We start from the raw sequence: 141,134 nt of genomic DNA, 5'->3' as shown, positions 1-141,134 counted from the left end.
GGGGGGGGCAGTGTCTGAAAAGTGTTTAATAAAGGTTGGAGGGGAAGAGGCTCGGCGTGCGTTTGAATGCTAGCCCAAAGGAAGCAAAGGGCAAGGGCAAGGCCGAGGGCGAGGCAAAAGGAGAGGTTGTGGCAAAGGGGGCGATGGGGAGAGCCAAAGAGTGTATGGTGTGGTCGGGACGCTGGGCCTCTTCCCCGCAGTAGGCGCGAGGGAGGTTGCACATAACGGGTCGGGGGCGGGCGTGGTGTGCCAGGAGAAGGCGCGAGGTTTTCGTGGTCTGTTTCCAGCGCGTTTGTTTGTTGGTGGGGCAAAGGGAGGCGAGGCGAGCTACCGGTAAGGGCGCGAGGGTCCCGGTGCTGTGTGTTGGTGTGTGTTGTGGCGCGCGTTTGTGGGTTTTGTGTCGAGAGGCTGTTGTTAGGTATGGAGGGAGTGGAGGAGGAGGGTGTTGTTGGTGCCAGTGTGTGAATGCACTGTGGGGTGGGTGGCGGTGTTGGTGTTGGTGTTTGAGGGTGTGTGAGGAGCAAGTGGGCACGGTGTGTGAATAAGAGTGGAAAGAAGAGGAGGAAGAGGAGTTTGAGCGCAGGCCGGTGTTTTTGTCAAGTGTGAGGAAAGAGCGAGGAGCGTAGGGTGAAAAAAATGTGTAGCCCAGGCTGGCCTCGAACTCGTGATCCTCCTGCCTCTGCCTCCTTCAGCAAATCCTACCGGCGTGCGCCACCACAACCGGCGAGAGCTCGCCGACACAACGACCTACTCGAACCTCACCCACCGTGACGAAACACCACCCGACACGCCTCCACAGTCACACCCGCCCACTGCCCAGCCACCAGCGCCCCAACCTCACCCCACACCGCCCTCACTCGCAACGCACGCCGACACACACACACACACACACACACACACACGACACACCACAACGACAACCATAACTACGTCTCCTTACCCACGACCACAACAATGCTCCCTCCCTACGCCCGCCGAACCCTCTTCCCTCTCTCACTCACTCATTCCCTGCCTTGCACCACCGGCCTGACACTGGAACCAGAAGGCGCACCGGCCATGCCCTGTAATAAGTTGGCTTGCTCTCAGAGCATGGCCTTCTCTAGCTGGCTACTGTCCCTCCACAGCAAGACCAATACCTCATTCTCCTTGGCTTTCGTCTACATAGGCACTATTCCTTCCGGGAGCTCAAGCCTTCCCTGACGGTTCTCCTCCCCTCCTCAAGTCCTCTGGGAGGCTCAGCTTCAGCGCGAGCCTTGGTCCTCCAACCAAGTGCATCCCTGTATCTGTTGTTTCAGGATTACCTCTCCTCACCTAGTGGATGCGGCCTGGGTTGCCTGGCTGCACCGCTGAGGGTTTCAGGGTACCGGGAAGTTTTTGCGAGTCAGGGAGGCAGAGGGGGTGTCCAGGACCAGAACCACCCAGCTAGGTACGACCAGACCAGACCAGACCAGCAAGCACCCGGTGACACCCTGTGGAAGACATTACTCACTCTTCCCCTACTCCCCTAACCTACATTTCCAAAACCACGACACTCTCCTCACAGATATCCCCAAGTTATGCATGAGGTGAGAAGCCCATAGACAACGCAGGGGCTTCTTCCCAACCCGGCCCTGCTTCATGACAGAAGCACACGGGAAACACCTTCTTCTTCTGACTGACACATCCCTGGCACCATGCTTTTCTCTGCTGAACACCTCCATTTCAGCTGACCCTCCACCAAAGACTTTTAGACTGAGAAGTCCTGGACAGAATTGTGATATCACCATTTTCGGCAAGAATAGAAATCAGAAGTTCAAGGATAGTCAGGAACTAGGAGAAAGAGAAAGCAGAAAGACATCGAGAGACACCACCAGACACCCACATGGACACACAGACAGGCACACAGACAGACAGATTGACAGACGGACAGACTAGAGACAGAGAAAGACACAGCAAAGACATACAGGGCTAGAGAGTAGTAAAGAAAAGCAACAGAATGAGAAATGAGAGATAGAGACAGGCAAGGACAGGCAGATAGAGACAGAGACCGAGAGAGACACAGAGACAGTGATTTGGCAAAGAGTGAAGGGTTTGGGGGTGACCAGTGCAGGCAGAAGGCAGAGGCTGGGGACATCATCTAAAAGTCTATTCTAACTGGGTCTATCGTGCCTCTGTAAGATACAGTCTGGCGAAAACTGTGCAGACTGAGGCCTTAAATCAAAACCAAAGCAAAGCAAACAGAACCTGGTGAAATATAAATATGAGAGTTGCAGAAAGGTGAAGAGTCACAGGAAGAGCTGGAAGAAAGGAGGTGCGAGAATCTGGTGGCTTGTGATGAGGAGATGGCTGAGGAGGAAGAAAGAGGAGCAGGGTTGAAAGGAAGAGGAGAGGAAGAGAGAGCACTAGGCAGAAAGGCTGGTCTGCTGCCTTTGCCTCTTCCCTCTTCTGCTCCTTCTCAGAGAAGGATGGCCTGGAAACTGGGAAGACACACAACTCTGATCTTCTTTCTTCCCTTTCTGGAAGGCCTGGACTTTGGGGCACAAGACCACCCTGCACACAGTCAGTCTCCAGGGCCAGGAGCCATCACCTACACTTTGACCCATAGAGACCCCACAGTGGAGCCCAACACCCAGGTGGAATGGGACTGGCCATGCCAGCCTTGCAGAAGAGCTGCAGTGGGCAAGCGAGCCTTCTGGAATCGACCCCCCGGACCCCCAGACCCTGGCCACCAGGCCCACAGGCCCACCAGTCTCCAGCACTCCCCACCCCACCCCCCCAAACTCCCAACCTCCACCCCCTCTACCCCAGCTCACATTGTGCTGGCCTTTAGCGAGTGTATGCCTGCATACTGCCCAGCATCCAGGCAGTGAGTTTGAAAAGTGTGAAGAAATGCAGAGGACTGTAGGAGGAAAACATGTATCCCAGCAGGCTGGTCTAGAATGTTGTGCTATCCTGCCCCTCTACAACTTACTAGTTTCTCAGGAGTTTCCTGCTCTTAGCCGACTTTTTTCCAGTTTTCGAGGCCAGAGTTGGAGTACCTAGGATATGTGTGGTCATTTTTTTTCTGTCTTTGCCTTCATGTTCATCTTCCTGACTGGTCCCTCTCTGCAGCTAGTTTGTCAGTATCAAAGCTGATCCCTCTAGTGTCTGGTTGAACTCTGGCCTTTAGAGTGTTTTCCTGAGTGGTCACAGTTGTATCTGTCTCCAGGGAAGAGAGAGGTCCCCAAGTCTTCAATGGAGCAGTATCTGATGATACCCAGAGAAGAAAAATCAGGAAGACACATCAGGATGCAGTAGTTTTAGGCTTAGAAATCATGAATGAATACCTGCCCTGGCCTTGCTGCAGGGAAAGCTGCCATGTGCCTGACAGCCCAGTGTATTTTCCTGTGCTGTGGAAGAGGTGGAACTAGAGATGGGATGGTGGTGAGAAACAGGCCCACATGAGGAAAGTGAGCAGCCACCTGAGGATCATGGTGCTGTCTGGGCCCTGGCCACTGCCAATGGCCGTGTTGGGTCCTTGGCTCCACATCATCTGGATCTGTGTTGATATCTGTGACCCAGGTTGCCACAGAAGGCCATTCAGATACCTGTGATCGGGGTTGTCATCTGAAGTCATGGTGATGTCCAGTCTCAGTTGCCCGCTGGAGGCCATGTTTGGGTCTGTGGTTTTACTGGAACAAGCGTCTGCATTGATATCCCAGGCTCATGTCACCACCAAATGCCTTATGGATTTCTGTGATCTGAGTTGCTGTCTGAAGCCATGTTGAAGTCAGAGCACAAAGTTGAGCTGGCTGGGACCCCTCCATGCCCATTGCATATGGAGACCAGGTATAGTCTTTTCTGGAGTGTCCTGGGAGTGGTGGCCCCATGCCTCAATGGCTTTTGGAGAGTTGACCTTGCCCCTCACAGGGGTTGTATAAGTAGGGGAGTCTCATGGGAGACCTGGGTTGATCAATTCAGCTGCCATCCAGGCCCAGGTCAAGAACCTTGAATTGCCCTGTCTATGAGTGAGTGAAGGTTGGGTTCTGCAAAACAATAGTGGCAGGATCTCCATGACAACTGGACAACAGGATAACCAAGAGGAGTCTCAGTAAGGGTCCATTATTGATGGTATAGCAGATGCAGAGGCCTTGAACCAGAACAATGATTCGCTGCACTGGGCATTTGCAAGGTAGGCTGTTTGTGCTGAACGGTGTACTGAGTTACACACCAAAGCTCCCAATGCCACTGTTACTAACACACATGTGACATTAGAGAGTCGACAAACACAGAGTAGTACAGGACCAGAGTGGTACAGGACCAGAGTGGTACAGGACCAGAATGGTACAGGACCAGTACAGACCTGGAGATGTGACAGCTATGACTTGTTGTGGTAATTGTTTTTAAAATGGGGTCTTTTATCCCGCACTAGTGCTGGCACCATAGGGCCACATGGCATCTGCAGGATGCCTTTATGTCAGCGGTGGCCGGTTCCAGTGTGGCACTACACCACGTTACTATCCTCTAGCCCCAGGGAAGTCTCCTGGCCCCCATTGCTAGCTGCTCTTTCCTAACTGTCTCTCTGCCAGCAAGGAACTCTCTGGTCCCAGCTACCTGGTAAAATCAGGACACTAGAGGTCCAGCAGCAGCTGACCTATCTCAGCTCCCTGTCTTGAACTCTGCCTGCATGCCCAGCAACTGCCCACTGGTGGTTAAAGTATAAACTCCCAACAACCTGTTAAAATCAAGACTGGATAAGCTATAATTTAGGAATCAGATTTATATATTAAATTCTCAATCCACGATACGTCCACACAATAAACTCACAACCAATTGATAAAGATATAAACTACCCACCTTGATAAGATAAATTGACCTACAGAAATCCATTCCTTAAGAAATATAACGACCTATGGCCATTTAAGGCCACCCAGATCTGGGTAGTCCTTCTCTGTCTCCATCTTGATTCTTCTTTCTTCTTCTCTCCCGCCTTACAAAAACTTTGTCCCTGCCTTACTTTTTACTCCAATCATGGGCCTTGACCTAACTTGTGCCAGCCCTCACCTGCATACAAACATCAACCTGCAATGACTGGTATGAGAGAAGGCTGCAATTAATAAACAAGCAGGTCGTTGCCCAAAGGGGCCAGCAAGATAGCTTGTCTGTTCGTTGTTTATTTTAATTTTTAATTTTCTTTTGGGGGGAGGTAACAAGGGTGAAGAGGTGGATATGGAAGGACTGGAAATAAGTGGGACAGGGGTGTATGACATGAACGCCCCAAAGAATCAATAAAAAAGTGTTCAAAAAATGGTTAAAAGCAAAAATAAAAACTGGACAAAATGTTAGAAACAGAGGAAAGCAGAAGTGACAAATGCAAAATAATTTTAACAGTGAAGATGGAAATTTAAGAAATTGAACAAAACAAAAAGTCAAGAGAATAGAAAGGAGATAAGTTCATTATATTTTATCCTTCTAGTGGGTCTCTATGCACAGCAGTATCTGTTTTAGCTTATACATTGTATTTGTCTAGATATCACAGTGATCTTTTTGCCACTTCCTTCATGGGACTGGGATTAAAAACATGTCCACAAAATCCTTGTTTCCTTCTTTAATTTTATGTGTATACTAACTTACTTGAATTCTTTTTTTTCTTGAATTCCATTTTAAATTAAGTAGTGTGTGTGTGCGTGTGTGTGTGTGTGTGTGTGTGTGTGTGTGTGTGTGTGTCTGTGTGTGTGTGTGTGGTTTCTATGTCTGTCTTTCAGCTTATATTAATGTATAGTTAAAGGACTGGGAGGAATTTTTTTTCCTCCACCATTGGTATCTTGGTGTTAGCACTCTGGTTGTTATGCTACACTACTTGTCCATTAATTGCTGAGCCATGTGCTAGCCTCTGACTTTAGAATAGAACTTCTCTAAACAGTAGGACTACTATTCCAGAAGAGTGCTAAGAATATCATATTAATAATTTTAGGAAAATGTCAAAATTTTGTGCTTTATATATCTTTGGTTTTCATTGCTTATTTTTTATTGTTTGTTAAACATGGATGGCTTCTGAAGGAAACGGCAAGAAAATTCGTACTTTTTCTCCTCTGGTAGAGTTCCTATTTCAGCTGAGTGAGAAGCTTTGACCTCAAGTTCATTTTTGTCCCCTGTACTGTTGAGTTGACAAAAGCCAGTATCTTCCCAAGCTGCCATGCTAACTCCGTTTCTCTCATTCTCAAGTAAATGCGTTTCTCAGTCGTCACATGCTCAGCTTCCTCTTGATTTAAAATTTACTTTCTTATTTCACCACTTTTAATACTCTCAGGATTCCTGCAATTGTAGCGGTGCGGGGGCGCCGCGGCGTGCTATTTTGCATATAAATTACCCAGGATGCTTTGAGCCAGAAGGTAAACGGAAGCCCTGTAAGTTCATTGAATTGGAAATATATTTTTCTTATAAATTAAATAATTTTCCGTGTTTTTATTCTTACGTGTGAGGCTCATATTTGGAATACGTGCACATATTTTTTAAGTTTGTTTCCGTAATCCACCATGACTTATAAAGGATCAATATTGTAAAGCTTATATATCTACAACCACAGAAACAACTTTCGGTTGGTCCGCGAGTAGTGGTGTTTACAACTAATTGATCACAACCAGTTACAGATTTCTTTGTTCCTTCTCCACTCCCACTGCTTCACTTGACCAGCCTTTTGTTGGATGAACTGTTAATACCGGTTCTTTCCTGTCCGTGGACAACCATTTTTTTAATCACTTTAAGAAATAGTTATATTGAAAAGGAAATATTTATGTCAGATCCTCCTGTTTACTGAAAGCCTTAGGTTTATGTGTCAGAATGACCCATATTCATGCACCTCCCTGTCCCCAGTGTCAAAGAGAGGGCAAAACAGAGCAAACTGTAGAGCAAAATTTGCAGGTTGCAAAGTCATGTGCATATTGGTTTGCTTTCACTCCACATAGGAAATCAGTGTGTCTTCTGCATAAGTCTATTTTGAAGCCAAGTTAAAAAGATGAGGGAGGAAATGTGCAAGGCTGTTAACCTAGAAATAATTCTCCTTTCTAAATAGCAGGGAAACTGTGGTTTCCTTCTTTATTTCTTGGACTCTGATTCATGACCTTGGCGTCTTCCAAGCTTTTCTTTTAAAATGTTAACATCGTGAGACTGAAACAAAATTCCACTTCTGTTCTGAAATGATTGGCTTTTGCAAATCAGAATTCTTGTTTCAAGCTATTTTGTGTGCAACAATAGCAGGATATCTACTGTGCAACATTTGGGACATAATTATACTAAACATACTATTATTAACTGAAATGCAGACTCAGCTGGTGCGTAGTCTGAATGTGACCCTTTTTACCTTTGTGCATTGGAATCTTAGTCGCCAGTGGGAGAGTGTTGTGTATTGGGAGGAGTCCTGGGTATTTAGACTTTGAGACTTCTATTTCCTTGGATTGCTAGTGACTCTATTAAAAGAGCTCCAAGCAAAAGGTTCTCTCTCTTTTACCGTGCGAGCACACAGACTCCATCTACCTTTTGTCTTTCCAGCAGCTGCTCTGTGAGAACCCAGAAAACACATGTCAGATGTCCCGCTTTCATTTAGTACTAGAAAGTTATATTCACATAAATTATCCAATCTAGATATTCTGCTAAAGTGACATAAGACACACACACACACACACACACACACACACACACACACACACAAAAGGTATGCATCTTGTATTTTATCTGTTGCCCCTGTCTTAGTCTGGGTATGGATGGTGTCACATACCTTTGATCCAGCCTTTGGGGTGCAGAAGCAGACTGATCTCTGAATTTCAGGTCTGATCTGCATAGCAATTTCCTTCTTAGCAAGGGCAACCAATTAAATCAACACAAAGTTCTTTACTTTTCAGAGTTAGCATATTATATTATATTTTGGGGTGACTGGATAATGTTATTGCAATGGCCACTCAATGTTTTATGGACATCATTATCTGATTTGTTATCAAGTCTAAAGGGATTATGCACTCCCAAATGTTACAAATTAGCTACTCAGTGACAGCAGCTAAAGTCACAATCTGCTACCTGCCAAGTGTCTGGAGTTTCCACTGTCCTAGAAGTTGCATATTTTCCCTATGCAGGCAGGTCTCTCCCACCCTAAGTGTCTCTGTTTGTCTTTGTCTTTCTCTGTCTACCCCCACCCCTCCGTGTCCGCATAAGGAGATGGCCTTTCGCTCTCCTTCTCTCTCCAATTATCCTGTTGCGTTAGATTTGTTGTATAGCGTGACCTCTTAGTGACACACCTTGGACCTGGATGGCTAAAGGTACCTTTTCACCACTTTATCTTAACACCAACACCTGAAAATTTCATTGCTCTTAATATTTTAGTGTCCCCTCTAACACACACACACACACACACACACACACACACACACACACACCGGCAGTAAAAAGAGCTATTGAAGAAGAGGTTGTTACAGATCGTGAGTTACCAGTGTAGTCTCTCAGAATCATAGTTTCTCATTTGTCCTACTAACCTCACTAGATTGCAAATAATATTAGATTATGGAAGTAACACGAAGGTATTCTATACCTGATAAAGAAAAATACAGTTATAAAGATTTTTCTGACTTTAGCTGGCACAATTATTTTCTCACAATCATCGTCCTTTGTTAATTGTTAATTGATCATACAGCCATTAGCCAGCTTTCCTTTTGATACAGTCTAGGGGGTTTTGTTCTCTGCCAGCTAGAGAATTATAAGGCAGGAAATGTCCTTAGCCCCACAGTGGCATCACAGAAATCTCAAATACCTCAGACAGCAGCAAACAAAATAAACAGTTGACAAAAGGAGTTTGTTAAAGTTAAGAAGCCACAGACACACAGCAGACACACACAGCAGACACACACAGCAGAAAAAGGGCTGTTGCTGTTGTTGGTTTGGTTTGCGGGGAAGGTACTGTTTTGTTTTGTTTTATTAGTCTCTGAAGACTTAATTTGGGTTAATCAGTTTAAAGAAAGATGTCCTCAGGAATGCTACTGGTGGAATTCAAGTGCTTAAAAGGCCTTTGCTTTAAGTTGCCAGGCTTTTGTCTTAGTCAGGAGGAGGAGGGAAAAGCTGGCCATCTTGGAAATTCACCACCTTTATTAGCTAGCCATGGCTCCTTACCCTATCTGTCTGTCTGCCCCCTAGGAAGTCCGTGGAACTTACTTTGTCAAGGTGTATGTATCCTTTCAAGCATATGAAAACGGAAGAAACATGTGGAAAATTCAACAGACTCTCTTATGTTTCACATTTTTTTTTCTTTTTCTCCGGAGCTGAGGACCGAACCAGGGCCTTACGCTTGCTAGGCAAGCGCTCTACCACTGAGCTAAATACCCAACCCCCAGATTTTTTTCTTTTATTTAGCATGCATGTGTGTATACAACTTACAGTTCTCCTTATGAATGTGGAGGGGGATGGAAGTCAGGTTGCCAGGCGTCGTGTGTGTGTGTGTGTGTGTGTGTGTGTGTGTGTGTGTGTGTGTGTGTGTGTTTAAACCAGCTCTCCTTTCTCCTTCTCTAATCCAGTCTTCAAATGCTTTGATTCTAAAAAGCCATGGTGCTCTCTGAGGTACTTTAGTTAAATACACCCCTGTGGTAGTCCCACTGTCAGCAATATACAAACATACAGTTCCGTGGTGTCATTTTCAGCAGCCTGAGGATAGAGTGAGAGTTAGACAGACTCCAAGTAGGCAGGCAGATAGGGAGAGGGACTGTGGCTAGGTATAAAGGGAGCAAATTTCCAAGATAACCAGTTCCTTGCTCAACCGCCTGACTTGAAGAAAAGTCTGGCTGTTTTTGTTTCTGACAGGCAGGCCCCCTGATGATGAACTGGCTCAACAAGTTCAAGACCGGCCAGATCAGGACGAATCAAACACAAAGTTGCAGACCAATCAATCAACCATCCTATCCTCAAACTGACCGACCCTCTAGAAGGGGAGGAAGAACCTTCAGAGGCTTTAAAACCTTCAGGCCTCGGTTGCTGGCTCTCTGAGTCCTGCCGTTTTGCACTGATTGTTGGCAGCATATGCCCGTTTCTTCACCCTAGTAAACGCCTTCCTTCATCTGCCTGAGATGCTTCAGATTTCTCAGGGGCTACCTGTTTCGTTTCAGATTTTCCTGCCTTTTTTTTTTTTTTTTTTTTTAATTTTCCTGCTTTTTAATCCTTTAACTGGCAGAGAAAATGGACCTGATCAAGACCCCTAGACTGTATCATTTCTAGAGTATATTAAAGAGTTCCCTTAGTCTTTTAGAGACTGCAACTCAAGTCAAACTAAGTCAATGAAGAAACAAGTTTCAGGATAAGTCAGTATAAATCACAACTGGAGGTTTTATTATGGATCTTTTAATACAGACGTATTAAAAGATGCTCAGTAAAAAAACAAAACAAAAACAAAAAAGACATACTCAAGTGTAGGTAAGGGCTTCTAAAGGGAGGGTCAAATCTTATTAGCGTTAGCTACATACAGACCATTTTGGTTTCTCTTGAGTTATGCTTGAAAAGTTTGCTAAGAAACCTTTTTGCTTTCTTATTTATTATGTTTAGAGTGTTCTGTCTGCGTGTATGCCTGAAGGCCAGAAGAGGGCACCAGGTCTTGTTATATATGGTTATGAGCCATCATGTAGTTACTGAGAACCGAACTCAGTGCTCTTAACCTCTGAGCCACCTCTCCAGCCTTTTCTCTTTCTTTTGATAAGATTATTAGGAGGCTCTAGCAATAAAATTATATTCTGTTAAAGACCAAAGCCATTTAGCATTTAGTACATATCTGTAAAGGGGGTTTCTGATAAGATTCCCTAGAAAATTGCAGGTTTACAGTTGGGAGGGAGAAGGCCTGGAGCAGTTATTAATTGTGAAATCTTCCTTGTCTGCTAGCAAGAGGCTTCAATAGCAATCGAGGGTGAGGGGCTCCTCTCCTTTCTAACTTCTCCATACTTTTCTGTCTGTACCTCAGTAAAGATAATTCCACAATCATATTACATGGGACCTTGCTTCCAGCTTTCTCAAGGCTGTCAAAAACCTCTGGGTGCAATTCAGGTCTTCAAGTGTCCCTTACAGATGTCTCTGAAGCTTCTTTTGGTATCCCCACAAGGAACTTGGCCTTCTTCCATATTGTTCTATACTTTCAGACTCTTTGACTTGATTTTCTTCCTCCAAAAAGCTTCCTTTCTGAGACATGTATTTTTATAGTTCTGCCTTAAAATATGACACGATTATCAACTTTAAATATCCCTTAATCTTGTTTAAGTCTTATTAAATATCAGTCTTTGACCCTACTGATACTACTTTAAAATTCTTAAATGTCTGCAAAGCTTTTCATTTTGCTCTTTACTTTTCCTAAATGATTCAACTATTGTAGAAACTAAATGAAGCAACTCTTACCTTAAAAAGTGAGCAGGAAGGTGACTACTCATAGTCACCCAGTCTCCTACCTTTGCTATCTTGGGACATGTAATGTCTTTGTCAATTGTTGCTATTGTATGTCTGTTTACTAATCTTGGTCTGTGGTTGGTTTCAACAAATTCCTTTTGTTATCTGTCTTATAGCTGAACAATCATGGAGTATTTTCATGTATGCCTCAACGATATCATAAATATAATGCCATGACTAGTGCAATGTTAAGATTAGAAAAATTGTCCCCAGCTCCAGAAAAAGAAAGAGAAAAAGAAAAAGAAAAAAAATATTAGAAGACACGTTTCAAAAGAAGACTAGTCAAGTGCAGTAGTGAGAAGGGGGGAAAGTGTAGAACAGGAGTTCAATCTGTAACTGACTGTGAACAATCAATTGAGATAACTCACTACCTTCGGACCAGCCAGGATCACTCTGCTCATTCTGAGCTAATTAAAGCCCAATTTATTCATTACCTTTTAGTTATGGTAATTTTTCTGTTGGGAGGGAATTGTATATGTAATTTACATTCAAAATATAAATGTTATGTTCATATGTAAAACTCTGGAAGTATTTGATCATTAATATACTTGGTGACTATTAGCCATAAAGACTTGAAACTGATGATTTTGCTGAGCATCTTGGGAAAGACATGCAAATTTAGCATTCCGTCACTAGGGCGTTTCTCCTGGCCTGTGAAAGGTTCAGCGTCGTGCATTCCCAGATGACGTAGGGCAGATGGCCTCCTTTGTTGGTGTGGGTCTGCCAGGATCGGTCTTCCACTGGGGAGGAAGCTTCACTGGGCAGACCCTCGAGCTTTTTGCTCTAACTCCTTCAGCAGAACTGTGTGCCCTAAAACTAACCACTTTCCCGCGTGGGTAGTCTGCTTCCAGAATTACCACTACCTGCCCCTCCCCAAGCCCCATGTGACCAAACCCAAATAAAACAGGCCCCACCAAACCAGAGCAAGGCTAAATACCCGGGCACCTTGGATGCTTCTGAGGATTTAAAAGTTGATAAGGTCAGAAGGCAGAAACAAGACAGAAGCCAAGGCAAATGGAATCAATTGGGGGCGTGGGGGCGACACAGAGAGGGACAGGGACAGAGAGATACAGAGAGAGAAAGAGCTCTAAAAGATCGGAGGTTCATCTGGATGCAAAAATTAGCCAACTGGACAGTAGGGGAATTTTGGAGCGAGGACAGAGTTGTAATGAAACAGGCTGAAAATTGTCAGATTGCATCGGTCATTCCAAATGGCAACACCATAAACGAAGAAGGTTAGTGACTCCTGTCTTATAACGTAGACTCTGTTGTTACAAATGTCCTTTTCCCAGAAATGTCCTTGGGACTCTTCAAACACCTACCTCAGCCAGAAACGGAAAACAGTGTTTCTTAGTCCAGTTAGGTGATGTCAGCAAACTTGTCCCATTTCCTGGAGACACAACATCCTTCATCTATCTTTACTTCCCTCCCAGGCTCTGCTCTCCGCTGACCCTCCTGAAACTTTCTAAGACCCTTCATGGTGCTCTGCAGTCAACGCTACAGTTTGCTTAATAAACCTCACTGCTCCGAAGCAGTCACAAATAAACCGTTCGCCTGAAGGGTGGTCTCTGCCTCTCTTGAACCCCCACCCTATCTAAAAACTCAACAAAATCGACAGGGAAAACATGAATGAATTTATAAAAATGATTTATTCAGGTGGGGCATGGTGACAGTCTCCATTGGTCCAGCATCTGAGGGAGAGAGAGAGAGAGAGAGAGAGGGAAAGAGGCAAGCAGATCTCTGTGAGTTTGAGGCCAGTGTAGGGATTTTCAGGCCATCCAGGACTTTTTAATGAGAGCTTGTTTCAAAATAATAATACTAATGCATTATTTATTTATTTATTTATTTATTTATTTATTTATTTATTTAATTTAAGATCCATGTAGTAACAGGCAACCTGTTCTTTGCTGGGCTGCTGGGCTTTCCCTGGTAGTGGTAATGAAGCCCGCCATACCCATCTTCTTCCCTTATGTCTAATCTGTAACGCCCTATCCTCACCAGCATCTAAATTCTAGGGAGGCACGGTCACTGAATCTTCTTCCTTTGCCCAACACAATTTTTCGCTTGCAAAATCAGTGTGTTAACAGAGACTTGGGAGAGTAGGGGCTGAGGGAGCCAAAAAAAAAAAAAAAAAAAAAAAAAATGAGCAAGTTTCTCTACTAGAACTCCTTCAAAGCTTCTCCAGCCTTGGGAATCAGCTTCTCTGAGGGCAGGATCTTTCGCCTGTTGCCCCATGAAATCCCCAAGAGAATGTCTCATTGCAAAAATAGGTAATGCTTTTAAATGGAGCAGTCTCACTTGGACAGTGGTTGTGTGTGCATTTAATCCCAGCACTTGGGGACAGAGACAGGCAGTCCTCTGAGTTTGAGGCCAGCCTTGTCACCACAGGGAGACTCTGGGACTGCGGGGCAGTTTCTACCCCATTTCCCTATGTCCAAGCTTGATAAACCATCTCCCCACCAGTATCAGCATTTTAATAGAAGGAGCAGGGAGCAGAACCTGAGGGGCTGGGGCCATTAGAATGTCAGATCCAATTTGCTTCTGATGAAAAAATCTTCTTCATTGTGCAAACAGCTCTCTGAGGACCTTGGGAAAGCAGAATTGCAGATTATATGGTACAGGCAGGTGCTCAATAAACATGTTGAAGGAATGAATGCATAAGTGAGGTTGAGGGATGTATTCATTATTTTTTCTTTTGTTGCTATGATAAACTACCATGGCTAACACAGATTACAAAAGAATGGTTTATTTTGGCTTATGTTATAGGGGGCTAAGAGTAGTCCCTCATGGCTGGTTCATTCACACTGCTTTGTGGGTGGAGCTTGAAAACATTATGCTATGAAAACCTGATACAAAGGACATGTGTTGAATGAAATTGTGTGCATTTCTGTGAAATATCCAGCATAAGCAAAGCAGAATGGAGATTGGTGGCAGAAATGGCAATTGTATAGCACTGAAAATTTACTGAATAAATGTCCCTGAGTTGTATGCCTAAAAACTCTTCATTTGGGACTGGCAAGATGGCTTAGCAGGTAAAAGTGAAAGCCCAATGACTTGAGCTCAATAATCCAACAAAAGAAGAGAGACTCCTGACATATTTCCTGGGGTACTGGCTGGTTTTATGTGTCAACCTGACACAAGCTGATGTTGTCACAGAGAAAGGAACCTCAGTTGAGGAAATGCCTCCATGAGATCCAGCTTTAAGGCATTTTCTCAATTAGTGATCAAGGGTTTGAGGGCCCAATGTGAGAGGTGCCATCCCTAGGCTGATAGTCTTGGGTTCTATAATAGAGCAAGCCAGTAAGTAACATCTTTCCATGGCCTCTGCATCAACTCTTGCTTCCTGCCCTGTGTGAGTTCTGGTCCTGACTTCCTTTGCTGATGAACAGCAATGTGGAAGTGTAGGCTGAATAAACCCTTTCCTCCCCAACTTACTTCTTGGTCATGATGTTTGTGCAGGAATAAAACCCTGACTAAGACAAATTGGTACCAGCATAATGGGATATTCCTGTGACATCTTGACCATACTTTGCGGAGGACTGTGGAAGGATTTTGGAACTTTGAGCTAGAAAGGCTATTGGAATGTTAAGAGCTCTGTGTGTGTGTGGGGGGGTGTTGAGGATTTTTTTTTTTTAAAGATTTATTTCTTATATATAAGTACACTGTAGCTGTTTTCAGACACACCAGAAGAGAGCATCAGATCTCATTACAGATGGCTGTGAGCCACCATGTGGTTGCTGGGATTTGAACTCAGAACCTCTGGAAGAGCAGTCAGTGCTCTTAACCACTAAGCCATTTAGCTCAGTGGTAGAGCGCTTGCCTAGCAAGCTCAAGGCCCTGGGTTCGGTCCCCAGCTCTGAAAAAAAAGAGAAAAAAAAATATCCAAAAAAAAAAAAAAAAAAAAAGCTCTGAGGGATGTTCTGTAGGAGCTTGGACGATAATGTTGAGAACAGTGCAGAAGATGTAGGCCTGGCTCATGAAATTTCAGAGGAAAGATTAAAGACTCTTATCAGGGTTGTTGCTATCTTGATTGTGACGGTTCTGTGGTTTTGGTTAGCTGGGGCTGAAGAATCAGCTGTGATTAACAAGATACCAGAACTACTAAAGTGAACTATTGATGCTGGTCAGCTGGAGCTAAAAAATTAGTTGTGATTAAGAAGAGACCAGCATCATGGAGGTGAAATCTTCTGGAAAGTGTTTTCTGAGAGCACAAAGAGTCTGTGTTCCAGAGATAGCTGTGGCTGGACTTGGTAATGTGTCAGGGTCACCAGGTGGTACTGGTTTTGAAGGCATAAAGGGATCATGAAGAGTTGCTGAGGCCTGGCACTGTGAGAGGCCATGGAAGGCCATTGGTGAAGGTACAGCCTCAGTTGCAATTGATGGCCCAGGACTCAAGGGGTCATGCAAAGGAGTTGAGGCTTGGCACCATAAAGAGAGCCTATGAGAAGCTATTGGTGAAGCCTAGTTACAGCAGAAGACAGCGGTGTTTTGGAGATGCCAGTACCATGAGATGACCAAGAACAGCAGCAGCAGTGGAGAACAGACATCTGGAGAAGACAAGGTGTGTGCTACAAAGGGCAGAGCTGGAGAAGTGACCCAAGCCCTTCTGGAGCCCAGAAGATCACGCATGAGTGGATCCCAGACATTGGATGGTAAAGAGTTTGATTTCTTTTTAAATATGACTGTGCCCTGATATTTTTCCCTCTTGAAGGAATAAAGTATTTTAGTGAAGCCCACAGTTAAGAGACTTTGAATTGTAAAAAGACTGAATTTTAAAAGAGATTGGATATTTTAAAGGGATTGAATTTTTAATATGTAAGAATTTATAAAGACTATGGGACTTTTAAAGTTATTTTGATCTTGGGGATGAATCAGAAAATAAGGGTTGAGGTTTAAGAGTGATGTGTTTGTGTGTCAACTTGACAAGGGGTCAATTATACTGGCTGGTTTTATGTGTCAACTTGACACAAGCTGAAGTTGTCACAGAGAAAGGAGCCTCAGTTGAGGAAATGAGACCATGAGACCCAGCTGTAAAGCATTTTCTCAACTAATGATCAAGGTGGGAGGACCCAGCCCATTGTGGGTGGTGCCACCCCTGGACTGGTAGTTTTAGGTTCTATAAGAGAGCAAGCTGAGCAAGCCAGGGGGAAGCAAGCTAGTAAGTAACATCCCTCCATGGCCTCTGCATCAGCTCCTGCTTCCTGCCCTGTGTGAGTTCCAGTCCTGACTTCCTTTGTTGCTGAGCAACAATGTGATCGTGTAAGCTGAATAAACCCTTTCCTCCCCAACTTGCTTCTTGGTCATGATGTCTGTATTCAGGAATAGAAACCCTGACTCAGACACCTGTGGTATCCACAGAGTGCTGTAGCATGTTTTCACTCACACACATACCATATACCTCTACAACAACAGTAATTAAATCGTTTTTAATTTTTTACCTTTTTTTTGAAGATTTAATTATTTTATTTAATTATTTTATATAATTATTTAATTATTTTTAATGTATATGAGTACACTGCTGCTGTCTCCAGACCAGATGAGGACATCGGATCTCATTACAGATGGTTGTGAGCCACCATATGGTTCCTGGGAGTTGAACTCAGGACCTCTGGAAGAGCAACCAGTACTCTTAACCACCGAGCCATCTCTCCAGCCCTTTTATCTATTTTTTAGTTGTTGGGTTTTTTTGAGACAGGGTCTCCCTGTGTGATAGCCCTGGTTGTCCTGGGCTCACTTTATAGACCAGGCTGGACTTGATTTCACAGAGATCTGCCTACCTTTGCCTCCTGAAAGCAAGGACTAAAGAAAGGTACGTGCCACCACACCTGACCCTTAATGTCAATTTTTAATCACTGGTCAATTTCATCTCAATTTTTCTTTGAAAAATTCTATCACCTGCCTGGGAGGTTTCCTCAGTTAGAAAGTGGTGGCATATTGGGTAGGTCTCTAACAAATACTCGATTTCGGTTGAGTATGGTCTCTAGTGCCCACCCTACATCCTATCGGTTATCTTATCTATCCACCTTTAACATCTGTTCTTTGGAGTTCTGGAGGTCCTGCCCTGATGGACGCTACATTGTTGCAGGAAGCCAATCTCTCTGGCTCCTAGTCGGGGGTTTTCCTACCAGGAAGGTACAACAGTACAAACCAGACCTGCACTCAAATTCTAGCTCTCCTCTGACCAGACAAGCCCTGAGCTACATTAGTCTCACTCCTCTCTGGCTTCAGCCTGGAAGATGAACGAATACCACAGAGCCTCTCTACCAGCTCACTTAGCCCTTCTCCAACACCAGGTCTGGCTTTTGCTAAGTGTCCTAAGTTGTTTCTCTCTCTCCTGCTGATTGTATTTCTTCCCTGCCAAAAATCATTAGTAGTTCTCCACTTGAGGTCAAACTTCAGACTTGTAGTAGAAGTATGAAGATGACTTAGAAATTAGGATTTGTACTTTAAAATTGTCTTTCTTGGACCAATGAGCTAGTTCAGTGGTTAAGAGAATTTGCCGCTCTTCCAGAAGACCCAAGTTAAGATCCTAGAACCCACACCAGGTGGCTATAATACTAGCTCCAGTGTGTTCAACACCCTTTTCTGGCCTCAGTGAGCACCCACACTAATGTGTACATAAACACATGTACACACCTAAGTAAAAATAAAGTCTTTTAAAAATGTGCGTGCGTGTGTGTGTGTGTGTGTGTGTGTGTGTGTGTGTGTGTGTGTGTGTGTGAACTGTGACATACGTGCCTGTGCCTGGTACCTGCTGAAGTCATTGGACCCCTGAAACTGGGGCATGGATGGTTGTGAGCCACCATGTGGGTGCTGGGAACAGAACCTGAATCCTATGGAAAAGCAACAAGCACTTTAAACAGCTGAGCCATTTCTCCAGCCCCCAAAGCAAAATCTTTAAAACAAAGTTGTCTTCCTCAACTCTAGCTCTCAATAGGAAATAGCATGCTAGTAGTGAAAATGTCCTCCCCCACATTGATTGGCCTTTGGCTCCAGGAGTGTTGATATCAGTCTGTGCCCTGCTCTAAGTAACTCTACTGTATAAAGCAGCAGTTTTTTAAAAGATTTATTTATGTATATGAGTGTTCTATCTGCATGTACACCTGAATGCTAGAAAAGGGCATCAGGTCCTATTACAGATGGTTGTGAACCACCATGTGGTTGCTGGGAATTGAAATCAGGAACTCTGGAAGAGCAGCTGGTGCTATTAACCACTTAGCATTTCTCCAGGACCCTGTGGTAGGCATTTTTATCAGTTACTGTATGAATATGCCGGGTGTGGTGCACATGAGCCATGGCATGCCTGCAGAAGTCAGAGGACAACTTGCGAGAGTCAGTTCTCTCCTTCCACTGTGAGGATCCTGGGATCAAACTCAGATTGATACCAGGTTTGTCAGCAAGTAATTTTACCTGATAGGCCATCTCCTTGTGACTTCATTTTGAAGACACTATCTGCCTAGCACTACCCACATGGCACAAACTAACAAATGACTTACTTCTGGGAGTAGAAAGAGTGCCATCTTATAAGTTTAGTGGGGGTGAATTTGGACTAGAGGAGAACATTAAGTGTACATATCATATCAGGGAAACCAGGCCCAAGAACTTACTGGACACACCAGACTAAGGGAAGAGCTTAACTCTTCTACCTGGAACTCATAGAGATGGAAGTACCTAGCACTGTGATGCCAACAGTCTCCACAAACCTGTGTGTTTGTGGTGTGTGCCAAGAAATTACAACCTGGGCCTGGAGAGATGTATCACAGTTAAGTGATAACAGAGTTAACTGCTCTTCTAGAGGACTTAGGTTTGGTTCCAAGCATCCAAGTGACAGCTTAAAATTGTCCTGTACCCTCTTCTAGCCTCTGTTGGTGCCAGACATACACATGGCACACAGATAAACATGCAGGCAAAGCACCCACACACACAAAATAAAAACTCAATCTGCCAGTGTTGATTTTGACATGGCCTACTGAAACTGGTGTCTCTCCAGTCTCTAGCTCAGCTGCTTGGGCCATGCTGTCCATACACCGACCTGTTCCTTTACCTAAAGTAGGACTGGGTGGGTCCCGCCCTTTCCCTTCTGCAGCTTGCTCACAAACCTGCCAGACATTGCAGTCACTGCAGCCGCTCCAGGGTATTTGACCACACTGTGAACCCTGAGACTGCGGTATTTACTGGGGGAAAAGGCTTTCTAGCTACATGGCTTAGCCCTTAGCACACACCTTTTATCCCTCTGACTGGAATACAAATACACCCTTAGTACACACCTTTAATCTCAAACAATGAAGGTAAAGTTAGTTTGTAGAAGGATGCACCCATGTTTGAAAGTGATGTGTAATTGAGTGGCAAAGTGACAGGTTAGAGAAAGATTTCACAGAATAAGCTATGGCCAACTCTCACAAGGAGAGGAAAAAGAAGCTAGTTAAGGGACATAAACAGAGACAGGTTGCAGAGAACAAGCTAGACACAGATGAAGACAGAACAAGCCAGAGAATGAGGAGACAGAATAGAACGAATACCTAAGAGTTTGAGGTCAAGCAGAGCAATTCAGGAGAAGCTGAGAGAGAGGGAGAGGGGGAGGGAGAGAGGGAAAGGGAGAGGGAGAAAGAGAGAGGGAGAGTGTGTTAGTTTGTTTGGAGGTGTTTGAGCTAGAACAGCTGAGTTGAATCAGCCAGCCAGAGTTCAGACAGAACAAGAAAGGGTGAACTTATTTAGCAGCAAGTCTCAGAGGCTGAAAACATATTAGGCCTAGATTAGATTAGTACTAGGCCTAGGTTAGCAGAGAGACAGTAAGCCTTGAAGACAACCATTACTTCAGGTGAATAAGACACTTTTACAGATTCTTCAGATCACACATACATTGCATTCTTCTCATTTCCCAGCTTTGGTTTGGAGGCCTCTTCAAAGCTGCTTTCTCTGTTACTCTTTGTAGCCGTTCTTCAACCCACATATATACATGTATACAGCTATCTATAAATTTAATGTGATGTGTAATGTATAGTCTGAAAGTTCTTATTAGCAATGAAGATTGGAAATAAAGAATCTGCATTCACCATGGCCAGGGCTACCAAAGAATGCAGGACTATCTAGCTAACTGCTGTCCTTGAACCTATGTACCTTGAAAATGTGTTATACATTATGACACTGTGGAAAGAAACAAGCATATCCATGTTCATGCTTCTGTCATAGCACACTCACAAGGGAAAAGGATGCTTAACTAGTTTGTTTGTGTGTGTGTGTGTGTGTGTGTGTGTGTGTGTGTGTGTATACATATACTCACCAGAACAAGGGGCTCTGAATCAACTAAGCAAGGTCCATAGGAGCTCAGAGACTGAAGCAGCAAGCACATGATCTACACGGGTCTGCACCAAGTCCTCTGTGTATATATTATACATTAGCTTAGTCTTTTTATGGACTCCTGACTGTGAGAACAAGTGGGTCTCTGACTCTTGTGCCTGCTCCAGGGATTCTTTTCCTCCTGGTGGGCTGCTATGTCCAACCTCAGTATGACAGTTTTTGCTTCATCCTTTATTTTGTTACTGTAGAATTTTAGCAGACCCATTGTATCTGCCATGAATTCCAGAGTGATGGCACCTAGGCTTTGAAGTAACCTTTTGTAAATAGTGATTGTTGTCTTAGGTTTTATGGAGTTGCTTTTCCTGAAAGATTTTCCTGAAACACACCCTTTGTGTAACTTAGTCTGGAGACATTTCTGGTGAACCAGGAAATCTTGTATGGCTGAGAATTCCTTAGGTAATGTTTCCTTCAGACAATTCCTAGATCAGGTAAGAGATTTTGGTATGTGGAAACTGACTTGCCTTTTGTTTAACAATAAAGAGCCTCTGTAGACTAGAGTGATGATGGCTCAGTGGTTAAGAACATTGACTGCTTTTCCAGAGAGGTCCTGAGTTCAATTCCTAGCGTGGCACACAACCACCTATAATGGGATCTGATACTCTCTTCTAGTCTGTCTGAAGATTATGTATTCATAATAAATAAATCTTAAAAAAAAAAAAAAAGGCCTGCAAGGCAGTTAGTTCATCAGAGGCTGATCTGCCCTGCTGCTGAGAAGAAGTGTCTCTCCCTGATCATGCTGTGTACCTCAGAATCTCTTAGAAGCTGGCTTTTTGTTTTTTTGAGACAGGATTTCTCTATGTAGCCCTGGCTATCCTAGAACTCACTTTGTAGACTGGTCTGGCCTTGAACTCAGTTCCGCCTGCCTCTGTGCTGGGATTAAAGGTGTGAGCCACCACACCCAGCTTTCTATCAGTTATTGGGGTTATCTTATCTGCCCCTCCCCCCCAACACTATTAGCAGCCTACTACAACTTTTCTACCACCCCAAAGTTTCTAAGTTGTGTCAGATGATTTTATTTTAGCAGCGGAACTGGTTGGAGGAACCAGCAGTGGCCATACTCATTACTACCCAACATCCTGGTGTGTCAGAAGCTGGAATGGCTATGTCCGTCCAGCATGAGATACTGTTCAGTCTGGACACAAACATGGCTCTAACATCAGGCTGAAATACCATGCTAGCCAGTTGTCAGGGGGGAGTGAGCCTGACTTGGTGTCATCAGCAGGGAGAAATCAGAAACAAACATACTGAGAGTCACCTACTTTTAAGCTAAAAGTTGTCTGAACAAGAAAATAAAAGGCAAACGACATGGTTTGGCAAAGACTTTTAAACTTTAAATTAAAAAAAAAAAAAAAGAAAGATTCTTAAACAGAAGATCCAAAACTTACTTGTTTGAAGAAATATTAAAGCAAATAGTTAAAAAAAAAGACCCAAAAATGATAAAAATAGATGTATCCTCCATAAAAATCTGATCTAAACTATCAAGTCATTCATGGCTATTCAGTATCAGAGCATGAGGTGGCATTAATAAAATATAACAAAAAAGGGGCAAGATCCTGCCATTTCAGTGATGGCTTGCTTGCTTGGTGGCCAAAGCTGTCCACTACAGTGTCTGATCCCTCCACCTTCTGCACACAGCCAGGCCTTTAAAGCTCTTCCTTGGTCCTGCTCCTCTTTGTGGCATGTTCATCGATAAACTTGCTCAAATGCTCCAGATCTCTGTTGCCACCCTCAAACTTAATTGGGTTCTTTTTGTCCCCACTGGGGGCAAAATAGATGGTGGGGAAGCCCTCCACCTTGTATCGGTCGTTGGTGATGTCATTGGCAGTAGCATCCATCTTGGCGATGACCAAGTCCTTCTGGCCCTTGTACTTCTTGCCTAGGCTGGTGTAGACAGGCTCCAGCTGCTTGCAGTGCCCACACCACGGTGCATAGAATTCAATGAGGACGTCCTTTTTGGGGTCCATCACAATGGCATCAAAGGTCTTCCCCACTACCACCCTGACTGGTCCCTTGTTGTTCTTGGGAACTGGCTGTGATTTGATGACTGGCTTTAGTTTTCCTGCCAAACACAAAGAGAGGAGGAGACGTCAGTACACACCACACCATGGATCCTGCTACTCTGTAAGAACAAGGCACAGAGGCGATTTGAATTACTGGCTACCAGAAGTTATTAGTCCCACTCACGGTGGGGAATTAGTCCCTGTAAAACTGGAGAGATGGCTCAGCGATTAAGAGCACCCGACTACTCTTCCAGAGGTCCTGAGTTCAATTGCCAGCAACCACATGGTGGCTCACAACCATCTGTAAAGAGATCTGATGCCCTCTTCTGGTGTGTCTGAAGACAGCTACAGTGTACTTATATATAATAAATAAACAAATCTTAAAAAAAAAAAACCTTCCCCAACAATGGGCAATATTCTATAATAAAACTATCTTCTATTCTCCCAGTCCCTACAAAGTCCAGTCTAACAGAGACACTGACCGATGCAGGAGAGCTACTGAGAGCTCTAGGACTGAGTCCAAAAACCCTGTGGGGAAAACATCAACTTTGTGATGCCAAAATTGAATACCCAAAATAGATAAGGGCTGTGGTATACTACCAAATGGCCAGCAATGAGAATTAGGTGCTATGCTCAGCCAGGACAATAAAGACCTGGAATCCCATAGCAAGTGTTCCTTGTGTTCAAAAGCTTGTTACAAAGAGCTCTGAAAAGTTTCCAAGTCATACTTGCCCTTTTTCCTAAAAATAAAAGCAAAACCTATCAACTAAACTAAAAACAATGAAAGGAATCATGAGGCACAGTGACACATAACTACAATGACAGCACTTTAGAGCCCGAGGCAGAAGAATCACAAGTTTGAGGCCAACATAAGATACAGTGAGGCCCTGTCTCAAAAAGCAAGAACGATCAAAGAACAGAGAATCTGTCTTCATTCTCCCAAGCCTGAGGGAAAGGAGAGGGAAAACCTAGAGTGAGACTCCTGAGTACAAGTGGTGGGCAACAGAGAGGCTCTAGGTCAAGTTCTGAAGTCAGAGGCTTTAGCTGTACCCGACTCTGCACTGTCGGGGATGGATCTGAAGGTGCCTCCTGGAATCCTCGTCTCACCATAGGCTGATGCTACTGAACGAGCCCTCATCTGGCTTTTGCTTTCAAAGCAAATACTAGAAGACTTGCCAAAACAAGGAAAAACTAAACCTCCCAAATGTTCAAAATAACATTTAAATTGTCTCAGTTCCTCAGAGTTTGGGGGGCATATTGGTCCTTCTTCAGGTAAGTCAGAGAATGAGTTAGAGAGGACTTAGGAGTGGGAGGGGAGTAACAGGGACCTACTGCGCCTTTTCTGTAGGCTATGGAGAGATTAGGTGTCTCGGTGTCTTCCTCTATTGTGTGCAACCTTCTTTTTTAATCATTCATTCTTGACAGAGTTCTTTGCTGGTTTGGAAGTTCCAGGAAGTCACCTGTCTTTGTGATACAGACATGTGTGGCCCCAACTTACCTTTTTTGAAAGCCATGACAAATTCCCGGAGAGCGTCTGAATCAAACTCCTCAGGCTCCATGGCAAACTTCTTCCCACTCTCATCTAGGATGGCTGCATTGACGTCCTCTCCACTCTCACTCAGTCCCAGGTCCTTCACCTCTGTGGCATAGTCTTCTTCATCAGCAATGGCGAATGTGTACTCAGGGAAGTCCTTGGCCACCTCTAGGACTTTGTTACGCCAAAACTGAGTAGCTGAAACAGACACAGGCTGAGGGCTAAGCGGCTGGGCAGAGTAACTTTCGTGCCCTGGGCTGTGAGACTCAAGATTCTGACACTAATGTTCTCTGACAAGACCCAGAGGGACCTCAACTGGACAGAAAAGGACTTCTGGTATTGTGATACTGTGTGAGCAGGTGGCTTAAGGAAAGAAATCCAACTAAGTCCCAGCAGAGCTGGGTGCTGGCAACCCAGCTCTGTCTGAAGAGAGAAGCTAGTTCAGCATCAGATCTGCTATATTGTCTCTAAGACGGTGCTAGACTCTTTTTTAACCATCTATTTTCTTCGTTGTTTATTTTGCTTTCATTTTTATTATACTATAAGTAATATAAATATGCTATTTATATTATACACTATAAGAGTACATGTGTGGAGATCAGGGAACAACTTGTAGGAGCTGGTTCTCTGTCTACCATGTAGGTCCTGGGGATTGACCTCTGGCCCTGAGGATTGGCATTGAATGTTTTCACCTGTTGAGCAACTCTCTAACCCTAGTTTTGACTCTTAACTCCCCTTTTGCTAAATCAGGAAGGAAAAAGGGTACTATACAGTTCAGAACTCAAAATCTTATGCTATAGGCAAAAATATGCCCACTGACTTTAAGAGCCCTAGAGCAAGATTTCTAAAAGTGATAGCCCCCACCCTAGAAAGGCATTGAGGGTCTCTCACCAGTTCTGTAATCAAAGCTGAAGTCCACACTGTAGTATACAACCACCAGGGGGCGCTTGCTGTACCGCTTAGCATCGTTAGAAGTCTTCCTGTGGCCCACCAGGGGCAAGGCATGTTTCACCACGTAGTCCTTAATGGCTGATGCCTCTGTGGAGCCCTGTTTCAAAGAGGGCATAGATGAGAGCAAGCACAATGAAAAGGCGATTTAGCTAACATGCCTTCAGCGTCACTGTCAGGCATAGGTGTTTGTTTTGAAATGTTCAGGAGGGCCAGGTGAGCTCACTTTCCCCCCAGCCAACACACCTTCTTCTGACTGGAACTCCAAAGCCCAATGAGAAAAAACCGCAGGGTCTTAGACAGTAACCACACATGGACTGACGGCAGGTCTTTCCACATTCAGATAAGGAGCTCCACAGGAGCCCTGAAATCTACTTTACAGAGGTCAAGGTGAGATAAAACTCCAGCCAAAAAGTGGCCAGGCAAACCTCTGCAGCTGGCCACAAGAAGCCACACCTTTAATCCTCAGATTGTACTAGAGAGCAGCGAAGCCTCACATTACAATTTAGAGCCAGACAAAGCTACACGGTTGGCAAGCTGCTCAACCACCGAGACCACCTCTTTTCCCTGGGGCTTAGCACACTGGTGTTTCAGACACAAACAGCTATACTTAACTAGGCTCTACACTGAACTCCTTTAATGATGGCTCATACGGTTCTTCCGGTGAGATGTTTTATCAGTGTCAAAGGAACCCAAGCTTACATGGCACCTAAAATATGTGTCAGAGTGACAGTTTCTAAGGGGACACAACTCAGGTTTTGGAGACTGGAGGTCCGTAGGGCTCACACTTAAGACTGAAATCAACCCCTTTCCAGATACTGTCTCACAACCACCAATGTAGGTACAGCCACTGTATAGATGAAGAAACTTGCACAAGCTTATTAACCTGCTTTCTCAGAGTTCTACACTTGTCATACAGCAGAGACAACACAATGAGCCCAGGGTCCCTGTATAGATGGGGAAGTCAGGGAGCCGATGGCAAAGCAACCAGGAAGCTGCAACAAGGCATAAGTTTTAGATCCAGGTGGCGAAGGACCAAATGACGTCTTTTGTCTTTTTTTTTCCCCCCCCAGAGCTGAGGATTGAACCCAGGGCCTTGATGCTTGCTAAGCAAGCGCTCTACCACTGAGCTAAATTCCCAACCCCCCAAATGAAGTCTTTAATCACATCCCCATCACCTGAGACAGGGTTCACTCAGGAAGCAAAACCAAGAGCAGGGAAGCAGCAATGGGCTGCAAACTACACGGAACTTAACCTTGTAACCTTTCTGGGCTAAGCATCCCTTTAAGAATGTGCTGAACTGCTAGGAGCAGTGTGGTCTCCAGGCCCTGCATTTCAGAGGCAGAGGAATCTCTGTGAATTTGAGGCCAGCCTGTTCTATATAGTGAGTTCCAGAAAAGCCAGATACACATATTGAGACTCTATTTTGAGAAAAATTTAAAAAGATAACATACCAAGGTGACTCCTGGCAAGCCTCTGGGGATAAACTACTATCCTATCCTTAGGTCTCCCTCAATACCTGCCCTTAGATCTATATTAAAATCTTTCCTTTTAAAATAAAATTTCAACTTCACCTCAAAAATCCCAAAAACCAACCAATCAACCAACCAACCATCGACCTGGGCCCTATCCTGGGAGCACAAACATATGAGAGTAGTGTGTGACCATGAGGGTCTACAGTCTTGCACAGGAAAGAAACCAATGGGTCTGCAGACCATGCCAGGAATGAGAGGGATAAGGACCAAATACACTGTGATCTTTCTGAGGTTGTGTGGTGCTTTGAGGAAGAAGTGCTCCCATGGGCTCATGTATTTGAACGCTTGGCCACCAGGGAGTGACACTACTTGAGAGGGATTAGTCCTGGCCTTGTGGGAGGAGGAAGTTTATCACTGCGGCTTTGGGGTTTCAAAAGCTCAAGCCAGGCCTAGTGTCTGTTTTTGTCTGTGGTCTTTGGATACAGATGTAGAACTCTAAGCTTCTTCTCCAGCACACCTGCATGTTGCCATGCTTCCTGCAAAGATGAAAATGGACTAAACCTCTGAAACTATAAGCCAGCCCCAATTTTAGAGCTGCCTTGGTTGTGGTGTCTCTTCAAGCAACAGAACACTGACTAAGACAGAAGTTCATAGCTGCCCACGTGGTGTTGACTGCTTCCCTTCCCCCAATTCTTTCTTTCCTGTCAGTCTTTTGCCACTGGGAGTGTTACTGCTGCTCAGGGGAGGAAGACTGCAGTTCATGATGCAGCCTCCAGGTGTCATTCTCAGAACGAGAAGAGATAACTTCTGAGGCGCTCTGGTCCTCCAGCTGGGGGGGGCAGGAGGCAAAGGTTCCTTGGGTTCCAATCTGGCTGGACCAGCCAAAGTGTTATAGCTCTCAGGTAGCAGGGGCCTTCTCCCACTACCAAAGCAGCACTAATGCTAGTGGCAGCAGTGGCAGCCCACAGCAAGCAGCAGCAAGAAACAGAACCACCACTAGAGCTGCCTGCAGGAAGCAAGCAGACAGCCGGAGTGGCAGCTGCAAGCAGGGTATGTGGGGGTAGAAAGGCACTAGCCCAGCCTGCTAGGCCAGTCCAAGACCTAGAGATGAATGCTTCGCCAGGAGACAAAACTCTAACCCAGAGTGTTACAGTTCAATAAAACAGCCACTCTCAGACAATTCTTGGTGAAGTAACTCATGTACTTTATTCCATGTGGATAGGGACCTTATAAATATTTTGGGAGAAGGGTGTGATCCAGGGGTAAATGCTTACCATTGGCTCAGCGTGAGATGTTAGGGATGCTCTATTGTATGGGGAAGGACTCCAGGTGTTGTCATGGCTTCTCAATGGTTATGTGTTCTAGGACAAGTAGAGCTTGACAGGGAGCTAGCCCCATGCCTACCGTTCTCAATTCTGACATTTCCCAGGATTTTGGGCTTGCTCAACCTTACTAGTTCTTCTGTCTGGTGGCATGGTCCAGTTGCCCCAGAGGGTCTCATAAAAATCCAGAGCTCAAACACCAGGAGTCTCAGCACAATGGGACCAGCATCATCAGAGAAAACTACAACACACCTACTCACTGACTGGTTTCCTATCCTCTACCCTGAAGCTTACAAGTGGGGTGAGAAGAAAAGGCTGGGAAAGGTGGGGTGAATGGAAAGGAGTGGAACTCTTCTAGAATTAGAATAAGAACTTTGGCCTTTTTGGATGAGGTGCATCACTAGGATGGGTTTTAAGACTTTGAAAGCCAGGCCCAGTTTCTCTGCCTCTGGATGAAGATTTACCTCTCATCACCTGCTCTGATGTTTGCTGCCTCTCACCATGCTTCCTGCCAGGATGATAATGGACTAAACCTCTGAACCACAAGCAGGCCTCCAGTTAAGTACTTTCCTTTTTCAGAGTTTGGTGTCTCTTCACAGCAATACGAACAGTGACTAAGACAGGTAAGCCACACCCAGTAGGCAGAGAAAATTCTCCACAGTTCAAAGTCCAGATGCTGTGCAGGTCGAATGTCAGGACCTGGCATGGTACAAGTGCTTCCCACCTCTGACGAGCCCTCACTCACCTGAACATCCATCACATGCATCCTGGGCTCATACTTGGACTGGAACTTCTCAGGCTGCATCAGCACCAGTTTCCCCAGGGAGACTTTCAGGAACTTAGCTATTTCAGTGCTGAAAGTGTGGTGAAATTTGTAATCTTCTCTCAGGGTGTTAGCTGACAAATTAACAAAATATATTAAATCGATTAAATAACAGTTTTATGATCCTCACTGGTCAAGCAAGTGCCTGAAGTGTAAATTCTGAACGGACAGTATGCAGCTCCTAAGCACACAAAGGAACCAGTTATAAAGTTCAGCACGAAGGCAGTGTCTAAGTGTCCATCTTAGAGCACCTCTCAGAGAACATGCAGGTAGCACATACTCCTAGGACCTTACCCAGAGGTTCTGAGCTCTCCTCCTGAGATTAAGAATTCTGCATTTAGCTAAAGCCCTGGTGTACTGGCTGGTTTTGTTATTCAACTTGACACAAGCTGGAGTTATCACAGAGAAAGGAGCCACCCTTGAGGAAATGCCTTTATGAGATCCAGCTGTAAGGTATTTTCTCAATTAGTGATCAAGTGGGGAGGGCCCAGCCCATTGTGGGTGGTGCCATCTCTGGGCTGGTAGGCCTGGGTTCTAAAAGAGAGCAAGCTAAGCAAGCCAGGGGAAGCAAGCCAGTCAGTTAATATCCCTCCATGGCCTTTGCATCAGCTCCTGCTTCCTGACCTGTGTGAGTTCCAGCCCTGATTTCCTTTGGTGATGAACAGCAATGTGGAAGTGTAAGCTGAATAAACCCTTTCCCCCCCAACTTGTTTCTTGGTCCTGATGATTAAGACACCTGGCTAGGCTAGACTTTCCCTGGGCAAATATTTCTTGATTAATCAAGAACAGATGGTAGTTAACTAACCAGTGAAGACCAAAAAAACATGAATTAAACTGAGCTCTAAAGTTTTGACAAAACACCAGACTGAGCTAGGTGTAGCTCTTATCTCTAATCCTAGCATCTGGGAAGCAGAGGTAGGCAGATCTCTGTGAGCTTGAGGCTAGTCTGGTCTACACTGTACAACCAGGGCTACACAGAGAGGTCCTGTCTCAAAGCAAACAAGTCAGCAGCTTGAATAGAAAGTATGCACAACCATTGCTATGCCACAGAGAGATCAGCACAAGGTGACAAGCGACAAGCTGAAAGGGCACTTAGTGATGAAGTAGACTACACTAGTGCTGTGTGAAGGGGGCAATGAGGAAAAGGTGGTTAAGGAAGATCCTAAGACTCACAAACACTGGCCTGATGGAGTCAGTCTGTGACCAGACTGAGAAACTAGCAAGAGCCAGGACCTTTTTCAGGCCCAAGTCAGAGGTGTTGTTCCAAGGTCTGAGCTGTTCCTTCCAGGAGAGGAGGAAGGCAAACAACTTGAATTAATGTGATTGTGAGATGGGGGAGTCGGCACAGTTGGTCTCACATTTAACATGTGATTATATACTCCACCAACTAAGCCGGCCACAGGGACCTGCCCAACCGCCCAACCAGGGCTGGAGAGCTTATGCCCTCACGTACTCACTCCCTTGGTTTTTCCATCAAGCATTTGCTACACCAATGCACTCTTTTTTTTTTTTTTCTTTTCTTTTTTTTTCTTTTTTTTTTTTTTTTTTTTTTTTTTTTTTTCCTGTGCTGGGGACCGAAGCCAGGGCCTTGCGGTTGCTAGGCAAGCGCTCTACCACTGAGCTAAATCCCCAACCCCACCAATGCACTCTTAAGAGCTCTTGCTGTTTTTGTGTGCTACACTTTGAGTCCAGGACTTCAAGTACACTAAACAAAAACTCAACTATTATGCTAATTTTATGCAAAAACAGCCGCCTTCCCCAAAGCCTCAGGAGTCTGGCAGGGCCATACTCACCAGCATCCTGATACTGCAAGTAGCCTGGGTCACCGACTCCCTGAAAGACTCCAAGGATGACTACATCATCTCCATCCTTCAGAAACTCCTGGACCTGCTTCAGGGTTAGAATCTCCTTGGAAGGAGGTCCAGACTGCTCAACCATGTAGTCAACAATTCCTAGGAGCAGAGCACATGTCTGAGGAAGGTCCTTGAAGCTGACCACATCCTCCAGCTCCCAGCTGTACAAAGGACATTCCCTTTCCACACACTGTGAGAAAGGCAGCAGCCATACCATATTTCTCTCGTGGACCATTGTAGTCAAAAGGCCTTCCTTTGCGGAATATTTTCAAAGTGGGGTAGCCAGAGACATCAAACCTCTTAGCCAGGTCTGTCTGTTCGGTGGCATCAACTTTGGCTAAGGGAATTGGGGGAGAGCGCTTGCTGAGCTCCTTGGCAGCCTTCTCATACTCAGGGGCAAGTTTCTTGCAGTGTCCGCACCTGCCAAAAGGAAGTCAATTCCATCAGGCATATGTCCCACATGGATTCATTTATTAGCTAAACGAGGTACAGAAACCAATCCCACAGTCCCAAGGAACTCAGTTACATCCACCAAATCTTGGAATGTCTCCTCGGTGAGAATGATGAGACAGGCCCCACAGACATGCTAAATTGTTAGAGCATGAGATTCCTGTCATTGGCATTCACATCCTAGAGGCCTGTGTGTGTAGACAGGAGCACAACACACTGTGGTAGAAAGACAAGGACAAAAGCAAGAGAGCCAATATCCTAAAAAGGGAGAAGATTTAGGACCTGGGGGCTGTCAAAAATATAAATCAGGAATGGCTTCATTGAGGAGGTGACAGCTAATGCTATTTTGGCCTTTATCTCACATTAAGTATAGACACGGTAACAGGTTAGCTGAGAGGTAACAATGTGAATGACACAGAGACTTAGAGTGTAACAAATTCTTAGTCTACAAACCAACCAGAGCAGGAGATGAACAAGAGCAAGAGGTACTTGCAATTAAGATCATGATTGACACAGACTGTCAAGGGGCCAGAGTAGCAGAAGAGCACATGCCTATCTGACTGGCACCCAGGTTTATTTAACCTTTGGCAGCACACACACCACCATGCAAAATATTAACTAGTTAATTAATTCAACAATCTATACCATGAGACCCTGATAACTTGTATCTGCTCTTAGGTTCTCAGGTCCCCCTAGGTAACATAAAAACTGTCTTCTCCACATCCTTGGGAAACTCAATTAATTAAAGGGTACAACATGTAAACTATCTGCAAGTAAAGGATAACTCTCTTCTTAGGTACCACGAGCATAGGAGGTGCTTAATGAGCCTGCTAGGTGCACAGTTTGCTACACAGAGCTCCTGAGTGGTCATTGTGGAGACTGGAATGAAATGTCCCGTTTCCCATTTGAATGCTTGGTCCCTTTTTGGTGATGCTGCTTGGAGAAGCTTAGAGGCTCTAACCTTGTAGGAGGAAGTATGTCACTAGAAGTGGGCTTTCAGAGTTAAAAAGATTCCCACCATTTTCTACTTTGTCCTCTCTGCTTCGTTCTTGTGGGCCTCAGCTTCCTACCTCTGTTGCCAGGCTGTCCGCTGCCTTCATATGGACTCTTATCTCTCTGGAACCATAAGGCCACACAATCTCCTTCTTTTATGCACTGCCTCTGTTATGGTCTTTCCTCACAGCAAATAATAGGAACAGTCATAAACCAGAATGGTGACCCACTAGTACAATGTCATGTCCCACCTACAATGTCAGGCCCCCTCTATAGCAATGTAAGGACTGGGGTTGGGGATTTAGCTCAGTGGTAGAGCGCTTGCCTAGCAAGCACAAGGCCCTGGTTCGGTCCTCAGCTCCGGAAAAAAAAAAAAAAAAAAAAAAAAAAAAAAAGACAAAATAGCAATGTAAGGACTGGCATCTCTTCAGCACTGAAGCTGGGTTACAAAGGTGCCACTGGCTTGTCTGCTCCCCCAGGGCACTACATTATTTCCTTCCTTCTCCTCCATTTTTTTTTTTTTTTGGCCACCCCTTTGTGTTGTCATTGCATCTGTATACCCAATAAGGAATAGATATAGAGGTTTTTGCTGCAGAATCCAGAAAGCCACAAGTTTGGGTTCATACTGGCCCTGCCCAGAGCCAGGGCAGACTAGCCCCTTGCTATGCATCAGCCTCTGCCTGCTGATTCTAAGACAGCAAACTTCTTTCCCTTGCTGACACTCTGGGGCCTCATCCATGCAGACACCTGCGGGCACTCTTATTTTATTTATGCATTTATTTTTGATTTTTTGAGACAAGGGTTCGCTGTGTAATCCTGTCTTTCCTGGAACTCTCTGGAACCATAAGGCCACACAAATTCTATAGTGCAGGCTGGCCTCAAACTCCCAGAGAGCCATCTGCTTCTACCTCCCAAGTCCTTGGATTAAAGGCTTGCTCCACCACCCTTTAGCCCAGTGTTCATAGCCACAATTCATAATATAGACTTTATTCTAGTCTAAGTGACCCATGCAAACAAATGCTAAGTCTGCTCAAAAAATCAAAGCCCCTGGCTAAGGAATGAAGAATTTACCAAGATGGTGCCACAGATTATTTCCTGGGAAGTCCAGAGGCTCTCAGAGTTATAGTCATCTCCCTACAAGTATTTTTCCATTCAGGTAACACATGCCTGAAATTCCAGGACCCAGGAGGTCGAAGCAGGAGAACTGCTCCAAGTTTTTAGGCCTATCTAGGCTATATAGCAAGGCCATCTTAAGAAACCAAAAAACACATTCAGCCGGTGGTTCGGGGAGACGAACCTTCCACCTTAGACCATGGCCAACTTCATCCGTAACCTCGCGGACAAGGCACCGTCGATGGTGGCCGCTGCCGTGACTTACTCGAAGCCTCGATTGGCCACATTTTGGCACTATGCCAGGGTTGAGCTGGTTCCCCCAACCCTTGGTGAAATCCCTACAGCTATTCAGAGCATGAAAAATATAATTCACATTGCCCAAACTGGTAACTTCAAACACCTCACAGTTAAGGAAGCTGTGCTGAATGGTTTGGTGGCCACTGAGGTGTGGATGTGGTTTTATATCGGAGAGATCATAGGCAAACGTGGCATTGTTGGCTATAATGTTTGAAGACCAATCTTTAACTTCTGATTTGAGTTCTTATCTTGGACCATGTGTAATGAGACTGCTATCTGAATAAAATGCTAGCTGTGCAGTGAAAAAAAAAAAAAAAGAAACCAAAAAACAAGCTTACAAGATGGTTCAGCAGGTAAAAGTACTTGTCGTGCAAGGCTGACAACTTGAGTTCAATTATCCAGAATAAAAGTGGGAAGAGAGCAAGTATTCCGCAAAGCTGTTCTCCTACTGCCACACACACTAATGAAGTTTAAAGTAAGGACTTGCTTCCTTCCATATGCATTCCTCCTGTGATTTCCCTTATAGTCCCAGACTGCTGCCTCAACCTTACTTTGCATTAACCTTGCTGGCTGTGCACTGCAACCTTTCACCAGTGCTTAGCAGAGTTCTGGACACTCAGTATCATAATTTCATGAAGCTGACTGTCAACATACCATGGGGCATAGAACTCCACCAAAATGATGTCTGCATTATTTACAACATCGTCAAAGTTCTCTTTGGTCAATGTAAGAGTGACTTCAGGTGGAGGTGTCCAATCAGGCTGGGAAACTTCTCTGACTTTGGCAACAATTTCTAAAAAAAATAAAACAACAGAAAACCATGAGACTGAATGGATGACCAGGATGTCCTCTGAGCACCTGCTCCAGTGCTTGCTGCCTCTCACTGTGCTCCCAACCATGCTGATGGAACTAAACCTCTGAAACCCTGAGCAAAGTCAAGTACCAATTAAATGTCTTTTCTAAGAGTCCCCATGGTCACTGTGTCTCCTCACAGGATCAGAACAGTAACTACACAGATACATATTAGTCAACCCCGCAGCATGTATAAACTATTTACAAGCTCAATCACATACATCTTAGCACCAGATCACAGGCATCGTGAAATGTGGGCAAAAATCTAGAAAATTTCAAATAGCAGAAGCTCCTACTGCTCGGCCTGCAGCAGAATCACCTGGGAACTGCACTTAGGGACTGGGAAGATGGCTCAGTGGGAAGTGTATCTAGGGCCTGGTAGGATGGCTCAGTGGCTTGAGGCTCTTGTCACCAAGCCTGAACACCTGAGATCAATCCTCAGGACCCATATGGCAGGAAAACCAACCCCTGCAAGTTGTCCTTGGTCTTCATAGATACACTGTAGCATGCCCATAATCACCACACATGCAGATTAAAAAATGTAATAGTTTTTCATTCAGAAATGGAGTCAATAACTGGAGCAGAAAATAATACATTTTTAAAAATAGAGACTAGCCAGGCTAATGGCACACATCTTTAATCCCAGCACTCAGGAAGCAGAGGCATGGGGATCTCTATGAGATCGAGGCCAGCCTGGTCTAGAAAGCGAATCCCAGGACAGCCAGGGTTACACAGTGTGACCTTGTCTCAAAAATAAAAAATAAGGGCTGGAGAGATGGCTCAGCGGTTAAGAGCACCCGACTGCTCTTCCAGAGGTCCTGAGTTCAATTCCCAGCAACCACATGGTGGCTCACAACCATCTGTAAAGAGATCCAATGCCCTCTTCTGGTGTATCTGAAGACAGCTACAGTGTACTTATATATAATAAATGAATAAATAAATCTTAAAAAAATAAAATAAAATAAACAAACAAAAATAGTTAATATAAATAAATAAATAGACAGATATACCTGGGCCAAAGCTCCGGAGTTAGCGTAAGTGGTAGCATGTTTACGTATCATGTGAGTTACTCTGGTTTGATCCCCAGCAGAAGAAATAAATAAAAATAAAAAATAAGTGGTTCTTAGGACAACGGCTGTAAACTGTCCTTTTTACTACAGATATCACCAAGAACCAAGGAGACTGCACCCACGCACAGAGGCCCTGAGCCAGTTTACCAGGAAACAACCATTATGAAAATCACTGGGGAAGGAATGAATGGGATGGCCAAGGGGATGAGGGGCCCACTCTAGCACATGCAGCTCTAAAGGTTTCAAAGCAGGCTAGAAAGCCTGGTATCAAAGCTGGCTGCCTATTATTTTTTTCCTTCCTTTATATTTTTTCAAGTATGGATACGTATTCAAAAGAGGGTCAGCTCACATCCTAGAGCAGTGGTGTTCCTTAGGTACCATTCCCCAGCAGCTCACATCCTGGAGCTCACCTTCCTGGGTCCTGGAGCCGTCATAGTCAACAGCCTGTCCCTTCTTCAGGATCTTGATGGTGGGGTAGCCACTCACATCGAATTTGCTGGCCAACATGGATGCTGAGGTCGCGTCAATCTTTGCAACAGCAATGGGAGGATCATTATCCTTCAAAGTACTGGCAATTTTCTCATATTCTGGAGCAAATTGCTTGCAGTGTCCACACCTGAGAAATTTAAGAAGAAAAAGAATTACCTACATTCAAAGAGACTGAAATCCAAGCAAGTCATTCAAAAAACAGAGGCTTTATTGGAACGACTTGTAGTTTAGATACCATACACACAACAAATTGCTTTTGCAATAAAAAAAGACGTAAAATAGCTGATATATAAAATACAAATAAAACTTCAAAACTGCTAAAAGGATCACTTACCTTCTAGAAAGTAATGGTTTTAAATCACATACTAAATAAATAACGTGAGATCACCTCAGAAGTGAAACAGAGAGTGCACAGAAGGAAGAGAACAGAAGGGAGGGCCTATGAAATGCAAAACAGCACAAGAGAAGCGGGAGGAATTTAACAGTTCCCACGCACGAAAGCATGAGGGGCAAAACAGGAAAAGAGCTCTGTAGAAAAGAACAAAAACGAGATGACAACATAACCCCTTGGCCAGCAGCCTGCACCTGGAGCTGCCTCTGCCAGCCTGTTCAGAAACTCACTACTATTCTATGATGAGTGCTGACGGGAGGCTACCCAATGCTAGTCTCCAGTTCCCAACACCTCGACATCAAGGTGAAGTTCTAGATCTGGTGAGATGGCATGGCAGGTAAGTCACTTGCCACCAAGACTGAAGATCCCAGTTCTAGACCCTGGACCCACAATGGTTGGAAACATGACTTCTGCACGTTGTCCTTACTTCTACAAGCATGCTATAGCACACGCACAAAATAAAATAAAAAATCAAACAAAAAAGTAATAATAAAATATAATAATAATAATAATAATAAAATAAAGCAGTAGGAAAAAACAGGAAGAGCTGGAGTTCTTGTGGCCAGAGCCATCATTTCAACGGGGGCCGGGATGGCCTGAGGAGGTCAGCCACAGAACTGTCGAGCTGCAAGAGCTCGTGCTTACCACGGTGCATAGAACTCCAGGAGCACTGTATCTTTGTCAGCCACAAAGTTATCGAAGTTTTCATCGTTTAGGACCCAAACACCATTTTCTTCCTTAACTTCCAAGTCATCTTCATCTTCTTCATCTTCCTCCTCCTCGTCGTCATCCTCAATGGGATTTTCTGAATCTGAAGCATCTGACCAGAAAATACCCACGCTGGTTAGGAAACTCAGGACTTTCTCCTTTACAACTATGCCAAAGGCCCAAATCTTAATTAAAATAGTCGTGGTGGCTGTGTATCCTTTCTCTAGAGACCCTGCTCCACCTCTGTACACTAACCATATGGCTACTTTACATTCTGAGTAGGGACATAGATGTAGGATCGGCATGCCATGAAATCAAAGTCCACTCTCCTGCCATTTTCCACAATCTCAATAAACCTTTCCCAGGACACTTTACTTGCCTGTCCCCTCTAAATGTGCAGATACCCAAGATTTACTCTCTGGTACATACATAAATTCTACTTCTGAAATAGCTGTTATTTCATATTCTTTAAAAAGAGCCCACAGAGCTGTTCCTTCAGGAGATGGCTGGAAGAGAAGCATGTTTTCCTTAGAAAGCCAGCCTTGAGTAATACACTGAGAGGAAAAGACTTTGAAACAATGGCAACTTTACAGACTCAGGGAACCATCGTGTATCAAATACCCACGAAAAACTATACTGGGTTGGAAGCAACACACTGCCCCTCCCCACCCCGCACCCCCAGCCCCAGGATGCAGGAGTGTATTCCTGTGTTAATTTTTAATTCGTTCTTTCTAAACTGCAGATACAACAAAGCATGAGACTCTGGGGCTTCCCTGACTAGTTTCTCCGCCGCCTATCATGGCGGTCAACGGATCATGTGCAGCAAGCACACTATTCCTTTCTCCCTGAAGCCAGAGTGTGTCAAAGGGCCAATTCTTTTTTCAGGAGCTCAGTCAAGAACACTGCCAGTTACTGTCTGGAACTGAGTGCACTCAAGGCCTGAAACCTGTTCCCAGGATCCTGGAACCCCTGAGACTTGTGGAATGTATTAAGTAACCCAATGCTGGCTCTATAATTGTGGGTACATGGAGACTCTTCCTAGCCCTCCGTGTTTCATCCACACATCCCCCACATTGATCTTCCACAACTCTGAAGCTCTGGGGTTGTTGGGTTAGCTTTGATCATGATTAACAGACTTGACCAACCTGCAAAATCAATATAAAAATCCTAGCTCCCTCTCACCTCTACTACTCATCTTACTCATTTTCCCCCACTCCATGACATTTCCTACATTGTATACCCTTTCCTCAACTGAGGCCTACATTCTTCCTTTGTTAGACGTAAGAGAAATAGCTCTAATATGCCCACTTTCAGAGTAAAAACCAAGCTGGCTTGTGCTTTTCTTGCCCGTTGCTTCCTCCTTCTGGGCACCATCAAAACAGGTGTTGAAGACAGAGAGGAATTAAGGGGACAGGCTCTCAGGTATTCAGGAGGAGCAGAGTAGAGAGGATGTGGGTCCCTGACTGAGTTTGACATTTGACAGTGCAAGGGCTCCATGATATGTGTTTTTTGGACAACTCCATAGGAAACAGAGAACAGCGTCCTCAACAATGTTCTGTTCACATCTTTCCAGAATGATCAGGAACCGGGGAGACGGGGAGGGTAAACATGTCGCACCAAATATAACAATCCTCTGCTCTGTGGTGCTCAGAAAACAGTGCCTGGTCTACTGACATACTTTGAAAGAACCAGAATTAAGTCATAATACACAGCTTGTGGATATTAGTGAAAGCCAATTGGCTGCTGTCCCAGGAGGCTGGTGTCCAAGCTTATTCTCTTACTCTCAAATCAGGCTGAATTCACTCTCGATCGAGACTGATAATCTACATCATATGTACTGACATTCACACCAACAAATCCTTGGGGACCCTCAATATTTGACACTAAGTTCACCGAGCTCAATGCTGCTAGTACTTCAAGAGCTTTGCCTACTACAACCTAACAGGAAGCACCTACTGGCCAATGCCAGGACTTCATGGACCGTTACACAAGTAGCCCACTAATCATAGTGGCTTTCTAAAAGACAAACTGAATCGGTCCCACTCCCTAAGTGATCTGCTGGATGGAAGGATGCATTGCAACTTCTGCCTGGTGGCCACCACATCAGTGCATTTAGGAGGCTGGAGAAGGTAGGTAGGATTTATGGTCATCCACATTCATCCTGGCTGCAGGCTATTTGTTCTAGTCAGGGACTAGAGAGAAAGCATGAAATTTTGTGTCCCCTTCAAGCTAGGGAACATGGCTAGGAGAGGAAGGGAATCTGGATAGTCCACCCAGTTACAGGAAAACTTATGTGTACCATGAAAGTAACCTAGCCTGGCGGTGGGAGGCATACCTCTCTCTAATCCTGGCACTCAGAAGGCACAGGCTGGAGGATCTCTTGAGCTCAAGGCCAAGAGATCTTGGAACAGAGTGAGTTCCAAGATAGTCAGGGCTATACAGAGAACTCCTATCTCCAAAACAAAACAAAACACCAAAAAAACCCCCAAAAACAAACAAACAAATATAAAGAAAAGAATCAGAATAAAAAAATCAAAAAACCTGAAACCATGCATGCTTGGTTATCTCAAATTAAACTTTTAAAATTTTAATGTGAGATTTTGTTTCTGAGTGTTTACCTCTAGGTTTTATTTCTAAGATCTCGGGTAAGTATGTGCAAATGCGTGCAGGTTCCCAGAGGCTCCGTCCTGGAGCTACAGCTACAGGTGGTTGTGAGCTGCCTCATGTTTGTTGTTGGGAATCAAACTCAGGTCCCCTGGAGGAGCAGAACACACTCTTAACCACTGAACCATTTCTCCAGCTCTTGGGGTTGTTTTTTGTTGTGATAGAGATCAAACTTAGGGTCTTGCACATTTGAGGTAACTGCTACACCACTGATTTTCATCTCCAACCACTAGTTTTTTAACCCTATCTACCTCCCCTTGATTGAACTTCACTTCCCCCCCGCCCCCCCGGAGCTGGAGACCGAACCCAGGGCCTTGCGCTCTACCACTGAGCTAAATCCCCAACCCCTGAACTTCACTTTTAAAGTCAAACATTCTAGCTTAGAAAGCAGATCCAAACCTTTCGAGTACCTAAAGGGATGTGATCTTTTTCAGCATAAACCAAATGAAACGTCTCATATCCATCTTCATACCCTGTCTACAACAACCCCGATGACCACACTGCATCCCTGACCAGGCCACGCACTGGTAGTTACTTTCTGTAAGGATAGCCCCACTTCTTCATCTTCCTTGCCAAGGAGAAGCTAGTACTGGCTGGACAGAAGACAATCATCAGGCCAGCATCAAATAGTAAACAGAGAACAACAACAAAAAGAGAAAGTTAACTAATGCTCAATCACTATAGATGACCCACCCTTTGCAGTGCTGGGGATGGAATCTGATACCTTGCACATATTGGGTAACTGATTTATCACTAAACCACATTGCCTGAGGACAGCCTGAGAGGGCTGTCTTTGGCCTAGACACCCCAGAGATTCCTGGGTTCACCAAGAACAAACTTTCCCCAGGAAAAGCACCAGTGACCCAAGGCCTTTGACATCCACTCACACAGGCCTCTGAAGAATTCACACCACCTGGCATTTGAACCCTTGCACGGAGGCAGGCAGAGCTTTTGGGTTCAAGGAAGCCTGGTCTATATGATGAGCTCCAAGCTACATAATGGACCCCTAAAATAGACTATGGTCTCACAACCAAGTGTTTTTTTTAACACGTTCTTAAAGTATACACCCAACTACACTAGTTTCATGTGCTACCCACAAAGTCTATTCTGCCATGAAAAGTAAAAAATTTGCTTAAAATGCAGAGTCTGCCTTCTTTCTGTTTCAATATATTTTGGGTCTCGATAGGAAATGAGCACTCAGTCAGCAGTCTCTTCAATTTCTACTCTTTCCTACCTGGGCAAAGACTCATAAATCAATGATCCACGTGAATCTTACTCAACCTAAGAGTATAAAGTTCACATTCCCCCTACACGCTAAACTTTAAAAATGGGGTTTATTTATATTAGACTAAACCTAGTAGGCAACAAGTTAGTGGTTAGAAGGGTAAAGGAAAGGTGTCGATCTGACCTGTTCTGTAGGAACAGTGGTTTAAATAGTACTTCCTAATTTCAAAGTTCTTATGTTTTCGGTTAGAGGATTTGGAAAAAAAAGGGTGCAGAAATAATGTCTAGGAATTACATATACTGTTCCTACTAGAGTACATGCATCGCCAGGCTCAACCCTCAAAACCCTGTGCAGCAACTGTCAAAGAGGCGCTGAATAAAGTGTTTGTAAAAGGAATGGTAGCACCAGTTTACACAAAAGACAAAAGCAAAGCCTGGGTTATTCCTACTTCTTGATATAGATGCCCAATATCTGCGACTGCCTCTACCAGGTCCTATTAGCGGCCATCCCGCCTACGTCTCGTTTCTAAAACCGGTTTTGGAAAGTATTTCCAGGAGAGTATTCTCCAGGAAATTTTACTCGCCAAAGCGGCAAATCTCGAGGGTGAAGAGACCAGTTGCGGATCAGGCATTTGGCACATCCCTCCACGTCCTAGTCTCGAGTAGGAACTCATGAGGCCCACACCCCTTGCTTGGGCACTACACTGAAACTCCAGCAAGTTCGTTGCTCCCGGGTCACTAATTCCGCAGAGGTGTGAGCGAAGCACCTTGTCAGGCCCCAGCAAGGTTTGCAACCCACCAGAGCTGCTCCCACCCAGCTCCGGCCCGCCCACTCACTCACCTTCGTGCGCATCTTCGGCGCTCGCAGCAGCCAGCAGCTGTGTCAGCGCCAAGAGCAGGACCAACAGCCAAGCTTTCCGGAGCTTCATGGTAAGGTGCGGAGGGAGGCCTGCGGACACCCACCACAGCGAAGCACTCGCCGACCTCCCAAGCGACGCTGGAGCGCACCAAAACCTCCAGGAAGTTCAGCCCGGTGATTGGTTAGAGGCAAGGAAGCCGCAGGCCGTCCAATCCCCGCACGAATCAGGGCGAGAGCCGTGGCGCCCCGCCCACACCGGCACCACCCCGCAGCCTGAGCCTTCAGCGCGGGCGCGCCCCTCGGCTCTGCGTTTAAAACTCCGTGCCTTAACGTGAGGTGCCCCCTTCTGATTGGCTGCGCCGCGACCACCAATCACCGGCTGCCACTCGGTTTGCTTGGAGCGCCCAAGTCGGGAAACGGTGCGGGGGAGAACAAAGGCAGCGAGCCCTGCACAGGGAGGCGGGGTTTGAGCACTCCTAGAGGAAGGATTGGTTTGGAGGCCTGCTCCCTTTGGCTAAACTTGGCAGGAAGAACACGTGTAAGAAACTCCGAAATGGTGGGCTGCAGGTGTAGGTGCTTTCTTCTGAGTCAGTCCTTGAGTGGGAAACTAAAATGGACAGAACTACTCTTTTGGAAAAAAGAGAGATCAGAGATCCTGCCTTTCCCTGTTTTTTTGGCTTCTTGGTTTTTCTGTTGGGCATATAAGAATTTGAGCTTCTTACCTGGATATTAGGTTGGAAGAGGAATATGAAATATATTAATTGATTCAGAGTTGGGTGTGCTGACTCCAAGTCTGTGGAGGCAGAGACCCATGATTTTTAGTGATATCCTGTTGTAAAAAGAGAAGAAAGAAAGAAAAGGAAGAAAAGAAAGAAAGAAAAATTAGAACTAGGACTCCACGACTAAGTCTATGACTAAGTCAGATTCTTCTCTGAACGTTGCCTTATGATTTTCTGGGGGGGAAAAAAAGAGGACCAATCTAGTGGTTTAGATCTAGAAACCGTTGAGTGTTTTTGGAGAAGAAACTAGGTTTGCATATCAGGAAAAAAGGCTGTGCTGGTATTAGGGTTAACACCTGTGGATTAACATCTGATAAGACATAGAAGACAAATGAGGCTAAATAAGTAAAACTCAGAGTCCTGCAGTATTTTCTTAGATATACAAGAGGAGAAAATGAGCTATATTTATGACTATTCTCCTGGGTTGTCGTTTTAGCACTATTAGGCTAGGTTCCTAGGCCAATTTGAATGTGTGTTTTCCTTTACACCAGCAGGTTTCTCTCTAGAGAAGTAGTCTATTGGGACAAAATTCTCACCATTTATATTGTCTATCTACTGGTGTATCTGTGACAATTCCAGCATGCATGTCCACAACCAGTTCAGATGATATGTTTTGAAAACTAACTTAAGACCAAACAGGCACACAAACTATATGCTCTAGACTCATGAGGCATATGATCGATCCTATCTAGTTAGACAGCAAGAGATGACTACAGTTTCTTGTATTTTCTGTAGAACTCAGTGATGGTTCTACTTTTATTACTATTATTATTCTTGATATAATTCTATTCTGTAGTCTCAGCTACTTTGGAGGCTAAAACAGATCAATTTAGCCCAGAAATTCAAAGCCAACCTGGGCAAGAGAATAATGCCTTGTCTCAAAACAAAACAAAACCAGATACACATAAATATACAACTTCTCCACACAAAACAAAAATATCTCCATTTTTTAATATTTCATTTAAGATTTATTATGTGTAAGAGTGTTTTGCCTGAATGCATGCATGTGTACCATGTGGATACACGCACACCTGGTGTATTCAGAGGCCAGAAGACGGCATCAGATTTTTTGGAGCTAAAATGTGGATTCTTATGAACCAAACTTGATCCATCTCTCTAGCCCCTCATGTATATATGTTTGTTTGCTTTGTGGGTTTGTGTTTACTTTTTAGTTTTGTTGTTGGTTTAGTTTGGTTTGGGTTTTACATTTCATGACAGGATGTCTCTATGTAGCCATGGCTGTCCTGAAACTCACTTTGTATACCAGATTGGCCATGAACTCAGAGATCTACCTGCTTCTGCCTCCGAGTGCTGGGATTAAAAGTGTGTGTCACCAGGCCCAGCTTTAGGACATTTTTATTTTATTTTATGAGCATAGAAGTTTTGCTTCACGCATGTCTATGCATTGTTTACATGCCTAGTGCCTGAGGATGCCAGAAGAAAGTATAGAACCTCCCATAACTGGAATTACAGAGGGTTATGTCCCATTATATGGGTGCTGCAAATCGAACTGAGGTCTTCTGGAGGAATAGCTAACCCACCTCTCTTAACTTTTCACTTTTATTTTTAAATTATATGTTATGTGGCATGTGAGTGCAGGTACCTGCAAAGGTCAGGAGACGACACTGGTTCCCCTTTGGCTGGAGTTATGTCTTGTGAACCATCTAACATGGGTGTCATAAACTGAATTCAGGTCCTTTGCAAGAGCAGTAAATGGTCGAGAGCCATCTCCCCAGCCCCAAGTTTTGTTTATTTGTTTCTTGGATTTTTGCTTGTTTGTTTTTAGACAAGGTCTTAAAACATAACTCTGATTAGCCTTAAACTTGCTACATGGACCAGGCTGGCCCGGAACTCCTAGAAATCAGAAAGCCTCTGCCCTCACAGAATTGGGATTAAAGGTCACCAGGCCTGCCCCCACTTCTTTAAAAAAAAAAAAAAAAAAAAAGATTTGTTTATTCTTATTTATTTAAGTACACTGTAGCTGTCTTCAGACACACCAGAAGAGGGCATCAGATTTCATTACAGACGGTTGTGAGCCACCATGTAGTTGCTGGCAATTGAACTCAGGACCTCTGGAGAGCAGTCAGTCAGTGGTCTTAACCACTGAGCCATCTCTCCACCACCACCCCTCCCTTTTTGGACATACCTTCAAAGCTAGCTGCTTAGAAGCTGTCTGAGCCTATCTACGGTGTTCTTTTTCTTCATACTCACATTCTGTGTTCGTGTTTTAGAATATAATAGTTCAGCAGATGCCACTGTAATTGCATTTCCCTATAGCTAAATACTAACTGCCTTTAATGTTATAGGTCAAGATTACCCAACTACTTACTGTAACACAGGGCTGGCAAACCTGATTGTTTTTGCAGAGGATCACACACCCCCTCTCCCCCGAGCTGGGGACCAAACCCAGGGCCTTGCACTTGCTAGGCAAGGGCTAGTGCTCTACCACTGAGCTAAATCCCCAACCCCAGAGGATCACTCTTGATTAGCTACTTCTAAGTTCACAGAAATGAATTGTTGGCTCAGTAATTTTCTTTTTGTGCCAGAGGTACTGATCACTAATGTTTTTAATCTCACAAGCTGAATTAATCCTTAAGTTTCATTTTGTTTTCAACAGTGCTGAGGACGGATCCGGGTCTTACTGTCATGTGTACTACTACCACAGAGCCAAATCCAACCTCTTAAGATCATACTCCTTAAGTTTCATTGTTATTAAATGGCAGAGTATTCTAAGTATTCGGTATTTTACTAAAAAGACAAGCGCTATTGGAATTGGTAGAAATGAAGCATTGAAATATAAATAAAACCTAGTAATATTGTGAAATTTTACCACTTCATTTGCTCATGTGGTATCTATTAAAAAACCTGTATGCCAAGTAGTTTTCAGGGTATAATATTATATATGTTTAATAATATTTTATGCTATTTGAGGAAGCATTTTAAAAGTCAGGTTCTGTACACTTAGATATTATGTATTTATGTCAATAATAGCCCAATAAATTTGTTTAAAATAAATATTTAAAAAATGTAAGATTCCTGGATTGGGGAAATGGCTCAGCAGATTAAGACGTTCAACCTGATGACCTCAGTTTGGATCCTCAAAACTCAAATAAAAACTGCATGCAAAGGTGGAGAGATGACTCAATGGTTAAGGGTATGTAATGCAAGCTGGGGATTTAGCTCAGAGGTAGAGCTCTTATCTTGTGAGGGAGCTGAATTCCACTACCAGCACTCACAGCGGGTGGCTCACTCCCTGGAACTCTGCATGTAGAGGACTCTGGCCTCCTAGTGCACACGCTCTCAGTTGAGTAGAGCCACACACATACATATAATTAAATAAATAATTTAAAAATAAAAAGCTGGACACCGTGGTGCATATCTGCAATCCTAGCATTTCCTCTGTGAGGTATGAGGCAGAGGCAGGTTAATCCCCCTAAAGTTCACAGGCCTACTCATCTGGAGGGCACAGAACAGAGACAACAAAGGTAGAAAGAGAAGGCCAACACCAGTTGTCCTCTAACCTCTATACAAGCACCATGGCACAGGCACTGTCCCCCCATACACAAACACTACAGATGAAGAAGTAAATATGAAACCAACAAAGAAGGCTGGAGAGATGGCTCACAGGTTAAGAATACTTGCTGCTCTTGAGAAGACCTAGGTTTGAGTCCTAGGACCCACATGACAACTTGAAACAGTCCATAACTCCAGATCCAGAGCATAGGACACACTCTCCTCTGGCCTCTGTGGGCACATAATTGCTAAAGTCAGTGTCATGCAGTCTGACTCGAAAGCAGATTTAAATTTTCATAATTTTCTTGTTTTTAATATAAAAATATGTTGGAGTTTATATTTCAATGTTTCATTTCTACAAATTCTAATAGTGTTTGATTTTTAGTAACAATACCAAATCCTTAGAATACTCTGGCATTTAATAACAAAGAAACTTAAAAGGTTGAGACTTGGCTCTGTCAAGTGGGGTTAGGTTTGGTTTGAGGTTTTTCCTGCACACAGACCATGACATGGTTTCTAGATTTCCAATTAAGTGCAGTACAAGAATCCCTGTCCAGGAGGGAGGCCTACAGAAAGTCTCAGGGAGTTGTGTTTCCTTACTTGGGGGACAGCCTTTAGTCACAGCACTTGGGGGACAGAGGCAGTGGGTATCTGAGTGGAGGCCAGCTTGGTCTACATACTGAACTTCAAGCCAAGCAAGACTATATAGTGAGAACTGGTTGGTAGGTGAGAGGGAGGGACTTCAACATGGGGGAACCTTGACACAGTAACCCACTGGGTCTGAGGCTGAGGGGACACTTTATGTAACAATAGAGTTTAAAATACAAATTTTAAAAAATCCTTTCTGATCTCTATAGTTCTACAAGATGTGAGAATATAAGTAATTTGCATATTGTGATTCCTCTGTTTTATGCTTTGCCTATCCTCTAGTCAGTTGCTTAAATATTCATTCCTTGAGAGTCTTTCTTCTGCTTCAAATAGCATCTCCACACCAGAACTCCGAAATCTAGCCACTGACTCAGCCCCTGATCTGCATCCAGACCTCTCAACTTTGGTTTTTTTGTTTCCACAACTCAGATTATCATCATTTTTTTTTTCCTTTTTTTTTTTTTTTTTTTGAGCTGGGGACTGAACCCAGGGCCTTGCGCTTGCTAGGCAAGCACTCTACCACTGACCTAAATCTCCAACCCCCGTGATTATCATCATTTTAAAAGCATGCTACACATTAATCATCAAGAACCCCAAGGAGAAATTTCAACAGTCACATAAAATTCAGAGAATTCATCTTACCAGTTTCAAAATAAATGAATCAATAGCAAACTCAAAAGCATATCACAAGAGAAATAAAATTCAGTGTATTTCACTCTGGAAAGAATGAAAGTGTAGAGCTGATATTAAATAGACCCCCCCCCCTTTGTAACTTTGACAGTGGTACTGGAGGAACTTCTTTCTGGCTTAAGATGGGACTTCTTGAACTAACTGCATTTGGGTGAAATGCACCTAAAGTAATAAGAAGAACAAATATCACTTTTTACCAAGGAGGAGGAAATATAATTGGTGGTATTAAAAAAAAAGGGGGGGGGCATCCTGAAGGCCCTACCCATCCAAAATATAAATTTAAAAGCCCCTGTTCCTAAAACCTGCTTCCCACTAGGCTTAGCTACCATTCTTCAGGCTGCCCTGGCAATTAAACTTTGGTCGTAGAGCTGATGACCCTGCCTACCTCAACTCCAGTCAGCCTCTATCATTGCAAACAGTTGGCTAAGCCTTTTCTTAACTTCAGGCTCACTTGGAACCTGACAGGATTTTGTGTGTACTCGGATGTGCTCAGCCAGTTTGGATTTATAAATGAAGCCCTTCCCACAGTCACTGCAGGCAAAGGGCCTCTCAGGCCTGTGGATACGCTGGTGCCTGAGCATGTGACCCCTTTCCCGGAAGTTTTTATTACATTCAGGGCAGTGGAAAGGTCTCTCGCCTGTGTGCAGGCCCTGGTGGCTGAGCAGCTGAGCCTTCAATCGGAAGCTCTTGTTACACTTGGGACACTGAAAAGGCTTCTCTCCTGTATGTGTCCTCATGTGTTCCACGAGTTTAGACTGTTTGGCAAAGCCCTTCCCACACTGGCAGGAGAACGGCATCTGTCCGCTGTGCAGCAGCTGGTGCATCTTCATGTCGGCCTTCACACGATAGCTCTTGCCACACTCTGGACACTGGAAGGGTCTTTCTCCTGTGTGTAGGCGCTGATGGCTAAGCAGCTGCCCCTTTAGGCGAAAGCTCCTGTCACACTCAGGACACTGGAAGGGCCTCTCTCCACTGTGGACACGGAAGTGCTCTGTGAGCTTAGATTGTCTTGTAAAGCCCTTGCCACATTCCCCGCAAGAGAATGGCCTCTCCTTGCTGTGGGTGCGTTGGTGGGCCTTCAGAATGCCCTTCAGGCGGAAACTCTTGTGGCACTCAGGACACTGAAAGGGCCTTTCTCCACTGTGCACGCTCAGATGCTCCCGGAGCTTACACTGATAGGCGAAGGCTCGGCCACACTCGCTGCAGGAGAAGGGCCTTGCTCCACTATGTTGTAGTTGGTGGGCCCTCAACCTGCTCTTCAAATGAAAGCGCAGCTCACACAGTGTGCATTGAAAGGGTTTTTCCTCTGTGTGAAGCCGCTGGTGCCTCAGCAGCTGTGCCTTTTGGCTAAAGTTCTTTCCACATTGGGCACACCAGAAAGATTTCTCCCCGCTGAGGATTCGGGTGTGTTCTGTGAGTCTGCAATGTCTGGTGAATCCCTGACTACATTTTCTACAGCAGAATGGTCTTTCTCTACTCTGCACATGTTGGTGGACATTCTGTAAGCCTCTCAGGCAGAGGCACTTGTTGCTTTCTGGACACTGCAAGGATTTTTCTCCTGGGTGTTCCCTGCAGAGACCTGCCTGCTTAGACTGTGAGAGGAAGCAACTGCCACTCTCTGGGCACGAGCAGGATCTGTCCTCACCTAGGATGCAGTCACACTGCAGGTACTTCAGCTTGCTACCAGTGTGGCAGCAGTCCTCAGAGTCTAGACTGGGGCCTGGCTTCTGTCTTGAAGGCACACTGGTGTCTTCTTTCCAGAAGGCTGGCCTTTCTTGAACCTGCTCGCACGGGTGAACATTGCTATCTATTGGGAAGCTCGTGTCACATTTGGGGTGCTGAGAAGAGACTTGCTTGGGGTGGTGGCTACAAAGGAGCTGCTCATGATGGAAGCACATTTTGCACTTAGGGCACTGGGGTGGTCTCTTCCTTAGATGGATATCTAGATGTCTCACCAAGGACTGCTTCAGGCAGAAGCTCTTCCCACATTCAGGACATGAGACGTCCCGCTGCTGTTTAGCATCAGCCTGTCTGCTGAACTTCTTCCAGACCCTACATGACAGGCTCTTGGAGTGGCCCTTTTGTTGCTTCACTAAGTGATTCTTCTCCCAAGAGTTTTCCCCACAGACCGAACAAGAGTGCTGGGTACTCTGCCAAGAGGAAACTTTCTGCAAGCCAGGGAGAACCAGAGTTTTGTGACTTGAGAGCACTTTTCTTTGGGCAGCCTCAGTGGAGCTCTGCACTGAAACCAAAGCCTCACCATGCTGGGTTTGTGCGTTTACAAGACTGATGCCTTGATCAGGTCTGAGGGAAACATCTTCCCTTTCTCCTAAAGCAAGTTCTAAGGAATGGTGACTCTCCAGAGGATGTATGGGAAATGGGAAATGGCATGTGATTTCTCTTGACTTCACAGCTTGCTGGCTACCTGAAAATAAAAACAAAAATTCAGTAAATCTTTTATGTAGGGCATGACTGAAAATCATCATCAGTAAAGTGATTCATAAACCAGTCAGCCTGTGGTGGTCAGAGCATTCCGTTCCCAATCACTACAAAACCACAATATGTGCTCCAGCTTTCTGACCAAAGTGAATTTGGTAACCATTTGCATAACTAAACTGAGCAGGTATATGTTATAATAAAAGTAAAAAAGATGAAAACGGGGCTGGAGGAATGGCTCAGCGGTTAAGAGCACCCGACTACTCTTCCAGAGGTCCTGAGTTCAATTCCCAGCAACCACATGGTGGCTCACAACCATCTGTAAAGAGATCTGATGCTGGAAAAAAAAAAAAAAAAAAAAAAAAAGAGATCTGGTGTATCTGAAGACAGCTACAGTGTACTTATATATAATTAAAAAAAAAAAAAAAAGAAAACGTCAGTCTCGAAGATGGGGTCTAATGGCTAGAAACGGACTTGTATGAGTCCCACTTGGCCACAGTGGAAAACTTGCCACGCTAATTGCTTCTGGTTTAGGGCAGGAAATCGGGCAGAAGAGATGGGTGGTTTAAGAGTACTGACTGCATGGGGTTGGATTTAGCTCAGTGGTAGAGCGCTTGCCTAGCAAGCGCAAGGCCCTGGGTTCGGTCCCCAGCTCTGAAAAAAAAAAAAAAAAAAAAAAAAAAAAAAAAAAAAGAGTACTGACTGCTCTTGTAGAGGACCCAGGTTCTGTTTTTTGGCACCCACGTGATGGCTCTAATTCCAGGGGATTCAACTCCATCTCCTGGTCTTTTCAGGCACTGAATGTACAAAGAGCACATAAAGTCACTCAGGCATACACACCACATACACAACTACTAAAATAAACTGTTAGTGGTTTGTTTTTTTCTTTTGAGACAGGGTTTCTCTATGTAACCCAGGCTAGCCTGGAACTCGATAAGTAGCCCGGGTAGATTCAAATTCGAGAGATCTGCCTGTCTCTGCTTCCCAAGGGCTGGAATTAAAACCATACACTACCATGCTTGGCCTAATAAAATAAATTTTAAAAATAAAAACAGGAAAACAAAAATGCATAAAGAGGGTTGTGAATAAATTAATGTGGTACCAGCCGTATTGTATTCTCCATAACTGCTGAACAGCATTACGACTGCAGGAATATAAATGTTCCATTTTATAAAACAGTCTCCTTAGAGTCACAATGTGAGGGTAGCAAAAATATCCTAACAGAGCCCTAACAAATACCATAATCTACCAATATAACACATTTTATGACTTGACCAAGGAAGAGTCACCCTGAATGTGGATGGCATGATTTTATGGGAGGGGTCCCAGACTGTATAAATGAAAGTGGGGAGTATGGGGAGAAAACACCGAGCACAAGCATTCACCTGTCTCTGCATCCTGACTGTAAATACAATGCGGTCAGCCATCCAACATTCTTGCCACCATGGTCTTCCCAACACGATGGACTGCATCTTGCAAATAGTGAGTCAAAATAAACCCTCCATCTCTTAAGTTGCTTCTTGTCATGGATTTTGTCACAACGAGAAAAGTAACTAATACAGAAAACTGGAACCAAGGACTGCTATCACTGCTGGAGTAACCTGAGCACATGGCTCTCAGGCCACTGAAACTGGTTTATGGAAGGAATTGCATTTCAGACAAGTGAAGCCACAGAATGACATTACCAGAGCTTAGCAGGCCATTCTGCTGAGAGTCTGGAAGACCAAAATGCCAACAAAAATACAGTCAGCACACAGAGGCTGTCGTAAATGTGATCTAGAGGAGACTAGCTACATCTCAAAGTTGGCAACAGAGCTTGGCAGTGTTATTCATGTGGTAATGGTTTCTACCAGCATGAATGATACAAGAGGGGTCATGGAGGCTTGCGGCACAGTTCTAGATAGCTTCTGAGATTAGGCAATGTGTGGCAGGGCCAGATTCCTGCAAGGAATCTCTGAGAGATCATGGTGTGAATCTGGGAAGATAAATTCTAGGTTGTAGTGCAAACCCAAGTAAGTGTAAGAGATGGAAAATTGCAGGAAGAAGCCAGAGCTGGTCCAAGAAAGAGTCAATATGAACTATAGGGGCAGAGCTAGAGAAATGATGATGCTCAAGGCCAATGGAGCCCAGGTGACTCTTTCATACCCCTAGATGATAGATTTACCATTTGCCCTGCTAGATATGGTCTTGCTTTGCTCCTCTATTTTTTTTGCTATACCCCCATTCCTCATTTTTGGAATAGGAATGACTATACTGTGCCATGCATATTGGTAGGATATGACTTCTCTTTCGACATAGGGGCTCATAGCTGAAAGACTGCTTTGGTCACAAACCCAGCTTTGTTCTTTCTCATTCATTACAAACAACAGCTTCTATCAGTGTCCATTTCAGCACCATATACATTATTCCTTCCTAATGCTATGTTGTAGGTTCTTGTGTTTGCTGCATTGTATACACCAAGAGTTTAAATATTCTGCTCAAAGTCACTGTGATGCTTTAAATGAGAATGGCCCCATCGACTCATATGTTTAAATACTTGGTCCCCAGTTGGTAGAACTGTTTGGCAAGGATTAGGAGGTATGGCTTTATTGGAGGAGGTGTGTCCTGGTGGTGACCGTTGAGATTTCAAAAGTCCATACCATTCCCAGTTGGCTCTCTCTACCTCTGCTTGTGGACTGAGATGTAACATCTCCATTACTACTCTAGTGCCAGGCTTGCCTGCCCTGCTACCATATTCCTTGCCATGATGGTCATGGACTCTAACCCTCTGCAACCATAAGTTTCCCCACTCCCCAAACAACAGTAGAAAGGGAACTATGACTGTCCCCTAGAAAAGGAGAGATCAGACTCAGGCTTCAGAGTTCATGTGCCTAATCACTATGCTTCACAGCCCTTCTCTAAAATGTATGTAACATGAAGCCTCAGGAAGAAATAGGAAAAAAAGATCAGAGAAGGGGGAAAAATCCGAATGTGATGTGTTTAGGTTAAGACCATAGTTTCTTTTTGCTCCTTTTTTCTCTCTTCTCCCTGCCCCTTCTTCCTCTATGTCTCTCTCTGTCTCTGTGTCTCTCTCTGCCTCTGTCTCTATGTCTCTGTCTTTCTCTCTCTCTCTGAGACAGAATCTCATATAGTTCGGGCTGGACTGGAACTCACTGTGCCAGTGAGGATAACTCTGAGCGTCTCCCCTCCCCTTGCACCGTCTCCCCAGTGCAGAGACTGCAGGTGTGCATCGCACCATCCATTAGGATGACGAGCTCTTAGTACTCACTCTCGGGTAACTGTTCCTCAGTGACTCGATGAACACACACATCATCTACAACTTTCTGTCTTTCTCCCCAGCTGCCGAAGTTCTCTCTCCCAAGTTCCATCCAGGATATTAGTTCTGGTTTGGGCAGTCCATTATCTGTATAGAAAAGTCAGATAGGATAGTTTGGCTTGAGTGTTACAAAGCACATAATTTTTTAATTTCTCAAAATCTACTTATGGAGCAATATATGAGATGTCAACAAATAGACTCTAGGTTTTCATGAAGAGAAATACAACTAGCACCCCATCTGTCAGCACTTCCTGGCCTGTCTAGAAATTACACCAATTGTGACCATATTTTGTAATCTCCATGTACAAAATGATTTTATATTTAATTCAGAAACAAAAGGGTAAATGCTTAAGTATTATTATTACTACTACTATGTAGATCAGGCTGGCCTCAAACTCACAAAGCTCTGCTCTTCCATGTTCTTCTAGAGGACCTGGGTTTAGTCCCCAGCACCCACACGACAGCTCACAACTGTCTATAACTCCAGAGATGAAAATACTCAAGAACAAATAAAATTTTTTTAAAAAAAGGATGATACAGAGAAACCCTGCCACAAAAGAGAGAGAGAGAGAGAGAGAGAGAGAGAGAGAGAGAGAGAGGTGCTAACTGTGTGTGTCATTAAGTTTATCAAGTCCACAAATTGTTTTTCAAAGTGGCAATTTACTACCTCACTTGCTTCATATGTTGGCCATGTGGATGCTGTCAAATATTTTCCTATCTCTAACACAGTTTGATATCTGATCATCTTCCATCCTTTAAAAACAAAACAAAACAAACAAACAACAACAGTAACAAAACCTGCCTCACTTGCTTTTGGTCCTTTGTTCTGTGCTTCTAATAACCAGTTTAGAGACCTTGAGAAGTCATTCTGAGATTTCGAGTGGAACTGTTGAATATACAGATTGTTTTGAAACAAACTTACAGAGGCTTAAAGGGTCTACATAATTGACTCTATGACAGAGAGGAGGGACAATCTGAGGGGATCAATAAAAGCCCAAGTAAAGGAGAAAACAATTACAAATCAAAATCATAGTAGGTCATGGCCTAACCATAAAGCAAATCAAAATGAAACATGATTTTTAATAACTGAGGAGTATGATAAAAAATAATTCATTGAACTTGATGCTCTGGAGGCATATTTGGGGACAGCAAGGCTGACGATGTAGACTATATTTCTTTCTATATCGACGACTTTTACTGGTTCTGTGTAAAATAAAATTAATGTCATAGGTTACATGTTTTAGGAAAAATTCATAGACAGAGCCTGGAAAAGTTAACAATGATGAATGAATATAAGTTTCAGAAACTTTATAATATGAAGGCAGATACACTGTTATGAGTAAACAGGAGATATGGAGGGAGTGTAGGAGAAGGAATTACCTTATCTTTAAATACTGAAGGAGTTAGGAGATAAAGAGTTAATGGAATATGCATGTTTTACTGTTATCCCTAAGAAGCTTGTTCTTTTCCTAATGAGAGACAGAAAGGGAAATGGACTCAGATGGAAGGGGAGGTAGGAAGGGGCTGGGAGGAGTAGAGGGAAGAGAAACTGTGATCAGGATATATGTGAAAAAAGAATCTGTCTTCAATAAAAGGGGAAAAATAAAAAGGAAAAAATTAACAATACATTAAATTTAATTTCTTCAAATCCTTTTAAAATTAATCTAGGGGCTGAACAGATGACTCAGAGGTTAAGGTCGCTTGCTATTCCTTTAGAGGACCAGGTCCTTTTAGTTTCAAGTCCCAGCACTCACATGACAACTCACACCACCTGTAATTTGAGTCCAGAGGGATCTAACGCCCTCTTCTTCCCTCTGTGTGCCGTATACATGTGGTACACAGACATACATGCAGGCAAAACACTTATACACATAAAATATTAATAGTAAAATTTAAATTATTCTGGCACAAAAATAAAGTTAATAACACATGATCTAGACATTTAAATATATTATTTTAAATTATAAACCTATTTAATAGGCACACATAAAAAACTAGGAAGGTGAAAAATAAAAGAGGGATGGTATAAGTAAGACAATATTTCATATTAAGCGATCAGTACTACTAAACTTAACAAATAAAGAAATGTGTTGCCGTTTTTTAGCACAGACGAAAACTACTTTGACAATGAAAACAGAAATGATTAAAAGCGTCTGCCTTGGAGCTGGAGCAGTGTCTCAGTGGTTAAGAGCACTGGTTGGTCTTCCAGAGGATGACAGTTTAATTCCCAGTGTCCACACATGGCTCACAACCACCTGGAACTACAGTTCTGGGATGTAACACTCTCTTCTTGCCTCTTCGGGTTCTGGGCGTGCGTGTGATGCACACACATACATTTAAAAAATAAAAAAGCAAACCCAGAATCAAACGGGAGGCTTTCATCTTTTACTTTATGCTTCTCCCAATAGGCTCACTTCATGCATGCTTTTTCATGTGTGCACGCTGTGAGGGGCTACATGGCATGTACACAGAAGGCAAGGAACAGCCTGGGGTATTGGTTCTCAGGACACTGTCCACCTTTTAAATTTTGTGACGGGATCTGTCATTGATCTGAGACTTTGCCATGGAGGTCAGGTTCTGCCAGGGAGCCACCTGTCTTGACCTTTAACCCTGCCCATCATGGTCTTACATAACAGATGAGAGCTGCTGCACTCATCTTTTTAGGTGTACTCTGGGTGTGCAAATTCAGGTCTTCATGCTGACAAGGTAAGAGCTTTACCTCTTACTTACCGAGTCATCTCTCTAGCTCCAGATTCATTTTAAAAATGCATTTGATAAGAAAAACGAGCCAGGCGTAAGGAAGAACATCCTTTTTGAGGCAGGGTCTCTTTGTAGCCTTGCGTGTCCTAGAATTCTCTATGTAGACCAGGCTGGCCTGAAACTCACAAGATTCACTTGTCTCTGGCTCCCAAGTATTAGGATTAAAAAGTGTGCACCACTAGGACCCACAAATGTGTAGATGTGTAGCACAGGCTAGTCTCAAACTCGTAATCCTTCTGCCTCTGCCTCATCAGTACATACCAGGGTGCACCACCACCACCACCACCACCACCGGCTGGTAAATACCTTTAACCCCAGCACTCAAGACAAGCAGATCTTTATGAGATCAAGGCCAGGTTGGTCTCTATAGTGAGTTCTGGAACAGCTTCAGCTACACAGTGAGACCTTGTCTCACAAAAACTATGAAACAGCAACAGAAATCCAATAAACAAGAACTTTAAAGGGGCTGTAAGTATATGTCAGTGGTACAGCCCTTGGGTGGTACACGCAAAGACCTTGGTGTCATCTCTAGAATCACACACAAGAAGAAGAGGGAGGAAGGAGGAAGGAGGAGGAGGAGGAGAAAAAGGAAAAAGAAGGAGAAGAACTAAAGGAGTACCAGAGTCAGGTACTCTTAAACACCTCAGTGTACACTCTTCCAGAATCACACTACAGGGAAGACCATTTGCTTCTTGCAATCTTAACTCCACTAGAAAACTGCAAGGAAGCCAATCTCTAGGTTAAGGCACACGGATACTTTATGGGCACAAGACAGGTGTGCTTCTCAGTGGAAAATCGGGCAATCCCAGAGTAAATTGTGATGTTTCAACATACATCTTAGCTACCTCTGACTATGATATTGCATGTTACCTTAAATACTTTCCTGCAAGGTCTACCTCTAAGTAAAAGCAGGTAATGTGTACATTAGTATTAACAACAGCAAAGAGATTTAAAAAAGCCTTTCTGGGTTTGTATGGAAGCAATCTTGTTACTTAACAGGAGTATCAAAGTGACAGAGGGGCTCTCAGCAGATCCCGTTGCAAGACTCACCACAGAAGTTGAAAGCTCCTTACCTAGAGAGATGAGAGTCTCGTAATTGGTTCTCATGACTTGCTTGTAAAGTTCCTTCTGCCATGTCTCTAGGTGCTGCCACTCTTGCTCAGAGAAATAAATGGCTACATCTTCAAAAGTTAGCGGTAACTGAAGTGAAAGACATCATACAGATACAGTCGTGATTGCTACAGAAGACCGCAGTTCCTTCTCATCAATAATTTGAGACCCAGGGAGTGGACAACTGTTTTGTTTTGTTTTGTTTTTCCTTTTCTTTTTTTTCGGAGCTGGGGACCGAACCCAGGGCCTTGCGCTTGCTAGGCAAGCGCTCTAAAACTGAGCTAAATCCCCAACCCCAGGACAATTGTTTTTAATTCAGCAGACTCTTGCAGAAGTGATTTGTGGGTTGGAGAGATGACTCAGCATACCCAGCTCCCACATGGTAGCTCACAACCATTAGCGACTCTCCTCCTAGGGAACCTAATCCCTTTTTCTGCTCTCCAGAGACATTGCATGCGCATGACATACAGACACACATGCAGACAAAATGCCTATATGAATAAAATAAAAATGAAGAAAATGTTTAATTAAATAAGTAAATGAAGCAATTAGTTTCCCCCAAATCTAAGCTGAGGCCCTGCTATCACCTTTATACTCATCTTTTACATGTCTCAAACTGAATATCTGTATGTATGGGTGGAATATTCACTACAAAAATGAAACCAAACCACTGCAAAACTCCATTCACTTAATACGTCATGGTCATTTATTCAGACCAATACAAGGGAATAAACTTACACTGTGGTAAATTGCATTATTACACTATATTCCACAAGGGGACAGAACCCCACAGTGGGCCATACACATACACTGTTTGTTTTCTCTCTGTAAATTTTATTTATTTATTTATTTATTTATTTATTTATTTATTTATTTATTATTCATTCATTCTAAGGCAGGCTCTCACCTGCTTAGGACTGGCCTCCCTGTCTTTCCAGTGCTGGGATTAAATACATGTGCTGCCATGTTTGGCTCCCTTCATTACAAACAATGCTCATTACAGACAATGTTCTGAGGTGTTTCTTTGTATATCAGCCCTTTTACTGTTGTAGAGTCTGAACTCCAGTGTTACTAAATCAAAGGATATAAATAACCTGAGTTTTATTTGTGTGTGTGTGTGTGTGTGTGTGTGTGTGTGTGTGTGTGTGTGTGTGTATGGGGAGGGTTCTCTATGTGAGACTGAACCGAGGACCTTGCACCTTGCACATGCTAGGCAAGTTCTCAACCCTTGAGTGACGTCCCTAGCTCAAAACTGTTTAGTATTTGTGTTTATCATGGCTGACTAGAGAAACAGATACTTCCTGATTCTCATAACACAGCTATGCAAATTATATAGCTGTTAGTTGAAAGACTCTCTTTATAGGACTGTAACCCCACATTATGCTGACCTTTTAACAAGCTTAGCTTTGCTATTGGTATGCCTGCTTTCTGTGGCTATTAAAGTATGCATTGTTTCAATTTCTAAGTTTATATTCATCTTTTTGTTAAAGTCAAGATGGTCTTTAGAGTTGAATTTAAAAAGTCTATTGATTTGCTGACATTTATATAAGAAAGCCAATATTTTAAGTTAATGCAAGTTATTTGTATTATAGCATTTACTTTAAACCAAGGATTTTGTCCTGGGTGTAGTTACATAGGCCTTTCTTTATTCTGAGCATTCAGGAGGCAGCAGCAGATCAATTTCTGGATTCTAGGCCAGCCTGGTCCACAAAATGAGTTCCAGGACAGCCAGGACTATGTAGAGAGATCCTGTCTCAAACAACAAAGAACAAAACCCACTAATTTCGGATATATTAAGGAAAACAAAACAGAATTTTATATCTGCTTACATGCAGTGTTTTTCTATGAGAAATACTAGGTTAATGGTTCTCATTCAGGGCAATTAACACTCCTTAGGATCAGGAGGAGTGCTACTGGCACCTAGTGGTTATCAGCTAAGAAAGCACAACCTAAGCCCCACACAGAGAAGTAGCCACTCTTCTATACCAGAGTGTGTGTTCACACACCCCAACTTTTCCCCACTAAAGTGCTAACGTATGTATTCTGGTGGATCAGATAGAAATATCAAAGAAAAACTGTAAAGCTGTAATTGGTTTTGGTTTTTGAAACAAGGTCTCAATTTCCAGGGTTGACTGGCCTAAAACTTGCAGCAATCCTGCTGCTTCCCAGTACTAGGTCCAGCTTCCAAGTGTTTCCTTTAGGAGTAGAGTGAAAGTTTCCCCCTTTCCTACCTTAAAAACAAAACAAAACAAAAAACAAAACCCTACGCTGAAGTCATTAAAATTTGTAGAAAGAATGAACCTTCAACATTTGAAATTGTGATGACGACGACGACAACAACAACAACAGATTCGTGCGCGTTTTGCTGTCATAATTTAAACTGCAAGGGTCCCACAACAATAGTGTACTGGCGCATGCCTAAGATACTAAAGTATTACATTAGAGCATACATCCACATAGCAGGAGGGTTGGACAACATATCCTCTTGATTAGGAAGAAGTATTGCAACCGAGCCTTATTATCTATCTTTTAAAAATTCACAAATATCTGTCATTTCGTGAAACGGAAAGTGATTTTATGTATTAATTGGAAGAATATTTTATTACGCTTATTTTTCCATCTATAGGTATGGCCACCTTCCATTTACTCAAAATTCTGTTTATAAATGTGCTACCTATCTTTTACATACTTAATCCTGAAAACCTGTACATTTGTTGAGAATGTACAAGGTGTTTTATCTCAGCCTTACTTAATAACCAAGAATGCTTAATAGAGCAATAGTAACATCATAATAAAAACCCGCCATACCCTTTAAATCCTGATTTCAACAAAACACGAAATAATCAAACAGTACGTGCTCCGAGCAGATTTTACTATCCATTTCTACCCTCCTAGTGTGAGATCCTCTCTCACACACTCAACGCGAACGCAATGGGCGGCAGTCTGCGTGCAGTCAAATTATGACACTGTAAACCCGCAGGACACCACTGTAAACGTGCGGAAACCCATCGCCCGAAGGCGTTTACTCTGCTGGTGAGAAAAGGCTACGAAGCCGCTGCGACAGTGGCGCAGACAAACGCCGCGCAGAGGAGGCTTTGTTGGGGGTGGATCCCCGCCGCCCCGGCCCTAGCCCTGCCTAAGCTCTGTCCGCGCGGAGCCCTTACCGAAGCGGGTCCGGCCATGGCCAGCGCGGACGCGCCTAGCCTGAGCCTTGTCCCCGGCGACGCCCACGTTCTCCGGCGACAAAGCGGGTACCCGCTTCGCCGGGACCCCAGGTCGTCACTCCCACTCGCCCCAAACCCACCACCCGAGAACGCGGCCGTCGCCCCGTCCTACAGCGCCCCCTGCGGGCAGGAGGAGCAGCACAGCTCAGCATCGGAGCCTCCAGTGGCCACAGCCCACTTTTCTTTACAGTAACAAAGAGAACACAGAGTAGAGAGAAGGCTGAGACCTCCAGAACGGCTTAGAGACAAGCACTGGGCGCACAGGGTCCATCTTTGCAATGGGCTCTGGAGTCAAGACGGGGAGATGGGCACTAAGACTGACAAGAAAATGACCAGAAAAGGGGCCTCTCCTCGGAACAGGTTACCACTAAGGGATACACCTGGCCAGGGCCAGAGGTACTTTTTCACAAATCCTGTCCATCCATATTGAGAGCACTCCACTGACCTGAGCATGTGTGTAGTTCCCTCCCGTGACTGGAGAAGCCCTAGGAAATAAGGGCAACCACGTCAGGCTTCTGCTGCAGGGCGCAGGTGTGAGTGAGGACAGAGCACCCATAGCATCTAAGCCTTGGATTCTAAGGGAAATACACAAAGGGATAGAGAAAGATACAGAAGGGACGTGGGAGAAATGGAAGCCCAGGAAGAGAGTAAGACACAGAAAAGTAAGAAAGAGAGAAGCAAAAATAGAGGACAGCTAATATCTCCAGATAATTAACTTCTAATTGTTTCCTGATGTGTTATGGGTCTGGCTCAAGTATCATAAAGAAAAGGCATTGGCAGAGAGTAAATAGAGAAATTAAATAGTCCCTGAGTAGTTATGTCGGAGTATAAACGTACCTATTTGGTATAGAATAATGACATGAACATATAATACATACTAATTGAATGGTTTCTTTTAGAAAATATCGTACGGGGGACTGACATTTCAATTTGATTCCAGGGATCAGTGTAGAAATTTAAGAAGAAAAACAATTCTATAATGTGTTCTCTGATTCCCACAAGTCATCACCCTCCAGGACATCCCCACCCAAAGCACACCATTACAGTGAGTTTTTTTTTGTTTTTTTTTTTTTTTTTTTTTTTCGGAGCTGGGGACCGAACCTAGGGCCTTGCGCTTGCTAGGCAAGCGCTCTACTGCTGAGCTAAATCCCCAACCCCCATTACAGTGAATTTAAATGTATAGTAAAACTGACTTTTTTTTCCTTCTTGAGGCATGATGTCACCATGTAGCTCTGGCTGTTCTTAACGATGTATTCCAGGCTGGCCTTAAATTTAAACATCCACCTGCCTCTGCCTCCCTGCTGCTATTAAAGGCATGCGCTACCACTTGTTTGTTTTTATTTTTAAAGATTTTATGGATAGGGTTTATGCCTGTAAGTATGTCTGCATACTGTTGGGATTCAGGAAATTGCCACATAAATCATACACACACCAATTTCGGTTAAGCAAGAATAGTTTATTGAATGCACACCATGATACTGGATGGTGGCCAGGACCACAAGAAGGAAAAACCTAATTGTGGTACCAGTCTGCTCCCAGGGTAGACTTTTTATAGGAAAAAAACAGGTTCAAAAGCTTAAAGGGCAAGGAAGGGAGCAGTTGGCTTACCAGGAAAAGTGTTATCAGCTAATCTTTAAGCTGATTGATCCTGAGTAAGGTTAGAGGGTGGTGGGATGGGGGTGAATAGAGTAATTTCAGAATATTGAGATAACACACATTATAATGTTATATTATACTATGTTATATTATAATTATAACCTTTTGGTTTATTAGTAGCATCCTTCATTGTTAGCCACAAAACCCACAGTGAGCTCATATGTAGGTAACAGGAAGGGCTACCTGGTGGTCGGCTCTGACTCAAGCTATTTTAGACATAACAGTTCATATTGACCTTTGATTTGATGGGTCCTACATAAAGCTTTGTGGAATTTCTTAAGATTAACAAACTTCATACAGATCATTTAAAGAGAACAAAACAGTCGGTTGGGGATTTAGCTCAGTGGTAGAGCGCTTACCTAGCAAGCCCAAGGCCCTGGGTTCGGTCCCCAGCTCCGAAAAAAAAAAAAAAAAAAGAGAGAGAGAGAGAACAAAACAGGGTATATGGTCAGGATGTCCTTGCTGTAAGCCTTCTCTGTGTCAGTGACTAGCAGGCAGGTTACAGCAACAATATGAAATAGCTGGTAGGCATGAACAAAATGGCTACAACTATTCTGGGGGATGGGGAAAGGTCAGAGCATATCATGTAGCTCATGTAGGCAGTGCCGTTGGAGGCCAGAGAGGTCAATGAATCCCTGGACTGCAGTTAAGCCAGTTGTGAGCTTCCAGGTAGGTTCTGGGAATCAAAATCATTGAGACATTTCTCCAGAGCCCCAAATGTCTGAAGTTTTTTCGAGGCAGTGTCTCATTTAGGGGAGGCTTACTTCAAAGTCACTTTGTGTTAGATGATGTCCTTAAACTTCTAATCATCCTTCTCTGCCTCTCAAGTGCTGGGGTTACAGCTCTGTACCATGCATCTGACTTGTTTCCCGTTTCCTCAATACAATGGGTTTGTTCCCATCTTTGAACATCAGTTCAAGGGGGCTGAAGAAGTGGTTCAGTGGTCCTGAGTTCAATACCCAAGGTCCACATAGTGGCTCACAATTCCCAGCACTCACATGGTGACTCACAGTCATATGTGATTGTAGCCTCTCCCCATGGGATCCAATATCCTCTTCCAGTGGGCACACATGCAAACAAAACACCAGCTGAGACATCTTACTGGCTTATTTATTTATTTACTTATTGAGATAGGATCTATGTAGCCCTGGTAGGCCTGGAACGCACTGTGTAGACCAGACTGGCCTCAACTCACAGAGATCCTGCCTCTGCCTCATGAGTGCTGGGATTAAAGGCAGGCACCACCATATCCACCCCCTTTTTTTGAGACAGGGTCTCTCTACATCATCCTAGCTGTCCTGGAATGCACTATGACAGACATCGTGCTATAGTAAGTAAATGTCTTAAAACACACAGAAGCTAAAATGGACCAGAGTTTCTTATTTATTTATTTTTCTGTGTAACACTAGGACATTAATTGGTAGTATGTAGGGGATAAATGTGTAACCAGATAAATGTTTGGAAATTATGGAGTAGACCCTCCCACCCCCAGGTCATTTGAGACAGATCTCTCTACATGGCCCTGGCTGTCCTGAAACTTACTATGTAAATGAGGCTGGCTAGGAACTAAGAGATCCATCTGCCCCTGCCTCCAGAATACTGGAATTAAAGATGAACCACAACCATGCCCAGTGCCCCTCCCATTTAAAGAAAGATTTGCTTATTGTATGTCTGTGAGTGTTTGACCTGCATGTGTGTATGTGCATCATGTGCCCTCCAGAGGACAGAAAATGGCATAAATAATATGGAACTGGGGTTACAGCTGGTTGTGAGCTGCCATGTGGATGCTGAGAACTCAACCCAGGACTTCTACAGGAGCTCCAACAAACTGTTTCTCCCATTTCTGCAAACCCTCACCCCCCACCCGCCTTTGATGCCAGCACTCAGGAGGCAGAAGCAAGCTGATCTTAAGTTCGAGACCAGCCTGGTCTACCTAATGAGTTCCAGGCTAGTGAAGGCAAGACCCTATCTCAATACACAAGTAAGTAAATAAATCTGTATATATGTGCGGAGGCACGGAAACCTTGCCTATCACCCTTAGGAAGGCAATACAGAACACACCACACCTTGCAATTTTACATGGATTCTGGCTTGTCACCATGTCTGGTATTTTTATGGAGGTTTGGGGATCAAACCCAGGTCCTTTTTTTTTTTTTTAAGGCATTTAAAAATATTTAATTTTTTGTCAGATATGTTAACAGATCTTATTAAGCATAGTAGTTTGGCAGCAGAGACAAAATATCTCTGTGAGCTGGAGGGCAGCTTACTATGAAGAGAGTTCTATGCTAGGACTAGACAGGGAGGCTTGGTGTCCAGAAAACGAAACAAACTAGTCAAACAAAAACATTTCATATTAATTCTAACCAACTGTCTAGGGAGAAAAATCCATGAAACAAAGTTGGAAAAACTCATCTTACTAAACAGGATGAATCACCTGTATTTTTCTTTTTTCTTTTTTTTTTTTTTCTGGAGCTGAGGACTGAACCCAGGGCCCAGGGCCTTGTGCTTTCTAGGCAAGCGCTCTACCACTGAGCTAAATTCCCAACTCCTTTCACCTGTATTTTTCAAATCTGATAGCTCACCATCAGTAGGGCTAATTGCCATTTTTGTTTTGTCGAGATATCCCTAGTCTCTGCCTAATAATATCATACTTGATTGCTCCATCTAAGTAGAAAGCTTTAGCTTCAAGAAGTGCAGCCTGCAATAAGCTTACCAGATATAACCATTCTCATTTTAAATTATTACGTGTGTGTGTGTGTGTGTGTGTGTGTGTGTGTGTGTGTGTGTGTGTGTGTGTGTTGGAGGAGAAAGAAGAGGTCAGAGGTCAGAGGTCAGAGGGATATCAAATCATCTGGAGTTACAGGCAACTTTCCTGATATAGGTGCTGGGAATGGAACTCTGTTTCAAGAGGAGTTTGTGCTCTTAACCACTGAGCCACATCTCCAGTCCCTCAGAACTGTTTTCACAATTGACCTTATTGTTTCTTCTCTCTGATTTCTTTTCTCTCTGATTTCAAGTCATCGACTATTATTCATATTTCTGAGAAAATGAAATATAAGTCCCCAAACAGGAATAAAACCTTCAGGCTAGACTGAGATTACGCACTAAATTTTTACCATTAAAAGTGGCCTTAATAGTACAAGAATGAAGTAGTGAGTTTGAGAAGCAGTGAGATATAATTTCCCCAAATTTCTCTTTAATCTACTCCTCAAGTGAAAATTAGTCTTATTCTGGCAACATGGGCAGGCATCAAAGTATTAGTTAAAGAAATCAAAAGAATACACTTACTGGGACAACTACATAATGTTGCAATCTCTCCTGCCCCCCACCCTAAGACAAGACCAGGCGGGCCTTAAACTCATAGAGATTCACCTGTCTCTGCCTTTCAGGTGCTGGACTTAAAGATATGGCCTACCGTACCTGGCTTAACTCTGAATTGTTAATCACTCACTTTGTCCCATTTCGTATTTCCCACCATTAGAATTGCTAGGTAAAAGCTGGGTGTGGTGGTCCACACCTTTGGTTCCAGCACTTGGGAGGCAGGGATGTAACTCTGAGTTTGAAGCCAGCATCATCTACGTAGTGAATTCCAGGCCAGCCAATGCTATACAGTGAGATCCTGTTTCAAAAAATAAAAAACAAATTAAAAAAAAATCAGAGTATTGGGGGATGGGGAGATGGCTCAGTGGCTAAGAGCATTTGTGGCTTGTGGTGGTTTGAAGGAGAATGGCCCCCTTAGATACACTTGTTTGAAAGTTTGGACCTAGTTAATGGAACTGTTTGGGAAGGATTAGGAGGTGTAGCCTTGTTGAAGGAAGCCTACCACTGAAAGCAGGCTTTGAGGTTTCAAAAGATGCTGGTCATTCTTTTTGTAGACCTGGATATAAGCTCTCAGGCACTGTAACAGTGCCACGCTTGCCACCTGTCTGTCTGCCTGCCTGCCTGCCTGCTGCCATGTTCTCTGACATGATGGTCATAGACCCTAACCCTCTGAAATCATAAGCCTCAAATAAACACTTTCTGCTATAAGTTGCCTTGGTCACTGTGTCTTATTATAGCAATAGACATTGCTTTTGCAGAGGATCTGGGCTTGGTTCCCAGCACCAATATGGCATCTAACAACTGTTTGTAACTTCTGTTCTAAGGCCCTCTTCTGGCCTCCAAAGGTACCAGGCATGCCAATGATGTACATACATCCATGCAGCCAAAACATTTATATACATAAAATTAGGACAAATAAGTAAAAGGCATGAAGAAAACATACTTATGCTTATATTTGTATATAATAGCGATGGCTGCCTTTGAACAGTTCCACACAATGAACACATAGTAAAAGAATCATACATATAAAGCAAGGAGAGTAATCGACTAGCCAGTCTTGGAGCATACATTCCATCTAAAAGGAGATACCTTAGTTAGGGAAATAATCTTTGCTATGCAAGACTGGTCTCAGTATTCACCTCATGTGCTAATTTAAAAAACACCTTTTCTTTTGGAATATTTACAGATTTACAGGAAGTTACATAGATTGTACAGAAAATGTCTTTTGAACCAAGTTTCCTCCAGAGGTCACACTGTATGTTATGTAGCAATATCAGACTCAGGGAACCAATACTTTATTTTATTCAATATTTTATTTCCTTTATTTTGGTAAGCAATTTTACAGTTTTCCCAGCATTTCTCTTTTTTCAAACTTGTATGAACCAAAGTCTTCTCAGACCTTTATTTCAGGAAACAAAGAGAAAAGCTGATATTAAATTTACCAGTTTAAGCAACCGTTCTCCTCCATGGGACATTCTGGCTGTTTCAAGTTTCTAACTGGCACAAAAACCAATACAAACAGTCACTGGAGGTCTTTGGTAAGTGTATGCTTTCACTTTTCTGAGATGACAACCCTACACTACAATAATGTGTTGTAACATGAAGGTATAGTTAAGATTCTTTTTTAAATATTTACTTATTTTTACTTTATGTGTCTTGGTTTTGCTTGCTTTTATGTCTGGAAATAAGTGCATGAAGTGTCCCTGGAGGCCCAGAAAAAGGCATCAGATCCTCTGGAACTGGAGTTACAGGTGGTTGTTACTATCTTGTAGGTGCTGGGAACAGAACCCAAGTCCTCTGCCAAAGCAACAAGTGCTATTAACCACTGAGCCATCTCTCCAGTCCTATTTGCTTGTTTTCAGATTTACTTTTTATTTTCGTGTGTGAGGTTTTGTAAGTTTCTGTGCATCGTGTGAGTGCAGGAGGTGGAGGCCAGAAGAGGCCATCGAATCCTTTAGAACTAAAGTTACAGATGGTTGACAGCTACTATATATATATGCCATATGCCTGTGCTTAGGTACCATACATCTCTCATCACATCCATTTGGACAAATCTCATGCCCAGAATCCTTTCTGCCTCCCAGATGTTCTACCTCCTATTAAGGCCTTGGCTTTTTAATTGGACAGGTGATGTATCCATACAATACACAAGATATTCTCTCTACACCACTGCTTTAGAGAAAGAAACATTTAACTGCTCGGTGATGGTACCATTATTTTGAAAAGACAGAGCTAGTCCTGATGCTTGATGGAGCTCAGTTGAAAGTATCTTACTTATCCAACCTTTGGGAGGTAGAGGCAGGAGGATCAGGAGTTTACGGTCATCCTCCATTACCTGGGCTACATGCCTCGAAAAGTTAAAATAAATAAGAAGCCAAGGATTATTTGTTAATACAAATGTTCATGTTTAGTGTCCATAGGAGTATCTAACAATTAACAGGGAAACAGAGAGCTTGGAAATTACCCTTCTCCCTTAAAACAGGGTTCCACTCTAGAGCTCTAAATGGCCTGGAACTTGCTACATAGTCCAGGCTTGCCTTAAACTTACTGAAATCTTTCTGCCTCTGCTTCCTAGTGTGTGGGTTAAAGGCAAGTACCATCATATTAGGCCTTCTTCTTGCCTTCTAAGGCCACTTTTTTTTTTTTTTGAGACAGGGTTTCTCTATGTAGCCTTGGCTGTCCTGGAACTCACTCTGTAGATCAGGCTGGCTTCAAACTTATAGAGACACCTGCCTCTGTCTCCCAAGTGCTGGGACTGAAGCTGGTCCAGGTTGAAGGCCACAGTTTAAATCATGCCTTTTAATAATAAAATCACTTATTATTTTCCTGAAGTCAGTATTTCTTTCTGTCTCTGTCTCTCTCCTTTTTTCTCCTCTTTTTTCTTCTTTTTCTAGTTCATTTTGTTATAGTGATGTTCTAGTTTAGAGAATGGTGGCTTTAACTCCCAATGATGCACCATCTGACCACAGTTCATGCTCAAGTAGACTCAAAGTGCTTTGTATGTACACTATAAAATATCACAGTATACTCAAGTGGTAGTAGCCCAACAGGATGATGTAGTTCCAACTTTGGGGAACTATAGACATTCTACTGTGGAGGGCATTAAATGGATTCGTTTTCTCAACTAAAGGTCTGAGAAGACTTTGGCTCATACATGTTTGAAAGAAGGGAAATGCTGGAAAGTTATGGTTTTGTGATTATCTTTCAGCTACACAGGCTGTTAAACATACAACTCTGTCTTCCCTTGGTCCTTAGTCCAGCAGATCTAACCACAAGCTTTATTTTTGTTTGCTCAAACAGTCCACTTCTCAAGGCTGGGTTTGGTTCACAACTGTCTGTAACTCCAGTTCCAGGCTATCCTTCATCCTATTTTGGCCTCCATAGGCACTAGACATCCAAGTGCAGACAAACACTCATAAATATAAAATTAAAAGAAACAAATCTTAATAAAAATTCCACTTCTCATCCAAATCCAAGAGAGGAGATAATCCAAATAATCCTAATCTCTGGTGCCAATACAAGCCACATTTGTAATTTCGACGAATGATACAATTCCATCATTCCCACGTAACTCACTCATTTCTCCTTTGGTAATAGATTGTGCTATCGTACAGCCTAGACACAGCTCCCTGGACATTTGCTGGTTCTCAGAGGGATGGGAAAACCAAGTAGGTGGGGTTTGTGTCACCAAAACTCTCAGCTCACCCCTGGGAAGGAGCTCCGGAAGTGGGGGCCGCCAGGGGGCGCGCTGGCCCGGGAGGACCGACAGGAGGGGGGCGCGTCTAGGCCGGCAGAGTGCCTGCAGTACTCGCTGCCCACAAAGCGCCAAGCTGAGGGGCGGCTGCAGCCGGTGCGGCGTAGGCTGCCAGCTACTCAGCTACTCAGCGTCCCAGCGTCCCCGGAAGCCGGATTGCCGCGCGAGTCCTGTCAGAGCGAGCACCGCGAGACCGCGTCTTGCTGTCTGCAGAGAGCACTGAGCGGCCGGGCCTGCGTGTGGTGGCGACTCCCGGGACAGGACCGGGCAGCGGAGGGCCATGGCTGAGGCGACCGCCGCTCCGGTAAGGGCGCTGATGCACGGGCATCTCTGTCACCCGGGCCTCGGGGGGAGGCGAGGAGGCTGGGGACGGCCGCGGGCCTGGTCGCCCGCGTGGGTCTGCGGCTGTCGCTTGCCCTGAAGGGCCACCGCGGACCGCAGCGCCGGAGGACGCCGGGGCACCCGTATCTGGTGTTTCTAACCTACACGCGCCGCGGTGCTTCGCGTCAGCCCGCGGAACGTGGAAGTGGGCTCGAGGTGTTTTTGAAATCCACGAGCCATTCTGTACAGCGGTGAGAGCTGTCGTTGCTAGGTGCGGCAGGACAGTCACCTGCGAGACGGTGAAGGTAAAAGCTAAGGTGTGTCCTGACAGACTGCTTGACGACCGACAGCATCGCGCGCCCGGACAAGCTGAGGCGCTGCGGGGACCTTGGAAGGCCGACGGAGCGTAGGCTTAGCCATTCGTGCGTGTGCTCGTTTGCTGCAGGCCTGCAGTGGGCCCAGCCGTGCACGCACCAGATAGATGCCAGGGCTACCAGGACAACCGGCACAGTCCCTGCACACAGCCATTAAGGAAGAGGTTGTTTAACAACGTTCTGACTGGAAAGTATTGCTTTTGTTTGCCACCTAAGAAGCCTTTGGTCTGCTCGAAGAGACTTTTTTAGTAAGTCAGAAGTCAGGCGGGTCTGCTGAGGAGTAGGTAGGAAGTAAGAAAGGAAGAAGAAACCAGGGGAGCAGTGGGGAGGGGTGGGGAATAGAGCAGAGGGAAATCCTTACCCTTAGAGTTTAATTTACCAAGCGCAATACTTCCCCCCATCCCCCAAACCCTTAGAGACCATTGTGCATGCTATAGGTTTATGCTGAAAACTATGCACATACTTTTAGTTCTCTAGTAGTCATGTTTAGTAGGTTAAACCATGATGGTGGCACGGTGGCTCACTCAGGAGTTTGAGAGAGGCGGATCAGAAATTTTAATATATGCTTGGCCAAATAGCCAGATTGTTTGTCTTTAAAAAAAGAAAAGAAAAAAAAGAAGAAATTAATTTCAGTGAATTCAGTGAAATGTTATTTAGCCCAATGTATGAAAATATTTTAATAGTAATTTTATAAAACTATTAATGAGATTTTATACACAACATATCTTAATTGAACTGACCACATTTAAAATCCTCAGTAATCACATGGAATCAGTGGCTATGGTTTTGACGAGGGCAAGTCTGTTTTATGAAGAAGATTTTGAAAATACTGATATTTTTAATTTTAATTTTAAGAAATATTTTTAGGGGATGGAGAGATGGCTCAGCAGCTAAAAGTACCAGTTGCTCTTGCAGAGGACCCTGGGTTGGTTCCTCACATTCACATGGTGACCAACAACAGTCTGTAACTCCAATTCCAAAGTATCTGATGCCTTCTTCTGACCCTTGAGGGCACCAGGCATGCACATGTTGCCACATACATACATGAAGGCAAGACACTGATGTACATAAATAAATCTAAATGATTTATTGATTTGAAAATATTTTTTATTCTTTGAAAATTTAATAGAATGTATTTTTGATTGTTTCACTCTACTGTTCCCGACTCCTCCCAGATTCACTCCTCCTTCCCTCACAGTGTCCCCCAGTTTCTTGTCCTTTTTTAAAAATGACCCATGAGGTCCAATCTGTGCTTCTCATATATTCCTTGGGGTAGGCCATGCACTGGAGTGTCATTGGCCACCAGGAACCACATCCTTAAAAAATGGACTTTCCCTTCCCCCAGAAGCTATCAGTTGTCCATAATTCTGCAGTTATGCATGGGGGCTCATGAACTCCCCACTTCTCTTTCAGTGCTATAGTGTTGACTAGCTTGATTTCATGAAGGCAGCCACAACTGATATGAGCTCATCAGTTCAGTAGCCCTGTCACATCCAGAAGAAACGATTTGGATCCAGTCTAATCCTGGGTCTTAGAATCTTGCTACCCTTCTTCCTCAGTGGTCCTCGAGCCTTGGGATTTGGGCAGTGGTGTGGATGCCTCATTTCTGGTTGAGCACTTCATTGACAATTGTAACCCTAACTGCCAATGTGTAGATCAGGCTGGCTTGAACTCACAGAAATATTTTTGCCTCTGCAAGTGTCACCACACTAGCTATTGTTTTGTTTTTTAATGTATCTTATAAGTTAGGAGGGTTGGTATTCAGAGTTTAAGTGGAGAGCCTGGCTTTTAAATAAGAGGAAACATTTTTCTTTGAGAAAGAAAGAAAGCATGTATTATTACTGATAGGTTTGATGTGGGAAGAAATATGAAAAAGAAAAAGAGTTTAGGTCTAATTACTTCAGTTTCCTTTTTCTTCTTCTGGAGACAGGGCTTTTCTGTGTAGCCCTGGCTGTCCTGGAACTCTCTCTGTAGACTGGGCTGACATTGAACTTACGGAGATCCACCTGTCTCTGTCCTCCTAGTGCTGGGAATAAAGGTGTGTGCCAACTGGCTTACTTCAGTATACTTAAGTAAGATAATCATGTCATCTCTGGAGAGTAAGGGTGCTGTCTGGATCAGTCTCTGCCCTCCCGCTGTGCTCCCTGAATCAGCAGATGCAGCATCCATCACCTAAGAGCTCTCTTAAAGTACACCATGTCCATTTCACACCTACTGGATGAAAATATGTATCTTAACTAGATTTGGGGGGGTGCGGATCAGGTCTTGCTATTGTAGCCCTTGCTGACTTGGTACTCACTCTATAGCCAGACTGGACTGAAACTTAATAGCAGTTCTCCTGACTCAGTTTCCTCAGTGCAGAGGAAAACTTGGGGAAGTTGATTCTCTTCTTCTGCCATTTGGATCCCAGAGATTGAGCTCAGATAATCAGGCTTTATTTACTGCAAGTGCCTTTATCTGCTAAGCCATCTCACTGGCTGATTGACCAGTCTTTTTGAGTTGTTGTTGCACATTAGTTCGAGAGTTTGTAGAAACCTGGAGATACTAGGTAGTGTAAAATGCCCCCACTGAGCACTGACCATTGGAATATGCTGACAGCATCTCACATGGTTGTGTGATTTTCTTTTTTAGGTTTACATGACTGCTTGTAAAAGCAAACAAAATGTGAATTGTTCAGCTCATTCAAATTAGGAAGTCAGCTGAGCAAGTGAGGCTTAGAGACAGGAGTGAAATGGCTTTGAAAGTGGCTGAAGTGGTCAAGCAGGGAAGAAAGCAAAACCATGTACAGGTGGTAGACCAGGAGCAAATGGAATTATCATAGGGCTACAGTTATAATTAATGGGTTGGAGATCAGATGAAACGAGAATAAGATAGTGCAAAAATAGAAGGCTCTGGCCAGAGAGTGGTTTATCAAGTTCAGAGAATTAGGCTTAGTCCAACCTCCTATTTGTCCTACAGATTCCTTCCTTTTATGATACTCTTTGTTTCAAAGTACATTCAGTAATGAACAGACAGCCTGTGACTTTCTTGGAAAGAATCTAATTCAAACATTGTTACCAGTCTGAAATTTTCCATGTATTTTTCTAGTCTGTCCTTGGAGTATAAGATTAAACAAACGTGTTCTGTCTTCTATTTCATAACCCTCAAATACTTGAAAGTAGTTGTTATATTTTTGCTAGACTAGACACCCTCAACTTGTTAAATTATGGTACAGTTGTAGTGTATAAACTGATTGATAGACAGGGCTAGTGTATCAATTCATAGGAGATTTGTCAGAGAGCCCCCTGAGGTCAGTGAAACCTGGAGAGAATTCCTGTGTACATTTGCCTTTTCCAGAGATAGAGAAGGCAATAAGAAACCTCAACTTCTGGGCCTTATATTAGAGGAAATGGGCCAGACTAGCCTTAAAGTGACAATTTATTATTCACTATCTTTCCCAATCCATCATCCTTGAACCATCAAAGCAGTTCCTTGGCTTTTGATGTCAACAGGCTTCAGAACAACAAGGCACTGTAAATATACTAAAGTTATTTTGGTTAGTATCAGCTGGACAGTTAAGTAGGTGTGTGTGTGTGTGTGTGTGTGTGTGTGTGTGTGTGTGTGTTTGTGTGTATACACACGAGCATGCATGCATGTGTGTGTTCCCCCACCTCTCACCCCCCCACAAAGTTTCTTTGTGTAGTCCTGGCCATCCTGGAACTTGCTCTGTAGAGCAGGCTGACCTGGAACTCACAGAGTTCCACCTGCCTCTACCTCACAAATACTGGCATTAGAGGTGTGTGCCATCATTGCCTGGGAGATAAGTAGTTCTTATTTGGTTGTAGTTTAGAGTCTGATTTCCTTCTAACTCTCAATGTCTTGCCCCATCTCTCCATTGCACATAGACTTCTGAATGGGACTCGGAATGCCTTACATCCCTGCAGCCCCTTCCTCTTCCTCCACCTCCAGCAGCAAATGAGGCACATCTGCAGACTGCAGCCATTTCCCTGTGGACAGTGGTGGCTGCTGTGCAGGCCATAGAGAGGAAGGTGGAAGTCCACAGCCGGCGACTCCTCCACCTAGAAGGCAGGACAGGGACAGCAGAGAAGAAACTAGCAGGCTGTGAAAAGACAGTGACAGAGCTTGGGAACCAGCTGGATGGCAAGTGGGCCGTGCTGGGGACCTTGCTGCAGGAGTATGGGCTGCTGCAGCGGCGGTTGGAGAACTTGGAGAACTTGTTGAGAAACAGGAACTTCTGGATCCTGCGGCTGCCCCCAGGTATTAAAGGAGATATCCCAAAGGTAATAATACCCCACTTCTAGGTTACATCAATACCACTAGCTCAGTCACTTGCAGTCAGAAACAGTCAGTTATTTAGACATTTTTATTTCCTCTTAAAATTTCTTAGGTTAATAGAATTGTGAAGGTGTTTTGTGTTTGTCTCTTTGAGAACTATACTGAGTTGATGATGATATCTTTCTTTTTTTTTTTTTTTTTTTTTTTTTTTTTTGAGATAGTAATGTAACCCAGGCTGTCCTTGAACTGCTGACTTTCTGCCTCTACCTCCCAAGTGGTAGGACATGGGACACCAGTGGCTCAGTACATATTTACAATGTCAAGCTTCCAGTGAGAAAACTCTTTCTAATCCATAGTTGGCTGTTTGGTAAATTAAGTTTTTCTCTTAATTTCTTTCACTTTTACATGTGTATGAGTCACTTCTCTCTTTGTTAGGCTGCAACAGTCTCCGTGAAACAACTGAGACAGTTAATTTGAATTTTGTTGACAGTTTTAGTGAAAAGTTAGAGGAAAGACTATGCATGGGATTATTACAGTCATGTGGTTATTACAAGGGCCAGGGTCATCTGTGAGTCTAGGTTGTCATTTATAGAACAAGTATACTGAGATGCTAGTGTTCTGTCTTCTGAAGGAACTAATTTAGAAAACAGGAAGTTTCGATGATTACTGTTTGACAGTGATATGCCTAGTTTTCAAACATACTTGCTCACTCATAAATTTTTTCATAGACACAGACTTTTTAAAATTCTTTAAAAAAATTTTTTTGGGGGGTCATAGGCATGCCTTTATTCCTAGCACTCTGGAAGCAGAGAAGGTTCTTTGTGAGTCAAAGGATAGCCTGGTCTACATAGTGGTTCTGGGACAGCCAGGAATACATAGAGAGACTCAATCTCAAAAAAAAAAAAAAAAAAAAAAAAAAAAAAATTCAAAGCAAGCTCACTCTATCTATCTATCTATCTTTCTTTCTTTTCTTTCCTTCTTTCTTTTTCTTAGGTATAAATATCTATCTATCTATCTATCTATCTATCTATCTATCTATCTATCTATCTAGAAGACATAGGATTTTGATACGTAGTCCATACCTGTCTACAACTTAGAATCTTGCCTCAGCCTCTCAAATAATGGGATTGCAGGCATGGGGCACCATACCTGGAATCTACAAGTATTTCTTTTTTTTTTTTTTTTTTTTTCTTTTTCTTTTTTTCGGAGCTGGGGACCGAACCCAGGGCCTTGCGCTCGCTAGGCAAGAGCTCTACCGCTGAGCTAAATCCCCAACCCCCTACAAGTATTTCTTGAATACATTTTTGCTTGTTCTATATATTTTCCTGAAGAAAAACAGCTGTAACACATAAAACACATTTGAATACTTTAATAAAGGTAAAGTCAGGTGCTTTCTAGTGTTCTGTTTCTAAATGGATACCTGAGATGGTCTCACTAAGAACCCCTTATCCCCATCCCAACCCCTGTCCAGAACACAGGGTGTTTTTAAAGGCAGAAATTACATCCTGGCATCTTGGCTCAGCAGCTGCTGGAGAGCTTTGCAGAAGTACCCACTTTGTAGCAAGCAATTTTAACAGAAGCTGAGATAAGTGGAGGGGTTCCCTACAAAAAGGCAGTTTTTTTTTTCTTTCCCCGGAGCTGGGGACTGAACCCAGGGCCTTGTGCTTGCTAGGCAAGCGCTCTACCACTGAGCTAAATCCCCAACCCCTCAAACAGGCAGTTTTAAGGAATGCTAAGGTAAGTTAGCAAGGACATTTTGACCTTTGGTTCCTAGAATAGACTTGGGCTGTTTTCTGTGGGATTCTCCATCAAGTAGATCAGATTCTGGTTAAACCTAGGATGGCTTTAGCAGGAATATAAAATGGAGGAACCTCTGCACTGTCTTGCTTCGTCAGAATACTACAGGAGATAGAAGGAATGAGTAGTTAGTTACCCCTGGGCAGTGTTAGGTTCAAGAAGCTCGAGGAAGGGTGAAGGGCCATTGGCATGGAGATTGTATTGTTAGTTATGAGATGGAAGAGATGGCTCTAGTGAGCATGGATAACGAGATCAAGCTTCAGAGGTGAAAGGAGGAGTGAGCAGAGGAACCTCAACAGGATACACCGGTGAGGTAGTAGGAAAACAAATCAGAAAGTAGGAGGTGCCACAGAGATAAGATGAAAAACAGCATTTCTAGTAGAGTTATGATTTGCCAGTTACCATACTGGGAGGACTAGAAAGATAAGACAGTGAACATGATTGTCAACATGGCTGTCAGAGATCCTGACCTAATTTGTTTGAGTGGCAAGATAAAGATAGAAGACAGAATACCATAGTTGTAGAGTAAATAGAAAGTGGAAAAAGAATAATAGGAATAGGGTTTCTTTTTTTCTTAGGTGTAAGTATAGAACTGTTAAAAGTAGGGGGCTGGAGAGCACTGGCTGCATTTCCAGAGGACCCAGGTTCTATTCCCAGCATTTACGTGGAAGCTCACAACCAGTTACAGGGGATCTGCTGTGGTCTCCACGGGTACAAGGCATGAATATGGTACACATACATGCAGGTGAAATAACTATATACATGTAGAAAAAGTTGTTTAAGGTGAGAGTAGAATCTTAGAATACACTCTAGGACTCCTCAGAAGCAAGTAATGTTTTTTCTCCTTATCTTTCCAGAGAGAATTTATTAAGACTGCAGCAGATACACACACACACACACACACACACACACACACACACACACACACACACACACACACACGAGTGAATGATATATTTTACATGATTAATTGTATATGATATATATTACTCATGTTGTCTTTATTTAGAGCATGATGTTTTATTGTTATAAAACCCTAACATCCTGGTGTATGGCATTGGGACATAACCATTACTAACTTTAGTAAGCCATACAGAGTTATCCAAGGTGTCATAGCAAACGAAATTTCAAATACTTTTCCTCATGAGTTTTAGCTAGAGCCTCATTAAGTATTAAGTGCTGTGATGGTGTTCTTATATTTCACTTAGTATAATAATCCTTGAAAGTGAGATCTGATAACTTTTATTCACTATTTTACAAAGAAATTAAGGCTTGAAGTTTAACCAGAGTCAGGCATGGTAGCACATGCCTGTAATCCCAGCATTCAAGAGGCTCAGGCAGAAGATTTTATGTATGATCAAGGACAGCCCGATCTACTAATAAGTAACAGGCCAATCACAGCTATACAGAAATACCAACACACACACACACACACACACACACACACACACACACACACACACACACACACACCACACTGGACAAAAATATAGTTCAATTGCCAGAGATTGCCAAGTAGGCATGAAGCTGTGGCAGTATATAAAACTGAATATGATAACACATACATGTAATTCCAGCACTCAAGAGTCAAGAGATGGAGAGAAGATCAGAAGTTTAAGGTCATCCTTATCAATACAGCAAGTGTGAAGCTAGCCTGAGCTATGGGAAACTACTTAAAAAAAAAAAAAAGAGTGAAAAGACTGGATGTGATGGCTTATGCCTTTTAATCCTAGCACTTGGGAGGCAGAAGCAGGCAGAACTGGGTCTTGATATTGTACTCCCTACTGTGTATTTTATTTTCATATTTTGGGCCCTTCAGAAGTCCTCTTGGAATCACTTAAATTTAGTTTTTATTAATAGAATAGCAGTTCATTTAAAGTTAGTGTCAGACCTAGAGAAATGCATAACATTTAAACTGTCTTAAATTCTAAAAGCATATATAAAATAATACAATTTCTTTCAGATATTTCTTTTTGAAATTAAAATGTGTTTAGTTCTAGTCAAAACATACTGAAAATTTAGACTGGGAGATATGGTTCTATTGGTAGAGTGTATGCCTCGCATGTACTAGGCCCTGCATTTAATGAATATCTTATTTATTTATCTAATCATTTTTAATGAATGTATTTTTTAAAAGTTACATTTTGTTAGATGGGACACATGTTTGCCACAGCCCATTTGTAGAGGTCAGAAGACAACTTTTTCAGGTGTCAGTTCTCTTCTTCCACCTTGTTTGTAAGGCAGAGTCTCATTGTTTCTCTCACTGCACTTATATCTTGTTCCAGGAATCCAACTCAGAGTGTCAGGCTTGTCACAAGCATCGGGCAAGTCACATGCTACTCCATTTTCTTAGTCTTAAGTCTGTGAACTTTTTAAGAGGTTAAAGATGCCGAGACCAAAAGGTTTGAGAATGTTTGTGTTAAGATTTTAATTGTTTCTATTATTATTATTATTATTATTATTATTATTATTATTTTGTGTACAGGTGTTTTGCCTGTATATATTTGTGCACTGTGCTTGGTGACTATTGGGGACCAGAAGGGGAGAAGGGGACCAGAAGAGGGCATTAATCCCTGGGACTGGAGTTACAAATAATTGCAAACTGCCATATAGGTGTTGGGAATCAAACTTAGGGCCTCTGGAGCAGCCAGTGCTGCTGCTGCTGCTGCTGCTGCTGCTCCTCCTCCTCCTCCTCCTCTTCTTCCTCCTCTTCTTCCTCCTCCTCCTCCTTTTCTAAGATTTATTTATTTATTCTATATAAGTACACTGTAGCTGTCTTCAGACACACCAGAAGAGAGCATCAGATCTCATTACAGATAGTTGTGAGCCATCATGTGGTTGCTGGGAATTGAACACAGAACCTCTGGGAAAGTAGTCAGTGCTCTTAACCACTGGGCCACCTTTTCCCCTTGCAGCCATTTCTCTAAGGGCTCAAGGTTATAGCTCTTGTGCCTTCTGGTAGAGATGTTCCTTTTCTACTAAATACTTTGACTGTATTTTCAAGTCTGAAAGTTCTTCACTATGTTGTGTATTTTGTTACTTAATATTCTCTTTTCTCTAAGACTTCTTGGTGTCCTTTTCTGACCTGGATTCATATTCTGGGTTCTCTTCAGATCTTAAATCTAATCTAGATTCACTGCTTTCTTAGCCTACTATACGTATGTTGTGCTAGGACTACCCCTTCTCATTCCTTTATGGCATGCAGTGTGTCCTAGCACCAGTATACTTTTTTACTCATTTGTTTCCTAGAGTACATTCTCAAACTTATTAAGAAAAGACCCATAAAAGGCATATGTGGGAGTGCCAAACACAGTATTACATACCTGTAATTCCAGTGCTTAGGAAACTGACGCAAAAGGATTGCTATGAGTATAAGACTAGCCTGAGCTACAGTGGCAAAAACATATCTAGAAAAACCAAAATAACAAAACACAAGAAAACAACAAAAATGAAGAGTAATAATAATTTAATGTGAGATTGTTCTTTTAGTTAGTTCTATGATTTTTGTGAAAATACTTCTTCCTTAAGAGATTTTGAAACATTGCTTTATGCGCTCTCTGTTTGGTTTATTGGGGCAGGGTCTCATTATGTATCCTTGGCTGGCTGCAATTCACTATATAGACCAGCCTCAAACTCAGAGACTAAACTCAAATTCCATCTCTTTTAGGGTCATCCCACCTCTATTAGATATCTGTTTGTAAAATTTCACGTGTCTATTACCAATTACCTATGATCATATGCCTTTTTTGGACAGAAATCATACTTTAATTTTGGTGCTTAGGGAGAACTTTGTATGTACTGGATATTCAGAACTGCCTTGCAGTTGTTTCTACTCTGGGCGACTGTAAGTAATGGTCCCAAAGTGCAGAGCTCCAAAGTTAACTCCTTGTTCCATAAACCCATCTTCCAGCATCTGTTCTATCAGATAATACTTGGCAGCTAATAGATACTAATATTTACTTAATAAAGTCGCAAGTGGTGGCATAGACCTGTAATCCTAATACTCTGGAGGCTGAGACAGGAGGATCATGAATTTCTGGCTAACTTAAAATATATAGTGAGTTCTAGGCCAGCTAGGCTATATAACGAGGACTTCTATGAAATAAATAAAACAAATGAAACATTATTGAATAAGGAAATTGAAGGGAAGGACAGTAGTCTGAGGTAGTGCCTCCTGTGGGAGCTGGTCTACTAAGAAGAAAAGGGGCTTTTCTTCAATGGCGTCTTCTCTTCCTCCAGAACTCTCTGGGGCAGCAGCCTGGCTCTCTTCTGCCTCCTGTTTGCTGTGACGCTTCCCTCTTGCTGCTCTTCCTCACTTCTTTGGTTCTTTTGGTACTTCAGGCTTTTTCTACTCTACTTCTTCTGCCTTTCTCCTTCTTGCTACTCTGCCTCCTTCCTAATCTGTCTCCTTGTTGCCCTTGCTTGCTTGCTTTATCTCCTGTTTGTTGGGAGACCTGGCAGGTATGGTGGGCTGAACCAAACTTACCAGGATCTTACCACATCATTTAATCTTGGTGCCTCATTGCTGAACCCTACCCCCCCATTGGTGAGATGGGTTGAGTGGCTGTGAGTGTCCTTCTCTACCTTGTGGCAAGCCTGAGTGTGAATCTGGCACAATTTGGCCTGCTGTGTGTTCTGTCTTAGTAAGAAGGAAGTGGGAAAAACTTCTAGAAAGAAAACTGAAAAATAAGAAAACCAGAAATTTTTTCATGATGGTCACCTCACTTTTTTCTTTCAGTTTTCCTCCTGGAAGAGAGAATGGGTTGACAGATTCTAAGTCAGAGTTCTAATGGTATCAAGTGGCTGGTGCAGGCCTTTAATCCCAAGATTCAAGACAGAGACATACATATCTAAGTGAGTTAATAGCAAGGTCCAGGGTTACATAGTGAGAACTGTTCTATAAAATAAAATAAAATGTAATCAACTGTCAAAGAGTAAAATAAAACTAGTATCAGACTCTAAAAGTGGATATAGAATGCATCCACACACAGCTTTATAAAGTGAACTCAACTGTCTGCTGGTGAAAAGCAAACTCAAATTTTCAGTTTTTCTTGAAGAGCTGGGGGACTGGGGGAGATTAGTACAAAACTAAAATCTAAAGTCTTAGAAGAAATGATGCTGCAAGGTATTATCCCAATAAAAACTGAAGTTGTTATAAACTCCAAACCACAAGAATTAGAAGCTCTAGTGAGAGACTGTAGGAATCTGGTTGTAGAAATGCAAAAGAGAACACAGAACTAAATATTCCTTCTAAATAAACCTTCTCTGTGCACTTACGTTTCTCTCTCTCTCTCTCTCTCTCTCTCTCTCTCTCTCTCTTTCTTTCTTTGTTTCTTCCTTCCTTCCTTCCTATCTTTCTTTCTTTTCTTCTTTCTTAGGATTTATTTATTTTTACTTATGTACACTGTCACTGGCTTCAGATACACCAGAAGAGGGTATCAGATCCTATTACAGAAACCATGCAGTTTCTGGGAACTGAACTTGAGACCTTTGGAAAAATAGTCAGTGCTCTTAACCACTGTAAAAATTCCAGTGACCTGGGCATGGTGGCATATGTCTGTCATTCTAGCACCTGAGAGGTGAAGGTGAGGGGACCACAAGTTTAAGGCCAGTCTGGACTATATGAGACTGTCTCAATTACTAAGTAAATAAATAATAAAATAGAGTGGAATAACTTGTTAAGTCGTCTAGAAACTAGAATGTCCAGAGGCTGAAGTGTCAGAATTAAGAACTGAAAAAGAATTCTGCTGCTCAAGAAGAAAATCTGCAAAGAGCCTGGGCTTGGTGGCACATGCCTAGAATCTAACACTCAGGAGGTGGAGACAGGAACATCAGCTTAAGCCCATCTTTGGCTACAAAGCAAGTTCTAGATCAGACTGGGCTTTAAATATTCCATCTCTACAAAACAATCCAAAATGTCCTTCAAAGACTGTGAGAATAATGAGTTTGCTGTCTAATAACTAAAATGTCAGTTAAATTATAGGCTAACTGCTTGGGGGAAAAAAAGCTACAAAACAGTATTGTAATATAGCTCAGTGGTACAGCATTTGTGTAGCAGGTGTAAAGCCCTAGGGTTGACACCAGGTATTACAAAAACAAAAATTAGGAATGTCAGACAAAATATCTTTTAAGTCAGTAAATCAAATAAAATTGGACAAGAAATCCATGAACTTTAAAAAAATTTCAAACTAGATACAAAAAATTGGAGGTAACAAGATCTCAACATGAGCTGGGAAGAAAGGGCAATAGGATTCAGGATGAACTAGATAGTCAGATAAGGAAGTTCTCAAATCAGCTAATGAATACCACACAGCAATCTTAGTAGAAAGGTAGTTTAGGGCAGTTCTGTGCACCTGAGTTCAGGAGTCTGAGAGCAGCCTTAGCTGTGTAGTAAAATCTGCATTTCTGAAAATAAAGACAGATCATGAATTTTATGTAAAATAATTGCTACGAAAGAAGCTCATCAGAAATTGTGGCACTGAATTTTACAAATGAGAACAAATTTAAAGGCCAGAGAAATGGTCCAGGCGTTAAAGGCTAGGCTTGCATCTAAAAAAAGTTAGTTAAGAGTTTGGTTCCCATCACCCATGACTCTCTTTCCACCTTACCCCCAAAAGAAAGAACTAGAGTTTAAGAACAGATTAGTATATTTAGAGAAGATGAAAATGAAGCATGATGTTTGGAAGAAATCTGAGAAAGATCAGTGTGAAGAAAAATTGTTGATTTTACAGATGGCATGAGTTAGCCAGAAAGGAACTTTAGAGTGTTCGTTAAACATCAACAAGTTGCAAACATTGAAATTCAAAAAATGGAAAAATGCATTGAAAATGGGAAAAAAAATGAAAATTCCCATCCAAAACAGCATTTAGTGGATTTAGGTGACATCTTTTTTTAATCAGAGAATGAATTGCTGAACTCAAACCAAACAGTGGAGGAGGGTGAAATAGGGAGACTAAAATTTAAGAAGCCAAATTGAAAAATTGTAACCAGAAGTCGTAAAGATACCAAAAGAAAAAGATACAGTGGTTGAAAGAAAAGCATGGGCTGAATGAATGCATCAGAGAAGAATCATGTAGTCAAGCTGAAGACAAGCACAGTGAGTTGCAGTGGACCAGAAGAGAAAATCTTTTCATGAATACAAATTGGAGAGCTTGAAGGAGAAAGTGAAAGAGGCACATAAAAAAGAATTAGAGAGGGGGGTTGGGGATTTGGCTCAGTGGTAGAGCGCTTGCCTAGGAAGCCCCAAGGTCCTGGGTTGGGTCCTGGGTTCGGGTCCTGGGTTGGTCCTGTTCCTGGTCCTGGGTTGGTCCTGGGTTCGGTCCCCAGCCCCAAAAAAAAAAAAAAACAGTTTCATGTAAAAAAGAATTAGAGGGATGGAGAAATGACTCAGTGCTTAAGAGCACTTGCTGCTTTTCAGAGGGCCCAAGATGAAATCAGTTCTCAGCACCCACATAATGTGATTCACAACCACCTGTGACTTCTGCTTCTGAATCTCACCCTCTTCTGTCCTTGGAAGGACACCTGTATTCATGTGCATATACACATAAATAAAAAATCTTTTAAAAAAAAAATGGAGCTAGGTGTGGTGGTGCACTCTTGTAATCCCAGCACTTGGGAGGCAGAGGCAGGCAGAGCTCTATGAGTTCAAGGCCAGCCTGGTCTACACAGTGAGTTTCAGGACTACCACAGCTATGTAGTGAGGCCCTATTTTGAAAAAAAAAATAGATAAAATATTTCATTTAAGGCTATAAAGTTAGCATGAGGCACATCCTATCTTCTTTCCCCTATGAGAATTCTGAGTGGAAAACAGAAAGAAAGATAAAGGGGGTATGTCTTTGGAAGACATGCAAAGGAAAAGATTAGGTGAACATATTAAAAAATCAAAAGCCTAGGCAAATGTTCATGATCCTAGTATTTGAGAGGATAATGAATGAAGACAGAGAATGAGAAGCCAACTTAAACTATATAGCTAGACACTGTTACAGAAGTAATTCCAGAGTCTTGAGAGGGGGATTTTCTGAGCTCCTTCTGCATGCTCTGAAAATGGCAAGAATTTCTGTGGTCGTGGGGACTGGCGCTGACATCAAAGCTTTTCTATTTCTAGATCCAGTATATAAGAACAGAGGCAAAAACTTAATGGGAATCCTTCCACAACTCTTTCACCCACCGAAGAAACTTGCAAATGAGTTGACCAAGTACAACTATGTAAAACATGAAGTTGTATTGTCAAGTGGCAAAATGTATAAAAGAAAATGTGAAGCTGGGCAGTGGTGGCTCGTACATTTTTTTTTTTTTCTTTTCTTTTTTTTCGGAGCTGGGGACCGAACCCAGGGCCTTGCGCTAGCTAGGCAAGCGCTTTACCACTGAGCTAAATCCCCAACCCCTGGCTCGTACCTTTAATCCCAGCATTAGGAGGCAGAGGCAGAGAGGCAGAGAGAGGCAGAGGCAGGTGGGTCTCTGAGTTCAAGACTAGCCTGGTCTACAGAGTGAATTCTAGGACACCAGGGCTACACAGAGAAGCCCGGTTCTCCCCCCCCCCAAAAAAAAAGATCTGTGTATTTTTTTTTTTTTGAGATAATTACATGCAACAGGCTGACCTTCAAGTCATTAGATAGGAATGACCTTGTTTCTCCTTCTATGTCCTTAGTGCTGGGATTATAAGAGTATACCACCATGAATGACTATTTTATATAGTTCTGGGATTGAAACCAGAGTTTTTATACATGCTAAGGTAAATATTCTACCAACCGAGCCTACACCTCATCCCAAGAATATACAAGTAAAGTACAGTTACTGTATACACATGTGTTTATATAAACTAAATCATATAAGACATCAAAAGGGTGAAGGTTACGGTTAAGAGTTGACATTTTGAACCATACAACACTTAGGAAAAGGAAAAGGAAGATTTTAAGTAGTTACTAAAAAAAAAAAAAAGCAAATATGGAATAAAATGTTTGTAAAAGCAACAGAAAGAAAGAATATGCAGAGGTTCAATAAGAGTTAGGATACATAGATTATAACTTAATTTTAGTTCAATTTATACTATTCTAAAATAGTCTTCTTGGCATTTCGTTATGAGCCATGGGATGTTCCTGTCTTCCTTGATGCAGGAGAAACTGCATCAAGGGGAAATCTCCTTGGCAAAAGATTAGAAGAATTAGAGAGACACACAAAACTAGAGAAATCAGATATTCTAAGGAATGGTGTTTTAAGAAATGGCAGATTAAAACAGTTGACATGATAGTACAGCCTGAAGTTTTAACATGTAGCACTGAGATGCTTTTACATTGCTTTCAAGACAACCAAATGTGCTTCAGGAAGGGTTCCAGTTCATGTTATTTTGTTTGGATCAGAGTTTTAGGGTTTGATTATTGACAGGTGGAACGTTAAAAGAAATAGAATGACCCTTGATAGGTCAGCCATGCTTCTGAGGAAGCTCTATACCCAAGACTATTTGAGCAACACAAATTAGACTCAATGGCTTTGAGAGAGGGAGATGGGGAGAGCAAAAACACAAGTTGTGTGTGTAGGAAGGTAGGGATGGATCTGTGAGGAGTTGGAGGATAAATATTAAAATATATTGTATAAAATTCTCAATTAATAAAAATAGTATTTAAAAACTCAAAAATGGCGTTAGATATTTAAAATTTTTTTTTGTTCAAGCCAGGTGTTTTTTCTGTAGCCCTGGCTATCCTGTAACTCACTCTGTAAACCAAAATGGCCTTGAACTCAAGAGATCCACCTGTCTCTGTCTCCCAAATTCTGGGATTAAAGGTGAATGCTGCCTTAAGTGGATGCCTGGCTTAGAATATTTTTTAAGTATTTTTAAAATTACATCTGTTTTTTGTGTGTGCATGCCTGGTGCACCACAGCACATGTGTAAAGGTACAAGGATACTTAGGAGAAGGCATTTCTCTCCTTTTTCCATGGGTTGTGTCCATTGAACTCAGGTTACAAGGCTGGATGGCAAGTGCCTTTACTCACTGAGCCATCTCATTAGCCCTAGAGTACTTACTGACCTCCCTTTAGGTTAGTAAAAACTAAGTAAAACAGCTAATGAGGGGAGGAAAGGATTTATTGGGTGACTGGATGCCTGGGAGGGACTGACTAACCTATGTGATTATAATTTTAGGTGCCTGTGGCATTTGATGATGTCTCCATCTACTTTTCCACTCCAGAGTGGGAAAAATTAGAAGAATGGCAAAAGGAACTTTACAAGAATATCATGAAGGGCAACTACGAGTCTCTCATCTCCATGGGTGAGGCTGAGTGAGCACCTTTTGAATGAGGTGCTACAGTCCCAAGTGGGCTCAGACACTTTCTCCAGTGTCCTCATTCTCACTCTTCTCATACACTGCAGAATCTAGTTTGAAGCCGAAGAAGGACAGAGCTAACCTACTACGTGTATTTCCCATACATTACATTTCTTTTATGTGCTTTCTTGAGTAGCTGTGTTGTAAATAGTTGGAGGTGGATAGATGGGAAGAAGTGATAGAGAAAAGAAATTAATTCCCTGACTGTCAGCTGCCTTGATGGCAGTTGCTGTCATACTCATCTATCTCGTTGTCATGCCTGCTTTCCTTTTTTCCTCTTCCAGATTATGCCATGAATCAACCTGATGTTTTATCCCAGATTCAACCAGAAGGAGAACACAGTACAGATGACCAACCAAGGCCAGAAGCAAGTGAGATGCCTGCAGACCCCAGTGAAGGTAAATACGAGAAAGGTTCTATATACCCTTTTAAAAAGATTTACTTATATGAATACACCATAGCTGTCTTCAGACACACCAGAAGAAGGCAACAGATCCCACTACAGATGGTTGTGAGCTACCATGTGGTTGCTGGGAATTGAATTCAGGATGTCTGCTACTGAACCATCTCTCCAGCCCTGGTTATATACTCTTAAGGTCCTTTTCTTGGTCAGATAAGGGGACTCAATACAAAGAAAGCAAGGCTTAGAGCTCTTCTGTGCTAAAATATTTACACTTTGAATAGACATTTAAATACTAGAGGGACCTCTGTAATCATTTTGTACTTTACCCATCAATACCTCATACATGCTAGTGAAGTACTTCTTGTACCACGGAGTGATATCCCCTCCCTTTTGTTCTTTTAAGGTACATATTTTTCTTTTCTGTATATATTTACTTCAGTACATTTTTTTGTTGAAAATGATAAGTGTATTTGATTTTTTTTAATACTGCTGTTACTGTTTATAGTTTTAGCTTGCATTGGTGTTCATCAGCCCACACTTGAGAGTATGATTTATGTAGCTTGAACCAATATATATGTAATGTTAAAGAAAACAAACTCACAGGACTAAGCATACAGTCATTCTTACAGCTAAGATTTATTGAAGCAAATGGATATCAAGCAACAACATCAAAAGATACATGGAGGAAGCCAGAGGCAAGCTTCCCAGAGTCCCCTCACTGTGGAATCTCACAAGGCACATTTAATTCCAGTAGTGAATGTGACAACACATACCAAATACTATTATAGAAACTTTATTAGATACTCAGTCCTAGGGTTTTCTTGGAGTTATCACCACAGGTACTCAAATTCCAGATTCCCAAAAGGAAAACAGCCAGAATAAAACACACTTTTAGCGATCGAGGCATAGTAAGATACTCTTGTCATTTAAGGAAACTTGTATATATAAAGAACAGTTCTCCAAATCTTTATACCCACCAACAGTTCCTTTTCAGGATGAGTGGTTTTGGCTTGTGCTGAATTTTTCTTCTCTTGACATAGGGAAGGAACCCTGGCTCCTTTCAGTGAAGTAGACTACTAACCACTTGTTTTAGTTTCATTTCTATTGCTATGATAAGATGTCCTGACAAGGAGGCTGGAGAGAGGGCTCAGTGGTTAAGCACTGGCTGCTCTTCCAGAAGTCCTGAGTTCAATTCCCAGCAACCACATGGTGGCTCACAACCACCTGTAATGAGATCTGATGCCCTCTTCTGGTGTGTCTGAAGACAGCTACAGTGTACTCAGTCATTAAAATCTTAAAAGAAAAAAAAAAACAGTAAGAAAGACAATAAAGAAATTAAAAAAAAAAAAAAAGATGTCCTGACAAAACACAAGTTAGGGGAGAAAGCACTTATTTTAGCTTCAGTTTCAGGCAGTGGTCCATCATTGTGGAGAGGCTGCAGCATAGAGCTTAAAGTACCCAATCACATCATCCATAGTCAATATCAGAAAGAAAGGAATGAATGCATGTAGGCTCACACGATTGCTTTCTTATGCTTAGCTTGATTAATTCACTTTACACAATTTAACATGACCACAGGCTAATTCAATGTAGACATTCTCTCATTAAGACTTTTCCTCGGTTTTGTCAAATTGACAAGGCTAATCATCACACCTGATAATCTTAAATATGAATCCAAAATATTAAAATGAAATCATGATGCCTTGTCCATTGAAAAGATCTAAAAGCAATAGTAACTGATTAGCCTCCTCCTCCACCTTGTTTTTTGAGATAGGATCTTCCTGTGTAGCCTTGGCTGTCCTGAAACTCACTATGTATATCATGCTGGCCTTGAACTCACAGAAATCTGCCTGCCTCTGCTGCTTTAATGCTGGGATATACCACTTGCTTTACCTTTGTTTTTATTTTGCATGTATGGGTCTTTTGCTTGAATGTTTCTTCGTGTAACATATGTGTGCAGAGCCTGTGGAGGGCAGAAGAGGGCAATGGATCCCCTGGGACTGGAGTTACAGACAGTTATGACCTAACACGTGGATGTTAGAAATTGAAATCAGATCCCCTATAAGAGGAGCCAGTGCTCTTAACTGCTGAGCCATCTTGCCAGCTCCCTTTAGTATCTTTTAAATCAGCCAGAGACTAGTGGAATATACTTGGCCACAGCAGAAAAAAGAGGTTGAGAGATAGGAAAGTGCAGATTTCAGCAGACAGCAACCTGCTTTTCTTATTTCCTACTATAAGCTACAAACAGGGCTAGTAAGTTAGTCCATCTTTATCTCTGGTCCTTCCCTGATTTTGTATATACATTTATATATGAAGAAAAGGATGGACATGGTGATAGGGGCAGATGGAACTCTGAGTTTGAGGTTAGCCTGGTCTTCATAGAGATCTAGGCCAGCGAGGGATAGATAGGCACAGAGGGCTATTATCTCACAAACAAACAAAAAATTGAGACCTCTCCCTTCCTCCCCACTAGAGAGAGAGAGACAGCGACAGAGTCAGCGACAAAGACAGACAGACAGACAAAAAAGAGAGGGAGGAGGCAGGACCATTGAGACAGTGGGTAATAGTGCTTGCTGCCAAGCCTGATGCTCTGTGTTTTATCCACAGGATCCACATAGTGAAATCAGAGATTCAACCCCTACAGGTTTTGCTCTAAGGTACACATGCACACACAGATAAATAGAAGTGTATTGAATAGAAGTGTATTGGGGCTGATGGCTATAAAGAGAAGGTTCTAAATGAATGAAATTTTATTCATCAGAAATATGATTTTTTAAAATTTTATTTATTTTATGTATATGAGTACACTATAGCTGTCTTCAGACACACCAGAAGAGGGCATCAGATCCCATTACAGATGGTTTTAAACCACCATGTGGTTGCTGGGAATTGAACTCAGGACCTCCAGAAAAGCAGCCAGTGCTTTTAACTGCTGAGCCATCTCTCCAGTTCCAGAAATATGATTTTTATAGTCATGTTTCACAGCTATGATGACAACAAACTTTCATTTTCAGCAATACAGGTAGAACAGGGACAAGGAGATTAGGAATTCAATGTCATCCTTGGCCATATAACAAGTTTGAAGCCAATCTGGGTTACATGAGATCATGTCTTTAAAAGAAAAAATAAAATAAAGAAGTAGCAGTAAACAGATGTGATGGTGCCTTTAATCCCACATCAGAAGCACTTTAGAAGCAAAGGCAGGCGGATCTCTGTGAATTCAGGGCCAGCTAGAGCTGCATAGAAAAAACAAAAAAGAAAAAGAAGAAAGTTAAAAAAAATCAATAGTGTTATGTTCAACAAATGAACATAGTTATATTACCTTTTAAAGAGATTTATTTGTGGGGTTGGGGATTTAGCTCAGTGGTAGAGCGCTTGCCTAGGAAGCGCAAGGCCCTGGGTTCGGTCCCCAGCTCCGAAAAAAAGAGCCAAAAAAAAAAGAGATTTATTTGTTTTATGTGTATGAATGTTTTGCCTGCATGTATGTATGTAGGTTGGTACATGCCCAAGAAGGTTAGAAGAGGCTGCTGGGACTGCAATTACAAATGGTTGTGTACTAGGAATCGAACCCAGGTTCTCTGCAAGTGCAACAAGCGCCTTAACCTTTGAGCTACTTCTCAAAACAATTTCACTATCTAATTCAAGTCCCTGAAGACCGTTCTCTCTTTTTCTCCACAAATAGAACCTGGCCTTTCAACCTCAGACATTCTGTCTTGGATTAAACAAGAGGAAGAGCCTCAGGTTGGAGTCCCCCAGGAGTCTAAAGAGAGTGAGCTGTACAAAGGAACCTATGCTGGTGAGTAGCAGAGAAACAAATACTCAGATCCAGCTCATACAAAGGGATACTGAAGAGTGCAGCTAAAAGTGTGCTAACTCCAGGGACTAAGCCACTACCCAAAGACTATACATGGACTGACCCTGGACTCTAACCTCGTAGGTAGCAATGAATAGCCTAGTAAGAGCACCAGTGAAAGGCGAAGCCCTTGGTCCTGCTAAGATTGAACCCTCAGTGAACGTGATTGTTGTGGGGAGGGCAGTAATGGGAGGAGGGGAACACCCATATAGAAGGGGAGGGGGAGGGCTAAGGGGGATGTTGGCCCAGAAACCGGGAAAGGGAATAACATTCGAAATGTAAATAAGAAATACTCAATTTAATAAAAAAAAAAAAAAAGCAGTCACACACACACAAAAAAATTGTACTGCCTTCAGAATTAACTTTTTAAAATGACATCAAGGGGTTGGAGAGATGGCTCAGCAGTTAAAAGCATTGGCTACTCTTCCAGATTCTTCCTGAATCTATTTCCAGCACCCACATGATAGCTAACAATTATCTGTAATTCCAGTTCTAGGGCATCTAAGCTCCTCTTCTGGCCTCTGCAAGGTTCTGCATGCCTATGGCACACAGATAAACATGCATGCAAAACACAAATAGAAATAAAATAAATCTTTTTAAAAGATTAATGTTATTAAATTTGGTTGTCTTTTGAAATATAAGCCTACATAGGTAAATGGACTTCGATTTTAATCCCAGCACCCCCATAGGGTGGCTTGAAGTCACCTGTATAGCCCCAGCTCCTGGGGGATCTAACACCTATAACTTGGATGGATGCCTGCACTCACATAGCCACCCACACACGTAGACACATATGCATATGCATAATTTCAAATAAAAATATTTTTTAAAAAAGTGTGCTAACAAGGAACAGAGAGGAAGAAAAGAAAGATATGGTTAGCCAAATTAGAAATGAAACCAAAAGGCCACCAAGATAAATTTTAAGTAGAAAACCACATTGTTTAAAAAGCATTAATTTATTAGTGGGGAGGAACATACACAGATCTGAGGACAGCTTATGGGAGTGGGTCTCTTCTACTACTATATAGGTCCTAGAAGTTAAACACAGGTTGTCAGGCTCGATGGCAAGTGCACTTACCCACTGAATCATCTCACCAGCTTAGAAAACTTACTCTAAATTAGAACTGTTGGGGCTGGGTATATCAGTGAGAAGAGTGTGGTTACATGCACAAAGCCCTATGTTCAACCTCTGGCACCATATTTAAAAAAGAAAATCAAGATTGCCAGGGAAAGAATCATACATGTATATAAATGAAAAAAAAAATACAAGAGTTAGAAAGACAAAGCATTTGAAGATCACTTTGAAAAGATAGATAGAACAGAGCCAGGTGTGATGATGGCCTATAATCTCAGTACTCAGGAAACAGAAGTAGGATCACCTTAAGCAAGAGGATTGTCTGGTCTACCTAGTAAGTTTTAGGCCAATCAGGGTTATACTGACTCTATGCTCTGTCATCAACTATTCAAAATAGAATAGCACAAAACAGGGGAATGGGGTAGAGAGAAATAGGCAATAGAAATAAAAGTGTTTCACTCACATGGTGGAAGGAGAGAACCAACTCCTACAAGTTGTCATCTGGCCTCCACATTTACAGTATGGGATGCACATGTTCCCTTCCCACAAGATAAAGAATGTAATTTATAAAAGAGTGTAGGCATAATGCTTTTGAACATTGTGTAAAGTTTATCCTTGTGTTATTCAAAGGCTGAATTCTCTGCCCTCATATCTTGTTTCAGTCTGATCATAGCTTTGTTGTGTTTATTCTTAGAAGAACCTGTCTCAAGTTTGTATAAACATTGCTCCTCATTCATTCTCTGCCTTGCCAATAAAAGCCAAAGAACCAATACAGAGCTTTAGAGAGGGAATAGGTGGGACTTCCAATTCTAGGAGGGGTACAAAAAGAGAGAGAAAGGGGAAGGAACCATGAGGGAAGTGGAGAAAAACATCAGGAGAAAGAGAGTAGAATCAAGTAAGGATGAACTTTTTCATGTAAGATAGGACTATATTCTGAGAGGAAGCATGACTGACTAGCTTGGAGGTTTAGAATGGAGTAACAGTTATTCAATATTTGCTTCAAGGCAACAGTAATAAATCTTAGCCTCTCTGTGTGGTTATTGGGGAATTAGCTGATTAAGAAATATAGCTGCCAAATTAATTCACTGCTTAAATTTATCTTCAAGATAATTCCTTTTACAAAAGAGAATCTGAAGATCAGAAGGGACTCAATTGTTTATATAGCAATAGAATCTTGGGGTGTTTTTTTTTTTTTTTTTTTTTTTTGTTCTGTGCCTCAGTTTTTTAGATTCTGGGAAGTGCAGCTGAGAAATACCAGTTTCTACTCTTTAGAAAATTTACACCACACACATACATACCAATCTAGGCATGTCTGTTCCTAGGTGCAGAAGTGAGTTAGATGGATGGAATAAGACATTTGAGGTTTGGAAAAACATGTGTCAGTTTTAGTTTAAGTATGTGGATAATGTATAAACAAGGATGTGAAAATCTAACCTGTAGTTCTAGTACTTGAGGAATTTAAGGCTAGACTCAGCTATATAATAAGTTTGAGGCAAGACTGAGTTACAGAACCCCATCTCACCCCCTCCCTGATTCCATCCCTAGTTAAACAGTATGAGGACAGAATGGGCCTAAAATATTGACTAGTTTGTTTTGACTATGATTTGGGAAGACAGGGAACAGCTAGAAAAAGGAAAACAGAATGACCAAAGATGCAGAGGTGGCAATATGTTATTTCTGGGAAGATAGAGTCAGCCTACTTCAAGGATGGACTTTAATCTCACAGAGTGCAGACTAGGAGTAAAAAGTTGATTTTAGGCCCTGACACACATGGGCAACAGAGAAAGTTATTGAGTAGAGGTGAAACATAAAGAAAATAATGTGGGGAAGATTGGTACCAAAGTTATCCCTTTTCAAAATGGAGCATCAGAGTACAGTCTTATATTTGTAATGATTTGTCACACAGCCCACAGGTGCCTTATTAGTAATGAGAGCCCTTCCCCAGGTTTATCTGAACATTTAGCTGATTAGAGCAACCTGCAAGAGCTGGGCAGGAATGAGAGGTACTGATGAGATGGCTGTTGACAGGTGTAACTCTGAGTCCCTTCTTTCAGATGAAGAACTTGTCATCAAAGCTGAAGACCTTGCTAGAGCTTCCTTGTGTCCTGAAGTTCCAGTAGCCTTCTCTGCTCCACCACCAGCAGCAGCCAAGGATACATTTTCAGATATAGCTTTCAAAAGTCAGCAGTGTACACCCATGGCACCTTTTGGACGAACAGCCACTGACCTGCCTGAAGCCTCGGAGGGACAAGTGACTTTTACTCAGTTAGGAAGCTACCCACTCCCACCTCCAGTTGGAGAGCAGGTGTTCTCATGCCACCATTGTGGCAAGAATCTCAGTCAAGACATGTTAATGACACATCAGTGTAGCCATGCTGCTGAACACCCCTTAACCTGTGCCCAGTGTCCCAAACACTTCACCCCACAAGCAGATCTTGGTAGCACCTCCCAGGATCATGCCAATGAAACACCACCCACGTGCCCTCACTGTGCCCGGACATTCACCCACCCCTCACGACTCACTTACCACCTTCGGGTCCACAACAGCACTGAGCGCCCTTTCCTCTGTCCTGATTGTCCCAAGCGCTTTGCTGACCAGGCTCGACTCACCAGCCATCGGCGAGCTCATGCTACTGAGAGGCCCTTCCGTTGCCCACAATGTGGTCGTAGCTTCAGCCTTAAAATCAGCCTCCTGCTTCATCAAAGGGGACATGCACAGGAGCGCCCCTTCTCCTGTCCTCAATGTGGCATTGACTTCAATGGCCACTCTGCATTGATTCGTCACCAGATGATCCACACAGGCGAGCGTCCCTACCCATGCACAGATTGTAGCAAGAGCTTCATGCGTAAGGAACACTTGTTAAACCACCGGAGGCTGCACACAGGTGAGCGGCCTTTCCAGTGTCCACACTGTGGCAAGAGCTTTATCCGCAAACACCACCTCATGAAGCACCAGCGCATCCACACAGGCGAGCGGCCATACCCCTGTGCAGTGTGTGGAAGGAGCTTCCGCTACAAGCAGACGCTCAAGGATCATCTACGGACTGGTCACAATGGAGGCTGTGCGGGTGATAGGGACCCTTCCGTACAGCCACCAGACCCACCTGGTCCACTCTTAACTGCCCTGGAAACCTCTGGCCTAGGTGTTAGCACTGAAGGTCTAGAATCTAGTCAGTGGTATGGGGAAGGGAGTGGAGGGGTAGTTTTATAGATCTAAGGCCTGTTGGTTATTTATGTTCACAGCAGAGCAGAAAGCCCAGGAGAAAGCCCACAAGTTCCAAAACCTATAGTAATTATATATGTTACATAAAGGAATTTGAGATCTACACTCAACTAGACATGCTTGTGCTTTGGAAATCCACAGCAGTACAAGAATACCGTATTTTGAAAACTGGAAGAGAATCTAGCATCCCTGTCTTTGGGTACCACAAAGACAGAGTTACAAAGCAAGATATGGCTTCTGATCATCCTGTCAGAGTAGCAGAGTGAGAGTAGAGACAGGTGCATGGAAGGAACCTCAAACCTTGAAGCCATCAGGAGGCATGAGAATGCTCAGAGCCTTTCTCTAATTGCTCAGTGGTAAGATGATTGTTGGAAGAAAGTGCTTTAGCTGCTTGTTATGTTGCCATGTGTCTGAAATGAGCTAAGGTCTGTTCATACCAGTGTAGTCACCTTTCCCTGAAATGTGACTGAGGCTGCATTCCTAGGCCTAGATTTTGTCTGCTAATATATTTTGTTTAATGTTGGTGAACAAGAACTGTGACTTTGATAGTTTATTTAAGGGGACAGTTCTTAGTTTTTATAGCTTAATTTGAAACATTCAGATTCTTGTGGCAGCTGTTAAAAGAGTAGAGAACTTTGCCACAGTCCTGGTTAGGAAATTACGAGGAAAGTTTTCTCTCCAGGTTTAGGAGCTAAAGATCCCAGAGATCCCAGCCACACAGTGCTTGCATGGCCTAAAACATTATATCAACTCATCCCTTATTTTTTCCAAGCCGGTGATCTGGTTTTTCCATTTCTGGTGTTTGGTTTTTTTTCTCTCTTTTAACACTGGGTCTCGCTGTGTATCTTGGCCTGGAACTTTGCTTTGTAGACCAGGCTGGCTTTGAACTTACAGAGATCTGCCTGCCTCTGCCTCATGTTCTGGGGTGCACCACAATTCCCAATCTGATTCTCTTTACAGTCCTCAGCAGCAAAGATCACAGTACTTTGTCAAGGCATCAAGCACTTCAGAAAGTACCGCTGAGCTCATGGCTTTTGTTCCCTTGGTAGTATAATGCTCTTAGGGAAAGGATTTCTACTTTGTCTGCCCTTGCCTCACTGGCAGTGAACAGACAAGAGACCTCTCTCAGCCACCAAGAGCTAAGTATCATCTATCTTACCTGTTGTGCTTTTTTTTTTTTTAGACAGGGTTTTACTGTGGAGTCCTGGCTGGCCTGGAACTCAGAGATCTGCCTGTCTCTGTGTCTAGAGTGCTAGGATTAAAAGCATGCTGTCATGCCCAGCCACCTGTTTTACTTTAAGGGGTTGTGGCTACCATATGTTCTTCTCTTGGACTTGCTTAGTCATCTGAGAGCATCTGGACCTAGTTCTGTCCCTAAGTGTCTGTGCGGCCAGGTGTGTGTCTTCTCTTTTCAACTCTCACATTTTTATCACCAAAATGAGGCTGTTGAAAGAAAAGGTGAGCCTCTAGAAACCTTAAAAAGAAAGAAAAATCTTGTGATACAGTTCTCTGCCAAAATCCTGTCCTTCCTTTGGCTTCTGTCCAGACAGATCCAAACAAGACAGGAAAACCAAAGCAGAGAAACTTATGTAGAAACTTGGTGGAAATCAGCTTGCCTTGTTGTTCTGCTCTTAGTGGGTCTAGAAGTAGACAGAAAATGTAGAAGCCTACATTTGGTACAGAAAGCTTTTGTTCCCACACTCCCTTTTTACCTCTTCTATGATGTCTTCTATGACGTCTAGAATGAGATCTGGAACTGCTTAGACGTGACACTTTTGGATAGTGGGGGGGGGTGCTTTCCCCTTATTACTAGGCCCAACCTTCAATCTGCATAGCCAATGTAACCACAGTATGAAATGGTGTTTGCCTAATTAATGTGCTCCTGGCAAAGTTCTGTCTAAACATATTGGTCTTCAGAATATTCACGCACATAAAACTCTGTTTTGCGACATTAATAACACCAAGGATCCTAGAAGACTTAAGAAGTCAGGGTGAGACCTGGTCTGCTGACATAACTTTCAGCCTGTAGGCAATAAAAGCCCCATGGATGGTGCCAGATGATGATAGAACCATACTATATTGGAATAAGGAGCCACATCCCTCAAATCAGCCTTCCAGGTTCATTAATGACCCTTAGGGTCTTGAATGTGAGATCTGCACCTCAAAAAAAGTGACAAAGCTTTATCCTCGTGGTGAGGGGAGCATTTGCTAGAACTGAAGCGTTGCTACTGGACCTATGGTGTAGAGCTAGATAACAGCTAAAATTCATCTGAACCCAACAGATTTACAAATATACACAGTTAATGATTGGAGGCCTGTGTGCCAGAGTGCTTCAGAGGCATCCTAGTGTCTGTTCTGTAAGGAGCCATAGCCAGCAGGGATCTAAATTGGCCCAAAGTGAATTATAGTTCAAATAACCACAAGAGCTATAAAACCAGCTGGGTGATGGTGCTGCATACCTTTAATGCCAGCGCTCACAAGAGGCAGAAGCAGGAGGATCTCTGAGTTCAAGCCCAGCCTGGTGTATAGAAGAACTTCCAGGATAGCCAGGGCTACCCAGAGAAACCTGTCTTGAAAAACAAAAGCCGTAAAACCAAATAAAAGGGAATGTGCAGGGCCATCCCCAAAACATAAACAACATAAACATGCAGGATCCTAATCTCTAGTATAGTTAATGTATAGTCTTTTTCACTAGCCAGTCTCCTGTCAAGTAGAACCCATTTGTTGTCAAAGATTCAGAAGTGGCTCATTGGAAATTGTACCATCTAACAAAAGTTTCAGCAATAGAATCTCTTTGCCACCTAGTGCCTTGAGAGAAACTATACATTTACTCCTGTAATTAAAGAGGCACCTGGGGCCTGGTGCTCATGACCAGTCAGTCCCTGTAGAGAAGAAATCCCAGAAGAGTCCTATTCATCTGTCTTCCCCCTATATGGTGGCACAAAGACTTCCTCAGAGTGTATCCAGAAGTTGTCACCAACCATATTTACTCTTTGCTTGCTAGATTTTTTTTTGATTGTGGACATTAGATGAGCCTCAGGTTCAGCCCCAGATATAAAAATAAATGTAAATTGGTTAATTGTTTAGAAAGTGAAATATGATTGATCCCTTTCTACTGGGTATTTGGTAATGGAAACACCTTAGTCATGAACTCTAGAGAGCCATGTTCTACTTACTTCCCTCATTAATAAACTTGATGAAGTTTCTGATAGGGATTCCCTTAGGCTTCTCTTGAGATGATATATATCTCAGCCAGACCCTGTGGCTTATGAGACAATAGCAGATACTATCTCAGTCCCAAAAAGTCTCACTGAAAAGCACCTGAGTTCCTTTATCTGTTTCAGTGGGACGGAAGACCTAAGTTTATGTCATAAACTTGAGAGAGACAGGACACTCCTTCCCTCCACTTATGCTTTATCTTCTTAGACAACAAAACAGCCTTTGCAGTTGCCTGAGTAGCAAGGAGATATTTTCAGATGAGGATCTGGTGTTGTTGTGTACATATATGTGTCTATTTGAATTGATATTTTTGACTCTTCACTCTGGTTCTCTGTAGCAAAGAGGCAGTAGAGACTCATATGGGATGTGTGCAACAGGCTGTTCCTTAGTCAAGTTTCAGGCTTCTGTAAACAATATAATTGGGAGTTCAAACTGAGGAACTGGAGTGATGTCTCAATCAAGTGCTTGCCATACGAGCATGAGCATCTGAGTCTAATCCATAGAACGTGTGAAAAAGCCAGAACTGTTGCCATAGGCTTGATTCCCAGCACTGGGAAGGCTCTTGCTGGCCTGTCAGCTTAGCCTAATTGGTGAGCCACAGGTCAGTGAGAGACCCTGTCTCAAAGATCAAAGTCAGTAGCTCCTGAGCAATAATTCCCAAAGTCCTTTGGTTTTTCACGTGAAAGTATATACAGAGGTCAGATTGATTGTGGGTTGGGGTTATGGAGGGTGCAGGAACTTAATGCCCATCATGCATTAGTACAGTATTAATGGCTAAGAGCAGGGCTTCTGATGTCAGACCTAGATTCAAGTCTCAAGTAATATAACATTACTTTACCTTCTGAAAGGTAAATTTTGTTTATAAGGCATCTCAGAGGCATTAGAGCTTAAAAACCTATAGCACCAGTGTGAAAAGTAATCACACAGCCAGGCTGAACTGGAAGTGGCAAGTGTTAAGAACTAAGGTTTGGCCAAGTATGATGGTTCACTCCTGTTGTTCTGGCACTTGAGAAGCTGGGACAGGAGGATTGCTGGGAATTTAAGGCCAGTAGAGCCTACAGAAGAATACTTTGTTTTTAAAAGTGGGAGGAGATGAGGAGTGTGAGAACTTGTGTTCAGTTCCCAGCACCCATATGGTTATTTAAGGGATCAAATGCTCTCTCCTCTAGCCTCCACAGCCACTAGACATACATGTGGTACACATATATACATGTAGGCAAAACACTTATACACATAAAAAAATCTTTAAAAAAAAAAAAGAAACACTGTTTTCACAGAAATACATGACTGCTAGGAGACTCAGCCTTTTTCTTTTTTTCTTTTTTGCTAGGCAAGCGCTCTACCACTGAGCTAAATCCCCAACCCCAGACCCAGCCTTTTGCTAGCACCTTTTGCATATATTTAGTATGATCTCTTACTGATTTCTTTCTACACCTACCAGCCCCCATAAGTTTCTGATGCCACAACCCCATATGACTCTGATTCGCTCTTGATTTTTCTTTCTTCTCCTACTTCTCTTTTAAGTTTTTTTTTACTAGCTTTTATGTGTCAATATTTTGCTTGCATGTATGTATATGCCCCACATACATGCCTGGTGCCTGCAGAGGTCAGAGAGGGTGTTAGATTCTGTAGAATTGGAATTATGGCTGATTGTGAGTTACCACGTGGGTGTGGGGAATTGAACCTGGGTCCTCTGTAAAAGCAGCAAGTGCTCTAAGCCATTGAATTAAAAAAACTTTTTTTTTTTGGTTATTTTTATTTGTTTGTTTCAAGAAAAGGTCTACTAAGTAGCCCTAACGGTCCTGGAACTCACTCAGTAGACCAGGTTGGCCTTGAACTCACAGAAATCTGAGTCCCTCTGACTCCCCAAGTGCTTGGATTAAAGCTGTGTACCACAATGCCTGGTTTAAAACAAAGAATTTTTTAAAAAATTATTCTCTCTTATATTATATCCTGAACACAGTTTCCCCTCCCTCCTATCTTGCCAGCAGCCTTCCTGCCTGCCATCCACTCCTCCATTTCCAAAGAATTTTTTAAAGTATTCTTTTAAATATTTCTCAGTGTTTCTTAGTTTAGATTCTGTAATGGAAAATCTAGCCCAGCTCCTCTCCCATGCTCATCTTAGTTCAGTCAGCTGCAGTCAGCAGTAAAATTCCTCCGACCTCTACACCAGCGCCTTGCTGGTGGACTTGCTGGTTCAGGAATGGGACCAATACAGTATTTAGTGCTGTCAGAAGAGACAAATTCTGTTTAATGTCTATCAAGGTGTTGTCTACTTCACAAACACTATCTTAAGGCCAAAGTGTAGTAACCTTGTTCAAAGAACCTGGAAGATGCCGTTTATTGCATGAAAGAAGTCACTTGTCACTTCAAATCAAGGGATGGAGAGATGGTATTTTCTGACCCTGTTTCATGGATCCCAGGCTGACTGCAAACATGATCTGTAGTCTAGATTACTTTGGACTTCTAATCCTCCTGCCTTTTCTTGGTGCTAGGGCATGCTAGGGATCAAACCCAGAGCTTTGTACGTTAGGCAAACACTCTACCAACTTAGCTACATCCCCAGCCTCTTTTTCTTTTTATAGACGTGAGCACAGTCAGACATCTGATGGCTTTGGTCACCTTGATCAGTTAAATGTCCCTCCATATCATGTCTAAGACCACCAAGGAAGGCAGATAATACAGTCTCAAAAGCAGTACAGGTTCTCAAGTTAGTCAAGTTACATTTCAAATAAAGGGCTTGATAAAACCTCCGTGAACTATGTGGGTTTGTGCTTATTAGCAAAGCAGTATTTATAGTAAAATCTTGAAATTGTCCCAAAAAATGGGACCGGAGACATGTCTTTAGTAGTTAAGAGCACTTGCTCTTGTAGAGGACTAGCGTTTTGCCTAGTGGCCATGTTGGGAGCTCATAACTGCTTATAACAATAGCTTTAGGATTGCAACTTTTGCAAGCAAACTTTTAGTTGGTTAGTTGGTTTTGTTTTGTTGTTTTGTTTTGTCTTTCAAAACAACTTTTCTCTGAATAGCCCTGGCTGTCCTGAAACTCACTGTGTAGACCAGGCTGCCCTCTGATGCCTGTTTGCCTTTGATGCTTCCACCACTACCACCCAGCAAGAAAACTTCTTTAAAAACAGTCATTAGTGCAACATGGTCTTGAACTTGGCATAAAGCTAACTTTATGATCTTCTATCATAGAACTTCTGATCTTCCTATCTTCACCTCCAAGTGCTGGGATTATAGGCCTTTACTACTACATTATATACCTCATGTAATATTCATAAATATGAGTAAATGTATGGAGAATAACAGGTCAGAAAAGTGGCAGGCACATTCCTGGAGACTTGGTTTTGTTTAAACCAAACAATTCAAAATTAAGTATGTATCGGAACTAATATATGCCAATTAGTTCTTGGCTACTAGTTTATAACTTAAAAATTAAAAATAGCACAAGAATTATAAATACCTACTAACCAACTTTAGTGACTAAACAGAAAGATAAACAGTTACCAAGGATAATTAAACCATCCTTATGTGATTAGCTGTAGAATTCAGGGTTATGCACTTGTGGGGTAAGGCAAGGAGATGTACAAATGACTAGTGCAGTAGTTTGTTCTTGACTGAACATGAGAATGACTGGGGCCCTAGGAGATACTTAAAAGCCAGGGCCCATTCTGGAATGGCTTCATTGCTTTGTGACAGAGAAACTATTTTTTCAAGTTCTCTCAAGTGATTGCTGAGTGCCTGTGAGAATTAGAAGATCACAGAAAAAGAAAGTTAGTTATTGAACTGGAAATAGCCTAAGTTAGCCTGCTTTCCTGAAGCAGAGAGTGGGGATTAGAGGATAATAAAGGGTCTTTGACTCCATAGCGAGAAGCCATAATTTTATTCCAGCCATACACATTCCAGCAGGAAGGAAAGTGGCTCTTGTTTCTTAATCCCACTGGCCACACTGGCAGTCCATAGCCTTTTTTGGATTGTTTAATGTCTATCAAGATTTCTTCTACTTCACAAGCACTATCAAAGTTTAGTATCCTTGTTCAAAAAACCTGGAAGATGCTGCTTATCTTCTGTAAGAAGTCACTTGTCACTTCAATTCAAGGGATAGAGAGGTGGTATTTTCTGACCCTGTTATTTGGTTTTGCTGTTGTTTTTTGGCACTGCCTCAAGGGTAGCCCAGGCTAGCCTCGATCTCTTGATCTTCCTGCCTCAGCTTCCAGAGTGCTGAGATTATAGGTGTTTAATATCACATGTGGAGAGCCTACTTGTTAAATTAGGCATGGGGAAATACCAAGATAGACATGTTATCCTCTTTACTTAGCTGAGAGTAAGCCTAGATATTTATTTTTATCAAATAAATCTCCACCTGTCTCTGTCCGCAGAGTGCTGGGATCAAAGGTGTGCATCCCCCATGTTGGCAAAGGGATAAGAGTAACTACCTTTCCTGAATGCCTATTATGTGCCAGACATTAATTTATAATTTTTCTATATTAAAATAGACTAGCATAACCCTATTTATATATAATATGAGAGGTTTGGAGAGCTTTGGGAAATGGTAGATAAATATTCTGATATATGTAAGACTCCAACCTAATCTTGTCCTGTCTTGTATCCATTATTTCAAATACACTGTCCAGAGCACTAGCTGTAGAATTTTTAGAGAGAAGATGGGAAATAGTCAATGCCCACCTAACAGATCAAGGGCCCAGGCCTGAATCTGTCTTTTGTAAAAAGTGTACATTAGCTATAACACTTTAGCCAGTTGTCCATTTTGCTCCTCAGGGAGCTCACAGTTAACCAGTGATTGCTCGACGCTGCTCTAATAAATGACTACACATTCCCAGTGCAGGCTATCTTGCAGGTTGGGGTATCTCAGCCTCCTCAGTCCCTTGGTCATTGGAGTACCTATTATAGGGTCTATAACCAATGTAACACCAGCAACTCTCCCTTTATGCCCTTGTTTTCCTTCCAGAAGTGTACCTTAGTTACCCCATACCCTTCTGCTTGTATAGGTTTTTGTGCCCTGTAGTTGGTAGGCTTGGTGGTTATAAAATAATGCTGATATGATGAAAATGTACATTTGAACCTGTTTAAGTTGAGTTTTTTTGTTCCTATAAAACTGAACTAGACCTCCAGCCTAAGCAGAAGCTCTGCTGCACAGTAAAGGTGTGAATGGCTGTGTGAAAGTCCACCTGCAGAGGAAACTGGATTAGACACACTGTGTTGGTGTCTTGCTATATAAAAAGGAGCATTGCTGTAACTCACTACATACTTAAGAGGGGACATAGTATGCATTTTATCCTAAAAAGATAGCTTAAACACTTGGGACTAACTTAGTCCTCCGTTTCCCATCTCTAGAAAAGAGGATATCAATATTGATATCCCATATGTCAGAAAATGTCTTCTCAGATGTGAATTGCTGGTAGAAAAGCATTTGTCTGGAGCTTTCTAGGCTGGACTTACTCAGTTCCTCTACTAATAGTGGACATGATATTTGCAATGAGATATATGCACTGGCATGCATGCACAACCTGGATCCAGGAAACAGGGAAAGAAATCACTGACCTCTGGAGCATAACCTTCATTAGCCTCTAAGCTTCTAGAGGATAATATGAGTCTATGAAATACTCATTTATATATCCTGGAAGCATACCTAACAAAACTGTCCTTCTGAAGATAGCTCTTCTGGCATCCCACCCCTCCCCATAGCCCCATACTGTTCTCACTTTCAAGAGTAGTAGAATTCATGGCTTCCACCAGGTCTGACTTTCCACAAGGTGATAAGCCTTGGAGAGCTCTGTTCTAGACAAGATAAGGACTGATCATTTAGGAAGACAAAGTGGACAATATGCTACAGATAACTACAGGGATTTATCTCTGGTGGTTAATTGCCCTTTTTTTGTTGTTTGTTTGTTTTTAAGACTGGCCTGGAACTAACTATGGAGGCCAGGCTGGCGCTAAATTCTACCTGCTTCTATCTCTCAAGTGTTAGGAATAAAAAGTGTGCACCACTAAAAATGGCAAAAGGGTTAGTAGTAGTTGAGATCCTACTATGTTCCAGGGATTAGTTCCTAATTTTTCAGCAATAAAATAAAACTGACAAACATAACACCCCCATTTATATAGAACAAATGAGGTTCAGAGACAGAAAATGTTAAAAAAAAAAAAAAAAAATCACAGCCAGTGGCGATGTTGCAATTTAAACCCAAGAGTATGCAACCACACACAAACAAAAAAAAAAACCAACCAAACAAACAAACAAAAAAAACCCTACCTAAGTAGAATCTGACACATAGTAGGTGTTCAGTAAATATTTCAGTAAAAATTGTTACAAGGGTGAGGCACCATTTTCTCCTGGGATGTCCAATACATTCATAAAAGTAACAGAAAGCAAGCCCACAGTCCAGGCTGTAGCATGGCTTGGGACCTGAAGATTGACCACCTCAGCCAGACCTAGAGGCCGGGGGGTCGCCGTCACATCTCTGGGGGAGGCGGTGGCCCCCAGCCTGGAGTGGCCCCGGCCAGCCTTGCAGGCGGGCAGGAGCTCCGAGGCCATTGGCTGGCGCGCCGGCTGAGAAGGGCGGGGAGCGCCACCGAAGGGTACTGTTTGCTCCTACGGGCTGTAGATGGAGCTGTCCGGCCCCGGCAAGGGGGAAGGCGCCTGGAAAACGTTCTTCTTCTCCCTGGCCGGCCCGAGCGGGGAACAGCACTCCCAGGATGCAGTTTGTGTCAACACGGCCGCAGCCTCAGCAGCTGGGCATCCAGGGTCTGGGGCTGGACAGCGGGAGCTGGAGCTGGGCCCAGGCTCTGCCCCCGGAGGAGGTCTGCCATCAGGAGCCAGCGCTGCGCGCGGAAATGGCCGAGGAATGCCGCCCATGCAGGTGGGTGCAGCGCCCGCGGGCGCCATGGCCGCGCCGCTGCCGTGGGGGCGGGGCGGGGCCGGGCCTCAGGGAGCCTCGCGGCTGCCGGGGCCCCGGGTGGACCGCGGAGCGGGCCTGGTGCAGGCCCCGAGCGCCAGGCCATGCCGCGCTGCCACGGTGCAGCTGTCCCGGCCGGTGCTGCCGAAACCCAGGGCCCGCAGGATGCGGAAGCAAGGGCTGTGTTGCCCAGGACCTTGCGCGGCGGTAGCCGCTTCACTGAGCGGGGACTCGGGTTCCTCTTGGCGTCCGACTCGCCTGGGTTTACGGCAGGCCTTTCCCCGGCCCACAGAGGGAACAGTTCAACCATGTTTACACTGTAGCCAGTTTAATAAAAGGGTTTAAAGCTGTTTTATTGCTGTCTTTCTCCGACCATAAAGAGCAGCCCACTTTTCCTCTCTAGAACGGATGAGCCAGGCAAGGGTCTGGGAGGGGACTTTGTCATCTTGGGTTGGCAAACTTGCTTGCATATTGGAATCGCCAGAGCAGCCTAAGACAACTGACTACGCCCAAACCGCATCCCTGAACGTTGTCTTTGGGTCCTGGGGGTGAGAGAGAAGGTTCCAGTTGTTTCTTTAGGCACTATACGTGATCTCAGGGTGCCTAGGGCTTAGCTGGCACGGCCCTGGGTATAAAACACAAGGGGAAGGATCAGAGTGGTTTAACATCACTGTTTCAGAAGGGAGACTTGAGTTGCCCGGGGACTGGACTCTGAAGAAGGACACCCCCACACCCCCGTGTTCCCACCTGATTCTCAATCAGGACTTAAGACTTGACAAGTCAATATGAATTCGCTTGGGGTTGTTTTTGAGCAAAATGACCAACTGAAGGTCTTCAAACCTGCTGAAATGCAACCAGCCTCAGACTTCCTAAACTTCCATTGTCAGTCTTATCCCCTTCTTTAGACAAGGCCCCAGTGAAGCCTCCGAAAGCTCAATGGATGGCACTAAGAGTCATCCAGCCACCAGGACCCAGCAGGGGCTGGCATTCCTAGGGCCCTGTTGTTCTCACTCCCATGTCCGAGAGGAATTCTTAGACATGGTGGAGTAGTCTTCTGGCTATCACAACTTCTCAGAGTTTGAGAAAATAATTTGTATGATTGTCCAAGGCCAGTCCGGCTCACTTCAAAGCAATAGGATTCCACTTTTCCCAACCGGAGGGCCCCTTCAGCAGAAGCAGAGAGAACATGTCTTCCTGTTCTGTTTGGGACAAAACATCAGTTATCAGCCTGTGTTGTCATCCAACACACCCTGACCACCCCCTACTCTTCTTTCTCTGTTGTAGAACTCAGCACCCAGCCTATACCTAATGGAAGATAAAGAGGGAGGCTCTGGCCTTGGGGAGCCCCTCATCAGGAAGCAGGGAAGGGAGCCATGAGTTTTTTCTTGTAGCCCTCCCAGGGGTGAAGAATGTCCCCTCTTCCTGTCTAATAAGTGGTATTGTCTAGTAAACCTATTTTTCAGTTTGCATAGTTATGAAAAAGTAGCTGTGTGTGGAATTTAACGATTCCTGGCGTGCCGTCCCAGCGTCTTCTGTCTGGTAGGCCTAGTAGAAATGGCAGTGATTGCATGTTTGCAAAGTGTTTGTGTTACCTGTGGCACTTAGAACCCTGCCAGTTGGCAGGGCAGGGCGGCGCTGAAGAATGACCAGCTGCTTCTTTGTTCCTCAATTTCATCATCTTTAAAGCAGAGATAATCATTCTTGCCCCAACCTGCAAGAGAGATTGCTCAGAAGATTAACTTCAGTCAACGTACACGGAAATTCCTACCTTGAAACAAAGAGTGAGAGCCAAACGGGAAGCTTGCCATTCAGTGTAGTCCCCAAAGAAAGCAGCTGCTCTGTTCAGAGAAAGGGTCTGTGATATGTTAGACAGGGGGCATGACCTACACTTGCCAGAGGCCAAGGCAGGTGAACTAGTAACCAGCCTGGCTCTCCTAAGGGAAGTGGAAGAGTGGTTAGTCGGATGGGTGGGTGACTGCTCCAGCTATTATCGAGATCATTAATGAGCCCAGCCAGAGGCAGAGGCTTGGTAGAAGAATGATACTGCATAGTGCTTGGCTGGTTATCCCATTTTTAGGCCACCTTCTCTCTCACACATGTTCTTATCCTGAGCTGTCACTGTCTTCCCTCGCACACAGGCTCAAGAATGGGACATGGATGCCAGGAGACCAATGCCTTTTCAGTTCCCGCCCTTTCCAGATAGGGCCCCTGTCTTTCCTGACCGCATGATGCGTGAGCCCCAGTTGCCCACAGCAGAGATCTCGCTCTGGACCGTGGTGGCTGCCATTCAGGCTGTAGAGAGGAAGGTGGATGCCCAGGCTAGCCAGCTGCTGAACTTGGAGGGACGCACAGGCACAGCAGAGAAGAAGCTGGCTGACTGTGAGAAGACAGCTGTGGAGTTTGGTAACCACATGGAGAGCAAGTGGGCCGTGCTGGGGACCCTGCTGCAGGAGTATGGGCTGCTCCAACGTCGGCTGGAGAACCTGGAGAACCTGCTTCGAAACAGGAACTTCTGGGTCCTGCGGCTGCCCCCTGGCAGCAAGGGGGAGGCCCCCAAGGTATGTGGTGAGATGGTGCCGAGGTAGGGGAGGACTAACACAGGTGAACAAGTCCTTGATTTCATCTTGTCAAGCACTGAAGACTTCACTAGTTCCATGTTGTCTCAGTGGCTTTGTAAAGCCTGTCTTAGATCCTTAACTTGGTCCTGCCTATTGTATCCAGCAGAGCTGGCCCCACAAAAACCCTATGTGCTTGTCTTGGAGTCTTTGATCTTGCTGTCCTCCAGCTTCCCTGAGTTGTCTGTCTGTCTATCTGTCTGTCTGTACAACTGGTTTTTAATGCTTGGTTTTATTCACTTGACAATGCACATGCTTGTCTGAACCATACCTGGAGAAAGGCTCCAAACCAAGCTGCCTAGAATCATTTTCGAGGGGTTGGGGATTTAGCTCAGTGGTAGGGCGCTTGCCTAGCATGCGCAAGGCCCTGGGTTCGGTCCCCAGCTCCAAAAAAAAAAAGAAAAGAAAAGAATCATTTTCGAGTTATGATCACTGATTTCAGTTCAGCACTTCTAGGATTTAGAATTTTGATCTATTCCTGTTTCCACCCTTTTCCTGGTTCATCAATGCTGCATTTTCAAGTTTGATGGCCCTGTGTCTATTTCTCTTGAGAGTATGGAGGCTTTGGGAGCTGGGTATGGTGGCTCACACCTGGAATCTAAGCTCTGAAGGAACTGAGGCAGTAGTGTTCAAGGGCAGTTTGCGCTCCACAGTGAGTTCAAGACCAGCCCAGGTCTATAGAATGAGACCTTGTTTCAATAGAACAACAACCAGACTGGAGAAATGGCTTAATGGTTAGGAGCACTAGTCTCTCTCTTCCAGAGGACCTGGGTTCGATTCCCAGCATCCAGAACTGAGTCCCACAAGTTGTCCTCTTATATGCACATGTACACAAATAAAAGTAGCAAACAAAAAAGACTTCTTCCATAAATAGAAGTATACAAGCTTGTTCCTTGGTCTGCTGTCTTGGGTGCACACAGATTGTATGTCTTGGGCTGTGTCTTGGGCTCCATGATTATGTCCATCCATCCTTCCCTTCCTCTTCCTTAGCTGTCTCCTCCACCCTAGATAATGTTCATCATCGTGTGAACACTATACTCCTATCTGGACCTAACACCTTCCCCCACCTTACTCTCATTCTCACCATCATAACAGGAAAAAATGCCTTGAGTTGTCTATATTTGTTACATGCAGTTCCTCCCTACCTTTTCAATATTGGCTCTTCAAATACATAACAAAGTAGATAGGATATTGTAATACCCCTGAGTACCCATCATGAGCTTCAACCAAATGCTTGCCTGACCCTGTTTTTTCTACTCATTTCCCAATTCTTGCTTTTATTTTGAATCCTAGGCATCAGTAATTTTATTCATACTGGCTGTGGTGGTGCATGCAATTTATCCCAGCCATTGTGGGATACAGAGGCAGGCAAATCTCTAAGTTTGAGATCATTCTGGTCTACATAGTGAGTTCTGGTCAGCCACAGCTACCAAGTGAGACCTTATCATCCCCATCATCATTGTCGTTGTCGTCGTCATCGTCCTCCCCATGATCACAGCATCTTACTCATAAATATTCCCGTTTTCACTGTAAAAATGTAAGGACCGTTTTAGAGTATGAGAAGCACCACATTACCCTGTCTCTGTCTCCTCCACCATGTTGCTCAGATTTTAAATCTGTTCCTTTTCTCTTTTGTTTGTTTGAATCAAAAATTTAAAAGTCATACACTGTTGGATGACAGTTTTCAGGACTTGGGTCTCTTCTTGTACTGTAGGTTCTGGGGTTAAACTTAGGTCATCAGGCTTGTGAGGCATACATTTTTACCTGCTAAGCCATTTGCCAGCCTGGGACTTGTTGAAATCTGTAGGCTCTTCCTGCATTTTTTATTCTTCCGTGTACTTTATGTGGTGGAGGAACTGGGCTGTCTGGATCCTCTGTTCCCATCGAACAGGCTCATCTATTCTTAGTATTCCAGTAAATTGGTGACTAGATAATTCTCTCTGGAGCCAACTCCAGTCAGACTCTTTCTCCCCATCTTTCTCTCCTGTTGGTCCTGTTAGGTCCTCATTCTGTCCACAGTGTACAGCCATTAGTCTGCCTTCATCCTTAAAGTTCCATGACCAGTAGCAGGTGGCCGCTTCTTCCTTGGAACACCTTTCATGTGGCTTCCAGGTGCCTCTCTCTTGATTCTTTGCTCCGTCTGCTTTATTCTCTGAGTGTTTGCAGAGTTGTCCTGGCTCAGTCTCGGCCTCTGTGCTCATTTGCACCCCTTCGCTCCTGACTCCATCCAGACCCATGCAGTCTGTAGTTCCCCAATGCACCCTAGCCTATGTCCCACCCAGATTTTCTTCTTGGTTGTCAGATTCACAATTCTTCCTGCCAACTCGGCGTCCTGACTTTAACTTGCCCAGCCTGAACACTGGCTTGTAGCTTGTCTTTTGCTACTTGGTGGGTTCTTCTTCCTTTCACCTCTTTCTTCCACTCTTTCAACCCCCCAACACTAGATAAGAGAGAAAAAAGGATAGAGAAGAAAGGAAAGAGATCCCTGAATAAAGTCAATAAAGTCAAGGGATGGAAAGGGGGTGATGATGTTATTGTTAGACTATGTCCTGCTAATTAGGGTCATCAAGTTCCTTGGCCCAAGTTTGATCTTTGCTGTCAGGATATCTAATTTCTTCTTGTTTGCACATGACTATTTAACAAACTGCAAACAACAACAACCAATCAACAGCCCACTGCCTCTCAGGGCCCTAGCATTCAGATCCCCTTTGAAAAGTCCTCAGAATTCCAAACACAATCACAGAAACCATCTGCAGCTGGCAAAACCATGCCTCTGCTAGAGCACGAGACAAGTCACAGTCAGCTGCTATGAAGCAGTCCCATCTCCCTGCACCCGGGATTAAAATGAAGATATACTCTTATATAAATATTTTTTGTGTTTTTTAAAGAAACCAAAACTCCAGAATTGTCCCAGCTCTGGGTCTTCTGTCTGAAGCTTGTTCTGCTGATGACAGCTCCATCCTTTCAGCCACTCAGATCCAAGTCCTGGGATCTTCCCCAGCCACTGCCTTTCTCACATCCCACCTCTGATGCACCTCTGTGGTCTGACCAGCTCCATCTCGCTTCCAGCCATTCTCATCGTACCTGATTGTTGTTCCAGTCTCTTAGCTGTTCGCTATCCTCGAGTAGGCCCCACACTTCAATATATTCTTAAAATCATAGCCACAGTGACCCATCTCAGACACCTCATTTATGGCCTCAGGATGTGGCTCAGTTGGTAGAATGCTTGCCTAACGTGTACAAACTTCTCCCTAGCACCTCATAAAATTGGGTGTGGTAGCACATGCCTGTAATCACAGCACTTGGAAGGGGAGGTGGGGAATCTGAATTTGAAGGTTATCCTAGGCTACATAGCAAATTCAAGGTGACACCAGAGGTAGATGCCACCCTGTCTTTAGAAAAAAGAAAGTGTCACACTATGCCATCTAAATCTCCCAAATGACTTCTCATCTTTTCCTTATTTACATGTAATCTTTTGTTAAAGTTTTAAAATTAGGTTTTATCTAGAGGGATGAGGGATATGTGCCACAACATGTCTGTGAAGGTCAGAGGACAACCTGTGGGAATTGATTCTGACCTTCTACCATGTGGGTCCCAGGGATGGAACTCAGGCTGTCAGTGCTGGTGGCAGGTGACTCTACACACTGAACCATCCCATCAGACCCTGACTTCCCATCTTGTCCCAAACAAATGTCCAAGCTTGCCACCTTCTTGACCTCATCCCCATTGTGCTCCCTTTTGCCCAGTACCTGCCAGCTGTCTGGCCTGCTGCTATTTTCCAGCATCTCCAGAACCTCCCACCACAGGGACACTTCCCCAGGAAGCCCCTTCTCTGGTTATCTGCCTGCTTCTCTCATCAACCCCCACTTCCATGGGGGTGAGGGGGTTGCTTAGCTGTTACTTAATCAGTGTGCCCTCCTATGGTCCCCTTATACTGAGGAATCGAGCCCCAAGCTTTGTGTGGTAGCGCACTCCTGTAATACCAACACTTGGAAAGCAGGAAAATTTTGTGTTTGCAGCCAGCATGTGTTATATCCTGAGTTCAAATCCAGCCTGGGTTACATAGCAATACCCTAGCCAAATGAGCAAACAAGGAACAGTACCAAGTTCCTCCTGAATCTTGAATATTTGCTTTTTGGTTTCTTTTGGTTGGCTTTCCCTAACCAGAATGTCTATTGACAGTGCCAGGAGAGCCACCAGACGTCTGTGTATCTAGGCTGTAAGACATTGAGATGTAATACCCCCAAAGTGGATCCTGCCTTGACTGTGATTTGGGGTGTGCTACTGTAACAGCATGTTCAGCGTGTCCCTTGATTCTCCTGCTTCCCTTTGCTCTTGTCTACGCTAGGTCCCTTAACTCAGTATCCTTACCTAGCTCTGCCTTGTGTTCTATATGTTGACTAAAGTGGTAGGAGTCTCAAGTCGCCACGTGCCATTGCATGATAACGGAAATGTTATGGGACCTAGGATCAGCAGGTTTGCTTTATTTGTTTTTTGTTTTGTTTTGTTTTTTAACTTTATTTTCTTATGTGCATTTGCCTTCATGTATGTCTGAAATTGTCATAGTTGTAAGCTGTCCTGTGAGTACTGGGAATTGAACCCAGGTCCTCTGAAAGAGCAGTTAGTTCTCTTAACTGCTGAGCCACCTCTCCAGCCCCCAAGACTTGGGTTTCTATCTTGACTGTGCCACCTTCTGGCTTTCCTACTATTGGGCAAGTATATTTTTTGCTGTCTCCAAGCCTCATCAGTGTCTCCTTAAAGTATAAGTAGTTTAGCGAAATTCTAGCTGGTCATTTATAACATTGTAATTGCTTTGTGGAGTCATGAGAAGTCACTGATTTTGTCTATGGGAAAATACTATGTAGTCATTGTTAGTTATTTGTTGCTGGGCAGTAAATGACCCCAAAATGATAGCCTAGTAAATATATCAGCTGATAGTTTCTGTGAGTGAGGAATCAGAAACAGCTAGTAGGGTGATAATGTTCAGTCAGTCCTGTGAGGTTCCAGTGTGGCTTTTGATTGGTGATGCTGTTATTTGAACATTGACTATATAGCTCCCTTACCTGGTCATTAGACCTCCCCAAGACTGCTTGAACCTACTTATAACATGGAAGCTACCTCTAGGTTTCCAACTTGAGGGATTCAGAGAAAGAAAATGGGATGGGGCCTGTATATTCTGTGCCATACAATATCAGTTCACTTGCTAGACGTGAGTTACCAAATCCTGCCTACATTCAAGAGGCGGAGAATTGGGCTCTTCTACTTGTAGGGACTGCAAAAGTATTTACAGGCTAGGGAGATGGCCCGGTCTGTAAGATGCTTGCTGTGCAAGCATCAGAACCTGAGTTTGATTCCCAGAACGTATGAAAATAGCCAGGTATGTCATTGTGTGCTTGTAACCACATGCCAGGGATGTAGAAACCAAAGGATTCCCTTGGGCTCCATGGCCAGCCAGCCAGTCTATCCTCACTGATGACATCCAAGCCACTGAGTCTGTCTCAAAGGACGTGTGTACACAAGTACATGCATACCCACACACATAGTGAAACTGCACAGACATGAACACATATATGCACAAAAGAAACTCATGGGTGTGTTTTATAATCAGAACTCTAAGTGCCAGGAGAATGTTCTTAAATGGGGTTCACCACAGTTAATGGCTCATTGTATGTTCTTGGGTGTTCAAGATGCATTCTCTTTTTCTATTAGGCCTAGGAAGGATATTCTCTCTGATCCTTTAAATCTATTGTGTCTACTAATGGATTCATAACTAATTCATGGGTAGTCTTTCTTTTCTGCAGCAAGTGTGCAGGCTTTTGTCTATCTCAGACCATGTCTTAGATTTCTGTATTCTGTCACCATGACACTTTTAAAAAGTGAAGTCTGTTTCCAACTGTATAGAAATTATTCTCAGCCAGGTGGTAGCGGCGAATGCTTATAATCCCAGCATTGAGAAACAGAGGCAAGTGGATGTCTGAGTTTGAGGCCAGCCTGGCTTACAGCGTAAGTTCCAGTACAGCCAAAGCTGCATAGAGAAACAAAGAAGAGGAAGAGGAAGAACTGACTCTTAAAAGAAATGGTTGGATAAGTTGAAGAAGCCACCATACTGCAGAAGATGGTGAACACATCTGGGATATACTTAGTTTTAGCCACTTATAGCTGATTGAAAGGAATGGCTTAGAAGGACGTGGAACTTTGAAGGGAGCAAAGAAAGTTTAAGTCATCCCCAAAGAGGTAACAGTTGCAGTAAAAACAACAAAATTGCCAGACTTAAGGTGAAGAAATGGCAAAGGGTAAGGGCAGTGACCAGCTTAGTAATTTCCATGCTAGCCAGCTGTGTAACAGACAATATAGTCACAGGAGCCAAACCAGAAAATTCTGGAAAGGTGGTCTGCCTACCAGAAAGATTTTAGCAGCAAGGCATTGGTGAATTTCCAGGAAATGGTTTGGCTCGAGTTCTGTAGACCAGGCTGGCCTCAAACTCAGAGAGCAGCCTGCCTCTGCCTCTCAAGTGTTGAGATTAAAGGTGTGCACCATGAACAGCCAGCTAGATGTCAGGGAACTAAAATGTATATGGATTTTGAAAAAGGAAAAAACAGACTTCTCTGGATGTGCTGGATGTGCCAAGTGAACTGAGATAGAGTTGGGTGAAGGGTTTTGTTAAACATTTGGGGTGTGTGTATGTGTGTGTGTGTGTGTGTGTGTGTGTGTGTACATACGTGTCAGTGTGTCATAGCACAAGTGGAGAGGTAACAGTTCTCTTCTACCATGTGGCTTCGGGGACTTGAACTCAAGTCATCATGCTTGGTGGTAAATGCCCTTACCCATTGAGCAATCTTTCCAGTCTGAGTGAACAAAGGTCTTCACTCCATTGAAATGACCCTCAGGAGAAACAGCCAGTGAGAGGGAGAACTGAGTCGTTTGGAATGAGTTTTGCAGATGGGAGGTGGAAGAGAGCAATAGAACGAAGGTGGCAGGTTTGGCCTAGCAGGAAGAAAGGGGTAAAGGAGGAGCTCTGCTGTCACACCCGCCTGAGGTCAGAGAGGAGCAGGAGAAGATGGAGGGAGGCCAGACAGGGCTTGGGGAGTGAAGTCTGCAATAGCTTCCTGGGGAGCATGGCAAGGTGTGAAAAAGAGGTCAATAAAAGGCTTCCAAAGCAGCCGTGGGACAGCTGGTATGAATTTGTGGCAGATGTTACTGGAGAATTTTGTGGTTTCATCTAGCAACAGGGAAATAAAATGAAGAAAGGGGATTGAATGTTTTCTCAGAGTGAGGATTTGTCCATGCCTAGTAGGAATTCCAGTTCTAGTTCTAGTGATGGACTGGAGCTGCCAGTCGGTGGGCACTGCACACAGCTGCACATGTCACACCTGCACAGGGTCCCCTTGCAGTGCCATGCACCTGGCTTGTGGACTGACAGTCCTGGCTTTTTATCCTTCACACAAACGCACCACACAGGCCAGCTTTAGCCCTGAATAGGCCATGGAGAATGGGGCTTGGTTGAGGTTTGAGACGCTGGATTTCAGAGGAAGAGTGAGCCACTGATTCAATAGGGATGTGAGAGGGAGAGAGGAAGGAAGTCTGTGTGATCAGAGAGGGAAGCTCAGTGATTAATTAATGGAAGTGAAACAGCTTGGTCCAACACGAGGTGGTGCTGGCGGAGGCTGAAATGAGTATGGACAAGGCTCCTGGTCAGAACCAAACAGCAGCTCAGAACACCTTCAGTAGCGGTGACTGAGGGGAGCCACAACCACAGCAGGACTTCCTCATAAAGATAGGGCAGGCTTCTGGAGCTGAGGCACATGCTCCACAGGTTCAATATGGATTGAGCGTACTTTAGTGACAAAATTTAACTTTTGGGGCTGGAGAAATGGCGCAGTGGTTTAGAGCACTGTCTGTTCTTCCACAGGGCCCTAGTTTCATTCCCAATATGGAAATTGAGGCTCACATCCACTGCAACACCATTTCCAGAGGATCCTTGCCGCTCTTCAGGCCTTTGTCAACACTGCAAGCTCATGGTGCACAAACATAAGGCAGATAAAGCATTCATGCGCATAAAATAAATATAATTAAACCTTGAAAAATATTTAACTGTGCACACACGGGTGACCTGAAGTACGGTGTTGTCACACACAATTGCACTGTACTTGGGCTCTCTGCTTCCCACACTTGGTGTCACTCATATTCCTGTCACCCTGAGCCCCCAAAGAAGCACACTGACTATGGCTTCTCCCTCAGTGTTCTGAATAGCAAAGGACAAAAGAGAGAAGCGAGGGTTCAGAGGGAAGGGCCCTTGCCACTGACGACCTGGATCCTGGTAGAACTTGAGAACGAGTGTCTGCAGCTGTCCTCTGACCTCCACATGGGTGTCATTGCATGAATGCCTCCACACATAGACACACAGTACACAACTAACAAAATGTTTTCAGACGAAAACAACAAAAAGCAAGTGGACAGTATTGACCCACTGCTATTGGACACTTAGGAAGGCCAGTCCACAGAAATGAAGGGATGCGACCTAGGATGTAGAAATCGGGGTACCGGGAAAAGAGGCCAAGCTCTGAGCTAGGCTGGCACTGTGGTCCCCAGGAGAGGGGTGAGGAACAGTAGCAGCCTGCTGACTAAAACCCTTGTCGGTCCAGGTCCCGGTGACCTTCGTCGACATTGCTGTTTACTTCTCTGAGGACGAATGGAAGAACTTGGACGAATGGCAGAAGGAGCTCTACAGCAATCTGGTGAAGGAGAACTACAAAACCCTGATGTCCCTGGGTAAGGGTACTCCCCTCCATTGGCGAGGGCTCTCTGCTGAGAGCTTCAGGATGCAAAGGGACCTGATGGGGAGTAACATGGAACTGACAATAGGATGACTATCAAAGGGTGGCAGCCGAGCCATCGCTGTGGCAGTCTAGACGGCACTACCACCATTATTCTAGAATACTGTAAAGCGTCAAGTTTATACCTCCGTGTGCTGTATCCTCACAGATCGGGGTCAACCATGGACTGTGCTCTTGACTCTCACAAAGAGGCCTGGGTCAAAGAGGTCTGGGTTTCTGTTACCTTGCTTTCAAGAGTCTTTTTTTTTTTTTTAATTTTATTTATCTAATGTATATTACAGATGGTTGTGAGCCACCATGTGGTTGCTGGGATTTGAACTCAGAACCTCTGGAAGAGCAATCAGTGCTCTTAACCACTGAGCCATCTCTCCAGCCCTCAAGAGTCTTTCTGTACATAATGGCTGCTGTGCTGTGGGATCTTGGTAACTGAGAGCCCTGCTCCATCACCTTGATCTGAATTTACATGTCAACCTCATACAACCCCTTTCCCCTCCTTCTCTCTATCTCATTCACAGACACGGATGGCCCAGTGTCCAAGCCAGATGCTCCAGTGCAGGCGGAACCCAGGGAAGAGCCTTGTGTGTGGGAGCAGCATCACCCTGAAGAGAGAGAGATCCCAGGGACTGCAGACACAGGTAATAGCTGGTGAGCTAGGCATGGGTCAGAGAGGGGCAGGAGAGGAGGGATGGGCACCCTACACACACACAAGGAGTTGTTACCGTGTAGGTCTGGAGAGAATAGGTCTTAATGCACTCAAGAACCACTTATGCCACAGCTGCTGTGTGGTCACTTACAGGACATGCCCTCAGGGCCTAAAGTCATACCATAGGCATTGGCCTTTGGTAGCTCTGAATTTACATGGGAGCTAGGGAAGAGGCTGGCGGTGGTACATATCTTTAATCCAGTGTTCAAGAGGAATATGAGACAAATGTATTTCCATGAGTATGTGGCCAGCCTGGTCTATATAGAGAATTCCAGGCCAGCCAGGGTGACACAGTGAAAGCCTATCTCAAAAAATAAAGAAGTAAGGAAGGGCTTAGGCTGGGACACGTCCCAGATTCCATGGGGTACATGAGGCCTTAGGCTTGGGAGCAGCTAATGGCCCCAGTCCCAGGCTCAGGGAGACTAACAGAGAAGGTGTGGCTTCTCAGACTTCATATTGCTGTTGGCCTAGTCTCTTTTTCCAGATCAGGTCTCACTCTGAGCCCAGCCTGGCTCAGAACTCACTATGCAGGTCAAACTGACCTCCAACTCAGGACGATCCTCCTGTCTCAGCTCTTGACTGCTGAGACTGCAGGCACGAACCAATCGTATCCTTTTTGTTATCCCTTTGGTCACTTCTCTGCTTCACAGGGTGACACATGGCTCCAGTAGGAACCTAAGATTCTTGTACTGTCCCCTGGAAGTGCTGGCAACCACGGTTCTGTCCTCAAAACATCCTGGTGACCAACACACTGAAAAAACATTCTAGGAAGTGTGGTTCTCTCTCCCCAGGAACAGAGCCTCTGGTGCCTGCACAGGACATGTCCTCCCAGGTGAAGCGAGAAGAAGCCCTGTGTGTTCGGAGCCAGCGGAGCCTGGAAGAAAGAGCCATCCCCACAGAATCCATCACTGGTAAGTGAGTCAAATAACTACTTGACCAAAGAGGGGTGAGGTATAGTCTGTAAATCCCTGGAGGGTGTCAGGCTAGAGGGCTCTGCCATCAAAGGAAGAGCGGTGGATGCAGAAATGGACTAAGAGAGGCTTCCACCCAGGTACAAATGTGGTGTTTAGCATTCAGGGCTTATAGCTACATTCAACATAGCTCGTTCTGGTTTCTTTCCCTCTCCTTTGTCCAGTAGGTTTTGGGTTGTCCCTCTGTCTTCTATAAAAAGAAGCTTAGTTAATCTAAGTACTTTATTAGACTCTATGGGTGCTAGAATATTAAAACTGGTAAACCCGCTCCCAGACCACAAAGTTAAATTGCACAAGTACTTCTGAGTTGACACTTCCAAGCTGGGCTCCCCTGGCTTGCATGCATGCTCACGGGGAGCTGCTCCCAGGGAGCTGCTCCCAGAGGCTCTTTCAGCTGGGTTGTGTTTAGATGAGAATCTACTATGGCAGGTGTGTACATGAGGCCCAGTTCTCCAGAGAGACAGAACCAATGGTTTGCGTGTATACCATGTGATCATGTGAATGCATATATGTACAGGGATTTGTTTTAACAAACTCGTGAATGTGATTATAGTGGTGTGACAGATCCAAAATTTGTTAGCATGTCAGCTAGTGGGGTGGGAATGGGAAAGGATTGGTGTTGCAGCTCTATCCACAAGATGGTCTTCTGACAGAATCTCTTCTTTCCTGGGGTTGGCCATCTTTTTTAACTCAACCCTTATAGGGTTAGATGAGACCTATCCACATTATAGTGGGTCATCTGTTTGATTTAGTCTACTGACTTAAATATTAATCTCACCTATAAAAAAATCCCTTCATAATAACATCCAGAATTATGTTTGATCAAATATCTGGGTATTGTTACCAAGTTGCCAAGTTACCATACTAGTAAGTGCTCCTACCTCATCCCTCCCCCAGGAAAGCCTGAGATACACAGGCAAGTGATAATAGCCAAAGGGCAGGAGCCAGGCCTTCTCTGGTTACCAAAGGGTCCCTTAAATACATCATTCCTGCTGCCTCTAGAAGCCTTGAATAGATAGGAAGGCAATAGATGAAGGATAGGTTGGGTTTGGCTAAAAAGAAAAGAGAATTGATATAGAGTCTAATGAACCCAAGACTAGCCTCGACTTTTCTACGTAGTCAAGGGTGACCCTGAACTTCTGATCCTCTTGCCTCTACCTCCCAAGTGTGCGATTACAGATTTAGTAGCCTCTGATAAAAAGGATGTTTTGTCTTTAAGAAGTTCCATTCAGATAAAAGGCTTCCCTGAAAGGGCTGTTTGCATGGGAAATACCCTCCTGAGAATCCCTTCTTCTGTGGAGGGATCTCTTCTCTTCTGCCCCAGAGCAGAGACCTCATCCTGGTTGGTTAAATCTCTGGAGATATTTTGTCTCCTATTCACTGCCCTGTGACACACACCAACCTTCAGCCTCAGCTCCACTCATTGTGGCCAGATGGGCTGAAACTGTTAGTTAATTGGGATACTTTATTCTTATCCTTGACTTTAGGGAAAACAAATGATTGCATGAAATCTGGTTCACTAAATACAGAGACTGGTGGGATTTCCCCTTCTCTAACATGTTTGCTGTTTTTCTTCCCATGAATAGACTCCCCCATCTCTGCCCAGGACCTTTTGTCCCGGATTAAGCAGGAGGAGCAGCAGTGTGTATGGGATCAGCAGGATTTGGCAGAGAGAGATATTCCCACAGACCCTAATTCAGGTGAGATGTCAGAGTGAATTATTAAGCTTAGCATTTACTGTGTCAATAGAATGGATAAAAAATTACCTTAACATTGCTTGTTGAAGATTCAAAACCAGAAGCCTGCACAGTGTGTTGTGTCAAAGAGCGAGGAATTCATATTTTCTGGAATTTCTTTTCTTTCTTTTTAGAATACTTAGGGCGGTCCTTCATTCCCCCTCTGGAGTTGTGTTTGTATGGTAGCTCCCATGAAAATTCTGGGGAGGTTTCAGCTGTGTAGGGAAGCTCACTCACGGACTGGAGATGGGTTTGTGTATGAGTTTGTACACCTGAGAGGTCCAGTGGCGTTCCTTCTAGAAGTTCTGACATCACCATCTCATCCTACCCTCGGCATAAAGAAGAGAGGATAAGAAACTGACTGTAGGAGCTGGATGAGGGGATTGGGAAGATGGGCAGTCCCCTCACTGAGTGCTGAGGTCTTGCCATGGGCTTGTCAGTGGCTCTGCCTCTACACAGTAGGTCAGACCAGCTAGCTGTGGCCCTTCATTTCAAGGCTGAGTTTTCCCTTAGCATGGCTGGCCCTACGGTCTCTCTGGAGTTCGGTGTATGGTGGATGCTCAGTGGAAATGAATGAAGTCTTAAGATTGCCTTTTCCCCCTAACAACAGAATCTCTCATCTCAGCACATGACATTTTGTCCTGGATCAAGCAGGAAGAGCAGCCGTACCCATGGGGCCCACGTGACTCAATGGAAGGAGAGCTTGGACTAGACTCTGGGCCCAGTGAGTAATATGTACCTCTGCTGGATGTTTGGTGTGGAATTTAGAGCAGTCTGCTTTCTAACCTGTTGTCAAACCAGGATAATGTTCAGGAAAGCCAGAAGATTGACTACTGGCCTTGGAAGCAATGATAATAGCAGCCGCCTCCATAACCCCTGGCCACCACTTCTCCATTTGTCATTTTAAATTTACTTTAATTTTGCATTTTAGGAGTTTTTGGGGAGGGGGCAAAAATTCATGGAACACAGTGTAGCTGGTCTATGCTGGTCTATTTTTCCCATCTTTTTTTTTTTTTTTTTTTTTTTTTCTGAGCTGGGGACCGAACCCAGGGCCTTGTGCTTCCTAGGCAAGCGCTCTACCACTGAGCTAAATCCCCAACCCCTATTTTTCCCATCTTTTATCCCTCCAGTTTCATTCTCTATCACTAGCTAGGAAGAAGAGAGAGAGAGAGAGAGAGAGAGAGAGAGAGAGAGAGAGAGAGAGAGAGAGAGAGAATCTCCTAGAATCTAATTTCTTTCCTTTTGTTTCTTCTTTGAACATGACTACCAACAAATCACAACCAACCTCCCTAATGACCAGCAACAACCAACCTCACCTATCAGGGCTCTAGCATTTACATACCCTTCAGAAAGTTCTCAGAATCCCAAGTGTCACACAGTGGCTGCAGCTGGCAGCACCATGCCCCTGCTAGAGCACAAGGAAAATCACAGCTTCTGTAGTCAGTCCGAAGCAGCCCCATATCCCCACACCTGGGATTAAAATGAAAACACTTTCTTATAAAAAAACAAAACCAAAATTCTAGAAATGTCACTACATTTTCCCCTTCTGTTTTAAGCCATTAATTGTGCTATATACCAAGGGAAACTAGAAACAGAAACATTTGCAATGAAATAACTGCTTTTCGAGTTAATGGCCAATGTTTTCCCGAGACCTCTCCTGCTCGATTCTAATCTGTGTCAGTTTTGATGTATCCATGACTTTCCACTTCCTGTGGAGAAGTAAGCAAATCCCAGCCCTCAGCACAAAACTCGTTGGCTCCCATTCTAATGTTCACATATCCTTACTGTATATAGGTTAATGCCACAGCTTTTTTCTATAACCCCCATGTTCTTCCTACTGGAGCAGGTTTGCCTTTGTTGTGGGGAAAGAGTAGCAGCAATCCTGTCACCTGTGTTGAATTGCATCTCTTTTTACACAGGCCATAATTTTAATTTCTTCTTTGAAACTGTCATCTATAATTCCTGGATCCTCTCCTTCCCAAGATCATCCCTGCTGTCCCTAAGGGCAAAAGACCATAAACTCCAGTGGTTATTCTGTAACACTGAATTTTGGGGATAGAGGAAGATATTTATCTGTGGCCATGTCTAGCACAGCACTGGTGGCATGCATTGGTCTGAAATACTTACTTGAGGTTTTCTTCCTGCTTGTTATTTCCTGGCTGACAAGAGGCAAACAGCTCATACTTTTTACTGAGTGGCCTCGAATCAGGTTCCCAAGGCCATTTCCCGAGGACAAAAATTACCTTGAATATCTCCTTTTGGATCTGCATTCCTAAATCCAGTAGTGGTCTGTGCTGCATCATATACACTCCCCAGGATGCTTAGGCATTCTTTCTGTTTGAAATTTAGGAAAACCATTGTCTCTAGAAATGACTTGTTCACTTTTCCTGCACAGAGTACTGTATTTCTCATAGTTAATGCACTGGATGTTTGAGTTCTGAGGCTTTTGGTTTGGTTACAGCCTCTTTGCAAATGACCATATTTCCTGCAATTGAAGCACTGGGCATTTTGATATTAGAGATCTCTAGCTATAGCTTGACCTATTATATTAGCATGGTACATGTTAGAACCAATATCGGTCATATCCCTTACCCTTGTCCATAGATGCTGCCCATGCCTTTAATGGTCAAATAACTTTTTTACATTCGGTATTTGAATTTTCAATGCCAAGGTTTCTATCAACACCTGCCTTGCCTAGGGTCAGAGTCTGATATGGTTTTGTTCATAGCTGAGATTAATCTTTGTAAAAAGAAAAAAAAATCAATGAAGGCTTCTTCAGAGCCTTTATAATCTTTTTTTTTTTTTTTTTGGTTCTTTTTTTTGGAGCTGGGGACCGAACCCAGGGTATAATCTTTGTAAGTGAAGTGGACCTTTCCGCAGGCTCTTCAACTTTGTCCCAACCTCTTAAAGCCACTAATGACTATCGTATTATCTATAACACTATAGTAATATCATCAAATTAAATCTGTTCTTCTATATTAGAGTACTGCCCTTCAACTAACAACTGATCGTTATTACTATATTTACTGTATTCATTCCGCTCACTCTATTCCACTGTTCAATATTCATGGCTTCTTCCCTCCACCACGTTAACCATTTCAATTGTGGACCAGACTCTGGTACAGCTGTTAACAATCCCTTCCAGTCTTGAGAAATAATTCTATTTTGAGTAGCTCAGTTATTTAGAATTCGTTTCACATAAGGTGAGTGTATCCTATATAAAATCATGGCCTCTTCAAAAACACTTATAATTTTCTTAGGATGCCATCCTATCTTGTCATAATCTTGTCCCACACCATTAGCAGGCACATGCTGTGCAAGTACTGGGAAACCTGATGGTGGTCTCATGACTCCAGGCTGCCCCTCCTCTAACTCTGGCAGCTCAGTTGTTGATTAACCCTTTCTTTTGAAATGGGCTGTTTCTTTAGATTGTCCTGGGGTTTTTTTGTTTTGTTTTGTTTTGTTTTTCTCTCAGTTTTTCTCTGACCCAGATGCCCTACAGCATAGTTTCTTTCCCTCTTCACTACTGTGGGAAATTCCCACTCTGTAAAGTTAGGTCTTAGTTCTTCCTCCCAGCCCCATGTTCTCAGAATTAAGACTCAGATTCAAAACATGTGTATTCAAAGTATTTACAAATACTTTGGCCATAGAGTTGGCTCTACTCTAACTAGATTATAACTAAAATAACCCAATTATTTTAACCTACAGTCTGCCACATGGCTGGTTTCCTGGGCTCAGGTGCCATGCATCCATCTCCTCACATCTTCGCAGATAAATCCTTTGCCTGACTCTATCCCAGAATTTTTTTCTGTCTCCCAGATGTCCCACCTTCTATTTCCTGCCTATGCCATAGGCCATAGGCTTGTTAATTGACAGGTGATGCAACCATACAATGCATAAGATATTCTCTACACCGCTCTTGCTCAGTCACTATGATGTTTGTCCTCTCTTTTCTGGTGTTCCGTAACTCCCAAGAGCTTCTATCTCCACCCATATCCTTTCTAATTACACAGTCAAATCTGTAACCTTTTCAGAAAAGATAGTCTAAGGTAACCCTTTTTGTTTTCCTATTTCAGTCTTTTTTGTTGTTGTTGTTTCTTAGGCCCCTCCATGACCACTGGCAATTTTCCCAACTTCTCAGCCAGTCTTCCAAACTTTTTTGAATCAAAATATTCGAAGAAGATAAAGTAAAACCATAAAATCCCCTCTGGGAGCAAAGTGGGTGGGGTGGGGGTGGGCTGAGGGCTATCCTAGTAGTAGCAGCCACAGTAAACTTTTTGCTGGCCTCTTGAAAAATAAAAACCCATTCCTTCATCCCCTGCCATTTCCTCTCTGGCATTTCAAATCAGATTTCCTATTTGTATCCTTAACTTTCCATCCACTACTTGTAATTTGACTTAAACTCTTTTGTGAGTTCTTTTCCAACCCTTCACCCCCTACCCCTGTTTCACCCCATCAATAAAAGAGAAAGATCTCTGAATTTAAATTCTTTCCTTCTGTTTCTTCTTTGAACATGACTAAGAAACTGCACCCATCCCCGTGAACAGCCACAAACCACCAACCCTGCCTCTTGGGGTTCTAGCATTTATATCGCCTCTGAAAAGTTCCTAGAACTCCAAATGTCGCACAATTGTAGAAACAATCTGCAGCTCGTAAAACATCTGCTAGAGCATCGGGCAAATCACAGTCATCCTACATCTGGGACTGAAACCAAAACATTCTCATAATATTTCTGTGTTTTTTTTTTTTGTTTTTTGTTTTTTTTTTTTTTTTTTTTGATTCTTTTTTTTTGAGCTGGGGACCCGAACCCAGGGCCTTGCGCTTCCTAGGCAAGCGCTCTACCACTGAGCTAAATCCCCAACCCCTTCTGTGGTTTTTTTAAAAAAACAAAAACAAAACAAAATTCCAGAATGCTCACTACTGTGGTAACTGTTTAATCTCAATCAGGAGTTTCTCCTCTACCTTTGATCATTCTGTTCCCAGATAAAAGACACAAAATCTTCATATGTATTGTAAGTTTTTAGTGCAAGGTAGCAGTATCTACTCTCTAAGCTATTAAAATCCACTTCCCCATCAATAACCCTGAGTTATAACTTGCTGTGTTCCATCTGGGCCACTCTTAACTCCAATTGGCCAGCCCTCATGGCCATGTTTTCATGAGTCACCTACCCCACGGCGTTTTCTCCTCTCTCCACCTTCTCTCTTCTCTCCCCTGTGGTCCTGCCCCAGACCCCAAGCCTGGGAACCAAAATGCCTCTCTTCTGCCCAGCTATAGATTATAGGCATCTTTATTCAACCCATCATTTTAAATTAAGGCACAAGGTCACAGCATTACTTGGTGTACATGATGGTTCTCTCCCCTGAGGCAACCAGGGCCAGTAATGAGCATTACAATACGTGGCAACAAACCAAATCTCAACACACTGCACATTGGAAAACACAGATATTTAAAAGTCATACCAGTAGAAAAATTACAGTTATGACATAGCAATGAAAATAATTTTATGGTTGGGGGTCACCACAAGAGGAGGAACTATATTAAAGGGTCACAGCATTAGAAAGGTTAAGAACCTCTGCTCTCAGGGCTAAGGAACCTAGAAATCTAGCCAACTACTCACACCAAATTACCAGATCACTTGCTCATTTCTGAGTCAGTTAGCAGCGGTAGCCAGAAGGCAAAACCTCTCATGCCCATGCAAGAGGAGACTCAGAAGAGGAGGAAGAGGAGGAAGAGGAGGAAGAGGAGGAGCAATGCAATAATTGCAGAGTGGAAACCAGAAGTCACTAAAGACAAGAGCCAGGGCCCCAGTCTGTGAGGAAGGGCACCTAGGACAGAAGGGTAGTTTTCTAAAGCAGTATGCAAAGAATAGGGTTCTCTAGGTACCTGAACTGTGGAGCACCAGGGTGTGTTGCCATGGAGTAATCGTTCTGCTAGACCTCGAGTGCTGAATTGGGCCAGGACAAAAAAAACAAAAACAAAAACAAAAACAAAAACAAAACAAGCTAGCGGTGGGGATCAAAGCATGATGGGATATGGAGAAAGTGGACTGCTGGTCATGCTGAAATTCAAGAATTACCAGAGTAGGATTGTAGGTGGGTTTCCTGGGAAGCATCCACAGAAACTAATGAGCTTGTGGAAAGGAGTAAAGTCACAGGCCTTGGTGGAACAGCAGCAAAAATCCACATTCTAGTTGGTACAGGGGCCACAGGTGCCTTGGAGCCAGTATGGGTGCATTCGAGCACCTGGAATCGAAGTGAGAATGAAGATGGCGTTTGCTCTGGCCGCTCCTCTAGAAATAGTAGTGAGGTTAACTAGGCCAGAAGGGAGGGCAGAGCCTGGTCTGCATACGGTAGTATTTAAGAACTGGCTTTAGAACTTAAAGAGTGGGGTAGAAACATGACAGTTGGGACCCAAAGTTGAAGAAAAAATGGTTTCTCTTTTTTCCTGGCCTCTGCCTCCCTCTGAGGCTAATTATTTATTAATAAATAGCCTAGGCCACAAGCTTTGGCTCATTCCCCGACTCGCTTGTAACTGATTTAACCCATTCAAACTGTTCTGTGCCTTCCACATAAGGTTAGTTTCCACTCCTTCATTCCCAACTGCTTCTTCCTTCACATCTTCCTTGGCATCTCCCCCAGCAGCTTGCTCGAATCACTCCCTTTTTAATTCTCTATTTCCCAGAATCCTTTCTCTTCCTGCCAGTGTCCCACCTCCTATCTCCTGCCTCAGCTCATTGGCCAAATAAGAGATTCTGTCTATAAGAAGTAGCTCCCATTTGCTCCCATGGGAGTACTGAGGAGAGAAAGGGGTGGATAAAGTTTACCTTTTTCACCATCTTCCACAGGCTGCCTCTGAGTAGAGATTAGGCTCCTCTTGGGGAAGGGAGGACCAGAAAGTGGTACAATAACAGAGGAGGAGGAGGCATAAGAAGAAGGGACTTGAGGTCATTGTTCTGACACAAAGAGCCTGGACTCAGCCCACTGCACACACATATATATCCCTCCATGCACACACTGGTACCCAAAGCAGTGGTAAGGTTTGGGACTTATGACCTAGAGATGCTAGAGTGCAAGGGAAAGAAAAGCACTTTAGCCTGAGAAGAAGCAGTTCCCTGGAGAGCATGTTGTAAAATGACATCATAGCTTTGTTAGAGGCCAGAGCCCTTTGGGCAACATCCCAGTTACCCAACCTCTTTTGGCCTGGTGCCCTAACTGCACATCCCTCTGAGGTTTGGACCCACGCTCTGAGTGTTCCGTTCTGGTAAATCTCTAAATGGGTTTTCACATCGTGCAAATTCTCTCCCTCCTATAGAATCTCCAAAGAAAAATTAACATTATCCCTCTGACTACAACTAAGTTTTACTACTTCAGGGCAATTGACACTTAATTTTTTTATTTTTGAGACAAGAACTCACTATAACCTAGAATTCACAGAGATCAGCCTGCTTCTGCCTCCTGAGTGCTGGGAGTAATGGCGTACACCACCACACCCAGTTCAGTCTACCGTTACAAATTTTTAAAAAATGTATATGTATATTGATGTTTTCAGTCTACCTTTACAAATTTTTAAAAAATGTATATGTATATTGTTGTTTTGCCTGCATGTATATCTGTGCTCCATGCACATGCCTGGTGAAGAAGAGAATATCAGATACCCTAGAACTGGAGTTAGACTGCTGTGAGCTGCATTGTGGTTGCTGGAAATCCAACCCAGAAAGAGCTAGTGCTCTTGACCCCTGAGCATCTACCTTTGAAGGTGACTTCTGGGGTAGCAGAAGCAACCTGGAGGGCTTTCTATTCCTGATCCCAAATCACAGGGCATTGATGAGCCATTAAGCCCATCTTATTATTAAAGAAAATGAGGCCGGGAGGATCTAGCTCCCCTCCGGGACACTGAAGATCCCGGGATCCTGAAGATGAGCGCTATCAGTTTGTCACTTCTGTCTTCTCCCTGCCCCCAGGTGACAGCCTACTGCTTGTAAAGAACCCACCTCCAGCTTCTGCGCAGCCCCAAACCCAACCTCACCAGCAGAGCCTGCCCGCCTTGGCGGTGCCGGAGAACCCTGGAGGACCCGGGAGCCGTAGCCTCCTGGAGGACGGCTTCCCTGCGCTTCCAGGCGAGCGCAGTAGCGGAGGCGAGCCTCAGCCCGGTGGAGAAGGCAGTGCAGGCGGTGGCGGTGGTGGCGGCAGCGGCGGTGGCGGCGGCACTGGTGCGAGTAGTAGCACAAGTGCCGGTGCCGGTGCAGGCAGTGGCTGCGGCAGCTGCTGCCCGGGCGGCCTCCGGCGGAGCCTCCTGGCACACGGCGCGCGCAGCAAGCCCTACTCTTGCCTGGAATGCGGCAAGACCTTCGGAGTGCGAAAGAGCCTCATCATTCACCACCGCAGCCACACCAAGGAACGGCCCTACGAGTGCGCGGAATGCGAGAAGAGCTTCAACTGCCACTCTGGCCTCATCCGCCACCAGATGACGCACCGCGGTGAGCGGCCCTACAAATGCTCCGAGTGCGAGAAGACCTACAGCCGCAAGGAGCATCTGCAGAACCACCAGCGGCTGCACACGGGCGAGCGGCCCTTCCAGTGCGCGCTCTGTGGCAAGAGTTTCATCCGCAAGCAGAACCTGCTAAAGCACCAGCGGATCCACACGGGCGAGCGGCCCTACACGTGTGGCGAGTGCGGCAAGAGCTTCCGCTACAAGGAGTCACTCAAAGACCACCTGCGTGTGCACAATGGCCCGGGTCTAGGGGCCCCGCGGCCGCTCCAGGTGCCGCCAGAGAGAGACTAGGGTTGGGCTGGGGGGCGGGGAGGACTGGACTGGAGTTGGGGCGGGCTAGGGTTCTTGAGTACCAACCCTCCTGCCCCACCGTTCTCAGCGCACCTCCCCGCCCTCTCCTCACCTCCTGCTGGAAATCGGCACAGGAATTGCACTCCAGACAGGGTATTCCAAGGGGTGGACCTGGGTACCCCAGTACTGTCCAACCCTAGTGGACAGTCCAGCTCATCTCATAGGGTGGACCCAGTGGCCGGGGAAGGTTCCAGAGGGACAGCAAGGCAGCAGGAATCGTTTGGACACACGTTGGACTTCCTAGTGTGTCCACTGGCCACCGGGGTTACAGATTCTGATCAGGGAAAGCGACCAGGGAGTCTCAAATCCCTTCTGGAATAAGGAAATATGATCCATCCTAAGGTGAGGAGACGTCCTGAAAAGGAAAGCAAGGATGCAATGGGGAAGCTGAGGGAAGCGCTAAGGGTAACATCCTCATGACAACACTGCCTCGCGCTCTAATAGCGCCTTATACTTTTTTAAAAAGTGTTTTCTATCCGTTATCTATTTACACCCTTAGCTTATCCCTTCGAGATAGGTGGAGTAGGGTTTTCCTGATGTGGTAACTGAGAAAAGTGAGACACAGGTGAGATGTTTAATAAGACCACATGAGAACAGTGCGGCCAAGCCGCACCAGGGCTCCAGCCCAGTGCAGTGTCCCCACCGCACACACTGCCTACCTCTGTCGGTCTCAGACCGATCTCACCTGGCCTTTCTGGTCTCTCTCCTTTCCCACTTCCCTCGATCCCCCAAATCTTCTCAGACGCAACAGGGGCCAACTCCTGGGGTAACTGGGAATGGGGACTTGATAGGCTGTAAAATGTCTAGGCTTGTTCTTCGGAAGGCTCTTCCTTGACATGAGCCTGGGCCCTAGCATCCTGTTCCCCCAGCCTGTATTTCTCAATTCTGATCATTCAGTCAGGTGCAGCAGCAGCTTTTCACTGCACAACTAAGGCCAGGCCCTCCAGAGGCAGCTGGTGCCCTGCGGCAGACCTCACCCTGATGATTTACTCCGGTTTCCCAGGGCACAGGGTGAGGGAAGACTGGCTGCCAGAGTAGCCACCAAGGAATGAGACTCTGCCCGGGAGGGCTGGGCAAGTGGGTGCTAGAGCCTGAGCTCTCCTGCCCTGGGCATCCCAGTTGGTGCTATCTGTTAACTGATTGTGCTCATGGACATGGACACAGACCTACTATGCTCTGACCCTGCAGGCGCCTTGGGAAGCGCCCAAAGGACTCCCTTTCATTTTGGTGCATCACTCCACGGCTCCCAGCACCGCAGCCTGGTGGGCCAGTCTCCATTTCAGCATCTTGCATGGCCAGGCACTGGGGTGGGGTGGCATGCCCCAGGACCCTTGTTTGTGTCAAAAATGGCTTTCCCGCTCCTCTTGTGGATCCTGTTTCTCTCCCGGCTAGGGAGTGTGGTGGGTAGCCAGTATTTCATGGTACCACTTTTGTGAGCACTCTGCTTCTGTCCCGCTCATCTGCGCTGCTCTGCTTTCCTCAGACCCTTTTTTGCCGTGCAAAGGGAATTCTTGAAATTAAATAAAAGGTATCCAGATTGCAGATTGCATGTTCCCAAAGCTGGAGGGTCCTCTAGCGTGGCATCCGACAGCAGACCTCCATGAACTGCAACCCAGTAAGCTGGGGTTTCTTTCTTCTCCCCTTTACTCGGCATTTTGAAGGAGACTAATCTTAGGAAAACAATTTCTCATGAGGTAAATGTAAGAGAGGCTTCAGTGGAGTTCTGCTAGAGCAGGAGGGGATCCTCCAATTCAGGTATTGTTTGGGAGGGAACAATATACTACTTCTCAAAAGCATACAAAGAAAATAATTCATAATCTAAATCATGGAAAGAAAGATCCAAATATTTTTGGCTGCTATAAGTGGGAGGGGGATAGCTACTGAGATATAAGTTTAAAACATTTAACACATAGCTTGAGTTTAATTCCTTTATTTTACCCCCAAGAAGCTTATTCCCAAAGAGGTATTGTGATGGAGCTACTAACAGCCAATACTCCAGTTCTCGGAGTCCAGTCTGGTGGGTTGTACTGCCCTCCACTACACTCTGAATGAATGGGCCCCTTCTTAATGTGGGTGCTAGGAACCAAATCCAGGTCTTCTGAAGAGCAGCAAGAATGCATCTCTCCAGCCCCAAGTTTGTGTCTGTCTGGTCTTGGGGTGTATGTGTGTGCTTGTTTAAATATAAGGTCTCAAATAGCGGGGGGCGGGGGGGGGGAAGACCCAGAGACTAAAACATCCAGTGCTCAGAGCTGCTTCTAGTCCCTTCCAGACCTGTGCTCAGTCCCAGGCAGCTGATTTGACTTCTTAGAATGCAGCATTTCTCTGCACTGCCACCACATACTCCTGGGTACAGAGCAAAGGCCACACTACTCAAAAGTACAGAGAGACAAGGGGTGCTAGGGAGCCATAATGGTAGAGTCTATTTTCTCCAACAAACCAAAGATGGATTCCACCCAGTGCAGCTTGGTGAGCTCGCACGCTAAGTAAGGTTAATTACAGAAGCATGGGCAACACAGGCAAAACACCACTGATGTGTTCTGCCACCAGTCAGTTTCTACCTCTTCTACACACACACTGGCATGTCTATGATTATATACAACTGGGGCAGGTAGGAGGGCTGATGGATTCCCTTGTGAGGTCAGTTGTGACCCTTCACCCTCCTTCCACAGGTAATATGAGCAGCCTCGCCGTCATTACCACAGACTCAGCTATTGGCTGTATTATTTTATTGTGGCTGTGACCAAGGTCTCCTGAAGGCTACCACAGCAGCTCTGCCTCATGATAGTGATGGTTATGTCTATCTTCCTGAGAAATGCTATGTGACACTGCTCAGCCCAGGGCCTGAGCCTCCATGGTCCAACCCCTACCCCCCATTTTAGTCAATGTCTTACTATGCAGCCCTGGCTGGCCTGAAACTTGCTGTGTAGATCAGGCTGACTTTGAACTCAGAGAGATCTGCCTGCCTCTGTCTCTTGAGTGCTGGAATTAAAGGCATGAACCACCATGCCAAACCTGGTTCCTTAACTTTTGGTGATTTGTGTCATTATATAGAAAAAGTGTTTAGAGAAAAAGATTGAAGGTAGATAGGCCTTGGATCATTATTCAACAGTTAGACCATGTCTAAGACCCAATCCTTGTCAAGCTTGAAATGTAATGGGAAAGAGAAGACATTTGTGAGAATGAAACCATGTGACTGTAAACCATGAAAATAGAGTGGGGAACACATGCTTGATCTTCCCCAGGGCTTGCCACAGTGACATGATACAGAAGGCTGGAGAACAATGGTGTAGAGAAGCCATACACAGCCAGTGAGCACCAACTCCCACAGTACCTACCTATGGGTTCCTGAACCATATTCCAGCGGGTCTCACTATATTGGTGTGTTCAGCTACACCGTGAGAGGCCCCAGTCTCTGAGACAGTAAGCTCTACTCTCAGAACTAACCAAAGGCAGTGACTCTCGGTATGTTGAACTTTGCATATAATTCACTAAATTACCCGTTTTGATGTTTAGCCCATGCCAGTTAAGATATGTTGGGGGATGGTTTACATGTGACTAGAGTTAGGAGATAGGAGATTGATCCACATGAAGAATAAATGGGCCATCCAAGGTAGGAATGCTGGTCTATGTCAAAAGTTCATGCTGCATGAAGCGGCAGGTTGCAACTTCATATTGAAGTCAGGCTTGAAGCATGAGCTGCACAGGGCAGAAGGAAAGGAAGCACGGAGACAGGGATTGTAAGGCAAGGAGGAGATGGGTGTGGCCAGGGCAGAGAGTTATGAATCTCTGGTTATACAGTTAGATGGTGAGGCATATAGTGCAGGCCATGGAAGACCCTGAATACTCAAAGTGTCCTATAGACAGACCATCAGCAGGCTGGGATCAACTGTAGTGTAGCCCTGTAGAACTTAGAAGCAGAGCAGGCATAGCTACCAAAGGAGGTCAGGAAGGATTCGATGAAGTCCTGAGACGTCGGGATAAACCAGAGACCATTGAAAATGACGAGACACAGGTAAACCTTTTTTATTTAAATGGACTTTCCCATTTCTGAGCAAATAAATTTTGTGTGCGGGTGCACTCATGCACATGAGCAGAGATTTCTGGGTCCTGGTTTGTTTTTTTTTTTTTCTCCCATTCTCTGCCTATTCCTACAAGAGAGGGTCTCTTACTAGACTGGGGCTAAGCTGGGAGCCAGCAAGCCCCAGGGGTGTTGACCTCTCCCTTGCTGTCCAGGGCACACTGGGCTTACAGGTACACTTGGCTTTTTATGTGGGTGCTGAGGATTTGAACTCTGGTCCTCATGCCTGCACTGTAAGTGCTCGTGCCCACTAAACTATCCCTAGCCTTCCCCCTCTCCCCTTTTTTTTGAGGGTGGTGGTTGCGGGGATGGTGATGCTGAATTTTGAACTCAAGGCTTCCTAGATGTTAGGAAAACACTCTTCCACTGTACTGCCTTCCAGCCTTTCCTTCCTTCCTTCCTTCCTTCCTTCCTCCTTCCTTCCTTCCTGCCTTCCTTCCTTCCTTCCTTCTTTTTCTTTCTGAGATTGTCTCATGTAGTTCAGAGTAGCCTGCAACTTCCTATGTAGGCAAAGACAACCTTTGATTTCTGATCCTTCTCCCTTCATCTGCTGAGTACTGAATCACAGGCATGTACCACCTCCCATGCTTCATACATTGCTTTATGTGTGCTAGGCAAACACTATCCACTGAGCTACATTGACAGCTCCAAACTATGTTATCTTATCATCAAGGATTCTACTGTCATAATTGTCTTTCTGAGACCTGGTCCCTGGGTATTGGACATTGTTGGGAAGTAAGGGAAAAATAGCAAAAAATTCACACCAGTCCTGACTAATCAGCCTGGGCCTATAATTTTACGGTGGTGGATCATTTGGCCTTTAGTGTTATAAAAGCACCCTACAGGGCACACTGTGGGCCCAGGGCTAGTCTCTCCTCTGGCTCTGCATTGATATCTCCCATGAGACACTTTAGCAGACTTTTATACTTTTTGAGTCAGAGAAAGAGCCTCCTTTCAGCCTAGCACAGCAAATGCCTCAAATTACCCCTAGCCCGTGAGTCATCTCTGTTCATTTGTTGCTGGTTTCATTATATAGCCCTGGCTATCCTGGACCTTGCTACGTAGACCAGGCTTGAACTCAGAGAAATCCACCTGCCTCTACCTCCTAAGCACTGGTATTAAAGGCGTGTGCCAATAAGTCTAGCCTCTGGCCTCTGTCTCTGTTCTTAGAAGACTTTGACCATTCTCAGCACCAGAACCCACCACCTGGATCTTTCTCCATCTTGCATTTCCCTTGTCTCACTAGGGGCCACTTTCTTCTGTTCTGAGGCCTCCTCAGCCCTCTCTCCAGGATGTACTGGGGCTCTGCAGTACAACTTTGTTCCATCTTTGCTCACCTTCTGTCTCCTGAGCCATTTCCCATGGCCTCTCTTTCCACAACTCAAATGGCTAATAAAAAGTTGGTGAAACAAAATATTAGTTATTCTTTAAGAGGAAGTATGTATATTTTTCCAAACTAACAGTCAATGAATAGAATTTTGAAGGTTTCATCTTAATATATTCAAAATAAAAAGTGTAAAAAGGAGATACACATGGGGGGGGATCTAGCAGGGCATGGGGGTGGCCACAACTGTAGTCCCAGCTACTCTAGAAGACAAGACAAAAATAAAATAAAATAAAATAATCTTGTTACACACATATCTGGTTCTCCTTCGAGGAAACATTCACGTTATGGGTTCTAGGAAATACTCTCTAAAGTGTTACTTTCGTAGGAATGATACTGTGCTCTCCATGCCATTTTCTGTCTTTCATGAAGCTTTTGAGAAGTCATTGTGATGGGTACATAGGTAATGTCTTTCCTTTTCTCCTTTTGGGGGGGGTTGTTTTGTTTTGTTTTTGTTTTTTAAATCAGGATCCAACCATGTAGCCCCAGTTGGCCTGGAACTCAATATGTAGAACAGACTGGCCTTGAACTCATCTCTCTGCCTCCCAGTGAAAAAGTCAGGCTGCTACTGTGCCCTGCTGAGCAGTTGTATATTGTCCGTGGAATGGGTGGACTCAATTTATTTACCAGATCCATATTGATTACCTTGTGGTTTTTATTGGGGGTGCTTTTCGTTTGTTTGCTTGCTTTGGACACAAGGCCTTATGCAGCCTAGGCTGGCTGCAAACTCATTATGTTAACTGAGACCGCCTGCTTCTACCTACCAAGTCCTCAGTTAGGTTTCTCTTCCAAATCAGCTCACTCTGAGAGACAGGGCATGAGGTGAGGGGAGGAGTGGGGAAAGGAGATAAGAGGCAGAGGCGGCGGGGCGGGGGGGGAACACACCGATCTTCTGACTTGCTTCAACATACCAAGAACTGGGATCACATAGGTGTGTGTCACCAGGCCTATTTGGTTTTTAATTTATTATTATTATGGGGGGCATGTTCCATTGTACCCTGTGGAAGTCAGGGACAACCTTGTAAAGTCAGTTCTCTCCACCTTTACCTTGGTTCCAAGGAAGGAACTCATTACCAGGCTTGTGAGGTGAGTGCCTTCACTGGCTTAGCCACCTGAGCGGCTGCACCAGGTCTGTTTTTAGAGCAGTGTTAATTGCTCCACACTGCACCTGTGAAAACGATACACACGATACACACGATACACACGTTTCACCCTCTGGCAGTCTCTCACTGTCTGTCCTTTACTGCCCCAACTTCCCTCTGTGCTGAGCCAGCCTGGATCTTCAGTGTGACCAGACCAGACCCCATTTATGTTCATCCATGCTCTCCTGAGGCCCTGGCCTGGGAAGTTGTGCTTAAGTCCTGTTCTCTCAAACTCCAGCTCTGCCCTCACCTCCTCACTAAAGCCTGTCCTGCACTCTACCTTACAGCCTTTCCTTATTGTGAGCAGAATTTTTCGAAATATCTCCAGGAACTAAAAACTGTGTCTGAGAAAAGTACAAGGAGAGGTCGGGGGCCATCTGAGTCCGTACATTTGGTTTGATCACACAAAGCTGTAATGTGTTTTTTAAAGGTGGTGTGTGTAGCCCACTCAACATCAAACTTAGTACCTTGCTTTAAGCCAAGCATGGTGATATGGGTATATAATCTTAGTACTGAGTGGGGATGAGGCAGAAGGATGACTGAGTTTGAGTTGTCCTAGGCTATATAGCAAGATGGTGTCTCAAAATAGAGAAGAAAAATCTTGCCTCAACACTCCCTTCTTAGATCTCTGCTGGGATTACAGCATTGCACCATGCCCAGCAGTTAAATACTGAGAGAGAGAGAGAGAGAGAGAGAGAGAGAGAGAGAGAGAGAGAGAGAGACAGACAGACAGACAGACAGACAGACAGACAAATAAAACCAGATCTGGCATGTTGACTACTGACATTCCCTCATAGAATAGAGAGAACCTGAGATCCCAGCAGCTCCCTCCTGCACCTCCCAGTCATCTGAATGCAATTCTCCTCTAACAGCATATGGCTTCAGTTCTCAGGGGGGCTGGAGCACTCAGAGTGTAGAAGGTCGACTGAAGCGGGGACTCCATCTATGCAGCTGTAATGAAGTGGCTGTCTGTGCTGGAGTGTGACTTTCCAGTGGTGCAGCTGTTTGAGGTTCACCCACACTCCTGTAAATAACCTTTCACCCAAGCTCTGTAAATATGCTCAATAAATGCATTGCTTCCCCACACTGGAATCCTACTTTGGTTTGCTGTTTGTGCTCTCTAAAGAATAGGCAGATGTTTGTTTACTTCAGCTCAGGGAGAGTTCCTTGAGCTTCCTATAATCCTTAATTTAAAAAATATGTGTATAGGTGTTTCACCTCCATATACATCTCTGTACATATGTGCCTGGAACCCACAGAAGCCAAAATAGAATAGATCCCCTGGAACTCAAATGACTGTTATGGGCAACCATGTGGATGTCCCATCCTCTGGAAGAAGAGTCAGTGCTCTTAATTGCTGAACCATCTCTACCATAATACTTTTATCAGTTCAAGTACTTCTTTCTACTTGTAATCATCAGAAGATGGCTGACCAGCAGAGAATGAGAAATTTTCTGGAAAGAACCTGGAATCATTCACAGACTCAGAGGTGTAGTTGAATTAACTCAGGATACACAGAAAATCACCTCTGATTCTCTGTGTTAGGTTTCTCTTCCAAATCAGTTGACTCTGAGAGACTAGGGGTTGGTGGAGGAGAGATAGAGGGGGAGGGGGAAGAGAGGGGTTGAGGAAGAGGAGGGCAAGGAGAGGGAGAGGGAGAGAGAGAGAGAACACCCCCTATAGTTTGTTTCTGGTGAGGAGAGCCTTATTTGGTTCAGCCTGTACTTGGTGCAGTTCATGTCACAGGCCAACTCTGACTCAGTGACTGTGTCTGTAGGCTAGGATGCTATAATGGGGTCCAGCTAGGTCAGTTGCTTGCCCTTTAGTCAGCCTTTGCCCAGGCTGGGGATGCCACCTAAGAAGATGGCAATAATGACTTGCTCTCCTGGCAAACAACTATAATCTGGCTATTTAGGAGGTTGACAGAGGAAAATCCTAAATTCAAGGCCATCCTAAGCCAGTTGAGGCTTGTCAGGACTACAAAATGAGTTCAAGACCAGCCTGGGTAATAAAGTGATACTATGTCTCAACAAACAAAAGCATTGGGGGGGGTAAGGGGGGGTGAAGAGGTGGAGGGGTGGGGGGTGGGGAGGTGGAGGGGTGGGGGGAGCTGAGGATATAGCTCATAGTGGGGTACTTTTTAAATATGTGACTGACCCTCACTTCAATTCCTAATACTGGGTTAGGGAAACCCAAGAGGAGCCTTCCCTAAAGTGGGGGAAGTTCTGAGCTCAGAGGAGGAGAGGCAGGCCAAGCTACTGGTATAAATGGGCCCCCTAGTATACAGCAATGGAGGCATCTTGCACCAAGATACGTTCAGTCTAGTATTTTTACTGACTTGGAAAGGCGTGGTCCTCATCTTATAGAGATGAGCAGGGGTGACTGAACAGGAAAGGTCTCAAAGGAGTAAGACTAAGGCCATTGTCTATAAAGTTTCTTGAATTTTAAAAACTGTCTCTGCTGGCTGCGGTGGCAACCACTTTTAACCCTAGCAATAAGGAGGCAGAAGCAAGAAGATCTCTGCAAGTTTAAAGCCAACCTGGTCTACTGAGTGAGTTCTGGAATAGCCAGGGCTATGTAGACAGACCCTGCTTCAAAAATTAAAAGAAAAAGAAGTCTAGGCAGAGGTATAGCTGCGTACATATGCCAATGCTACAACCCAGGCACAAAATCGCAAATGAAAGGACAGAGTTACTTAAAACATTATTTTAAACTTAAGATTATGTAGTGGTACATGCATGCAATCCCAGCCCTCAAGAGACAGAGGCAGGGGGATTAGGAATTCAAGGACACCACAGCCACCAACCCCACAAAGAGGTATTTGTGGCTGCAGGTTATCATAGTTACTCCCCAGGTGGCTGCCATCTTGCAGCGTAGTCAACAACTACTCTTCCAAAAATCAACTTTTGTTTGTGCTGCACAGATTTCTCTGTTGGTAATTTCCAAGTCTCTCTCTACGTTCACACTCTACAGACACAGAGATGAGAAGATACAAATCCCAACAGTTGCATGTTTCTCACTTCTCTAATAATGCCACCATTTGTAGTGACTGGAAGCCTCTTTTAAAGTTTGTATTTAGTGCTGGGGAGATGGCTCAGTGGTTAAGAGCACTTACTGTTCTTCCAGAGATCCTGAGTTCAATTCCCAACAACCATATGGTGGCTCACAGCCATCTGTAACGGGATGCCCTCTTCTGGTGTGTCTGAAGACAGCTACAATGTATTCATATATTTTAATTATAATAAATAAAATCTTTAAAGTGTTTTTCCTGAGCATGTGTAAACATCTACTGTCAGTAGAAAAGAGAAAATGGAGCTTCTGAGAGACATTTTTCTTGGTGAGTTCCTTGCAGTACAAGGCTTTGCTTTTCCAAATATAAAAGCAAACCAGAAGCCAGGTATTTTGTTATTGGGTGTTTGCTCCATGTCAGCCACACAGCTTCTACAAAACACTTCACATGAATTGCTTCACACTCTCAATGAGAAGATAAAGATCAAAACTCGAGAGCATTAGCCAAACTGTCTAAATGTTTGTCTTTATGTGTGCCTGCTTGAGTTTATATGCACCATATATGTGTAGGAACCCTTAGAGGCCAGAAGAGGGTGTCAGATCCCCTGGAACTGGAGTACCAGGTAGTTATGAGCCACCATGTGGGTGCTGGTGTATCTCTCCAGCCTTTGTGCTTTTTTAAAAAATAATTTACTCTTTCGAGACTGGGTTTCACTATATAGCTATGGCTGGTCTGGAACTCAGAGATCTACCCGCCTCTGCCTCCCAAGTGTTAAAATCAAAGGCATGCAACACACACACACACACACACACACACACACACACACACACACACACACACGAAAAGAGAAAGAGAGAGAGAGAGAGAGAGAGAGAGAGAGAGAGAGAGAGAGAATTTTAAAGAAGAAAAGCAAAGAGAAGTAATTAATATGGCCAAAACCAAACTGGGAAGAAGAAATTAAGGGGTCCAGTGAATTAACTCAGTCTTTGGGGGTACTAACAGAATTTTTTGGCTTATATAAGATTAGAACAAAGGGAAAGAAAGCATGCATAATTGCTGAGCCCGGCATGGCTATGTACGAGACACTATGATGTCGTTTCCTGCCCCTGGAACAGAGCCAGCAGGGCATGGGCCTCCATGAGTGTTAATGGTTGCTGTGGGCATTAGGCTTGTTTGTGTAACAGTGCACACGCTTTCATGTTCCTCCTTCAAAGACTGTCCTCTCTGCCAAGATTAATGACTCCATGATAATCACCTCCGGGAGGTGAGGGTGTGTCTATGTCTCAGCAAAATGGTAGAATGCTGTGCCCTTTAAGACAGTCCTTAAGACTGTGGGAAAGAAAGCTGAAAACATGAATACAAAATTAAATAATTTCCCAACTATGCAAAATATAAGGATGCAAAATGAATTATATAAGGATCTTCACAGATCTAGGAACAGAGGCATCTCCACTATGAGCCAGTCTGTCAGAAAGATACAAAGACAGGCAGATACAAAGATAGGCAGATTCCCGAGTTCAAGGTCAGCCTGGGGCAGAGAGAGTTTAGGTCCAGGCTCAGGAGTGGTAGTGTAGTGCCAGAGAAATATTAGTGTTCCCCTGCAAAACAGACAGGAGCCAATCTGATGTAACTCACAGCAGGGTCTTTATTTGAGCTAGCTCGGGCCTCCCAGCACACTGCTGTCACACAGGATGGTTTTGGTGGTGGGGGAGCCCCCAATATCTACAGGGCAAGGTTTTATAGTAAGCAGCAAGCAGGGAGTACATGTGCAAGCATCTAATTGGAAAGCTACTGTGGCCTTTAACATAATTGGCTGCTGCTGGGAGTCATAAGGTAACCTTAATTTCTGCCCTCTCTGCATTGCTCATTAGACAGAGAATGGGCTTGACCTGGGGGTACAGGTTTGTTGGGGGAAATAACCTGGAGACACTGGTCTTGTTGAGGGTATAACCTGGAGATGCTGGTTTTTGTTGGGGATTAGTCTAGAGACTGGAGCTAGGCTTGGGTTTTGTTTGGGGGCAACTTGGAAACTAATGCTAGGTACCAACCTGTTAGTTTACCTGAATTTAAACTTAGGTCAGGTTCTCTAAAATGGAGTCTAGACTTAAAAGATTTGGCCTTTCATTAGAAATGGTAATTTCAAGGCAGGGTCCTGGGTCCCACCCAGGTATCTTATTGCCTGTGCCTGTGCTTGCTGTCTCTTTCTGAGAAGAATTGAGGGGCTGGGATCATGGGATGCTGAAATGTAAATAAAAAACTGGGCTTTTGATCTGCAAGAGGTGAACTATCCAGAGAGTTTTTAGAACAGCATGAGAAAGCTGTTTCGAGCAGAGCAGAACACAGGGATCTGAGAGGCTGTTCCGAGCACACAGAGAGAGAGCAGTCTGGAAAGCCAACCACAGCAGAGCATAAGCATCAGCTTGGACCCACAATTTGACTTTGAGTCATTTGTTTCGCTGCTCCCAGACACCACTTCTCTCAGAAGCCCTCTCCAAGCTGAGGCTGGTCCTTGGCACATAACGAAGCAGTGTCCCAGTTCTTATTCTGTGAAGGGGTTAGAAGTCCTTATTGCTGCCACGGGATTGCTTAGAAGGATCCTCTGGGTCCTACAGGACAGTTAAGTCTGCTCCAGTTACAGCTTCACACACAAGGATACCTGCCCTTATCTGAGAGGTGATCTATCCCTTAACGTTCTGCTCTTCCTGGGATTCAAGGTGACTGCTGGTTCAGGACAATGACTTAAGTCTGTGCCTTCAGCTCGAAAGGGGATGAGATGGGTCAAGTAGACCCACTCCTTGAATGATTAATACAATTATGGAGGCAAGCAGGAATTTGATCCAAACAAAGGCAACAAAGATAAAATGAAGGCATAGGCAAACCCAGACTTGCCCTGGGGGCTTAAATGAGTCAGTGCTCTTAAAAAAAAAATAATACAAATGTAGGTTTTTAAGAGCCTGTTAAAGCAGATGCTGAGAAATTTCTTTCAGCAGGTCATCAGCTTG

The 141,134-nt window shown here is 43.9% G+C and overlaps 5 protein-coding genes across 5 annotated transcripts; 3 read left to right on the top strand and 2 right to left on the bottom strand.

The window, feature by feature from the left end:
* Positions 1–22,078: 22,078 nt before the first annotated feature.
* Pdia4 (protein disulfide isomerase family A member 4) lies at positions 22,079–42,118 on the bottom strand. Its single transcript, XM_032906630.1, has 10 exons — positions 41,820–42,118; positions 37,028–37,202; positions 35,913–36,118; positions 34,235–34,373; positions 30,942–31,147; positions 30,668–30,826; positions 28,797–28,948; positions 25,198–25,354; positions 24,271–24,504; positions 22,079–22,831 (listed from the first exon to the last, which is right to left on the bottom strand). The coding sequence occupies exons 1-10, from the start codon at positions 41,905–41,907 to the stop codon at positions 22,416–22,418; spliced, it is 1,932 nt and encodes a 643-aa protein (XP_032762521.1). The 5' UTR covers positions 41,908–42,118; the 3' UTR covers positions 22,079–22,415.
* LOC116903879 (ATP synthase subunit g, mitochondrial-like) lies at positions 33,435–33,879 on the top strand. Its single transcript, XM_032906631.1, has one exon. It carries the CDS (start codon positions 33,483–33,485, stop codon positions 33,792–33,794), a length of 312 nt encoding a protein of 103 aa, XP_032762522.1. The 5' UTR covers positions 33,435–33,482; the 3' UTR covers positions 33,795–33,879.
* A 5,259-nt stretch (positions 42,119–47,377) lies between the features above and the next one.
* Positions 47,378–57,223, bottom strand: Znf786 (zinc finger protein 786). Its single transcript, XM_032906629.1, has 3 exons — positions 57,053–57,223; positions 53,172–53,306; positions 47,378–49,892 (listed from the first exon to the last, which is right to left on the bottom strand). Exons 1-3 carry the CDS (start codon positions 57,084–57,086, stop codon positions 47,854–47,856), a joined length of 2,208 nt encoding a protein of 735 aa, XP_032762520.1. The 5' UTR covers positions 57,087–57,223; the 3' UTR covers positions 47,378–47,853.
* Positions 57,224–69,093: 11,870 nt separating this feature from the next.
* On the top strand, positions 69,094–98,337 carry LOC116903875 (zinc finger protein 398). Its single transcript, XM_032906628.1, has 6 exons — positions 69,094–69,348; positions 73,624–74,019; positions 85,947–86,073; positions 86,412–86,525; positions 90,213–90,326; positions 93,513–98,337. Exons 1-6 carry the CDS (start codon positions 69,325–69,327, stop codon positions 94,667–94,669), a joined length of 1,932 nt encoding a protein of 643 aa, XP_032762519.1. The 5' UTR covers positions 69,094–69,324; the 3' UTR covers positions 94,670–98,337.
* Positions 98,338–104,348: 6,011 nt separating this feature from the next.
* On the top strand, positions 104,349–130,722 carry Znf282 (zinc finger protein 282). The gene is given in 9 exon segments (XM_032906627.1): positions 104,349–104,759; positions 104,762–104,781; positions 106,956–107,375; positions 116,075–116,201; positions 116,782–116,901; positions 117,761–117,880; positions 119,527–119,640; positions 120,287–120,400; positions 127,638–130,722. Coding segments are annotated over 9 exon segments (1,998 nt in total). The 5' UTR covers positions 104,349–104,617; the 3' UTR covers positions 128,459–130,722.
* Positions 130,723–141,134: the final 10,412 nt, after the last annotated feature.

This window comes from Rattus rattus, chromosome 6 (assembly GCF_011064425.1).
Source record: "Rattus rattus isolate New Zealand chromosome 6, Rrattus_CSIRO_v1, whole genome shotgun sequence".
Taxonomy (NCBI): Eukaryota; Metazoa; Chordata; class Mammalia; order Rodentia; family Muridae; genus Rattus; species Rattus rattus.
Note: the sequence above shows the minus strand (reverse complement) of the source record. Positions and strands in the feature narration are given on the sequence as shown.

Excerpts from the sequence above, each read along its gene's own strand:
- LOC116903879 (XM_032906631.1), top strand. The coding sequence starts at position 33,483 with ATGGCCAACTTCATCCGTAACCTCGCGGACAAGGCACCGTCGATGGTG.
- Pdia4 (XM_032906630.1), bottom strand. The coding sequence starts at position 41,907 with ATGAAGCTCCGGAAAGCTTGGCTGTTGGTCCTGCTCTTGGCGCTGACA. Across the intron at positions 28,949-30,667 it reads CTTGCAGTATCAGGATGCTG|CTAACACCCTGAGAGAAGAT; the intron begins GTGAGTATGGCC and ends TTAATTTGTCAG. Across the intron at positions 25,355-28,796 it reads TGCATGTGATGGATGTTCAG|GGCTCCACAGAGGCATCAGC; the intron begins GTGAGTGAGGGC and ends TCTTTGAAACAG.
- Znf786 (XM_032906629.1), bottom strand. The coding sequence starts at position 57,086 with ATGAGAACCAATTACGAGACTCTCATCTCTCTAG. Across the intron at positions 53,307-57,052 it reads CGAGACTCTCATCTCTCTAG|ATAATGGACTGCCCAAACCA; the intron begins GTAAGGAGCTTT and ends TTTTCTATACAG. Across the intron at positions 49,893-53,171 it reads TGAGGAACAGTTACCCGAGA|GTAGCCAGCAAGCTGTGAAG; the intron begins GTGAGTACTAAG and ends TTTTATTTTCAG.
- LOC116903875 (XM_032906628.1), top strand. The coding sequence starts at position 69,325 with ATGGCTGAGGCGACCGCCGCTCCG. Across the intron at positions 86,074-86,411 it reads CGAGTCTCTCATCTCCATGG|ATTATGCCATGAATCAACCT; the intron begins GTGAGGCTGAGT and ends TTCCTCTTCCAG. Across the intron at positions 86,526-90,212 it reads GCCTGCAGACCCCAGTGAAG|AACCTGGCCTTTCAACCTCA; the intron begins GTAAATACGAGA and ends CTCCACAAATAG.